Source organism: Molothrus aeneus, chromosome 4 (assembly GCF_037042795.1).
Source record: "Molothrus aeneus isolate 106 chromosome 4, BPBGC_Maene_1.0, whole genome shotgun sequence".
Taxonomy (NCBI): Eukaryota; Metazoa; Chordata; class Aves; order Passeriformes; family Icteridae; genus Molothrus; species Molothrus aeneus.
In genome coordinates, this window is record NC_089649.1 from 1,587,348 (window position 1) to 1,712,305 (window position 124,958).

The window sequence follows — 124,958 nt, forward strand, 5'->3', positions numbered from 1 at the left end:
ACAGTCAGCACACATCCATAGCTGGTGCTGAAACCAGGAGGAGGTAGGAAAAGCCCTGGCAAGCAGATGGGTTAACTCAGCAGAATTACTTAGAGAAGGACTGGAAGACCTAAGACAGCCAAGTGAAGCAGGGCAGAAGCCACACGCTCAAGAAGGCTGTGTCCAAGTCAAATGCTGCAACACTGGCTTTAACTTGTCTGCTACAACTTGTATGAGATCATGTTTCTAGCAGTTATTAAAAGACAAGTCACAAAAACTTAGAAGGAAATTGGAAAGAAAAGCACAAAATACAGGACAGGAGAAAGCACAGGATGTCCTCTGAAAGAGCTGCAGTGGCAATATTTTGTAAATAACTCCCAGAAACCAACAGCTTTTTTCCAAGCCAGGCAGTACTATGAGCCAGCAAACATTCATGGTGCAAGCTGGACAACCTTGACTTCCTGGAGATCATATATGGCATGTCCAGCCTGCCCAGGACATTGTGAAGAGCAGTCAGCAGAAATCCAAGAAATGAGCAATAGCCTGCAATCTCATTCAGCCTCAATCTTATTTACACTGCTCTCATATTCTCTGTACCCATGGACTGAAATTCAGACCCAAGAAAAAAAGTCACCTGCACACAAGAGCCTCCAGTTTGGACCCTGAGCATTCCATTTACCCAACTAAGGTAAAATAAATCCCTGCACTGCTTACTCCCAGTGTGGAATCCACACTCCTTGTCACTACTGGATTTCAATTGGCATTCTGGAGATGCACCCCCAGTTCAGGTTGCTTTGGCACAGTAAGCACTGTGCATAGGCTCAGTTAGCAGAGCTGCTAGGTGTTTTACTTGGCAGCAGGCTGCCAGTATCAGCCCTGCTGGGGGCTGAGTGCGGGTGAGAGCTCAGGCCTGAAGGCTGCCATGGCTCAGACCCTGTGGGAGTAGCGTTATCCATGTGCTAATGTTCACTCCCAGCACATCAACAGCTGGTGGCTGCACGGAAGGCCTTCTGGTGACCAAACCCCTGCCATTAGCTCAGCCTTTTCTAGTCATTCACTTAATCCAGCAGGGTTTGCTCTACTCTGCTCCCTCCTGCCAGAGAGCAAGATTGATCTCACTCCATGCACTACTTATCCTCTGGCCGAGTGAGGGACTGTGACCTCTTCCTTCTTCACCTTTTCCACAGCCATTCACTGTTAAAGCCCAATGCTCCTCTTACAGCCAGCCCAGGGACTGAGACACAATGACCTCCAGTGGCAGATTCCTGCATGGATTTCTCCCCTCTATCACTAGCCTACAGGGACTGCAGCACACTTTTGCCATCAGTTTGTATTTCAAAACCAAACTTCTCCTAAGATTCCTTTCCTCACTAACAGTTACAGCTTTCATTTTCCTAGGTGAACTAACACAGCTAACGTTGCACCGACAGCTTTTAATATCTTTTAAAGCAAATAAATAACTTCCATTGGTCATGAATCTGGGCCAACGGCATCAGAACATCACAGAGCAAAACCTAAAACCAGCGGTGCCTTCCATTATTTAATAGCACACTTCAGACCTACAAAACAGCACATCCATTTTAACACATGCCTTCTCCCAGGCTCCTGAAGGTGTGGGGAGATATCAATATTTTAAAGACAAAAAGAGTGAAGCTAAGAGTGATTTATTTACTCACAGTCACGCAGAGAGTCTAAACGGGAGCTGGAAAAAACCACCTGGTGGCCCATACACTTGGTGATGCTGAAACCTCTTGGCAAGAGCACTTGCACACTGTGTTTTCCTAAGATACACCTCATTACTGCTGCAAACATACAGACTTCTCTGGGCTAGGCATAACAGTTCACAGTCAGTTTCTCCTAGGTCATTTTTATTTCACAAAGAGATTCCTGAAGATCTAATTACTAGAAAAAGAACAAAACCAATTCAATACTTACCATATTTATACACAATTCCATTATTATGAAGTCTGCTTAAATAAACAGAAAACAGTACTAATAAGTAACTGGCACCAAATTATAGAAAATTAGGTTCTACCTACAAAACTGGTAGCTGTTTTAAGAAGCATCTAGAGATGAGAATATGAACTTAAGTAAACTTAGAAGAGAACTTAAAATCCACTATATAGAAAACAGCCACAAGGACTGAGAATAAAATGAGGCAATATTCAGACTATTACTCACACAGGTACTTGCATCACAATTCAAACCCTACCAATCAGTACTTCAATCTGTTTACAAACTGGAAAAAAAACAGCATCCCAATTTTGTTTCCTGATCTTGATTAAAACAAGCAAACATTCCGAGGCAATTCCATCAGAGTATCTCTTATCCAAGGGAAGAGAAAGGGACACAATACTCAAAGGCTGAAAAACAATCCTCACCAAACAGCAGACACCAGTTCAGAAACTTTTCGCATCTCTAAGAGGCAAAAGCCAACACAACAATCCTGGTTTGTGGTAGCCTGGGAATAGATGCAAGCAAAGGAAATACTGACAGGTTCTGAAGGCTGAGGCACTGCTGGAGCTGAGGTCTAAGCCGAGGCACAGGCAGACCAGTCTCAGGCCATCTCTGCTGCTGTCTGTCCTACATACAAATAATTGCAGCTTCGTGTGCTTCAAGCCAGCCACTTGCAGATCCCCCAGGAGCTGGGGGCCAGTGGGGTGTATGTTTGGGGTTTGGTATTGTTTCTTCTCCGCAGCAATTAAAAACATTCTTATAATTGGTCATGACTTTGCTCCTTCCAACCCAAACTTGGCAGGCAGAGATTTTGTAAAGCTTTCTGGAACGGGCTGCAGATAACCTGCCACAGAATTTCTGTGTGCTCTCTGTGATGAGTTTCAAAAGAAGTCTTTATTAGAATTCAGACATGTTTACTTCCTCGCAACAAGCACTGTCATTCCAATTCCTGTAATTAAATCCACAATTCTGACAGCTGAAACCGTAGAAATAATTGCACTGTTAGTCAAAATAAGTTGTTACTGTTCAGACTCTTGCCAAGAATGCTTTAAAAGCTTGTACTATGTGTTTCAAGTAAATCTGAACTGAATCTTCATCCATTCCACCTCACTTCCTTTCTGGAACAAAGATCTCAAAATCTTTCCTTTTACTGGGCAACCTTGAAGTCCTGCACAAGATTTTCTGCCAGACTACTTCTAGTTTCCATACAACATAAATATTACACAATGCTCTTGTACTGAGCACTGTCACACACACAATGCATCTTTATGTAATCCCATGTCTCTGTCCCATAAGTTTGTTTCCCACACGTGAAAAAAAAAAAGTGAAGTCAGTTTCTCAGAAATCTTAGAGAACTTTTTTACACCAAATACACGTATTGTACCAGTATTACAAACGAGCAATCCACAGTATTACTTCTTTTATGAGACAAGAAGCCAATGCTATTAAGCACTAAAAAGTCTTTCCAACCACTTTTATTTTTCAGCCAATGATTAGGGAATACCAGCACAACTCCAGCACTAAAGGAACAAATCTCATCTCCAGCAAGCAGGTAGCAGAAGCACCACGGTAGACAATAAAAAGCTTTACAATAAAATTTTGCCTTCAAATGCCGAATGTGCACTCAGAAGTGTTCAAGGCAGAACAAGGCAGCTCACAAAACCCAGCACTTGAGATGGGCAACCTGGAGTTTGTTTTCTGCAGCTGGAACAAGAGGCTCAGGCAGCAGCTACTCCACACAGGTCTCCACGCCTTACTCCAAGCAGGTGAGACTGAAAAGCCTACTTCCAACAGTGCAGGATCTGGGATAAGCACCCAGAAGGCTCAGTGAACACATGGAGCAGCTAGAACAAAGGCAGGAAGCCACCTCTCACATCCCTAATGCGATTATGGGATGGTTCAGCAACACGTCATTTACAGATGGAGGCCATTTGCAAAATGCCCTTCTGCCCAGCGCAGTGCCTAGCAAGCAAACATATTCCTCTCCAGGAGAAAAGGACTGACCAGCAACACCCACAGCACTCTTTTTGGAAAAGCTAATAAAAATTGGTAAAACAAAAAGCCTCAATTATCCTAGTTTGCAGTGCATAACAGAAGTAGGTATAAAAATTCATTTGCTATATAGGGAATTTCAGTCACATTTGGCTTTAATTCAGTGTATTCTACGAAGAACTTCTTCTATGAAAAGTATCAGAAAACATTTTTGTGTACCTTAAACCATAAAATTTTAGGTTATCATAAAATGCCCTCAGCAGCAAAAATGGTTTTTACCTTTTACTTCCTGTGAACAAGAAAACATCCATTACAAATCCATGCAGCTAAAAAACAATGAAGAGATCCAAAAACCAGCTACCTTCTTCAAAATTAAACTTCAGTTGGGCACAAAATAAATTTTAAAAACCTACAAAATACTCTAGAACTCATTGGTCTGATCAAAAACTGGCACAGCTTATGGCAATGCTCAGAATCCTTGTCTCTTCAGAATCTGTGCATGTCACTTCACATAATACTGAACAGACGTACCATTTATTTAATAATTCCCCTATTCCCAAAGTTTATTTGTTCCTCACAACCAAATCACCAGGACTGAGTCTTGCCTCTCCAGAGGCCTCCTATAAAAGAAGGAAGAAGCTGCACTTGGAATCACACAGAAGTTTGGAATGGTTTGACTCTGTCTGCACTTCAAAGTGGATTACAACGTGCTCAAAAATTCCTTGACCTGCAAAGAGAAACAAATATTGTCAATCACACTAAGTGTTTATCAACAGAAATAGGTAGCAAGTGTATTTACCTCTCCTCTGCTTTATGCTTTGCTGCAACCTAAAGAAACAGGGAAAAAGCAGCTCTGGCTCAGCCATGCCATTACCTGTCCACCAAGACCATTTCCAGACATGGTACCTTGTAATTTAGCAGATGCAGGGATGATGGGATGATGCTCACCCCTCCTGCAGTCCTGAACTAGAGCCCTCTGTCCCAAAGGACTGCATTACAAGCAGGTGTCATCCAGACAGGAGGAGGATAATGGCCACCTCAAAAGAGCTGTCATTTGGAAACCATGGAGTCACACCCACTGCCTGCACACCAGCTGAATTTAACACTGCTGAACAACCATGGGCACCTGGAACCTAAGCCTGGCAAAGAAATAATGAAGCAATACCTACCTAAACCACGCTGCTTGGAGAAAATGCAATACTGGAGACCAATGCCAAGCTCACAACTCCTGCCTTCAAGTTTCAGGAACATCCCAGGAACTAGGCTGTGATACAGTCTGAAATGGGAGCATTTTCCTCTGCCCACTCAAGCCAGGCTACTCCACAAAAAGAACCCTTTTCTAGAGGACATGATGCTATTCTTTTGGCAAAGGCTCTCCTACACAAAGCCCATCTGTAAATATTCTGTCCAAATTCTTGATGTGAAATGGAAACAGATCTTGGATCACACTCTCCGACTGTGACCCTTCCCTTCCCAGGTCAGGGCTCAAAGAGGTGGGGAAAAAAAGAAGAGGTCAAATCCCTTCCTGTAGAGAAGGGAACACGTAACTGTGCCAAGACTAACTTGAAAGGCATCACAAGAAAGCCAAGCTCTGCTTCAGAGAGTAGCAGCAGTAATCCTGCATGAAAAACCCTGTCAGGATTTACACACCAGGCACAGTTTTAGGATGAGCATCACAACAGAGGGAAGAAGAAGGAACACAAAGGTGTCCCCACACAGCACACACCAAAGCCCAATGTACCCAGCCTCATCAAGTGTACCTCTTCCCTGGCTCCATTTAGGAAATGCCAAAAAATAGGCCCAACACAGGGCATAGGCTGTTGCCAGATAATCTGATGGCTACTCCAGAGAAAACTCCTGCAAAATCCATAATAAGTTGCCTGAGCTGAGCCTTATCTCATCTTGTGCAGATGGGAAGCAGGCTCCCTCCACAGCTGCCATCTCTGGTCATTCCATCGATTAACAAGCTCAACCAGGAAGACTGGTTTTAATCAGGTGAACACTTCCACTCCTGGGTGGATCAACGGAGATCAAAGGACAAAGCTGCTTTTCTTGTGAAGGAACACATAATTTCTGAAGAATGGAAAAACATGTGCAAACCACTGCTGAGGTCTGTAAGCATTGCAGCTACCCAGATCAAAGTGAAGTTGTCCTTGCTTTACTCCCACTGGGATTCAAGTACGGAACACCTGAGCAGTTAAATGATAAAGGTTTGTCCTAGCTTTAAAATATGCATTGCCATAGGCTGTTAAGCTCTTCCTTACCTGAGTGGAACTGTGTGACTTAGATATTTTACAAGGATGATAAGAGTGTAAAGTGTATTTCTAGAGCAACATGAATCATGAGTTTGTGCTGCTTGTGAAATTTTACCTTTTCGATCATGTCATCATATTCGTCCTTTTTGCCTTTGAAGTCTTCGTTAACATCGAGCGTTAAAATCGGAATTTCCTGTAGGTAGTCAAAATCTGTTCTGTATTGGGAGAGGAACAAAGAAAATATTAACAGCTGGAAATAAAGCAGAGAGCAGTCAAATTCCTGTCAGCATTTTCATTGTTAAGAATCCCCCAAGAAGAACTGCATCTATAAATTGCAGCCAGGAATTCTGAATTTACAGCATGGCTCCTGGGATACACCAGTGATTCACAGACATTGTGCTCCCCCAGCACCTAATGGAATAACAGCACTGTGTGTGTTACAGCCAGCTCAGCTGGAGCCTCTGCTGCTCAGAGCTCTGCGTGAAGAGAACTTGAGCATGCTGTAATCATGAACGCGCTGGAAAGACACTACTCCTAAGGAAACACTGATAGAAATGTGCCTGCAGTTCAGATTTACATATCATAAGAGAAGCTGAAGTTTCACTGGTAGAAAAAGCCCCACAGAATACCCTTACAAAGATTTACCCATCCTCAAGGAACTCCTCAGCAAACCCTACCGCAATGTCCTGTGCTGGAGCCAACTTTCATGCTTGTAGTGAAGCTTCTCCAGATATTCAATAGGGATTTCTTGTTCTTCATCTCTTCCACGCAAGTAAATCCTATTCAAGCATTTCTAGAGGCAAAAGTTAGCAAATAAAAATAAATAAATTGCTGTATTGCATGCAAAGAGCACAGAAATATCCAAATTAAAAATAACCAAATGTTTAAAATCATTTGTTCCCATCCTAAGCGCACCTAGAGCCTCAACAAGCCAAAACTGTTAAGTGTTGTACTTTGTAATTTAAATATACATTCTTTTCTTAAATACAAAACCAAAAAGCCCTCAGAGTTACTCCAGTGTGTTACATTCCAGTTTTTTACAACCATAACAAAACTGAAGGCATTGAAACTGGAAGCAAGGAAATATCAAAGTGATCTGAAAGTTCATTAGAGCTCTTTTAATCTCATTTTTTTCTCTTGTTCAAGCTAATCTTACACTCAAAGGAGGTATTCTGTTCTGTCCTTTTAAACAAATAGTAGATGGCCCAAGATCAAAGCAGGGTCATAAGGCCTCGCACACAGGGTGTGCTTTCACCTGGCTTAGCTCCAGCTCCCCAGGTGTAGGGGCTTCACAGAGCACCCCCACATCAGTTCTACCATCACTGGAAACTATTGTATCCATTCCCTGTACAGCTATAATCCCGATGTAACAGCTATTCCTACAGGGATTTTGTACTTTCCTGGAGCCGCTTGCTTTATTGCAGTGGTATTTTCTGGTTTACTGTTCTCATGTATTCTGTTTTTAAAATGAGAAGATCATTACCATCACAGCTGACTTTAATACACACAGTCTACATCTGAAAGAACCTTTTTTTAAGTACTTCCAGACCTATTCACAGCTCAAGCACTGAAGCCTCCAGGGACAAAGCACAGCCTGAGCTGAACTCTACCCATGAGAGGCAAGGCCCAGAACACAGAGTTGGTTTTGGTGCTGTCACATTCATACCCCTCACCTCAGGAGTGGCTCGGAGATAAATGATCCCATCCAGCGCCAGCCTCGAGCCAAACTGTTTGTTCACCCAGTCGTGCCAGTCCTGGTAAATTGTCCACTCAGTCTCATTCATGCAGTCAGACTCATACAAATTAGCAGCAAAGATGTACCTGTGGACATTGAAGAGATGGAAACAAAATTTCCTCAGACACAGGAATTCCTTGGTTTGCCTCAAATACAGTAACTAGAGAAGAAGCTGAGTGGTGACACTGCAGCATCTCTGAGGATCCCCTGGAGTGGAATAAACAGCTGGTATTGTCCTCCTGGAGCTGTGTGCATGAAGACCACCAACACTTGCAGGAATAACCCACAGAACACAGCTGGTTTGTACACCAAATGATTTATTCACAATAAATTAAAACACACTAATTTTTGCAATATATTACAACAGGGGAAGCACCTAAGGACTATGGGATGGGATTCAGTTATCAGGTTTCACCTTCTGAATCCAGAAACACAGGATGGGGCATTTATTTAGACATTTTCCTGTGGGCCATAAACTAAAGCACGAGGAATTCCACCTCAACACGAGGAATGAGGGTGGCCAAGCAGCAGCACAGCTGCTTAGGGAGGTCACCGAGTCTCCCTCTGGAAGCATTTCAAGCACATGGATGCACTCCTCTGCCACCTGCTCAGGGAGACCCTGTCTTGGTTGGGGGTTTGGACTGCAGAGCTCCCTTCCAACTTTGGGAAGGGATTGGACTTGGGAGAATTTCCCCTGGAGGGCTGGAGCCCCATGTACCTGTCACTGTAGACGGAGCGCTCAAAGAACACCACGGGGTTCTGGGCGCTGCCAGGCTTGCGGTCCAGGGCGCCGAGCTGAGCCCGGATCCTGCTGAGGCACGCGTACGTCTGGAAGGTGAAGGCCCAGCGCTCCGGCTTCTCGTACATCATGCGCAGCACATTCCCGCCGCTCCGCTGCGACGTGCTCAGCTCCTGGGCCCAGGGGAAAACAAACACACTGCTGCCTGATCCTGGGAAACGCAGCTGGGGAGCAGGCAGGAGCAACGTGTGCCCGGTCAGTTTCACACCGAGCTCACCAAAATGCACCCTGCTCTTTGCCAGGTCTAACCAAGATCTCCATTCCCACAAAAGCCACCTGCACAGGAAATAGCAGCTGGATTGCCAATGGAATTGCAGTAAAAAAAAAATCCCACCTTAACACCAAGTGAGCAGCAGCTACCGCTTTCAGATATTACATCCAAGAGGAACTCACACCTTGTGAAAGCAATCAGCAAAAGTGCTGCTATCACACAGAGTCTGAAAAACACCCACTCTGTTGGACACGCTGGTGTGCTGAAATCAGAGATACGTTTGACTTTTTTTTTCCCCCTCTTTTACCTCACAGTTGTCTCCAGAGCTTTGCTGGACATTGCACCATCTAGCTACAGGCTCGGGAACCACTTCCCACTCCTCATTGGCTTGTTTCAGAATGTTCACAAAGGTGGATTTCCCTGCAGCTGTAGGAGAAGTATCCAGGAACAACTTCAGTGAGAAACCACCCACAGCAGTGTTATTTAACTAGTGTTCAACTCTGCCTTGCACCTCCTTAAACCACTCTCCCACACCCACCATGAGGCAGACCAGTCAATGGAGCAACAGGGTTTTTCTTTCGCTGAATTTAAACGGGTCTGACAAGAGGCACCTGATGATGCTTTGAGGTGTGCGGTGCAGGCCCAGGAGCAGGATTCAGAGATCCTTATAGAGCCCTCCCAGCTCGGGAAATTCCGTGATTCTGGGTGCTTTACACCACAAACGGGAAAGACGTGGGGAAAAGCTTATCCCGGACTTCCACACCAAACAGGTGAATCAGTTGAAAACTCTATTAGAAAGCTTTTTTTTTTTTCTCTCCCAAATCTCACAATTTTTACAGTGTCAGGGTAAAGTCTCTGACATTATGAATTGGCTTTTTATGCCTCCTGACCTGATTAAAAGCCTTTTGCGGAGGGAAACAGCCTAGAAAATCGTGTGGAAGCATCCCTGTCGCCCCGCTCTGCCGTAGTGGAAGGGGCCCTTACACAAGGGAAAGGGGGAAAAGGGGGAGAAAAAAGGGGGAAAAGTGGGAAAAGGGCAAAGAGGGGAATGAGGGATGGAAGGGAAGAGATAAGGAAGAATGGGAAGGGATGAAAGAAAAAAGACAGGAAGGAGGCAGGCAGGGGTGAAGAGTCCTCAGAGCTGTGCCTCTCCCGGATACGGCCGAAAGCACCGAGCGCCGCGGAAGCCGCCTCTCCCTCCAGCCCTCGCCAACTCCCCTTCCCCCGCGCAGGGGGGAGGCGCCGACTCACCGATGTTGCCCTCCACGGCGACCTTCTTGATGCGGCCGTCGGGCCTGCCGCGCTTGGGCGGGGTGGCCATGGCGGCCTCAGGGGGCGCCTGAGGGGGCGCGAGACCCGGACGCGGACCCGCGCGCGCCGCCTTCAAATTTGGCGCGCGCCGCCTTCAAATTTGGCCGGGGCTGCCGCTGACGTCACCGGCCCGCGCCCGCAGCGGAGCGCAGAGCGCATCGATGGCGCCAGGAGTTGCTCCCGCTGCCAGCGCTGGGGGACAAAGGGAAAGGGACAAGGGGACAAAGGCACCCCCCGGTCACCGAATGCCTTCAAAACCCCTCCGGGAATGGCCTGGCACTGGCACGAGAGCTGGCTCTAAGGAGATGGCCGGCACTTGAACTTAGAGGGCTGTTACTGTTACTTCATTGGGAAGACATAGCCAACTTCAGGAAGGAGTTCTTTGCTTCAGGCTGGAATTCTTTACTTCAGGAAGGCAGGCCCTGGCACAGGGTGCCCAGAGCAGCTGTGGCTGCTCCTGGATCCCCGGAAGTGCCAAAGGCCAGGCTGGACAGGCCCTGGAGCAGCCTGGGATAGTGGGAGCTGTCCCTTTGTTATCATTATATTGCAAGAAATCTATTGCCATTACAGTGCAAAGGTTCCACATTGCTAGAGTTTGGTACCTCCTTCATGCTTCTTGTAGGCAGCTCCTCTAAGCACTGACTCTTCTTTGTCCTCAGAGAAACCAACTGACTCCAGTTCCCCTCAACCAACCAACCCACTCATTTTATAAGACTCTTCTTATTGGCTACAGCTGCAGCCTGTTAAGTCAGGCCTGCTCCTAATCTTTAATAATTAACCCAGCTGCAACCCTTTAGGGGATAAGATTACTTTCTATACTACCTTTATTTACTTATAGTCTATCCCCCTACATCCCTACACATGGCAGGGGCTGGAATGGGATGGGCTCTAAGGTCCCTTCCAAACCAAACCAATGTGGAATTCTATCAAAGCCTAAAACCTCCCAAAGAGACACCGAACCCAAGGAAAACCAAGGTAAATGGGGAAAAAATCCTGAGCCAAAGGGGATGGGCACCAGCAGTGAGGCAGTTATGGCCCTGTGCTGCTGAGCAGGGCCAAAAGTGGAGTCTGCTGCACCTCCTGTGGCACCAGCCAGCCGACAGCACCCTTGGGTGTGTCCTGATCACATGTGTCCAATACAGAGGGGAGGGGAAAAATCTATTTACAAGGAGGAGACCCTTGAGGAGCAAGTCCAAGAAGGAAATAAAGACAGTCATGGTCAAACATAGCTATTTATTTTCTCTTATAAACAGCCTTCAGTTTCTTATTGAAAAAAAAAAAAAACCCTAGGATTTAAATATTTTGCCCCATCACATACAACCATCTGTATACATTATTTACAACTCTCAAATAAACACGGTGCGGGTTTTCAGACATTCAACTTATTCTTTTTGAATCAGAAGCTGTTTTTGTTCAGAACTGAAATCTCCATCAGTGACTACAAACTGAAGCGGTATTGGCACAGTTAGCTCACAGTAAGGGTTCTCTCCTTGCATTTTACACATTACACTGAGTTTTGTCCCATGTTTCAGGATTCTCAAGGAGGAGGAAAGGTTAGTGTCGCTTTTGGAATTAACCTCTCTTTTTTTTTACCTTCAAAAACGGCCTTTTACTGAAGCCTTGTTCATTTTTACTCAAACCTCGTTGGTTTTCATGGAAACCTTTTTATTGCATCCTTCTCTCTCTCCCAGGGCATGTGCCCCTGCACCACACAAGCACAGCATTCCCAAGCAGTCCAACAGCCACGACAACAAACGTCCCCTCCGCGACACGGCTCGGAAAAATTGTCCCCAAATTGCAAACGTACAAAAATAATGAGTATAGTTCAGTGGCTATAAAAAATTAATCTCCCCTAAAAATACAATATTCTATGAACAATCTGGGGAATCGGCTCTCCCGACAAAATAAGGTAACTGGGTATTTTCCTAGGCTGCAAACTGAACCTGGCAAGAGGAAACCGTAAGAAAAGCAGGGAAAGAAGGAGGTTTAACACTGAAAATCACCAAAGTTAGTCTCGTGTTAAAAGAGAAGATATCCAGGAAAAAAGGATGGGCATCCATAAAACTGCCAGTGGTTTCAGGAGTGAGGGGTTGGAAAAGAGACAACTGCTACCAGCAGTGAAGGAAATGAGATCTGGCGCAGAAGGGAATACTTGAGTGGGGAAAAAAATCAAGGAATCTCTGCTGGTGCTGCAGCTCCTCAACTAATCCAACCTAAAGGGGAGTTATGTACAGGAACAGCACTCTGGCAGGCAGGAGAGGAGGAGGAGAGGGCAGCAAGGAAAAACACAGCTGTCCATAAGGATGTGTTTATAGCAGAACTGTGTCTGGTGACCCAGGAGAAAGGAAGAGGGGTGAGAAATAGAAAGGAACAATCTGAAAGGTAAGTTGAGTCCATAGCAGCAAATAGGTGTCCTTACCTGGTTACTGAGGGTCAGGGACACTGGGAGAGGGCTCAGTTCCCAAGGACTGAGTACGGGCACTGCTCCTCTCCATCTCCACAGAAAAGCAGAAGTTCAAAGCTCTACATTGCATAGTAAGCAGGAAAAGAAACTGGATACTTGCAGATGGGCTGCCTGCCCCTCAGAACCTCTTTTGTCCCCTCAGCCACCTGCAGCAGCAGAAGGCGGTGGCTTGGCTCCTCTTTGCTGGAGTAACTTGTATCCCTGACTCGGACTGGAAAGACTTGGACACACATCCCATATCCATCTACCCCTGGCTGGCTCCCTGGGCTCGGCCCTTCGCCCCTGCCCAGCTCCAGGGAGGAGCCACCACCCAAAGCCCCGACAAGATGCAATGTGCTGGGAGCAGCAGAGCACCACAAAGCACAGGAACTGGGGACCCCACCAGACTGGAGGGCCTGAGGCAGCACTGGCAGCACAGCCTGGGTTCAACCCTGCTGGCACTTTCTGCTCCCTGTGACCAAAGCTGGGAGGTTTTGTGCCCGAGCGCTCCTCACCCCTAGAAGTCCAAAGTGGAGGCCTGGAGCAGAGCAGGGTTTGCCTCTCTGGGGTTTATTTGGAGGGGCAGGGGGTGGCCCCCCCTTTTCCTCCCATAAATGCACTATTTTATAAACACATTCACTCGATCCAGGTTCCTTTGAGTGGCATTTCCATGTGCCCTTACTCCAAGAGCATAAACACACATCAACTTCTGGTCCCACAGCTTTCAGAAGCCAAACAACAATGAAAAGCTGCAAAAAGAAACAGCATGGGGACCTAAATCCCCACCATTGCAAACACGTCCTCAATGATGTTATTTTCAAGTGTTGTGGAATTAAACGATGTGTTCATACAGCTGTCAGGCAAATCATGATCTCCAAGCTTTTATTACGGGCCTAGAAACTATTCAGTCAAAGACTTTCTACTGCCAGATACTGAATTAAAAAAACACACTATCCACCTAGGACTCATTTTGATACATTCCAATTCTGATGGGCTGAACTGCAGCAGATGCCTCTGGATTTCTAGAACTGGCTGTTCAAAAGAAAAAAACCGCAACAACAACAACAACAACTAAGCCCTCCTAGGGCACAAGTGCACCAGGAACATGAACCCCTGCACTGCTGTGTCCACACAAGTCCTCATTTCTACACCTTCATCCTTTCTGCTGCTTGCTGGCACAGGACACCAAACCAAGGAGCCACCCTGAAATGGGAGGCATCCCCTGTTCAGCACCTGGGAGCTCCTGCCTTGCTCGCTCTGTGTCCAAATGGAGCACGTTGGATTTGGGAGATGGGTGGCTCTGCTGCTGTCGTGCGGATGGTGGCACTGGAAGAGCCAGAAGATCAGGATCCCTCACTGGGGCCCAGCAGCTCCCAAGTGAGTCACTTCTGTGCTCAGCTCTTCCCTGCTGCCCGTGCCAATGGCCACTCACCTCTCCTGCAGGCTCCTGCATGCCAGCTCCAACTTTACTCAGTATTTTTGGTCGAGCCAAGGCGTGCAAAACAGAAGCTCAACTTCTCCGCCATGTGCTCACCTTGGCCTCCCTCCCCTGCTCCTGCTGCTTTTCCCAACAGCTGGAGCTCCCTCAAGATGAGCAGTGGTTTTAAACAGGGGAGAACACCATCACAGTAACAAGACTCCAAAGCAGCCCCAGGAATTATCTCCCCTCCAAGACACATTTCCTCTAACAGCAAACACTGGCCACCAGAGCCCCTCCTCAGAGCCAGGCTTTGCATTCCTAACTTAAAAACACCTTTCCAGCAGTTATTTTTCAAGCCAGGTTTTCCTTATTATTATTACTACTATCCCAGTGCAATTTTTTCTAGGGAATATTTTCCCTAATTGTATTTGTGCAAACTACCTGTTCATTTGGCAACTGCTAGGGGAACTTAACAAGCTGGCTGACCCAACTGATGCTCTCCTGCTAAGAAAATAAAAGCAACTGTGCCAAGTGCCATAGCACAGGCATGGAACTGCTTGCTAAGCACAAGGCCTGTGTAATTTTGACACCACCTTCACTGTTTCGCTTTAGCGAGCACTTTGCTTTTCTTCCTAAGAAGTAATCTAGCTTTGAAAAATTCTATATTCATCTCTAAAAAAATAAGACAAGTATTTGTATTAAAAGCTGGAGATCATTGATTTCAGCAAGTTATGGCTTTTTTTTTTTTCCTAGTGTAAGCATAGATATATATTTTTAAAACAAGTTTCAGTAAGTGTCTGGGTGTTAGTACATATTTTCTGTTTCCAGCAATGTTCAGTATTGTATGTGCTTTGCACCTCAGAAGTGAGTCTGCCAAGGCACTTAGAGAATGTAAGCAAGTCTTCCAGGGACTTCATGAGAATGGGCTACCACTGACACAACACAAGAACCCATCCACCAGCAGAGTCAATCCCCCAACCAAGCACGTTTCCTTAATAAACACTAAGCACCTGCTAGAAATTCCACAATGAATAACAACAGTAAAATAATATTAATAATAAAAAAAAAAGCTATTTACCACATATCACTAACAGAGAAAAGATTTCCCCTAATAAAAGCACAGAAAAGTAGATCTCAGCTGTCACTGGTAACAGCACAGGGGGGTTGGTTTGTTTTTTTTTTTTAAAAACAAAACAAAACAATTAACAAAAAACAAATACCACACGCTCGCTTAAAGAAACAAGTGACTCCAAGAAGTCCTCTTCCTTTTATCTGTCCTTGGAGGTGAGTTTTTCAATCAGTTCTTGAAGTGGTGCAAGTTCTCTTCTATCAATAAGGTTGAATTCCTGGAACAGGGATGAGGAGAAAGACACAGAGAATTCTGTGGGTACAGCTGAGGTGAGAAGCCTCATTTAGCCAGAGCTCATCTGGTACTCAGCCCCCCAAGCCCAAGCTCGGCCACTGCATCCTCCCCTGCCCATCTGCCACTCGCTGACCCCAAGTGTTCCACTGCCTGAAGCTTTTTCTCCCTCTTAAAGGAAGGGAACCTAAGAAGATGCTGATTTTTTTGCACAAGGAAAGGGGGATAATGTAGCTTGGAAGGGAGAACACTGTTTGCCATGTCCTTACCTGAACAAAGAATATAAAGTGCTTGAAAGAAGTGTTAAGGTGTGCCTCCTCCTGCAGCTGGATCACTGGGTCGAAGTGCTGGTGGTAGATGTGGGCGTAAACTCTGAACAGACGCTTGAGAATTGTCTTGGCCACTGACATGAAGTTCTTTGGGAATGGTACGCCTGGGGAGAAGGAAACAGAGGGCTTATTCTCCAACTGCCATGTTTGTCTGCTGTGAAAGCCACTACAGGCCAGGGCAGATGGAATCAGTTCCAACAGCAGACCTTTGTCACTGCACAGGTTTTACTGAAATTGGCTGTAAAATGGCAGGTGGCTGCTGGGAGCCATGAACTCTTCAGCTGTCACTTCCCCAGGCTAAAAAAAGATCTGTATCAACCCTCTGAAAAGAGGAAACCTGCCTAGCTGCTCCTCACCTACCAGTCTCCCCAGTCAGCTTAGCTCTCTGGCAGCCTGTCCCAAAGTCCTGCCCAAAGGCCAGAGGCTCTGGATGCTCTGGGGCCAGTCAGGACCTCACCAGAGCTTGCAGGTCCCACCATCAATGTTCTCATGTTCCTGCTGCAGCCTGCCCTGCACACATGCACATGGTATTTCCTCCTCTGCCTGCTGCAGCACACGGGAAGTTCATACTTAGCTGCTTAGTGGCCTCTGAATCTCTCCCTGAAGGCACAGTTTGTCTAAAGAAGCTCAATGAAAATGTGTCAAAAGCCTCAGAAACTATTTACAAAGTTAAGGCAACTAAAGGATCCCCCCTGTTATCTTTCCCAAACTGTTGCTTGGTCATTATTTCCCTCCTGCTTTTCAGAAGAAAGCCTCTTTAAAACATCTATTTTTTATCTTCACTTCAAGAAAACCAAGCAAAAATAAATCAACTTAAGATCAAAGCTGCAATTCAGCTTCTTTGGAGATAAGGCCTGAAAGTTTGTCACGACAACCAGATATCCCTTCTGTGACAAAAAGCTGCCAGTTACTGGTTAGAAGGGTCTGAGACCCTCTGATGTTATTTCTAAACAAAATGAATAAAACACCAGATATACTTCCTGCACCCCGAACTGTGACAGGTGTTTATTAGGAGCACTAACAGATGGGTCAGAGTTCATGCATTACAACACACCTTCAAAGATAAGTGTGTGCAGACAGATAATGTAACCTCCCAAACGTGCCCCACACACCAAGCACTGAGGAGACCTTTCACCCCTGGAGTGTCCCTGTGCAGGTGTAACCTGAGTGCCCTGCTCAGCTGCAGTTACCCACTCACCTATTTTGGAAGGAAAGAGCGTTTCATCATCCAGCTGGTCCTGGACCCAGGTCATCAGGTAATCGATGTACTTGGGTGCAGAGCACTTGATGGGCTTCTTGATGTTGGTGCCATCTGCCCAGTGGTACTCATACCTAGGGTGAGACAAGGTGGCCTTGAGCACCAGGGAGCCACTCCTGATGGGCCTGCACATGGTGCATCACCTTGGAAAGATGGTGCTGAAAAACCCCAGCACACACAACACGGGGAGTGTGACAACACCAGCTCCTGGGTGAACCACAGGGTTTGTATGCTACAGATCACACATGTGGTTTTATGCAAAGTTTAGCTGATAAATCTGTCCTCTCAATTTGTTTAGCAAATTCAGTTTTGTCAGAACAACTGCTGGGAGAATATTTTCACCATAAACAAATTTGATGAGGGATTATGAAGGTGCTGCTCACAACAGGACAAAAAAACCCCCATTTTTCTAACAGCAACAAATCACAGGGTCTGAAAGCATTTTAAAACTGTATGTAAGAAAACATGCAAAAATCCCAGACACACCAAATGGACCATGTGTCTGGATTTATGAAAAAGCTGGATTTCTCACCACCCAGTACTGCCCTAGTACCAAGATTTAAGTGGTATTCATGTAGGAAAATGATCAACACTTAGCTGAGATGCCAGGATTTTGCTCTGGTGCCAGAGCAAAACAACAAACCAAATTAGAGTAGGAAAAAGCAGAAACACTGGATGTCTCAACAAAAGCATAAGCAAAAATCCAAGAAGGGCACAGGGATTCTTAGTCAGGCATCTACTATTTCTACAGTGCCTACGAGGAACATTTTGGTAAGCCCCAATGGAATGCCTGCATATAAAACCTTTAAATCTTCATTTAAGAAGCTCTCATTAATGTTTCAGAAAAATAAAAAAGGGGAAAAATAATTTTGATAATTGATTTACTTCCCAGGTTAAAGGAAAAAAATAAACACCAAACAAATATGAACACAGACCAAAAAATATCAACTTGTTATTTCCCACCCACTTAACAGACATTCAAATCCTTCTTCTCTTTCACAACATCCTTGCCACCCAACCCTGGCACTCCTCTCAGCTGGTCTCAAGCTTTTAAATGAAAAATCATCTCAAAAAGTGCCCCCAGTCACCAGTGTGTGAGAAAAACATTCTTACTTGGGGCCAGCAGACATGACAGGGCAGCTCTCCTCCGTGCAGAAGTCCGTGATGGTTCCATAGAGCATGTTGATCTGGTTGAAGAAGTCAACAGCTGGAAAGCATGGAAACCACCTGTTAGCACTCTGCAGCACAAGATTCCTACAGCCCAGGCTGTAAAGCACAGCTTCTGAAATGGTTTTTGGGAAAAAACTCCGTTGTTGTTGCTTTTTTAAGATCCATTATAAAAGAGATGCAGAATGCAACCACCGACTTTCTGGAATAGCCTCCAGCAAGAACTATCTAATTTGTTCACTGCAGCAAAATCTTCAGTTGGAAGAAGAAAAATAAAGGAGAAAACCTAGTCATTTCCTTTCCTGAAAGTTTGGTGCATTTTATTACAATCCCAAATTCTACTGACAAGTGTGGAATCCAAGAAAGATTTTCAGCATAAACTTTCCAACTAGAGAGAGCAGGTACTCGTTAGGTGACAGTGCCTTCCCTCAGGCTTTGTATTCCCAAGGCCCACCTTTCCCAAGAACATCTCATACAACCCCAGACTGCTTCAGGTGGGAAGGGAATTTAAGGACCATCCAGTTCCACCCCTGCCATGGGCAGGGACACCTCCTGCTATCTCAGATGGCTCCAAGCCCTGTCCAACCTGGCCTTGGACACTTCCAGGGATGGGGCAGCCACAGCTTCTCTGGACAACCCATGCCAGGGCCTCAGCACCCTCACAGGGAAGGATTTCCTCCTAATAGCCCATTTAACCCTGCAGTTATAGTTACTCTTTCAGTTAATTACTCCAAACTCTTAGAGAAGAAGGCTCTTTTTCATTCTGTCACAAAGAACTGTTGTATTGCAGACATCTTTTATGGAAAATCCTTTCCTTAGGATTTTTTCCTCCTGAGCAGCTGAGAGGCCTCAAGAACAAAATGTAAACAATGGTTATCTGCTGCTGTGGAATGCAACAGGTAGATCTGTGATTGGTCTCATGGAGTTGTTTCTAATTAATGGCCAATCAAAGTCAGCTAGCTTGGACTCTCCGTCCGAGACAGAAGCTTTTGTTATCATTCCTTCCTATTCTAGTCTTAGCTAGCCTTCTGATGAAATCCTTTCTTCTATTCTTTTAGTATAGTTTTAATGTAATATTGGTATATGATCCCAGTATTACCGGGTGGAACGTGCCTGGGCTCGACTGACCCTTGCTGCTTGACCAAAGGCGGCAGCTGTGGTGTTTCACCTAAGAGACACCTTTGGCTGGCTGGATGTTGCAGCTGGCACTTGGAACAGGCCCAGGCATGCAGGAACTCAGTTTTACCTCTGGTGGAAAGGCTTCAGGTGATGGTGAAGGGAAAAGGAGATGGATTCTGCCAGAGGGTTTAATCCAGAGTTTTATTCCAGGGTCACAGATCTCTGAATCTTGTAACAGCTACAACAGAATCCCAACCGCGTGGTCGCCATGTCTTTTAAGCCCCGGGGAGAGGGGGAGGGATGGGACAGGTGCGCCACCAACCAGGTAGGAGGGGGGAAGGCTCAGGGGACAAGTGACACCTGGATAGGCCAATGAACCCACGGCTGAGAAGCATCTTTTGAACTTGCCAATCAGACGATGCCCTTGCTGGAATGTTAAGATTGACGGACAGCACTTAGCAAGGGGGCAAGGGGGAAGGGGAGGGAGAAGGTATTGGCACACCTGAGGGACTGGGATAGCTGAAACAGGATATCGCATCACACTGCAACATCGTAATATATATCATAAAATAATAAATCAAGCCTTCTGAAACAGAGAGTCAAATCCTCGCCTCTTCCCCAATCCGAAAACCCCTGCGAACACCGTCACACTGTGGTCACTGCAATCAGCTTCTAAAACCCACTTTATCTGCAGGTATTTTTTCAGAGGATAAAGAGCCAAGATTAGGGCAAATGTCACTGGAGCAAGTCACAGCTACTGCTCCGCAGATGCAGGACACCAGCCCTGGCTTCTCCAGTGCCCACAGGAACCGTTAATTAAGTTTCCATTCCCTGCTCCCAGCAGAAACCACAGCCCACTGCTTGCTTTGAGGCAAGCATGTTCAGAAAACCCACACAGGCTCCCACAGAATGTCTGATTATGGCAAATTCCACACATGGAAGTCTCAAAATCCACAGGCCCATCAAGTCATTCCCTAAGACACCAGTCAGGCTGAGAGCAGAGCAAGAAGCAGCAGCAGGGCAGAGCACGTTTGTTTTTGGCTCTCAGGGTCAAGAAGGGAAAAAGTGATGACTTGAAGTGACACATTTTGTCTCCTGATGAGACCTCTCTGTGAGAAGGGGCTCACAGCTACTGCTGGAGCTTGGTGTGGTGCAGGGATGCTGAGGGAAGGGAGCCCCTCACCAGCTCACTAATTACACTAATTGCACTCCAGCTAGTTCAGCAGTCAAGTCACTCAGGAAGGGAAGAAACTGCTGCCATGCAGGAAAGCAGACACACAGAGTGCAGGAACCACGAAAAGGGAAGGATGCCAGCAATACATGAGGCATCTTGAGCAATGCTTACTCACACAAGTGGGCTGGCTTCTTTCTCTAGCCTAGTTTTGCAATGCAGTCTGAATTAACTTTTGCAAAGGATGCTGTCAGCAATTCCAGCCTGCCCTGGACGTAGTGGCAACTGGAGCACCAGAGCACTGCTGACTGCATGACTGGTTGGGAACAGGAAGGTGAGAGTCAGTGGGACAGTTTCACTTCCCAAACATCTCAAAGAGCAGGAAGAAAAAAGGCAGAACCACAGAAACAATTGGAGGACATTTAAATCAAGCAATAATTTCTACTGCAGTGCACAATCAATCCTGTACCACCACTGGAGCACATCAAGCCTGAGAGGCAAAAGATGAGCAAACATCCAGACAGGGCACAGAGCTTGTGGCAGCCAAAAGTGCACAGCGCAAAGGGAGACTCCATTCTTTAGGAGCAGAGGGCAAAATCCATACAGCAGGGAGAGGGAGGAGGAGGAAACAAGGTCAAGCAATCAGAAAACACTAATTTAGGCATCACTGTTTGGCCCGAAAGCACAGAGTTTGGACAAACAGCTTTAGAGGAAGTTAAAAGAATGACATCAGAGACTTACCAGAGCAAAGGCTCAAAACTTGGTAGGAACTAAAGGAACTAACTTCAAGAAAATAACAGACCCCATCGGAATCACAGAACCATTCAGGCTGGAATAAGACCTCTGAGATCATCAAGTCCAACCTGTGGTTGATCCCCACTTTCTGACAGCCATGTCTAGCTGTCCCCTGGACATCTCCAGGGATGGGGACTCCAACACCTCCAATGCTTGACAACACTTTCCATGAAGGAATTCTTCTGGATGTCCAGCCTGAACCTTGAGACTGCTTCCAGTCACCCTGCCCCTGCTCCCTGGGAGCAAAGCCCCACCTGGCTGCACCCTCCTGTCAGGAAGTTGTAGAAAGCAAGGTCCCCCAATTCCCCTTTTCTCCAGGAACAGACAGGGACACACAGCTGTCCTGCCCCAAGTGTCAGCCCACTTCCAACATGAAGAAAAGGCCAGTGACTCACTGTTAACTGCCACCCATTCATTGAGGTCCTCCCCCTCTGGAAGCATCACGGCCATGCGCAGGTTGCCGCTCCCCAGCGTGGCCTCAGCATGTTTGAGCAGCTCGTACTGGTGAGACCCCTCAGGAATATTCTTCTTTGGTTTGAAGGTCTTGGAAGAGCGACTGCCACTGCAAGAGAGAGGGGAAATCTTTAGAGACCTTTTGGAACAGGAAGCAAAAAGGAAACAAGCACACCAGTCCCGGGTAAGGACAGGATTAACATTAAATACTTTACCCACTCATGTATTTTCACGTTGCAACAGGGTATTAACCAACAACTGGGATGCTCAACTAGCAGAGATTCTGACTTGTTTTAAACCATTTTCTGACCTAATCACTTCCTTACCTAAAATTTTGTTTGAAAGAACGTGGACTGGCTTAGGAAAAACGTTTATAGACATTTGAATTTTAAACCATGGCAGCGAGCCTGGAGGGCACACGAGCCCCTAACATGTCAGAAATATGACATGTAGAATTAAATATTTGCAGGGAAGTGTCAAATGAGTCAGTATATTTCTGAGTATTTTCGTGTATGAGCTAAGAGAAGAGTTCTGTCAGAATGGGCAAACTGAGCTCTGAATTCCAAAGCAAGTGGAAAGCTGTGAAACCCACACAGCAGAATTCTCATCACAAACACTATCCAGATCTCATTCCTTGATATAAAAACTTGGCCAAATGTTTCACCATCTCTCTAAGGACCAAACAGAATTTTTTACTGGTGGGGTGCAAGGGCCATCTCTCTTTATTCAAGGTCCTGGCACAGGATGCCCAGAGAAGCTGTGCCTGCCCCTGGATGCCTGGAAGTGTCCAAGGCCAGGCTGGAGGGGGTTTGGAGCAACCTGGGCTAGGGGAAGGTGTCCCTGTGCCTGGCAGGGGTTTGGAACAAGATGGGCTTTGAGGTCACTTCTAACACAAACCATCCTGGGATTCTGTTCCATGCTCTGGGCTCCAAAGGAACAGCAGCATCCTCCCCTTCCCACAGGCCTCTGAAGCAATCCTGGCTCCTGGGTGCTGTGAAGAAGGCTGGACTTCCAGGGATCCTGGGATGGTAGAGCTGCACAGCCATGAGCATTGCCATAGACACCCCAGCAAGAGCAGCACAGCCTGCAGCTAAATGCAACCAGGAGCCAGAAGGACAAGGAGGGAATGTCCTGCTCCCATCTGTTCTGTTACAGGACACTTCTAGCTGCTCCTAGGCATCTGCACCTCACCCTGAGCCAGGATACCAGACACAAATCCTGATTTAAATAATTGCCTCCTAGTGGGAGTGAGAAGCTTCTGTGGCTCAGGGAGTAGCTGTCACCTCCCACCCCTCCAGCCATCTGCATCTGGTGCCAGGCCAGACTCAAACCAGCTCTGAACAAAGAAGAAACTAACAAAAACCTAAGGAACAAAAACCCCAAATCTCTTGACTGACTACTTTACTTAAACCAATTATTGTCTTTTCAGGAACAAAGCCACTTCAGAGGCACTTGGCCAACATGAGGAGTGAAAATACAACCTAAAACATCTGGAGAGCAGAAGAGACTGGGATCACTATCTTTCCACATGTGTCAGCATAAGCAGAAGGAACCCAGCACGAGCTAAATACAACCTGGAAAAGGTTATGAAATAACTAACCCAAGCAATTATTGTTTGTATTTTAGCCCTGAAGAGTAAGCCCAACAAAGGGAGGAGGGTTTGGGAGTAGGGCACAAAGAAAGCATGGTGAAGGAATTCCCTAGGTTAGTAGTTTGTTCTGAGACACTCTGGGTAGGAATTCACTGTACCCACCCCAGCCTGTGAGTCTGCCAGCCAACAAACCAAGTCACTGCAGATCTGCTGAATACTGTGCACAGATCCACAGCTGAGGAAGCAGAAAATGCAACATGTTGGAAAAAGCTTTAGGTAGCATTTAATCCCTGCTCCCCCCTTCCCAGAAACAGGGGGATTCTTGCCATAAGCTGCCAAAGGCTGTAACAACAGAATGAAGTACTGCTCTAAGGGAGCCCTTCCATCTTTGCCTCCAACACCTTTCTGATCCCTGCTTCTTCAATGCAGCACAGGCACCCTAAGCCAGCAGGAAACGGTCTCACAGGCAAGGCAGGCAGGCATCCAAAAGGAAAAGCCATTAGGATAACTGCAGCCTGGTAGTTGTTGCGTGCTATGGAAATATCTGCAATTTTGGCAATAAATTATCAGAATTTCATGCATTTATGCAGTTCACCCACTCCCTGAGACACAGCTCAGGGACACCCTAATGCAGCCTCCATCTTGACAGGATGTGGTTTTTCTTGGAAAGTTTGGTTAAAAATATTGCATTACTAAACAGTACTCCAATTACCTTATTAGTCCAGAAGCTCTCCTATTATTTAACAAGAAAAAAAATTACTTTTTCCTATTATGCCAATCTGTTTGACATGACAGATTCAGAAAGTTGTCTTGATCCAGATCTATTTCCTCAACCTCTTGAGCAATCAGTGAAAAAAGTTTAACTTTAAAGAGTTCTGCCTGTTGGCCAACAATACACACAATCATCCACGCCTGGGTCACGTGTGACATTCTATTTTCAGTTACATTCCATCATGGAATCAGCCAACTCGGTCAGGGTTTTCAAATGCTTTAGGACAGTAGGCAGCACCTGCCTTTTCTTGTTAAAAGTCTCTGAGCTCTTCTTCATATTAACACTAAAGTGAGAGGGGACAGAGAAACCGGTGAAGATGCCATTTTCCTTGGACATAAGGAGGCTATGAAACATGGAGCAGGTTGCACCATCCCCACAACGTGCCACAGCCAATATGCAGCCTCTCAAGGAGAGGGGACTTCTCAAGGTATTCCAAGGATGCTTTGCTCCCTTCCCTGCCGCATGCACTGCTCCTACCAAGTGATTTCTCCCCTGTATTCCTGCAGGGATCTGCAGCCCCAGCAGTGCCAGCTGCAGCTGAGCCCAGCACTGAATGAGGAGCTGTGGCTGAGGCTGCGTGCAGGGCTGGCAAGCCCTTCCCACCAGCAGGAGCCCACGCAGCCACGTCACCAGCGAGAACACATTTCCTCCAAAGCTGCCACTTGAGCCACTCATCTGCTGGGGGGGGGGGGGCTTTGTGATGCACCTTCTGCAGGCTGCTCTGTCTCAGGATGGTAAGAGGATGTTTCCAGAACAAAGGCAAAATGTGGTGTTCTGCTCACCCCACACTGCCTCAAACAGCTCATCTCAGCTTCAAAGGCAGCACTGGCAGATGTTCTGTGCTCAAAGCACCTTAAATACCCAGTCTCAGCTCTTGATAAACTTGCCAGTAACTGCTCCCAGGAGAAGCCCTTGGGCTGCCCTAGCTTAAATCTCCTCACTCCCAACCATTTGTCCACAGACCCCTTCAGAAGGGATTTTTAACCATTTCCACCAAGTCTGCCACAGATTTGGGGAAACCTGAATTAAACCAGGTAAGTTTAGGTTATTTATTCATAAAAGCTACCCCTTCACAGCTTGCTCTCAGCACGGAACTGTGCAGTGGCAGCATTTTCAGCACACATCTGCCACCTACATTCCTCTAATTGCTCCTTAATGCTGAGGGCCCCTTCCTTGGGGTAAGGAGTGAGCGACTAACTCCTGGAAGCACAGCTGTACCACTCAGTGCCTCCCCAAAGCCATCACCACCACGGCCAGGCTGAAATAAACCCTTCAAAGTACTTGGAAAAGCTCAACAGATCCTCAAAAAACTCAACTCAAAACCGTGCACAGAACATTCACACAAGGCATGGAAACTTCTATTTTAACTCCTGCTTTTTCATCTCCAAGCACCTTCAGAAGCATCAATTAATCCTCCTAAAGTCCCTTTGAAGTAGGGATCATTAGTGTCTCATTACACAGGGAAACTGAGGCAGCAACACACTGCCACAGGCTAACCAGTGAGTTTATCAGAGAAGCCCCCAAGTTTTAGCTGTGCACTTCTTTGTCTCCCTTCTCCCACTGTGCCTCTTTTTAAACATAGAAACACTCCAAGACAAGACCCAAATTCCAGAAAAGCAAACATTTCCAGCCTTTAAACAATAATACAGGCCTTCAAATGATAACATCCTGCTAAGAATAGAAACATCAGAGTGAGAGCAGTTTGTTTCCACCAGCCAACACGTCAACATAGAAACTAAAATAAAAGCTCGAGCTACTTTTTGACAATGCATCAATAGCTGCAGCCTTTAAACATCTTTTCCCTATGAGAACCACAGCATCAGAAGGACAGCAGGTAAAATTAAGCTGAACACGTTCAAAATCTGCACTGATGAGATTGAACTTGAGCACTTCTATTTATAAAACTGAATAGTCACAACATTTCTGTTCTGAAGAGAGATGGTGTGAGGGCAAAGCATTGCTTCCTTCAGTTCTTACAACACCAAAAAGTCAGCTTTTTCCAATCCAATTCCCATTCACTGCAGGAAGCCTGTCTAAGTCCAGCCACTTGAATCTGCAGGTAACAAAAGCAAGGCAAGAATTCAGGATGCATTCCATGCAGCAGCTCTGGAAAGCAGCTAGGAGCTGCCAACTCTTTACACAACACAGTTGCTCTCCCAGAGGGTCAGGCAATGGTTTGAAAGCAATTCCAGGCCTAGAGCTTTGTTTTGGTTAAGGAGGAATCATTGGCACCAAACTGAAAAACTTCCCCAGACACATGGTCATTCCTATAGGAACAGAACACATGGGGCTCATTGTTTATTAGCTACACCACAGAGTAACTTTAATTTTCTGGAGGTTTTTGAACCTGAAGATGCTTCTCAAAAGGGGTATGGTATTTCCTCCTTCCACTGGAGTACTGACAGGGAAATCAGTGTTTCCATGAAATTTTTCATTCTCTACACATCAAGGTGGGGACTGAAATCTGGCCTCCCCTTCTAGGGAAAAAAGCTGTCTTCAAAGACTGGGCAGGATGGCAGATGAAAAAGGCACAAGCTCATGAACAGCTCTTAAAAAACACAGGTCCCACTATACACAAGACCTGACACGTTAAAAGAGCAGCCGTTTATCAGATGATTCACATGCAGGAAAGAGAAAGTTATTTAAGGTAGCCCTAAGGAACAGTTTTGCTTTTGCTTGCCGCAGCCACCACCCCTCAGTGTCAAACCCTTACACATCCACATTCTTAAAATGCCTTTTTTTTCTGCTGTACGCACACAGTTTAGAGCCAGTGACTTCGAGCCAATGTGGGATTGGTCCAGCACAACTTTTACATGCACCAGAACACCCTTGAAGGGAAACCTCTGCTGGCTGAGCTGTGAGCAGGGGACAAGCTCAGCGTGTTTGGAGGGCGGTGGCTCTACTGTGCCCTGTGCCCTCACTCCCCCTGCAGCAGCACATTGTGCCAAATCCACAAGGATGTTAGGTGGCCACAGCCTGTTTTCCAGCCAAGCCAGGCACCTACACTTCCCCCTGCCTCCCTTTTCTGTCTGCAGGCTGACAAAGTGCCTGTAAACAAGGGGGAGGTGTTGTGCTACAGCACTGGTGTGTGCTACAACTCCACCCAATGGTGTTCCTGCTGTTTACCCACTTGGATGCAACCCTTCTCCCAAGCAACCATAATTCCCAGTGCAAGGAACAAGCAAGCATCCAGAACCCCATCCCATGACCGGGAAATCATCATCAGTTTGCTATGCTTACAACCAAAATAAATTCCCTTGTTTAATTTACAACACATTCATTTAATACACTTTCATCTCCTGGAAAACCCTCAAAATAAACAAAGCAAGTCACAGTTGCCCTCCCTGGATACTACCAGAGCCCTGTCTGTGCACTCCAAACACAATTAAACTACTCCCAATGGCTGCGGAAGTGACTCAAACTCTCCTGCCCTGTTCCCTGCAGGACTAACAGAGAGGGGCAGGCCAGAGCCACAAACAGCAGTGTCCATCACAGAAATGCCTGGATCCAGGTTCTCCAGGCAATCGTGCCCTCCTGACTTGCAGGGACAGGCAAGCAGACAAGGGGACAGCACAGGAACTGGAACATGTCCGTGGCACTAAACCTGCAGCCTCCCAAAACTATGGATGCCATTGCACTGCCACTCCCAAATCTCCCACAGACTTTTTCCCAGAGCTCTAAGACCACCAAACTTGAAACACATTTTCACCCCAATTAGCAACAAAGAAGCTTGCAGCAGAGACCCAAGTGTGCACATTCTCCTCCTCCTGACAGCCATTTGAAATCCTGTGGCATCAGAGGAATCAAGATTATCCCAAACATTTTGTTGCACACTCCCAGGAATCCACTGACTACCCTGAGGTAAACACAACACTGTCTTCACCCACAAAACTTCAAGCTTACTACAAACAGACTTGATCTTTTTAAGAAAGGTGAGCACTAGTCTTTGCTGTTCTGTTGGATCCTTTCAATCAGACTGAGGTTCCTCATCTATTTTAATATTAACATTTACTGTGTACATACACACACACACCCCTCGTGGCAGCATAAGGAACAATCCAAACTAGATATATTTCTTCTAGTATCCTGATATTCACATAGTATTTGCTTAATAGCATGGGCTGCTGGAGCTTTGAAGAAGGCAAACATGAAGTACTCCTTCTCCAACTCTTGTTTTATCCTGCGAGATGGAGTTGACTATTTTGGACATTTCAGCCCCTGATTAAGCTCCCTGCAAGCTAAACAGCACAATTTCCCCACTAATGTTCCCCTCCTTTCTCAGGGGTCCCTTATTTCTGTAAATTAGCATCAGCTCCCTTGAAAGGGAGGGCACAGCATGAACTCCAGCTCAAGTCAGAACTTCACCCAGTAACATTTCCAAGTTTAGTTTCCACAAAGGTTCAATCCTCTTTACTGCAGCAATCTACCTAATATACCATTCAGTGGGCAAAACCACTTTTTTATTTTTTAAAATCTACCCTTCCCTGTATATAAAACTGAGCAACTCATCAAAGAACCATAACAAAATATGTGCGATACCAGTGATTACCTTACTCCAGCACTTCCATGTGATGAGCAGGGAGCAGCATCCCACACCAAAGGTGTCTGCTGCACCCCACAGCCAGCTGCTGCTCCTGCCTGGCAGATTTCCTGAGGTTCAGATGAATTATCTGTCTGCCCATGACTAACACAACACCCTCTGCGTCCCAAGCTGCTGCTAACAGTCACACCCTGTAAATACATTTACAAGTAGGAAGCAGAGCTTTGCAGAAAGCCATCCACAGCCCGCTGAGGGTGATAAATTGCAGTAATAAAAGCTTGGCTCTAGCATCAAATTAGATGATGTAGATCCTTACTTGTGCACCAAATATAGTGCTTGGAGAACATGCCTCAGAACATGGATGGCTTCCCAAAATGCTGATCATTGCTTTTGGAAACCGATGCTTAATGAATGACTAAAGCAAATCTAGTCATGCAACCTAAGAAATCCCATCAGGGCATTTCTAAAGGAACAAAAAAAAAAAAAAGGCTTCACTCAAGAGTTTAAGACAGTCTTCAATGCCTTTAAACACAATAAAAAGAACTATCTCTTAATGTGCTTAGGGAATAGGCAGTTAAAGGAGAAATTTAACTAAATTTCATGGAGAAAGAGTCACTACCCGTTTGCAAAAGGCTGCCCTTTACTGTAACCCCCACACAAAACAGGCTGAGGACAGGAACGTGGCAAAGGACAAATACTCGGCAACTTCCCAACAGAAAATCTCCAACAGAGACAGAAGGTCACACTTAGACTTGGATTTATAGGCAAAATGGAGTCTGCATCCAGGAACTAACACTCACTAGAGGCAAGAAATAACACAGAGAACAACAGGAAGAAGGAATGGGCAGGAGGCAGCAGTGAATAATCTAACAGCTTTCCAAAAATACACTGCATTATCTCACCCCCAAGTATTTCTTACACAACCCTCACATTTAATAAAATCCTGTATGTGCCATGGGTAACTATCTTCAGGAAAATTTGCTTATCTCTTCCAAAGTATCTTACCAGGATACCCCCCCCCCCCCCCCCCCCCCCCCCCCGGTCTGAAGCATCTGAGAGAGAATGACTGCTCCTACATAGACAAGAGCACATTTCTTTTGAAGTTATTTAAGCTTAAGCATTTGACAGTTGAGCCCAAAGTAAGCTGAACTGTTCTATGAATTTAAATATTCACACTTTTCCTCTTTTATTTTTCGCACTCCCATTGCGGCAAGGAATTTTAAGAAGAGCTGTCAACCACAAAAGTTAGTAATGGGACATTAGAGATGCTGTTTTTCCTAAAAGGTACATCTCAGCATTTGAAAAAGCAGTATTTTGTGGCCATAAAGTAAAAGACAGAATAACACCATTCTGATTCCTGGATCCAGAACACTGAGCAAGTCCCTAAAACAATTAATCCATTCAAGCAAAACCAGGCCTGTGCTACTGAAGGTGGGAAAAACACAATTGAAGTACCAGCTACTGAAACAAAATACAGGTTATTTCATTAAGCTCAAAATAGAGAACCCACTCAATCATTATTTGGGTTGAAATTATTTCCATATCAAAACTCAGTGGTCTCAATTTCCAGCAAAAGAGGAATTTACCAAAGTTTACCTAAGCTCATTTGTTCCCTTAGTCATAAAGAAAGGAATTAGACTTGTGATAAAGACGACAAATCCAGGCGTTATGAGCCCTTATCTGCAAGATGTTCTCCTTCAAGTGGGGAAGGGATTAAGATTTTGTACGTCAGCATCTCAAGGACACAAGCAATTAACTCCACAGGCAAGTGACCACACTGAAAGATGAAGTGGTGCAAGGACAGACGACAACAAAAAAACCCAAGCAAACCTCAACTAAAACTCAAGTGGAACATCATGAGCTAGATCTCTTCAGGTATGTAAGAACACAAAAAGGAATGGATTCCTGCCAAAGATCAGCTGTGAACTGGACAAGGAAGAGAAGAGAGGGTGAGCAATGTAAAAGTGTCCTCACACACCAGAAAAAAAAAGCCAGAAACAAAGTTGGGACAAGAAGCTAAGGTCACAGTTGGATTTCAGGAGGGGAAAAAAAAAGACCCAAGAAGAGTGAGTGAATTCGCTTCCACGGGCTGCTTTTATAAGCACCGAAGTACATTTGCAAGGCAAAAACTACTGTTACCTTGATGAATGCTCAGGGTGGGACTGACACACAAAATTACCATCTCCTCCCCATGAACTGACTGACTGCTGACTCAGGCTACGGATTTGAAATGGGAAGCCAAGCCCTGAAGCAAACAGAGATGCACCACGCTTCATACCTAAGCTCACTAAGAAATTACAAGTTATTTCAAACTTATTTTCCAGGAACCAATTGAAGCTGCATGGATACATGCAAATCCTCATCTCTCATTCCCTTCTTGCACATCCCCTCCCCAAAATATCTACCCAAGCAGCAGTGCCTTGGGAAAGCATCTGGAAGAGATCTGTGTACACAGATGACAAAGCAAAGCACTGGATTCTCAGAATACCACGTCATGACACGTAAAGGCTGGAGGAATTTTTTCAAGTCTGTGAAAAGTAATTGTTATACTTAAAACAGATTAAAAAGCAGCTGAATTTAGGACCCACAGGCTCCCTGTGTATTTAAAAGGAGTAGAAAAACCCAAAAAAAGAACAAAAGCCAAACAGCCAGTTCATTGTAGCTCAGCTCCAATAGGAAGTGGCTTAGTTTACAAATGTTAAAAGCATCACAAAGTACATCCTGCGGTTTATTTAGGCTGATTTGTGGGTCACAGGCTTATTGATAGCTCTGGCAGCAAGATCTGCCTTACCGCTTATGAGGGAAGACTTTAAGTGGCCAAATTTAATGCAGTTATTTACTTCTCCAAGAAAAACAAACAGCTTCACTCTGTCAGCCTCTTGCTACCCTCCAGCCACCACACTGCCTGGGGGACAAATGCTTCCAATATTTTATCCTTTTTCAAACTGGATAAAAAAGACTATGTATGTGTCAGGACAGCATCAGGTGGAATTGTGGCCACAAAGAGGCCCTAAATCCAAAGCCCTGTCTGCAAAGTAAAAGGTGACAAAGGCATTTGATAAAGATGAAAATCCCAGCCACTCTCCAGCACATAAATCACCCCCAAAACCTCGTTCCACCGCTCCTCCTTGCAAACAACTAATAGCATTGGCTCATTTACACAAAGAGGGAAGGACAAACAAGGGAAAACAATCGTGGCGTAAAAGCAAACAATTAGGAAGCAATTAAGACCGGACATCACTGCACTGTAGTAAACACAACTTTCACACAGAACAATGCCTTTCTTCCTAAGCTATTTTTTCCATTACAAACAAATCTTTCTATCTGAGAAGGAGCTATCTAACAACATTTAGAAGAGACAATCACTCACTTCACCTACTACGTGTTGCCAAAACACAGCAGCAGGGGCAAACGTTGTTTTTCCAAGTGCCAGGCCAAGTGCAGACATCTCCCAGCCCGAACTGGTCTGCACAGCTCTGTGACTCCGAGGCAGACTCAGTCTTGCAGAAATAAAAGCCAGGCAGCAGCTTCCTCGCTCTCTGCCTCCGAGCTCACTGATAAGGCAGCAGCACTCCATTATGTGACACCCTAAACCCCACGTTTTACTTGGCTGTAAGCTGATTGTCACAGCTGATTCCGTTTAAACCCCACCGCTATGGAATACTTCTGCTTTCCTCGAAACTCAAAATTACTGCTACCAAGGCTTAAAAAAAATTATTTGGGAAACCGGCAATAGCTTTACAGTTCTCTCTCCAATTTATTTGTGGGAAAACTCGAGAGACTTCCGAATCCTGGTACTTAAAAAAACAAAACAAACAAACAAAGAAAAACAAGCAAAACCACCAGGAACTGGACACAGCACTAATGGCAGCAGTCAAGCAGCTGATTTTATGTTAACACATCCCTGTGTGGAGACCTTCTGCCCTGATCCCATTGTAGCCTTACAATCCTCAAGATAAAACTGAAGTAAACAAATACATTGAAACACAGAGGGGGAAATACCTGGATGTCCCCTGTATTTCCCATTCCCAGTCTGCAAATGCCTACACGCTGATTTTTCCATGAGCAAATTCCAGTCTAGAAGTGCCTACCGGTCCTCTGGGCAAGTCCTTGATGGAGAGGAGATAAACATCTCTCCCAAAGTACGGAAGGAGCACTCACAAAGCACTCTGCTGCTACACTGCTCCCGTTGGACAAGAAGCAGCTACCTGGCACCCTGGGAAGCTGAGGAAGGGACAAAAAACAAACAGCCCTAATGTTCTCCAAGAGCAGCAGCCTGAGGAATTGGGAAGGCTCCACCATCTCAAAACAAACCCCACAGCTCTGATTTTGGTATTTATCTCCAAGAGATGTCAGGGGGAAAAAAGGTATTACCTTACTACACCTTCTGCACATATATTTACACACAAAGTATGGTTTCAATTAAAATAAAAACAAAAAAACAACAAACCATGTGGAGCATCAGAAGCAGCTGCCAGGCTCCACTGTGCTATAGAACAAGGCAGTGAAGGAAGAGCACATCTTGCCCCAGTTTGGTTTACAAGTTAACTTGGCCTTCACTCAGCAAAACACATGCCCCCAACAACAGCCACTCATTCCCACTCACCTTCAGCAGCTCCTCGTCCTTCCAAGGCTGATCAGGCAACAACTACTTAAATCAATCTCTTGATTAAAAAACCCTGTGCTGGAAACCTCAGGGAGGGATTCACTAATCCAAAGATAGGGGCTCTGTGGGGTTTTTTAAAAGAAAAGACAATTTCAGAACTACAATAATAAATCTGAAACTTTTCCTTTTATAAATAAATGGTTTTCATCTAGTTTCTTTTTTTATGTAAGTCTTGCCAGCAGAGGATAACACAAGCATGTTACCATATGGCACGCCCACCAGAACTATCTTTAATTTTTTTTCCTTGGAGATGTAAGCTAAAGTACCTGCAACTCTGCTGTAATTTCCTTTTAGAGAGAACTCACCAAGCAGAGGTTTTTTGGAACTGGATATATTTTCTATTCCAAGTCCCATTTTTAATTTATTTTTAAAGACTCGGGATAACTTATTCAACTGCTGGAGAGGTTTACAAAGTCTTTTCAGAAAGGAAGAAACAGATCAGAAAGAGAAAACCAAGGCTCTGAAAATAACAACTGCTGTCAAACCCCAGTTGTATTAATTCAGTGACTTGCCTCACAAGACAGTCTTTTTATAGTGTTCCCCATAAGCAGAGAAGACAATGGCTCCCCTTGATTTTATTTCCCCCCCCCCCATGTAGCTTTATATATCACTGGCCCTAGCAACAGGGAAGAATAGGCAGGGATTTGTCAGCGGACAAGGGGGCCCCACGCACGCTGCGTTATCCCAGCACAATCCCCCTGTTCTTGGACAGCAGGGAAGCCTGTGGGAGAGCGCAGCTTTTAGCACCGTGCTGGGTGTCACACTGACAGGCTGCAGCCCGGAGCCTGACAAGAAACCTGTGCCACAGGTTCGCTGACACACAGGAAACCTCGCTGCTGCACAAGGACGATCCAATCCTCACAGCCAGCCCCAAACTGTGATCAGCCCACTGAAGGGGACAGCAGTGCCACCGAGGCAGGGAACAAATACTGCTGGCACCTCCTCACCAGTGACAAAGGGGTGAAAAAGTACTGAGAAAGACTATGCTACAAGTATCATGCAAAAAACACCGGCGGGGCAGTTTGCAGCTCAAAATTCTAGCTGGCATTATTAATAAAGCTGCAGACATCCACGTGCTATCTTGGAGTAACTCTTATCAAGCCAAAACTTCAGTCTGACAAAAGGTCATGCTAACTTTCCGGATCCCTAAAAAAAATGCCAACCAATGAAAAAAAAAAAACCCACCAAAACTCCATGTCAGCATCACAGAAAGTTTCCCTGGTCACCTCGAGGCCTAGCAGGCATATTTTCAACTTTTTTTTTTAACCCATTTCTAGATTGCAAATGAGCAAATTAGGTGCCATCAACAGCAGTCTGTCAACAACAGCTGAGGCAAATTTGCCAACATTTCTAGCTTTGCCATGCACTAACTCCAGTCTCCATTTCTATGTTTCGTCCACGAGGATAACTTGGAACAATGGAGCAGGGGGTAAAGGTTTGCTATCCTAGGTTTCAGAAAACAGGGTCTGAAAAAAGAAGAAACCATCTCATTATTGCCTGTGGCAGAGGGTGGAGGGTTTCATGCTTTTCCATTCCCAGTTAGCCAAATGCCACGGAGAGAGAGGCTCTCTAATTTGCAAATCAGACTCCCAGGACACTCGAAATCCTGTCCCCCCCTTCTCCATCCACCGTGGCAGCTGAGAATTACGAAGGAGAGGGACAGCTGGGCTCCTCATTAGGAGCACGGCGCCTCCATGCACGGACAATCTGCACCTACCTCCCGTCGGTGCCTCCCGGAATCCCTCCGGGAGCACAACAGACCAGCGGGATGGGGACGGCAGAGTTAAAAGATAAACACAAGGGAGGGACTGAGGAGGAAGCCAGCGCCAGGGTTATTTGTCTCCATGAGAACACAACTTACTAGGGCACTCCAGCTCTGAGATAAAGTCTCCTCTCTAAGCCCAGGCCACGTTTACATCTGCTGGTTATCAATGTAAGCCTCTAAGATCAGGCAACTACTCCGGCAGCAGTCCCAGAGAAGCAGGAGTGTGCGGGAACACTCAGCGGGGACAAGGCCCTAATGGAGCTTGGCTCTTCCGGGGTGCCTTTTTCGCCCGCCTCGATCGCCCTTCTTTCCCTAGAGCGCATCTTCGCCTTAATTAATAGGTCACTGAACCGGTTTATGTTAATTGTCACAAGTACCTCGTCTTTGTTTCCAAGGGGAGGGACCAAAGTTCATTCGGTTCTTGCCCACGAAGCAAAATTTCAAGAAGTGGGGCTCTGCTCGCACCTGTGTCGCCCCCGACTCCCGAGGGAGCTTTTTCCCTTTTTCCTGCCGCAGTAAAGCCCGGCCAGGTCCCGACCGGGACTCCCCCAGCCCGGGAGCCCGGCCCGCCCCATCACCTGCACCGGAGCTCACTTCCACACGCTAGCTCCCGACCCAGGTGCGCCACACCATGCTACGGCACCAACCTCTGCCCGACAGAAACGAGAAACCCGCATCAAAATATCATAAAACCTCGGGGAGACCCCTGGGGTGGGTGTTTGGCCCCAACCCCGCTCTCGCCTACCCAGCGACACCCCTCCGCCGGGGAGGTGCCCGGGGCTGGTGATCCGTGGCTGTTTTCAAACTCGTATCCGTAAGGGGAAGCCGCACGGGAAGGGGAAGCCCGGCTCGCTCGCTCGCTCGCCCGCCCGCCCTCCAAACGCCCTCACGGCGCGGCGGCGGCAGCCCCGCCGCTCCCTGCCTGCTGCTCCCGGGGCCGCCGAGGGGCCGGGGCACAAAGGGAGAGAGCGGGGAGCGGACGGAGCGGGCGCCAGGCCGGCGGGGAGCGGCGGGCAGCGGAGCGAGCAGGAGGGCGGGCGGCGGCCGCGGCCGCTCAGCGGGCTGTGCTGCCCTGCCCTATCCTATCCTGCCCGACGAGACGGCGCAGAGCAAGAGGAAAGGACCCCCCACACGCCGCGGGTACTCACAACAAGAAGCTCATGGCGATGGCGGAAGAGGGGGACCGGCGGCTGCCTGGGCTCGGCGCGGCTCGGCTCCCAATGGCAGCAGCGGCGACGGAGGGCGGGCGGGTGCGGGGAGAGCGCCGCGGGGCGGGGACACGGCCCGCCCGGCCGCCATCGCCCCCAGCGGCCCCCGCGCCGCCGCCGCTTCCTCCCTCACAGCTGCGGGGCTGCGGCATGGCTGCGCTTCTCTCGGAGCCGTGGGGCTCCCCGCCAGGAGTCCTTTCATGGCCCCAGATACGGGCGTCCCCTCACAGCCATGCGGCCGTGCCGGCCCCTCAGAGGAGCCCATGTGAGTGCCCCCAGACACCTCCATGGAAACGAGCACCCCCTGCCCCTCCAGAGGCCCCCTTCTCCCCTCAGGACAAAGGGGGCCAGGTACCAGCCCACAGGTCACCACCACCACCACTACCAGAAAAAGAACAAAAAAGTATTAACGGCGTTTCTGCCCTCCTCATCGAACTGTTTTTTAGCAAAACGTGACAAAAGGTATTGTACTATTTCTTAATATTTGTCAGCAATTTCTAACTGGGCTGGTGAGGGTAAGCAGTGGGCAAAGGAGGGATACCCCTCAGGTGACACTATGGGTGGCTGAGGTAAAAAAAAATAAACTTCTGAGGTAAAAAAACTGCAGTTTTTTTAAGAAACCCTTGGCAGGCAGATATAGTCACGTCCCAGTGCTCTTTATGGCAGAAATTGCAATCCCAGGGTATAATTTTCACACAAAAATCTGGCTCTGTTTAGGTCAGTAAGAAGCCAGATTTTGGAGAAGGTGCAGGACAGGCAGCATGACCTCCAGGGATTCCCTCCTGCTGCAAGAGGAATTCGCCATCCCAAAAACCTCGCAGTGCTGCAGGTAGGCCAGAAAAAAGTCTGATGACTTTCAGATTTATCACAAAAATTCAGCACATCAAAACAGGCTACAATCCCACACAACACTAACTTTCCATCCAGCACATCAGGGGTTTCAGCTGTAAAGCCTTAGGTGGCCACACTGACAGTCATCTGCTTCCCTCACCTCACATTTTTAAATGCTGAAACTGCATTTTCCTCTCTCTGTCCTTCAGACAGAGAGTCAAAATGCCCAGTCAGTGCACTTCTAAGCAAACTAAAATTACACTATTGTTTTTAGGACACCTTTAAAAGCCAGTGTTTTATTGGGCAGCAGTGGTGTAATTAAAAAGCATTTCACGATGTTTGCAATTCTCCTTTTCCCTGCATTAGCCAAAGCGTTGAATGGGTCTTGGAGCACTTTGTCACAGATGCTCTCAGACTGAAGGTGGCCACGTAAATCAAACAGAAATACATCGCTGATCTTTCTGGCACATTCCTGCTGGCACACAAATAACCTCTGTTCCCACCGCTACACTTCCTCCTGCCCACAGAACGTTTCATTTTTTAAGCAGCAAGTTAAAATTAAACCTCGGTTGCTGCAGTAGGAAACACTTGGCCAGGAGAGATGCTTATGTAACGTGCAGGCTTTATGTCTCACATGAATATTGGGCTGCTGGGGATGGCTGAGGGTTACATGAAGGGCTCTCCTCGGCCCCAGGGGCTGGCAGGGAGCTGCAGCCTTACGTAAGGGGGAGGCACGGCCCTGGCCTCGCCTCTGTCATCTCCCTTTATCCAGAGCGCTGCAGAGCCTCAAGAATTCCTCTGCAAGGGCCCTTGGGCTGGCAAAGTGCTTTGGTCCTAGGCTGAAGTTCTTGGCTTTTCAGCACAGCTCGGTAAACAAAGAGCATTGCAACTGAAAGCAGCGTAAAAAACAAGATTGCAAAACTGAGCATGGATCGGGAATACAAAAAAAGGGAAACAGTGTTTTGTTTTTAAAAATAACACAGTGTATAAATAATTTTGGAAAACACTGTAAGAGAACAGAAGGTCAATTTTTCGTGACAGCAGATTACACAGAGGGATAAGGAATGTTTCCCAGTATAAGCACTTGTCTTAGCGTCACATCTGATGATTTTCTGATCATCATTTTTGGTCTGATCAGACTAAAGAATAGCTGGAATCGATTGTTCTTAACAACAACCGGTTTAACATTCTTTAAGAAAGAGGCATCCTGCCAGGTAGATAAATTCTCCAAGGCAGATACATTCTTGGTCCACAGCAGTATGGAGGGATCTCCTGAGATTTGCTGGCTTTGCAGAGGCAGATTCCCTCTCCTAAGGCGACTTCATTCCACAGCAGCTCTGTCGAGTGAATAAATGCAAATTCTCTTGTCCTAGGGTGACCTTTATAGTCTTCCATAGGTGCAGAGACTCTGTTCCAACATGTAACTAGGGAAGCTCTGAGATTCCATGGAAACCTCAGTGCTAGCAGTTGCCCAACAACACGGTGCCCTCTAAAGGTAACTTTCACAAACCTGACAAGCTGCCAGACAAGCAAGCAGCAGTGGATGTTTCTTCCTGTACTTGGGAAGCAAGAAAATCAAAGGAAAAATGGGTGCAAGATGTGCATCCCTTCAAGAGATTTTTCCTTGCAGCCTGCTTGGCTCATAGGAGAAGAATGCCCCTAACATTCAGGGATCTGCTTATTCAGGTAAACTGAAAGCACAAAAGCCAATCTAGAGAGAGATAAGTGCTCAAGATGAATTCCTATGGTTATCTTATTTTTTTTTTCTCCTATAACATTTGCCTGCTTATTTAAAGAAGGTTTTGAAGAGAAACCTGGCAAGTAAGCCATGAAAGACTGGAATGTGAACCACTTGGGCACCAAGGTCAACATTCCTCTGAAAATGTGCATAAAACATGATTTACCTTGAAAACCCAGAAGGGTTGAGAGTGCTGCTGTCAAGAGGCTGTGCTGTTCTCAGGGCTGGAGTCTGTCATATGAAAGGCTGTCACAAGGAACAGTTTACAAAAGCATCAGCCAGCAACAAGAGGGTGACATAGAGTAGCTTGTTCACATTTTCAAACTGGTGATAAGAAATGTTCAAGGCTTCTGATAAATGAGTGTGTTGGCAACACAGCAAGATAAAAGACTTGTGCTGGAAAACCCAAGATTGTATTTTGGGTTTGATGGTCTGGAGTTGAAATTGAAGCTCTTACTTGGTGACCCCCAGGCTACAGCTACAGGGTGCTGGAAAAGAGAGGAGCATCCTGGCTCTCATGGTCTTCCTGGTCCAGCTGGGGTCCTGCTGGGTCTGGCCCATCCTCCTTCTGGATGCCTGCCTGAATACCCTGGATCTGAACCTCCACATTCCCTCCCTGGGTTCCTCCACCGTTGGGGTTTGGGATTCCAGCTTGCCTTTTCCTACTCATTTTGCTTCATCCTAAAAAAAATTTTTCTGGGTTCAGCAGGACCTACCTTCCCCACATGTGCACTTAGAAGCCAGTGCCAGCTCTTTCCCCCTTATCCCTCTTGGATGCAGTAATGACAGCAGGACTGTCTTCCCAGACCACCTGGAAGGTTCTGCCTGTTGAGACCTTCAAGCAGGGGTGGGAGTGAGGGGGAGAAAATCATCTCTCCTGGAAAATCAGTCTCCTGGGAAGGGGTGTAAAAGGCTTGTCCACGATGAAGCCCAACCTAAAACTTTTTTATTGAGAGAATCCATCTCTGCCTTGGGCTCATCCCCACAGCGTGGGCAGCAGGGGAGGGGGGATTCCTCCCCTCTGCCCTGCTCAGGTGAGACCCCACCTGGAATGCTGCATCCAGCCCTGGGGTCCTCAGCACTGACAGGACTTTGACCAGTTGGCACAAGTCCAGAGGGGGCCACCAAGGTTAGCCGAGGGAGGGAGCACCTCTGCTGAGAGGAAAAGCTGGGGAAATTAGCATGTTTCCAGCCTGAAAAAGCTGCTGTGACCCAATGGCAGCCTTCCAGTGCCTGAAGGGAGCCTGCAAGAAAGATGGACGCTGCTTACAAGGGCCTGGAGTGACAGCACAAGGGGGAATTCCCACTGACAGAAGAGAAAGTTAGATGGGATATTGGGAAGAAATTCATCCCTGTGAGGCCCTGGCACAGGTTGCCCAGATAAACTCTGGCTGCCGGATCCCTGGAAGTGTTCATGTCCAGGATGGACGGGGGGCCTGGAGCAACCTGGTCTAGCGTACTTGTCTCTGCCCATGGCAGGGGTGGAACGGGGTGATCTTTAAGTTCCGTTCCAAGCCAGGCCGTTCTAAGCCAAGCTCTGTGACAGGAAAAGCCCGCGGTGACACCCGCCCGGCCCGTCCCAGGGCGCTGGGCAGAGCGGCGGGCACCCCCCAGCCCGGCGGTGCCCGGGAAGCGCTTTCTGTGCAGCGCCTGCCGGGAAGGAAGGAAGGGAGGAGGGAAGGTCGAAGGGGCGGAGCCGCGATACCCGGCATGGCCGTGGCCGCCGCTGCCCGCCGCGCTCTGTGCGTGCTGCTGCTGGGCCGGGGCCCGGCGCTGCCGCCCGCGCTGCGCCTGCCCTGGCCCCGGCCCCGGCCCGGCCCGGTCCCGGCCCTGCTCTCGGCCCCAGCCCCGCTCCGCGCCGCCCTCCGCGCATACAGCCAGGTACGGCCGCGGGAAAATGGCGGGCACCGACCCCTGCGGGAAACCGCGGCCTCCCGCCCTCACCCGGGGCTCTTCTCGTGTGTCCGCGCCAGGTCACGGATGCTCCGTCCCACGAAGGCCGCCTGTCAGAGGAGAAGCCCGCCTCACCCAAGGCGGAGAGCGACACTGTCTACCTCATCAGGGCAGAAGGATTCCCGTTCTCGTGCACCGAGGAAGATGTCCTTACCTTCTTTGATAGTATGGGTGTTCATTTTCCTGGCTAACTGTTCTGCATGCTGGTATTAGCCCATTAGCTCATGCCTGCTTAACAGAGGGAAAATATAGAGATCGTTAACCAGAGAAAGATGAGGTCTTATTATTGCTGCAAAATTATTCACAACTGACACATATAAAGGGAATAATAATCAACATCCAAACTGCTGGATACTGACTAGAATCTCATCCTTATGGTCTCTTAAATTTATTTGCACGCGTCTTTCTCTTCTTAATCAGTGTCTCCAGAGTAAAGGCAATGCAAATCAAAGTGATGCTCTTACAGGCCATTATGGCTGGCCCAAACTCCTCTCTTTTTAAGAAACTGGAGGGTTTTACTAATTAGTTCAAACTGCGGTGTTGTTTTCTGATTCTTATTCATAGCTTCTATATACCTTTGTGGGGCTGATCCTCCCTACTGTCAGACAGTGCTGCATCCTCCCAGAGGTCAGATACAAGTTTTTAAATTACTTGCTAGCCTGCCAAACTAAAGCAAGTCAGTGTGACATTAGACTTCATGTTAGAAATGCAGGTGTGCTGCCCTTTGTTCTGCAGTGCTGAGGGGACAGGCCTCCAGCCCTGCAGTCAGGGCACAGAGATCCCCGTGTCTGATGCAGTGCTGTGTGTCCCTTGGTTTGCAGGCTGTAGAATTCGGAACGGTGAGAACGGGATACACTTCCTCTTAAACAGGGATGGGAGGCGCAGGGGGGATGCCTTGATCGAGCTGGAGTCCAAAGCAGACGTGCAGAGAGCCCTGGAGAAGCACCTGAGGTACATGGGCCCACGTTACGTGAAAGGTGGGTTTGGAGCAGCGGGAGTTAACATTGCAGTGAAATTCCCCAGGGAATGAATGAGAGCTCCTTGGGTAGTGCAGAGGCACAGCAGGGGAGCAGAGCAGCGGATCAGCCACCATTGGGCCAAAATGTCCTGGGCTGGCCAGGGAAAGCAGAGGGGCATGAGCAAGGAGCATGGGCTGGGGGAGGAAACAGCATGGAGCTTTGCGGGGGGGAAGGCTGCCTTACAAGAGGGAGGGAGTGCCTGCAGAGCGCTGCCTTGCAGTGCCCTGTGGGACAGCCCTCCATGGCTGCATTCCTTGCAGTGTTTGAGGTGCACGACAGCGATGTGGAGGGCTTGCTGCGCAGCCTGCGCGATGAGTCGCAGGCCATGAGCGACGGAGTGGTGCTGCTCCGAGGCCTCCCCTTCACCTCCACCGAGGAGGACATTGCAGATTTCTTCTCAGGTAACTCAGCCTGGGCCATGCCCTTCCTTTACCAGGCATTCACTTCCTTAAGTAGATGCTGTTGTTCCTCACAGGACAAGGCAAAACACGTGCAGCCTCAAACACCTTAAACACCCCAAGGAGTTGCTGTTCCCCAGAAGTCACACAGGCTTTCTGAGCACCCTGCAGAGTTTCCCTGCCCCTCTGACCTTGTGCAGGTCTAGCCCAGGATCAGTACTTTCAGCACTCTGATTTCGGGCCAGGAGGAATTAAGGAAAAAAACTACCATAATAAGAGAAAATTTCAAGACCATTTGTGCTCTGGATCTGCTTGTTGTCCAGAAGCTGGATTCACTTGAAACCTCAGATTGATTCCTTTTTTAATTAAGTCTTCTGTTAAAACTTTCTTAAAGCAATAAAAAATGGAGTTTAAAAAAGCTACTTAGGCCATCGTGAGCAGTTGTTTCAGAACTATTTAGCTGCCCAATTAGCTTTCAAAAACCAGAAAAATCAGAGGGGAAAAAAAAAGGCTTTCTGAGCTATAGCACAAATTTCTGCCACAGCCAATGCCTTTTTCTCCCCTGCCATCTCTAGGTCTGAAAATCACAGACATTGCTTTCATTTACCGGGGAGACAGAAGAACAGGAGAAGCTTTTGTGCAGTTTGCCACTCCGGAAATGGCAGCTAAGGCCCTGCTGCGGCACAGGGAATATATGGGAAGCAGGTACGTGCTTCCCTGGACTTCAGGGGCCAGGAGAATGTGTTGTGAGGCACCTGTGGGACTTGGAGCTTCCTGCTGGGTGAAACAGCTCATCTCACACTCACAGTGTGATTCAGGGGGGCCTCCTAGAAAGTCTCCAGATTTTCAGGTATTCCTGAAGGCATTCTCATCCCAATGAAAAGGTGTGACAGCCTCCAGAGTGGGGAACACTAGATAGACGCAGTCTGCCCAGGCCTCAGTGTCCTGTGCCTCCTTCAGACACGTAATCCTGCCAGATTTGCAGCAGGTTCCTCCATGCTTTGGGCAGTTTTGGCAGCTGCCCTCCTGCCCTTCAGCCCGTTGCCCAGCACAGCCTGTGCTTCCTCTCAAGGAATGTCTGTTTGAAGCACCTGCCTGGAGTCCATTCCCAGCAGGGACTGCTGGCCAGCACTGCACCATCTCCCACCTCTTGGGTGGCTGCATCCCCTTGGGAATTACACCATTTTATTCACCTGAGCCCTGTGCCACACACTTGCCTCATAAGAACCTCTTTCCTCTCAAACAGAAGCACAAGGCCACCTTTTCCCAGAGTCATAATATAATTTAGGTTAAAAAAGGCCTTTAAGATCATTGTGTCCAGCTATTAACCTAAACAGTGCCCTGCCCAGCCCCAAACCCTGTCTGTAAGCACCACATCCACACAGCTTTTAAATTAGCTGTGCTCAGAAAAGAAAACCCAAACAACCAAAGCTGCATTTCCCTGCTGAGTTTTCTGACTTCAATAATCTATAAAACTTTATCTGTACCCCACATATTAAAAGTTTTCCAAACCTTACCTCTCCCCCTGCACACCAACTTCCTTTTATTTCCTTGCTTCCTGTTTCCAGACTGCATTTCTTTGTGTTTGTCAATCTCCCCGCTCATACTAAAAGCAAACAGCTGCTCCATGGGCAGAATTTGATTAATTACTTAATTGATTTAATAGGACTTGCCTTTTCTTGAGTAGAGCCTAATTCCAAATCTACTGTTAATTTTTTTCTGTCAGAACAAGAGCTGACGTGACTCATCCATCTGGCTCACACACCTCCATTTCCATGTGATTAGCCAAGAAATTGAGGGGTTTTCAAATTTGCTGGCACCTGGCTCCCATCCATTATTCCTGGCTTTATCCAGAGCTGGCCTCCAGGAGCACCCAATGCTGAGTGGGGACTCGGGGGTGCTGAGCCGTCGGCCTGTACCCAGGGTTACTTCCCTTACTCTGGCTGCTCCCTTCAGGAAGGGTGGAAGGCCCCCTCCCTTGGATGTCCATATTTCCTTTTCCTTCAGTGCTCTGGAAACTGCCTGATTTAACACTGCTGGTGAAATCCCATCCATTTCATAGGTATATAGAAAATTTAAGGGCTCCACTGAAGTGTTTCCTGTGACTGTGTGCATCTTGGGCCTCTACCTGTTCTGAGACCTGTTTTGGGGCTGGGTAGGGTGATTTGGGGTTGTAGGAATCAGTGCAGTTTGCAGAAGTGTAGCGAGGGAAAAGCAGCCTCAAAGAGAACTGTGCCAGTGAAATGAGTTAATTCTTCAGTGCCTTGGCAGGGCTCTCACCCCCAGTACCTGAGCAGGGCCAAGGCAGGACACAGCTGGAAGGTGCTTTCTCCAAGGCCTGAGTGCCAGGTGTGCCACGTGCTCTCTCCCTTTGGGCTGCAGGTACATAGAGGTGTACGTGAGCAGAAAGCACCAGATGCAAAGGCACATGCCCTACAGCAGGCAGCTGACAGCCTATTCCAGGGCCAGAAGAGAGTATGAGTCCATCTCTGAAGACAGGGGCTGGAGAGACACTGCAGGCTCCCATGCCGAAGGAGAAATCAGTGAGTCCCTCCCTGTCGTGAGTGCTCCTCGAGGCCTCTTTGTGTCATCCCACATACTCATGGCTATCACATGAGGGAGGGCAGCACTGCAGGCACTAGTAATGGTTTTTTCCCTCCTTTCCACAGAACTGAGCAGGGAAGGAACAGAAAGCTCCAGGAACGTTTCAGAGTCTGAGATTGCCTCATCACCACCACAGCATTTTGTCCACATGAGGGGTTTTCCTTCCCAAGCTAGTGCCCAGGATATAATAAATGTGAGTAACAGGCTATGGATGGAGTGTGGCTCTGTCATTACCTGTGAAAACCCTCAGGGATTGCAGGCTCCTACTTAATTGGTGTCTGTTAGTCCTCAATGCCATGTGGCTTTGAACAGCTCTGGCCTCAGGCACAGCACAGATCTGCTCCTCTCCATGAATAAGAAAGAATTAAGGCTGGCTGGGATGTCTCAATATCCGTCACTGGGCTTGAGGAGCCCTTGAGAATCTAAAGCAAATTTCAGAGTAGCTGACTGCACAGAAATGTTAACAGTGTACATGGAGCTGCACCGGTGTGTACAGAACATGGGTGCAGTGTGAGGACTTTTGTTCCTGGTGGGAGTTCCTATGCCAGGAGCTCACAGGGGGTGGGACAGCTGGCTGGGGACTGCCTGCGCTTCACCCAGATGGATCAGAGAGCCTTTTGTTGCTCAGGAGCTCAGATCCCCCTCCATGGGTTGGTGGGTTTTGGGAGTAAAAGCACTGAGTTTCTGGGGAATAGGGTGTGTTATTGTTGTTTCTTTCTCACCAAACTCTTTTCTCCTTTTCAGTTTTTTGCTCCGCTGAGGCCTACAAGGATCTTGGTGGAATATAACTCCCTTGGAGATGCCACAGGAGAGGCAGATGTGCATTTTGAGAGCCACGAGGATGCAGTCGCAGCGATGGCCAAGGAGGGGTCACAGATGGGTAAGTCAGAAAAAGAAAGGGGGTCCTACAGTCCTGGGATTGAGACCTCAGGGGGCTTGGCACAGCTGGTCCAGCTGCTGTTGTACACTGTGCAGAGATCACTTGAGTGTGGCTTTCCAAGTTGTGATGTGCCGTGGACTTTGCAGAGAAAAAAAAAATCTAATGTAACACATGCAAGTGTCTGACCTCAGCCTACCTCTCTTCCCTTGCCCAGAGTGCAGTGCCATTGAATTGTTCCTGAACAAACATCCCAAGGGACAGGAGAACTGCTAGTGACAGCGGCACAGGTTTGGTGAGCACATCCCTCTCCGTCCTTCCTGCTTTCTTTGTAGCAATGCATGCCCCAGGCTCACAACCCAAAGGGTAAAACATAGAGGGGCTGAAGGGAACCACTCCTGGCCTGACAGCAGGTGTCCAGTCTGATCCCACAGCCTGCACCTCCAGATTCCACAGGTGCCAGTCCTGCAGCAGGAAAAGCTCTGCTGGGGTTACATTCCCTGGCAAAGAGAGGAAACATGGCTAAACATTTCCCAGAGATGTGGCCTCATAGCAATTAGTCTTTTGGATGGGGTGGGGTTTGATGTGACCATCAGAGAGGGTGGACAGCTTGTTCCATGAATTCCCCTCAGAAAGTGGGGGGTGGTGGTTGCTGCTCCCCAGGTCCTGGTCCCTGCAGCAGGGAGGGCAGCCCACCCATCCTGGGTTTGTCATCCAGGACAAGGACAAGCCCTTGGGGCAGGTTCAGGATGTGCAGTCCGACCTCTTTCCTGCATCCCACGCTTCTTTGGCAGCTCCTTCCTGTTGATGCTTGTGCTGGGGGAATTAAACACCCCCATCCCGTGTGCCTGTGCTGCAGCCCCACCTGAGCATGTCCTACCTGGAGTCTGGGGTATTTTACTATTGCCAAACTGCTCTATTTAATTCTAATAGAGGATTAAGTGGGAATAAAATGCAGTGGGCATTGGAGAAAAAAGGAAAACATGCACACTGAGAGAGTGAATGATTTATATTTTTCCTCTCCCTTGTTTTTAGGCCAGGCGAACACATTCCGTGGATATGAGCGTGAAGATCAGGTCCAAGTGTCACCAGTCGGCGAGGAGGACATGCTAAGATTAGATCAGCCTTATGTGAGAGCTTGTAATAAATGTGACGTGTGGGGAGCTGCACCAGCTGCAGCGGGAATGGCCAAGGCTCCAGAGTGGAGCAGTCCAGGGCCCCAGGTGCATCAGGCTGCATTAATAAAACACCAGGATTGCCAATTAACAGCTGAGTGATCTAAGACCTCACACAGGTGCACACTGTTGCTCTGAATCCTCTCAATACCTCAAACCCAACAGGAATGGGATGGAAAGACCACTCAGGAGGCAGGATATGAATGATCAAGGGGTTTTTTTGTGTGGAACAAAATTAACATCAGAAAACCTGCCCCCCCCCATTCCCAAGGTCCAGATGTGAGCCCACCCTGGCATCACACAGAATACCTGAGCACAGAGGGAGCTGGCAGCCAGCAGTCCTGCTCCCACCTTCCCAAAGGCCAGGCCTATGGCGGCCACCAGTGCTGGAGGGGGTCAGCCACCTCCCTGCTTCATGGAGTTTAATCCTCCATTTCCAGTTTAATGCTCCATCTGGGTCTTATTTTCTCCTCTGGGGATGAGACACACTGAGGTTGGGTGCAGGAGTTCACACTGCTGGATGTGTACAGTAAGTACTCACAATTATTGACACTAAATTCAGTGTTTTCTCCATTCACTGCCTGTGTCTCACCCCTTCTGAGAACTCAGAAATTCACTTGAATTCCAGGCTTTTGCTATTTTAGCACTGTTTAGAACTCCTGCCATACTTTAAGGGATATCAGCAAGGAAATGGGACAGAAAGCTGCAGAGGAGGGGCAGAAGAGTAGAAGTTGGGTGGCTGAACATGCCAAGTGCTAAAAGGATGGAGGAGAGATGATTGCTGGTAGAAAGCAGTACCAACCCTGTCCCGTATCTTGGCTCCAAGAGGCTTTTTAATGTGGTTCCAGCCAATCTAATGACTAAGGAATTAGTCATTAGTAAGGAATTAACCACTACCCCCTAACAACACCTGCCCAAACCCCGGTGCATTTGTCACTGCAATGCATGTCTTTTCTATGAGCTACAGGACATTCTGTGGTCTCAGAGACTGCAGGAGGGGCCAGTAGGAAAAGGAGTAAACACTCCTGTGACACCAGAAAGCCACCACCGCTTTTTGGACTAGCAAAATCTCTTGAGGGAACAAAGTAACAAAGAATGATGTGGCACAAACCACGGAACCTCTCCGAACTGTTTGTGTAATTAAAATTTCCTACAGGTGAAAAGTGTCCCCTGGTTTTGATCAAACAGAAAGTGAAATGCCAAGTTTATTGTAACAATGTTTCCATGTGCACAAGGCGGAGAGGTGGAGCCAAGTGGCCCTAAACCTCTGTGTGATGGGGATTGGGCCCAGCCCCTAAAGTCCAGAGGGGGAACAGAACATTCACAGCTTGGTTTGGGGTGTCCCTGTGCAGACTTAAGCCCCTGGTCAGAGCCCTGAGCCAAAGAAATGCAGGGAGGATGTGTTCACTGGTGGCCCACCTGCCCTGCTCATCACCCAGGGTTCCCAGGATGAGCCAGCCTGTCCAGGGCAAACAGGAAAGGGGAAATGGGATTTCAAGTGCAGCCAGATGTGAGGAATACCCACACTCCTGTTGGGTTTTGGGGAGCCGTTGCTCAACAGCAGCACACACCCACACCACACACGCGAGGGTGAGAACACTCCCGACTTCTGCATGCAGACAACAGCTCTGGTTTGGGCAGGGGCTCCCAGAGTCCTGAGACTGCTCAGGTACACCTTGGGGCTGCCCCGTGTGACATTCCCAATGGAATTCTCCACAGCACAGGCTGAAGGGCTCAGACTGCTGTTTTAGTAACAGGAGAGTCTAAACACCAAGAAGCTGCTTCCCATCCGACCTCCAAAGCACATGGGCAAGTGTCTTCACATTCTCCCTGAGCAGCTCCAGAAACACCATCAGGCACAGCCACTGTTTGTCACCTCTGTGCCACCTGTTCCCTACAAGGGGCTGCTGGAATACTGCTGGATGAGCCGCTGGTGGCAGGGGTTGCAGACACGCTCAGGGTTGATGCTGGACGGGAGGGGCAGCTCGTGCACTGAGCAGGCTTCACAGAAGGTGCCCCCACAGTTCTTGCAGATGTTCTGGAATGCAGGAAAAGGACAGAGCAGTCAAGGAGAGCTCCATGGCATATCAACTCAGGGAAGTGCAAACACTGAGCTAAAGAAGGGAAGAAGCTGCTACAGGGGAGGAAAACCAAACCACTGAACAGGGAACCATGACCCCATCAGCATTTAACAAAGTTATGTTAAGGGCAGAGGGGCCTGCAAGGGCTCATTTCTTAGAACACCTCACCAGCAGGAATCTGATTCCATAACAAAAAGCAGAGGGAACTCACAGTCACTGGGTGTGGGAGATGGCAGGTCAAGCCCAGGACTTGCCTTTCTTTGGCTCCGGCTGCCCTCCTCCTGGCAGAGCTGGCAGATCTCGGCGTGTCCAGGCCCCGACAGCTGCTCCTACAGCCCAAGCCAAAACCAAGAGATTCTGCTTTACACAGCTCCTGTGGCAGAGCTCAGCAGCAGCAAGGGGGGAACTAAACATTGGGAACAAGCTGGCAGCAGCAGAAATTCCCAGTGGACAAGACAGCACAAGGCATACCAGTGGCTCTCTGGGGGTCTGGCTGTGCTTTGCCAGGCGCATGGAGGAGAAGGAGAGGATTTTAGTCCAGCTGATTTACAGGAAAAGAGCAAAACCACCAAGAAGGAGAATCACCCACCTGCTCTTCCTGTGTACCACTGGGTGACCTACAAGGGAACAACAGCATCACTTGGAGCAGGCCTTCCCTCACCAGAGCCTTTAAATAAAACATCTGTGCTATTAGGGAATTCCCTCATCCCATTTTTAAAACCCTCCCCAGGTTTTTGAGTAGCACTCCTGGTTCAATGGCAAAAGCAGAACAAAAATTTGCAAAATGCATTGAGGAGAGCAGGAAGACAGATCATGAACACAGAAAAGACTGTTGAGGTGCTACAATAGAACAGTTTGGCTTTAAACACAGGCCTGCAGGTTTGATCCCTACCCCTGCTGTGAAATGCAGCAATAAAGCACCACAAGGCCTGTAAACCATCAACCTGACCCTCACTTGCTTAAACACTCCAGGTAAAATGGGTAAAAACCATCTCAGGCCTGGAAGGTTTTTAATATCTGGCAAAGCAGATGTGAACTGCTGAGGATATTTTCCTGATTAACTCATTGATTAACTCACTAATTAACTCAATGGACAGTAGTGCCTCGAGGGCACAGCAGAGCCCTGACAGTCAGAGCACTTCCAATGGGCTGTTCCATCCCGAGCCAAAGCCTCAGCACTGAGCTGTGCCCAGGGGCTTTGAGAACACCTTTTATCTCCTAAAACCAAATACTCAAATCCTGCTGCAAGAATCCTCTTTAATAATTCCGTTTGAAAACAAGTGACCTGAACCACAATTTTTACAGCTATCATCTTAAAACCACACTTGAAGTTCTTTATCCAACAGCTTCTCTTTAGGAGGTCCGAACACCCTTCTCCTTTCCCTCACCAAAGATACTTTGTCATTAGTTCCAAAGGTCTTGCATTTAGCTTACCAAGGATTCTTGAGTCAGAAAAATTAGCAAACAGCAGGTTTAGATGGAAAAGAATTCAAAGGTAAATGGGAGAGACACAAAGCTTTTCCCATCTGAAAGCACTGATGGCAAACAACAGAACCTGCTCCTTCCCTCGGAGAGCTATGGAAAGACAGCAGAGAACTCAACCAAGGGCATGAGGTTGCAAATCTTTCTTAAAAAGGGAAGTTGGACTATTCCCAACTCCCTGTTGGCACAGAAATTGGAGAGGAGAAAGCAGGACTTGGGAAAGGAGAGGCAGAGATGAGATTTGTTTCCTTCCTTACCTGTGTGGCAGGACACTGTTCTCTCTCAGCGGCTGCTTCAGTTTAGCATTTTCTTCCTGGACTTGGAGCTTCCCATCCTGCCAAAAAGAAACACTCACCCATCAGCTGCACTAGAGGAGAACTCCAGCTTCACTCCTGCCACACTGCAAGGGGAGAAGTGGCACTGCTATTCTGGGATACTGCTCTGCCCCTCCTTGGCACAGAGGGGTATCTGGGTCCCAGTTTCCCCTGGGAGCAGCTCTCAGGGCTTTCTCTCTCTGTGCCTCTCAGAGGTGGGCAGGAGTCCCACGACCTCCTGTTGCCAGGAGCCACAGCCACCAGTTCTTATTTGCAGAGCAGAGGCTGAGAACGAACATGGGCTTAAGAAGTTTTGTAAAAGCTGACCAGAGACAAACTTTCCCATCCAGCAAAGAAAAGAATCCTCTTCTTCTCCCCAACTGGGTCACAGCTGAGCCATGAGACCTAGAGCACTTCACTGAGATTGTGCAATACTGGTCAAAAAAGACAAAATGGTCTGCACCATTCAAGCAGACCAGAGAGAAGCAAGGAACTGCAGAAGCCATCTCTGTTACTGCATAGTTCTCACTGCAATTCAAACTGCCTGTCCAGAATGTATAAAAATCTTCCCAAAACCGCTCTGATTGTGGCACATGAGCAACAACCATTTACTGCCTGAGAAAGCTCAGTAAAAGCAAACGAGCCAAGGGAAAGTGTACCTCAAACCCAAGCCAAAAACCAAGTCACATTACCTGTCTGAGCCAATTCTTTGGGCCTTTTTTGCTTTCTTGGCTGCGCTGGTGACTGTGAGACCATCTGTCTCTTTCCCGCCTTAGCTCCAGTTCTAGGTGGCTCCTGGAATGCCAGGTGGAATTGTGAATAAAGGACAGTTTGGGGACACTTGGCATTGACAACTGATGAGTTGTTTGACCCTTTGTTCACACCCCTAACTCAAGAGCTAAAACTGCCTCTTGGAACCCAAGGCTGCCTTGCAGTGTGTTTAGCCATAATGTGTCAGGATGAAAAAATCTCCAAGTCCTTCATCTAATTCTGGCACCATTCAGCATCCAACTGATGCAAAACCAGACCCATTTGCCCTTGTCCTCCTGAGCTCACCCGTGCACACTCAGGACCTCACACCAATTGCTGACCAAAGCCACTTTGTGCTTGGCAGAGCAGCTTTTGAAAAAAAGAAATAAAAAGCTGGGCCAGGAGGGGAAGAAGGGACAAAAACCTCCATGCATCCAGCAATGCTCCCAGAGTTCATCCCAGTGACCTTGCAACAAGCCACAGATGGGTCAAGGCTGAAGGAGATGCTCTTCTCTTTTAAGGAAAGAGATTTGTCTGTGTCCCTGTCACTGCTCAGGTGATGAGGGTGCAGGGAAGAGGTGATGGCTTTTGACAAGGTCTCTGTTCGAGTTCCAGCAAAACTAAGAGCAGTTCCCACAGGGAAAAATCTATGTTAAAGTGCTGTATGTCAGATAAGACAACCAAAATGACTGTCCTTGCTCCAGCACCTTCAGTGTTCGCTCCAGGCAGAGACTTGGCTGCTCAATCCCTGCCCAGGAGCAGCAAATTGTTAATGTCAGCTTTGATTTCCCAAATATCACAGAATCACAGAAGGTTTGAGTTGCCAAGCACCTTACAGACTATCTTGTTCCACACTGTGCCATGGGCAGGGACACCTTCCACTGCATCAGATTGCTCCAAGCCCTGTCCAACCTGGCCTTGACCACTTCAGAGATGTTACCAAGGACTTCCCTCCCTGGAGTTACACCTCGTGCCATCTAACACACAATCTGCCTCACTCCCTTCTCCATCCCCTGCTGCCCTCTGCCACCATCCCCCCTGTCTCTCCCTGGCCACAGTACTACCAGCCCAGAAAAGAGGTTGGAAAACGGTCTCTTCACCGCTGCCTGGAGAGCTCCTCCACTTCCACCTGGAGGCTGTTGATTTTGTCCCCAAACTCCTGCTTGAAGAGCCGGTTGTCCTGCAGGGCCTGCTGCCGCTCCTTCTCCGCCTGTCGCAATCTGGATTTGAGCCACATGAACTTGTGATAAAAAACAAAAGCCATGGTGGGGAGGAAGACTGAGTTTAACCAACAAATAAAAAACCCAGTGAAAAGGTAAAGCCAAAAAAAGAGAATGGTAAAAACAATGGAAAGGAGGAAAAAAAGTTCAAAGCAAAGCAAAATGTAGGTGAACCAGGCAGAAGCTCTCATTTTCAATAGTTTTTATTCTATCACTACAGTTTACAGCCATTAGATGAGAAACAGAAAACATCACTTTTATCCAGATTCAAAGCAAACCTCAAGTACACAGAATTTTAAGTCCAATTGGAGTTTAATGTATGTTACATTTCACCTTTGCACAGGTAACTGGAACTTGGAACATGGGTTGTAGCTACTCTATTGAGAATTAGTGCATGTTCCTGGTCTCTCCCACGGATGGACACTTGGGCTCAAGCCCCAGGCATCAGTACATCACCACATTCCCACTCGGGGCCTGACATCAGAAGCAGCCAGATCCCTAAATCTGTCTGACTTCAGCACAGACCTCACCATCCAACCCCCTGTTCCTACAGCAGAACTGTGCCAAGGGGCAGGGGCTTCCCGCCCTAACCACCTGTTCACGCTCCTTGATCAAACCTTCCACCTTTCCCTTAGGATTACTTGTGCTGCAGGGAGTTAGGATGAGTTTCTAGTAGCAGGTTACTGAGGGGTGAGTTTTATAGGTTCAAGCATGCAGCTTGGGCATGGCAGGGAAGTTCCCAGCAGGGCTGTGCTGGGAGCCTGGGGAACAAGCCCCACAGTGGCCCACGCTCACTTCCATGGGGTCCAGGCTGAGCCCCGTGGAATTTTTAAACACTTGGAGGTGTTCCCTCCCAGGCTTGTCACATTTGCCAGCCACAGCCTCAAGGAGCACTGTCCCACAGGTCAAAGGGAGGACTGGCGCCAAAGAACCACGACAGGCATCTCACCACAGCAAAAATCCCTTATTCGACACAGAAACTCCCCAAATCCAACCTTCCAAAAGAGAAAATACCTTGAGGAGCACTTACAAACCTAAAGCCTGCCAGAGGCCAGCACAAGGACTTCAGTGATCAGAGAATGTTAGTTTATAATAGTTCAAGCTACAGTTACTTCAGATTTTGCACCTGGGTTTTAAACTGACAATTATTTTTCCTATTAAGAGGCATTTCTAAGCTTTAGCTCTTGTTCCATTAGCAAATTCCATTTGTTTTGAGCAAGGCAAACTCACAAAAAAATGCAACAAGTGTAAAAGGCAACTCTTTTCAGCCACCAACTACTTGGACAAGTAAACTGCAAGGACCAAATTTCCATCTCCACTCCCCACTGCTGCACACTGGGTTCCTTCTCCTTTTTTTAATGTGTTTTTGCTTCCTTTAAACAAAGATCAGATTATTTTTTATAAAAATGGTAACTTCCCTTTCTGGGAAGGGGAGAGACCTCCCAAAACACCTCTCCTCCGCTTCCTTGGGTCAGGAAGGACCACAGGGTTTGTCTGGAGAGATTCCTGGCAGAGGTAGAAGCAATGCAAAGAGAAGGAGGTTTCCACTGAACTTAGCACTCTATCGTGTTACTCTAAGACACCTATAGCTACTAATTCTGGACACATGAAGTTTAAATGAATAAGGATAAGTCCCCACCCTCCCCCCAGGTCCCTAAGGCAGAATCCAGGCAGGCTGGTTACGGGAGGGCCGGTGTTCCCGGTGCCGGGCCAGCGTCGCGCCTGCTCGGCTCGGACTCGGGGCTGGACCCACGGAACAGAAGAGAACAGGGAATGGCTTGGGGTACGCACACAACTACTGTCAACAACTTCCAGGGATGCATTTCTCGTCTACTTCACAAAAGGGCAATACAGAGAAGGAGCTGACTGTCCCGAGCTGGCCGCGGCCCCGTGCTGTCACAGGCGGCGACGGCAGCGGCCGGGCACGGCCACCTCGGCCACTCCTGGGGTGCTCCCAGGCCAGCTCCTTGGTATTGGTAAATGGCAGGGTTGGGGATCCTTATACCTGACTACATCTCATCAGAAAAACTCACTGATTTTAAAAACTCGGCAAATTCCAAATCAACTTTGGGTGACAATTAACATTTGAACAGTTGCTTTTAGCAATTCTCAAGTTCTCTCCTCATAAATGAGTTCTGATGTCAGAGCTGTGAGGTGGCCAGACATAAAAATGTCTAATGATGCTTCTGGATCAGTTTGTTTGCTGCACTATTTAAGGTTTTTGCCTGTTTCACCAAATCCTTTTCACTGTATAAGTAAGTCAGAATGAGGATGATGAGAAAACAGAAAAAATAAGAACAGCAAGAGAAAAAGAACACATGAATTAGCTGAGTAGGTATCATGAAACATTTTCAAATACAAACTTGTTTTAAAGAAAATCACCCTGTCTACAGAAACCCTAAAATGAGAGCACCCAATGAAGTGCAATGCACTGCTCATTAATCAGGTCCCAGAGGTGCTGCTCCCACTGCTCCCCTCAGGCAGCTCTGTCTAGCAGAGCACTGGGACTCTCCCCTGGCCCATTCTGGATCCATGGGACACTACAGTAAAGGACACACCAGTGGATACTGGCTCAAGTTTCCTGTCTTACCTTTGTTCCAGCTGTTTGATGGTGGCAGCCATCTGATTTGTTTTTTCTTCCAAGCGGCTGTTTAATTCACTCTTCTGTTTCACTCCCATGTCTGAACTCTGGGAAAAGGAGCAGTGGGGGTTGGTGTAAGGAGTAGTAAATCCCAGATAAACCCCCATAAATCATTTGGCACACAAAACAGGGCAAAAGGTAAAGAGGCAGTAAAAAGTGCTGGAAAAGCAAATGCCAGGTCAGTATTGCAAGGACAAATATCTTGCCTTAGAGGTGCAGGCTCCATCTGGACCCTGCAATAGGGCAATGCCACCAACCATAAAGCTTCCTGCATATGGAAAATGCATGATGCAGTGCTTGCCAATATCCAATATCTTAATATAATTCAGCTGCTTTGAACAAAGCCATTGGCTCCAAGAGAGCAGAAGCAACTCTTTCCTGCTGGCAAGTTGATTTTGGGATCTATTCTGAGCATTGTGTTGCTGTTTGGAGTCTGCTTGTGTCACCACACATGAGTCACACCAGGGGCCCTGCACACCAGACTCTGCTGGAACATAAGCTCCCACGGCTCTATTCACACCACAAAACCATCCAAGATGCTTTCCCTGTCTCTCACACAAATTTCTGGACCATGATGGATTTTTGTTCAAAACAAACTGCCTTCACCTTTACCCTCCACATGTTCCCATGTTCTCACAGTAAGATAGGAGTGCACTGCACAGCCTGTGACCCTTTCACACCCAGTACCTCTCCAACAGGCAGGAGGAATAAATGCACAGCAGCTCTCACTTCCATCTGGAATTCCCTGCATTTCCGTAGCTCCCTACCTGCAGCTTGAAAGACAGTTCATGCTTTAGAGCCCTGAGATCGTCCAGCTGCTGCCTGAGTGCCACCAGCGCATCCTGCTTCTCACAGACATCCTTCTCCAGCATCTTCATGGCCAGCTCCATCTCCTGCCGCATTCCGATCTGCGCCTCCAGCTCCTTCTCCACATCCTGGAACACAAGGAGTCCTCAGCATCTCCTGGAGCTGCCCTCATGACCCAGGGGTATCCACCCTTCCCTTCTGACCACACAGTCCCTACCCAAAAGTGTGCTGCTGCCACAACTTCAGAGTCACACGTCTGACACGTGCCTTAAGGAGAGTAACTCCCCAGTTTTCAGTCCAGTATCACAGCCAGGTGTGCAGCATGGCTAGCAGAGAGTCAGGGAATTCTGCATGGGCCTGTCTTTAGGATGGAGGGGGGTCTAAGGAAAGATTTTATTTCCCAAAGCAGAAATTATTTCCTTAATACCTTCAGGCCAGGCATTTTTCTCCCCACGCATGTATCGAACAAGACCTCAGCAGGGCCATGACCCTCCACAGCCCTGTGGGGTGAGCCCCGAGCCCCCCAGTCCTCACCAGGCGCAGCTGAGTCTCCTCCTTGAGCTGCTTCCGTGCCTCAGTCAGTGCCTGCCCGTCAGCACTTCTGTCCTTGGTGGCCTGAGGTAACAGACACAGTTCACTTGGTATTGGGTACTGCCAGCCCTCACTTCACCTCATTACTGGCTTTTCCCCAACACTTGGAATTCTGCAATAATTCAGGACAAACCAGCACAACTCTTATTTCCTGATTTGCCTGTCCCCCCACACCATAAGTCCCCCTCCCTCCCATCCCCTGACACCTTGCCCAGTGCGCTGTAAGCTGTGGGAGCTCCCGGCTCCGCACACGCTCCCTGCTCCATCCCTACGGGCAGGCAGGACTCCCTGTGGCAGGGCCCATCTGTTCCCTCTGCACAGGGCCCACCTGCCATTCCCCTAATCCCCTGTGGGGTTTGTCTGAGACAGGCAAGGAAATGAACTCTGTTCCAAACCAGGCATTCAGGCTGGACCTGCCTCAGGGCTCAGCAATCACACACAAACACACACCCACACCCACAAACGCACACCAACCTTCCGGCTGGACTCCAGGATGTAGGAGCTTTCCTCCTTAACCCGCTCCATCTCTTCCTGCAGTGTAATGATCCTGTTGTTGGCAACTGCAAGCTGGAAACAGAACACAACAGTTAATGCACCAAAAACATACTTGACTTGTTTTTTTTCTCTCCTGACCCCAGCAGATGAGGAAGATTTGGCTGGAAACCAAGGAGGATGAGCAGCACACAGCATCCTTAGGGACGGGACACCTGGCCCAGAGGAATTCCCAGGGATGACAGCACTGCAGAGCAACAGATTAATGTAAGTGTTTGGTCAAAGGCAAAAGGAACTTCAGAAACCCCTTCTGGCTTTGTAACTCGCACACAGGAGCAGCTCAGAGACATTCCAAGGGATCAGCCATGCTGTCCTGTGACAAACCCAAACACAACTCCTGGATGGGAGTGTGAGTCCTTGGCAGAGCTCAGGCCCAATACACAGGGCTCTGATGTGTGACACAGGCAGGCACTGTCACCATAGCCTGCTCTGCACATGCTGCAACTTCCCTTGGCAGCTTCATAGCCAAACCCCAAAACCACTGCAGGCACCACTGCAATTCACCTCCTGGTACCACACCAAAAGGCACTCATTGTGCCAGATAAGACCTCCTGCCACCCATATGCCAGGGAACTGACCCCAAAACATTTAATGACATTTATGCCATCAGTAATGAGCTGCAGACCCATGTTAAAACACAGACTGCACCTATGCCTCATGTACCCGCTGTTTCTCATGCTCAGCCTGGACACCTCACTTATAATGACATTTTTTCCTTTACTTTTTGCAAATTTACATAAACATACAGTTATTTTCCAGCTTGTGCTCAGTAGTGACAGTCAGTGAAATTCCTTGGCAGGTCAGCTATTCCAGTTCCATTGTTTAACACTCCTAATTCTGTACACCAGACATCTGAAAGGAATCCCTCCTCCCTGGTTAATCCCTAATTCCCAAAGGCCAAAGCATCTGGTGGTTTTCCATGACACTTACCTCCTCGGTCAGCTTTGTGTTGGATTTCTCCAAGGCATCCACCTTGGCCTGCAGGTTGTTTACTGTAGCACTGTTGAAGAGAAAAAAAAACCTACAGTAATTCCTTCACTTTTAAAAATCCTGTTTTGTCTTTTGTTCTACAAGATAATAAAGAGCCAAGAAAAAATGTGTTACTTTAGATGTCTGTTGAGCTCTTCAACATAGTTCTTCTGGTCCAAAATAGCAGTTATCTGACCATCTCTGGAAAAAAGAAACAGGCAGCCTGGAACACCTGAACACACATTGTCAAGAGGGGAGCAGCAAGACAACTGTGTGTGCACCTACCCTTCGCTGCCTTTTGTGCTGTTCCCGTCTTTCAAATACATGGAGAAATCGATAACACCAACCTGGAGAAGGAAAATTTGCATTTTGCATTAAACACTTGGTTTCTAAGACCAACGCACTGTTGCCAGGTGTGGAAGTTCAGAGTTAGAACATCAGCACCTGCTGTACTTCAGCAAGGGCTCATTACATCAGTAAGCTATGCAAAATTAATGATTTTTCCATTTTAAATGAGCAGAACAAACCCATTAAGTGAACACCCAGTACCTGGGAGTCCAGGTCCTCTCCCTTCATGCAGAAGTTGGCATCGATGACATTCAGCCCTACGAGGAGGCCAGCAATGATGGCACCTTCCTCCTCCATCATCAGTGCATTGGGCTCATAAAATTCACTGTGGGACGTAGGGAAGGAGATACACAGCAGTGAGATGGGAAAGATGATCCAGATCTTACAGGAGAGCACAAGTGAACCTAACTGAGAAAGAGTCCAGCACTCACCTGAGAAGATCCTTTCTGTTAATCAAGGCTTTCATGTACTCTGAAAGTTTCTTCTGCATCAGAGCCAGGCGAAGCCAAGCTCTTCCTCTGCCCACAGGTGTCCTGCAAAGGCCAGACACAAACCCTTCCAGACACCCTGCAAGGCACAGTCACCAACAGCTCTCATAGCCCCACCCTACCTCAAGTTTCTGCACTTCCAAGACAGAGCTGGCACTGGTGCAGAGAAATACAAGGTATGTAAGCACAAATAGGTGCAGACCAATTAGACTGTCACTGTCTCTTAACTCATGATGTTTTTCTTGCCATACTAAAAAGACTTCCCTGGCTTTATCCCTGCTGGATGCTGCCAGACAGATCAGCTGCTTCAGCTCATCACCTTCTGAGCCACAACCAGTTCTGCCTAAGTGACAGGAACATGCACAGACCAGCACAGTTGCCCAACACCACTCCTTGGGGTGGGTGGAGCTGGATGGGAATGTGGCCAGGCAGCTCAGAAACACCAACTCAGTTCTGTTCTCCTCAGGTGCTGTGCCCCTGAATGCCCTCACAGGATGCCACGAGCTCGAGTGCCAGTCCTTGCCCTCTTTCTCCCAGCCATGGGGAGCACATGGCTCTAACAGGCTGACTTGGATGTCTGAGCTCACCTGGCACGAGCACCAGCAGCCCAAGGAAGCCATGGCCAGCACTGCCCACCCCTGACTCACTAACAGGACCTGGCACTTCCCGAAGGTCACTGTGAGCACAAGGTTTAGAAATGCACCCTAAAACTGTTCTTTGCTTCCATTCATTTCCTATTACAATGCTCTACAACAGGAAGAGGTACCAGGAGCTCTGGCACAGCACTGGTCCTGTCAGCTGCTGCAGGAGTCCTGCACACACCTCCAGGAAAAGCACCTGTCTGCATGAACATGACTAAATACTAACCCAAAGCAATTTATTGAATTTATCCACCTATTCTTTCAGCAAAGATTACTCAATCCTTAGTCCTGATCCTCATACAAAAGCTTCCTTACCCATTTTTCTATTCCAGGCTAAAAGCTTCTTACAGTTTCTCTTACCATGAAATAGGCAAGCCTGAATGTGATGTCTGAAATTCCTATGAAACTTTTACAAGTAATATATGCTTGCTGTGGCTTCTTGCCTCCCCTCCTGAATACAAACTACAATCCTCCTGCTTGGTGCCTAAGCTTTCCTCTCACATACACTACACCTGAAGTTATTTACAAGAAGAATTGCCTACATCAGCCTCAAAACTATTTAAACTGTCATAACCTTTCTGTTAATTCCCCTCCTCTTGAGTCTGACTTCATAAATGCTCAATAAAGGCTGTTCCCATGCCTGAGGCACAAGCAGTAAATGCACTGCTGCCCATAAGTTGCCATGCTCCTAATAGAGTGAGAATATATCCTGTGCTCTCCTGCTACAGATCCTTGATGGAGACTAAGAGAGCAATGATCCATTTTTACCTGCAGAAGGTGGCAGATGCATTCCTGGAGGTTCTGTTTGCCCTTCCTTCTCTTTTTCAGGATCCCTTTCACAATAAACCCATATTATGTACTCGTGCAATAAAGGAATGTACTTACTTGAGCCCTGGGAGATCCTTAACACTTGCTGTAATCTCTGCAGCCTCAGGAACAAGTTTTTCTACTAATTCTAGAGGTCCCCAAAATGACTTATTTTGCCCAAGAAAAGTCTTTTTGGCTAAAAACAAAAATAAATAAAAAATGAGCCAGTTAGACCTGTGCTGATATAACACATTTTCAAACAAGTGAAAAAATTAGCCAAATCCTGCCAGAATGGTTCCTCTGGGGCTGCTGCTGGACAGGTACTTGGTATCCTGGAATCTCAGGATGGTTTGGATGGGAAGGATCCACCATTTCCCACACCCCTCAGCTTCCCATCTCCAGCTACAAGGACACAAGGACAGCACCTGAAGGCCAGTCCATACTTGGCCATTGAGCTGTGTCTTAGCATTTCAGAGTCAAGTACATGTTCTGCTTTAAAAGCAGCTTCAGCCATGAGCTGCACGCAGCTGAAACCCTCTGTTTAGACAGGGCTGTTGAGAAAGGAGCTCTGGGGTTGCAGTTCCTCTTCCAGCAAGGGGATGCACTGCTAAAGCACAAGGAAGTGCAGAAAAGGGAGTCACGAGCTTGCCAAAAGCCAGTTGAGTCCCTGATCACTGAGTTACACCTGGGACAACTGAACTGCTGTTTTCAACATGGCAAGTACCTGCCACAGCTCAGCCTCCCCTCCAGCAGGTTCTGTGCCTTGCTCTGGCCTGCCCAGTGCACTGTGGTGACAGCAGTGACCATGCCAGCCTTTCCTGTGTCCCGTGCAGGCTGCAGAGCCCTGTTGTTCAGCCACTCTGCTGCTCCCCAGGGCAGGCTGTGCCCAGGCTGGTACCTTTGAGGCCGTGCTTGAGGCAGTGCTCCATGACCACGAAGAACTGCTGCAGGGGGGCGTAGTCCGAGTCCAGCGTGCGGCCCAGGTTCAGCGCGGACTCGATCAGCCCCTTGATGCTCAGCTTGGCCATGTTCATCAGGTTCATGCGCTCGTTGGCCATGAGGTAATTGGGGTCTGCAATAAAGCAGGGAAACTGCTGCTGAGCGACAACAGCTGCCTTTATTACACTCAACACCCCACCTTGCTCTTGCTTTTCCTCAGCTTTGAAGGCATTTTTGGGGCAGTGAGTTTCCCAGGAGGCACTCTGCAGGCCTTTTGTGGAGAAAAATCAACACCAACTAGCAGTTTAGGGCCAAAGCCACAGTGGCATAGGAATAGACAATGTATCATACTGAGGGTGCCTTAATACTTGAAATAACTACAGGAGCTCCCTACTTTCACAAAAGACACATTTGGAGCCTGGTGTGCATCCTGTGCTTTGCACCTTGACAATGCGTCTCTGACCATCACTTGTTCGAACTCACATCCCCAGCTACAAACCAGTAAGAATCCTCCACCTTTGCTTTGTTCTGGTTTGTTCTTCCATCTAAAGATCACATTGGACCCTCTCACACTTAATCCAGCAACATGTGTCTCTATCCCAACTTGTATCTCTCTTCCTCAAGACTATTTTATTAAGCTTAGATGTAACATGGAGCCAACTCCCACTTCTCTCTCTTGGTTTTCACCAGTGAGGAGCTGATCTTCATGGCTCCTGACAGGTCATACTAAACCCCCAAACTCACAGACATCCCAGGATTATGTTCTTCCGCTTCCACATTATAAACATCCAGACCTTTAGGCCTGCTACTCACACCCAAGTTTTGAGCTCCAGTTCTCAGGTGCAGGCGGTTTCATCCCTGTAAATCCCCTGCTTATCCAGGGCCGCTGCCAACAGCCAGAGACCCTTGAACCAAGCTGCCACGTCGAGTTAATTAACTACTCCTGGCAGCAGAGACCTGACCTGAGGACACCTCAGACTACAGATCTATGCAAGAGGCACCTGTCAGCATCCACCAGCCAGAGAGAGAGCCAAGAGCCCAGCTAACACACCCACACCCGAGTGCACCTCACTGTGGGCTGGGAAAATCCAGCACAGGCAGGGGGAAGAGCCAGGGCAGTGCCAGCATCCAAACCTGAGAGCACAGCTCATTTGTTCAGCCCTCCAAAAGCAGCTCAGGACAGCACTTCTCTCATTCCCCTTCTTCTTCAGAGGGAAGCAACACCACAAGTCTCCTTCTCTAAGTTTATTTCCATAATTTAGAGAACTTCCAAGTACTCTTTTAGGAGTGCAACACTCAGAGCAGCACTGGACTGCAGAAAGACTGAACTTTGTGAGGTGTTTTCACTGCCTGTGAGGACTACTGCTGCCTGAAGGTGATGGGTCTGGCTGCCCTGGAGGTACCCTGAGCTTGTGAGCTGCTCTGGATTTCCAATCCTTTTTCTGCCCTGCAGTGTAGCTAACAGTCACCATCACTGGGAATGGAGACTCAGGAACGAGTCAGGCACAAGACTGCCAACACAGAGAACTCCTCCTCATCCTCTCTCATCACATTTCCTCACTGGCCAAGGCTGCTGCTCTGCTGGGTAGCAAGAAATCCACAGTGACTCTGCTTGGGGAGCAAATCCATCCCTAACACAGAATTAAAGGAACTGTACAAGAGAGCACCGAAGAAAATGCTCCTTTGGCCATGGTTATTGGCTAATTTCAATAGAAAAGTATTTTCACCATATCACACTAATCCAAGGTTTCTGCTTCCTTAGTCTGCTCAGAGCAATTGTGCTCTGCATGTGCAGTTTATCCAAGATTCTCATCTTGCAAACCAGTTAGCTCATATAGTTTGAAAGTGGATAAAATCCCTAAGGTTTATTCCAAAAATTAAATGCTAAGTAACTGATACTCTTGCTCTATGTACTGCACCACGCACAGCTTTAAAGAAGGCAGGGTAGGCAGGCAGGGCTGACTTGTACACAGTAAAACTGTCAGGCTGGCTTTAAGCTGGGACAAGTGTGATCCTGGTGTGTTCCATCTGAGCCGGTACCTCCTCCAACTTCCTTCTGCCTCTAACTGCAAAACCTCTGCCTGGCCTTTCCTACACAGCCCACATCATAAACCTTAAAGTAAATCCCCAGCCCTTGAGCTTGGCTTTCCACAGGGTTTGGGTTTCAAACAAAAGAATGTCCTTTTAGGACATTTTACTATTTAAATGTTGCAGCTTCTACAGAACAGACATCTTTTTTAACCAGCTGCTTCCATGAAGATGTTTCCAAAAGCATTTGAGACTCCTGTCATTTGTTTAAATGGTACAATCTGTACCCAGGAACCTGAAAGTCAAGAAAGAGTCAATGCCATACAGGATCTCAAAGGGTTAAGCTGTGACTGGTCTTGGTACTTCTCATTTGGTGACAATAAATTTTATCACTCCTCATGCTTACTCTAAAAGAAGGAAGAAGCAACTAAAATGAAGCTAAAACTTGGATCAAAGGCAGGGAACGATGAAATATTGGAGAAGTGAACAAACCCACAGCAAGCAATGCCAATTAATTAGCATTTCATCACTGTTCTCCATCGTACATCAGGAACAGCAACTTAAAGTAAATTTAACACGGCTGCTTCCGTGTGGCAGAGAAACACCTCTCACCTGACAAAATAAATGCAAAACAACTTGTACAATATTTCATGAAAAAAAAGAAGTCTCAAGCCCCTCTTTTTTCCTAAAAGCCTGCCTTGGAAAATGCCCTTCTCTGGGAAGCAGCACGGCTGCTGTGCCAGGAGAGGAGGACACTTCCTGTGGCGGAGGAGGCTGTGGGCAGCACCGGGCACAGAACCAGCACAGCAGTTAAAGGCACCACGGTGGAAGATGACAGCAAGGACCAGTGTGCTCAGTGCATGAGAACATCAGCCTTTTGCGCTGCAAACAGCTGAAACCCTTGCAGGAGCAACTGCATTTAATCATCAAAGTATCAATCTGATTAACCACTTGCTACATTGGGGACTCTATTTCATATCTGCACATTTTCTTAAAAACCAAGGAAAAAGTGCTATAAATAAGTTTGTCGTTTAGTACTTTACAAGTTTTTAAAAAATTAGCAATGCAAGTTTTGGAATAATTTTTGCCAAGCCTTGGCAAATACTGCCAGAAAATCTGAAGAATCTAGACAGAAATACTGCAGAAAACCTAAAGCTTCAGAGTGATTTCTGAAATATTTTTTAAAATTCAGCTTCCATATGTTGCTGCAACCTTTTAAGCTGTGCTTCTGCCAGGCTCAGGAAGTTACTGCCTCTGAAAGCATTTAGGAGAAGGCAAACAGCCCTTGTTGATCTCCTACTTCTACCTCCGCTTCAGGTCAAAATAGTAAAAAAACCCGCAAACATTTATTTAAGCAACACCAAGGTAATGCAGGAAAGCCACAGCTATTGGCACTGGAAAGGGAAACTAACGGCATTTTGCACTCGGGCTCAAAATAATAGTGCAGAAGCCAAGGATTAGCACAAACAAGAGCTGTGAGATGTGGGTGTGGAACGCACCTTCGGAATCATCGCGCAATTGCTCCACCACATCTGTCAAATCCTCCCAAGAGTCTTTGCAAACAGCAAAAGGAAAGGAAAAGAAAGAAAAACGTCATGCAAGCCGTGATCTAAAGGAAAGATTCAAAATCAAGGTGTAAGAAAAGCATAACTGAAAGGGAGATTTGCATCATACAAGACTTAATTCATAGTGGCAAGAGATCTGCAAGTCAAAAAGGTTCATTAGTCTGCACAAAGCAATAGAGCAAAGCATTTTTCTCCCAGAGTCAAACCAGGGCAGGCTTCAGAAAAGCTGCAGAAGTTTTGTTTCTGCATTAACACAAGCAACATTTTTGTAAAGCACATCCTAAAAAGAAAAGCAACAAAGGCATTACTTTATTTATAAGATAAAAGCACTAAACTTGTGATATTTATGCAATGTCAGCTTTTCCTTCAATTTCCTCACATCCAGCCCCAAGAGGATCTGCTGACAGGGACACAGCCACACGTGGGAAGCAGGCACGTTCAGGGAAAACACACACTGAGGGCATTTTAAAGGTCCAGCAGAGCCTAAACTCTGTTATGACCCTCACCCCAAATGACAGATCCCGCAGAGGTGACCCAGCCGAGCCCTACATGGGTCCCAGGCTGATGACGATTCCCAAGGACTCAGTCAGGGGAGCACCTCTCTCCTTGGCGGGGCCAGGGAGGTATCCTGGGAGAGAAGCAGGCAGGACAAGGAGAACTGGTTTCAGCACACCCATCAAGTCCCTGCTCCAAACGCAGCGAGCCGAGCCAGATAAACGCCCCGGAGCCTGGGCACTGTTGGCTCCCTACTTACGCACCCGCGCTCCCCAGCGCTAACCCGCCATCGGCACAACGTCCAAAGCCCGGCAAAACTCCGGCCCCTTCCCCAGCCAACTGTGCCGACGATCTGAGCAAAGTCCAGAGGCTGCCGGGCCCTCCTCCCTCCCACACAGCGCCCGCCTCCTGCCCCGGGAGTGCAGCAATAGCCGGGAGCCCCAGCGCCAGAGCTCAGCCCAGAGCTGAGCCCCGTGTGCTGCACGGCGCTGCCCGGCGGGCCCCGCAGCCTCACGCTGCGCTACGAGACTGAGCCCCAACACTGCCCTGGGGATGAGCGCTACTGCAGCAGCAAGCAGCACCGTCCCTGGAGCAAACCCCTGGTGTTTAAAGCCAAAGCCCGGGTGATGCTCTCCCCCATGTGCCACAGTGATGGCTTCTGGTCTCTCATGACAGGTGCTGCTGCTTCCCAAGGGCCAGGAGACTGAATCTCACTGCAGTGCACCTGTCCCTGACGCTTCCCGGCACCCCGGGACTCAGATCCAGATGTTGATCATCCCGGAATCCCTCCCTGCACACAGTAAGGGAAGCCACACCACCACTGCAAGGTCTTTTATCTAATATTGGGAGGTTGGATTTTTTTCTTAACCCAAAGCATATACAGGGAAGAACATACAATCAAAACCAGATTTACCAGTACCTGGGTAACAGGCACTGAGACAACTCATAGGCTTCATTTCATCTTTCTCATTTATTTTTAACCCTTAGCAAGTAACCCACATAAAGCTCCCAGAGAAAAATCCAGAGGAGTCACAAATATTTTCTTCTCTTCTATCCCTACAAGCCATAAACCCATCTTCTTCTAGCAGGAACTGCAAGAATTTAAACTGGTACTAAGGCATTTGCATGGGTTTAGAGGCAAAAGCACACACTTAATTAGTGCTTTCTTTCCTATATTCATTCATTCTACATGCATCTAGCTGCACTTTGCATAGAGTTCATCGCTTTTACCTTGTATATTTTCCCACTTGTCTGGAAATTCCACCAAGCAACAGTGGGGAAAGAAAAACATCTTCCCACAGAACAATCACAAAGACCTGAAACTCTATAGTTTCCATAGTCCTTTTGGGGCGTGAAAAACTCAATACTTTTGATTATGATGGAAAGTATTTAACTCACTATGTAGGAAGTTTAGATAACAGGATGATCAAGGCTTTTAAGTCTCCATAACACGATTAACTCATTCCAACCAGATTCCCAGGAAGATCAGTATTATGGAACTGAATATCCCATTGGAATGAACACTCAAGCCAGTTCTTCAGGAAGGGACTGGAGAACTTGTCTCTAATACATTAATCACAAGAATCCCATCTGTTATTTGGACAACAGAGGGGTTTGCAGTCACTCCCTTGGCTGACACAGCAGCAGCATCTCACTGAAGGAGAGGCAATACTTTCCCAAGCCAAAGAAAGCTTTTACAAGTAAACCCTGGGAGAATGGAACAGCATCAAAATTATTTCACACTGCTGCTCAACATTTACTTTGTTTTTAAGGGTTGAAGTTATTGGGCTAAAATAGAGCTGGGAGTCTAAGCCTTTCTGAACTAATGAACACCATCTCACACAGAGCATCTGGATATCAAGTTCCTCCAGAAACAGATTAAATAAAATTACAGAATCACAGACTGCCTTAGGTTGGAAGGGACTTTGACATTCATCTCATTCAACCCCTGTGGTGGTTTGACAGGAAATATGTTTTCTGGGATGCTGTGGTTAGGCCAATGGATGCTCAGATTTTAATATTGGCACCTAATGTGGCCATTGGGACTTTGGTTCCGCCTCTGAGAACACGGGGTTAAAGCAGGGCTCTCCCCCGGCAGGCTCCCTTGGGTTCCGGTCAGTGAAAGGTTCAGAGCTCGCCTGCCTGGCTGCAGGCTGGGCGGGGCAGGGGCAGCCATGGGGCCGGGTGAGGTAGGCCGGGCCCTGGACAGAAGGGAGGGGAAGGCCCCTGCAGGATGGAAGGGTGGAGGAGCACTGAGAGGCATCGGGCAGCCACCCCCGCCCCCTCCTCTTGGAGTGACAGAGAGAGAGCCTGTGCTTGTGCCACCTTGAAATTTAATAGTGGCCGGCCAAGAAGGAGAAGGGGGTTGCGGGGTTCTGGACAGACAGAGCCTCAGATTTTTAACCCTTTTCTTGGATGATGGAAACCTTACAAATGCTGATCCTCCTGGAGCTGAATGAGGATAGAGATAAGAGGAAATGGGCCACGAAAGAAATAAAGAACTCAGGTGGAAGAGATGATGTAGCTTATGGTGGACTCTTTGTGTGTAGCCATGGACAGAACCATGTTTCCTTGTGATACAGGGACTGCATTGTAGGGGGAGGCAATGCCTCAGGACCAAGAGGGTTCGGTGTGGGTACCCCATGGCCCCAGGGGGTGAAAATTATGGGGCAGACAGATGTCCCAAAGTTGAGACTGTGCCTTTTTGGACGGGGACGAAGCATCCTTAAAAGTCGACCCTAGAAGCAGCTCTGGTCCGTGTTCAGTGGTGAAAGCGCTGGACATTAAAGGAAGAGGCCACCATTGGCACAAGAAGGACTCCTTCTCCTCTTGATGAACTGAGGATTGAGTATTCTGAAGGGTGGTGCCGGACCGAGAGTCAATGATTTGGGGGATGCATTGTATTGGGAATTTGGTGGGGAGGAGGAGGAAATGTATTTGTTAAGTTTTCATTTTCCTTGTTTCTTTATTTTTTTTCCTTTCCCTTGTAGTTTAGTTAATAAATTCTTCTTTATTTCTAAGTGGGAGCCTGCTTTGCTTATTCCCGGTCACATCTCACAGCAGAAAGCAGGGAGAGGGTATTCTCATGGGGGCACTGGCATCGTGCCAGCGTCAAACCATGACAACCCCCTGCCTCCGTCCCTTGCATGGGCAGGGACACCTTCCCCTATTCCAGGTTGCTCTAAGTCCCAACCTGGCCTTGGACACTTCCTGGGATGAGGAAGCCACAGCTTCTCTGGGAAACCCATGCCAGGGCCTCACCACCCTCACAGGGAAGAGTTTGTTCCATCAGGAAAAAAAGGTCACATGTTTTTCAATAGGTCAGGACTTCTAAAATTATTTTTAAGTACAGAAATTTTAAACAAACTCATTGGGAGAGACTGAGCCATCAGTAAAATAACCTAAAAAAACCCAAGGCGTCAGTTTTGGGAAATGAAAACTGAACTTGATACAGAAAGTCCTTAGTGATGCTGCCCAGTCAGCCCTGCTGCTGGGAAAGCCTTGGCCCAAATCTGGACAAATATTCCTTTATTATGAAAGGGGAACCTCTGGTAGCATTACTACACTTGAATTGCATTCTGATATTCTTTACCTTAGGAATATATTGAATAGCAAATAAAGAGGCCAAGGGAGAAAATTAGGTAGATGCTGTCCATGTTATGGGAGGTACAGAACTAATTATTTCAGGTTAGGTTTGCCAACATGATGGATCACCAATTGTTGACAAAGAAAAGGGATGTGCAAAGGGTTTCAGCATCATACTCTTAACACCCTGCAAGCCCAAAATTGGGGAAGTCACCAGGCTGTCTGCAGCCTGGAATGCCAGGAACCATCTACTCAGGACAAAAAAAACATTTATTTTAAAACCCCCTGCATAAACATTCCATCTCTAAATAAACACATATACACAGAGAGCCTTGCCTACAGAAGAAAAGAGCAGTCTAAGATCGGCCAGAAATCAGAAGGAAATAAAAGGAAATAAAGAAGTACAGACAATTTGGAAATTCCCAGTCCACTCTCCATTACACCTATGGGACAAATAAACAGCCATGTACATCACGTGAAGTCACAGCTTAATCCCACCCTAAGTCTTACTCCCATCCCCACATGATTACCATCAAATAATCACCTGATTTCTCTATGTTGCTGCTGTGTGCAGCTGTATGGAATGTTTCTGCACAACCAGCCTGTTTTCAGAGGGAAACACATGACTAACTGCTATGGGAAATTTCTCATCCTATGTTAGTCCTTGACAGTTTACACCAAGAAAATAAAAACCCAAACCCTTGGGGTTTTTCCCCCATCTTTCACTTCCCAGTTCAGCTGACACCCAACTGGTTTCCCTGCAGCACTTGTGACTCACCACCTCTGAGGGATATAATCCTGCCCCAAGCTCCCCAGCTCTGACTCCAGTTAGACTGACACAGCTTAAAAGAGCAAAGAAAATAAGTCTTAAGAGTAATTTCTGCATTGAAGTCTGGATTACATGACCTAACTGCTATTCCCAAGATTTATAACCACAAACACGTTGTAATTCATCTAACTTGCATTTACTGACTTCACATTTCTTCTGTTAAATCAGGTCTCCAGCTCCTTCAAACTTCTCATCTATTTAGGGGTTTCTATCACTAGATGTGTTTTAAGAGGCTTTTGCAAATATAGAGTCATTTCATGTGGGTTTTTGTCCACACCTGAAAGGACCCTGCCACTCCCAGTACAATTCAGATTTATTTTCTAATGGGAAAGGCCCAAAGCACTGAAAAATCCCACCTCTCCCATGACTTTACTGTTCCTATTCCACTCTACTGCAGAAACCCTAAACCCAGGTTAACTGTTGCCAGTTTGCACAACAAAAGCATTATCAGTAAGGTTATGCTGCTTCCCTACATCATTTTGAGGTACGAAAAACACTTGGATGGAAAATGGAAAAAAAAGACTAAATCCGACTGATGATTCAATAATCAGTGCAACAGATTAATGGGCAGAAGGTTTTAAGAAGAACATTTGCTTTTCCTGAAGAGGTCCGTAACTCCTTGTCACGGCATTCTATACAAGCACATGCCAGAAACTAAAACTTTTAAATTACCGGTCAAAAAAGAAGAAAAAATCTGACCTTAGCTTCTGCCCTATAGAAAAGATAATTTCATCTTCGCATATTATAAATTCTAATTCCAATTGCTGCTCTTAGTGCAAATAGAGAAGGATTAATAAAGAGAGGAATACTGTAATTCCTCGAAGTTCTCTCAAGTTAGCACACATATTCCTTCTGGATGCTACTACAAGGTGATCTCATGAGGACTTAAATTTCCACAGCTCTTATTGTGAAGCTTCTCATGATTATTCAAGATAGAAATTTAATATCCAGTTAAACAGCCTAAAAAAAGGCCATTTTGTTTAACTTCTCCCCACAGCTGAGAGCAGTGTTCAATGCCATCCATACACACACTCTGTTCAACGTGAAACAGAATTATAGTCCAGGTGGTTTTTACCTCCATCCCTTAAGATGCCTCCAGGACCATCACACGCACTGCAAGCAAACAAAGTTAACAACCACCAATGTCACATTTAATTCTGAGGGGCCTGCAGAGGACAGTAAGGTTCTGAGAGTCTTATTAAGATCACAGCCTGTTTAAAAAAATGAGTTCTTTCTCTAATCCAAGCAGCTTTACAGTAAGCAGCAGAATCTGCTTATTTTCATATGCACACAGAATTGCTTCAATCAACTGAAAAAGCATATTAATTGCTTTTATTATTAAATTGAGTGGCCATGCTACAGGTTATATGGAACAAACCCAGGTGCAAGCAACTCAGTACCTGCTGCTTGTTTTTAAATTGAAGAAAAGTTTTGCTTAGCTGTTCTCAAGCTCCAGCTCTGTGCAGACTGGAATTGTTGTGACTGAAGGCAGGATGGTTGCTCGAGGGCTGGGGGGCACAGCAGATCACAGGGTGAAGAGAGGCCAGGGACAAAACTCTCCAGAAGCAGCAAGAGCTGAGGGACAGCAAATGGAAGGCTTCAAATCTTAATCCAACAAGCTCTTTGATTTGGTACTTAGTGCAACATATATTTTATATCTCTTGATTTCTAAGGAGAAAACTGTTCCTCTTTGTTACGCCTTTGGAAGAATTCCACAGCTTGTTTTTTCGTTCTTCATAATGCCTACCTTTGCATATCAGTTTTGTTTTTGGAGACACTCCCAGGGACGTGAGCCCACACTCCTGTCCCCCTGACCTGTGCACACCCTGCAGACACAGCAGCAGTGCTGATGCAGGAGCACCAGACCCAACACTGGGATACAGCTGTGTCAGCTTTCCTATTGTCAACGCTCTTCCTGACCTTCTCTATTCAAAATACAGCTTGGAACCAAATACACTCCCAAACAGCCAACCAGCAACCTTCATTTACCAGGAAGGTTGTTACAGTGCTGCTCTTTTGTATTTATTTTTGATACATGAATTAAATAATATGGTAATGAAATGAGCAAATGCTGATTTCTAACCCCCTTCTGGTATTCACTGAAGAGTGACTGTAATTACACCTCAAAAAACACGGGAGTTAAGACCAAGGAAGGTCTCAGTGTAACACACAAGAACATGGGAATTGGAAGACAACTGAATTCCTGTTCATCCAGTACTCACCTCCCTGAACCCCTGGGATATGCTTCAGAGGGAATGCTAAATTTCTCCCTTGGAAACCTCTGTCTGGTATCCCACTGCGTGACTAAGTACTTGGCAAGCCAAATCCAAACCCAAGGGCTACTGTCACTGAAAGCAGCTGTCAAATGGAAATTAAATTATCCCTTGGAAATTTATTTTAAAGCTTAAATCCCCACCACAATTTCACTTGCCTTATTCAGCAAGACAATATAAGACACTGCCGGACTTAACCAGGCAGCATCAAACGGGCCAAGCCAGACTGCTTGGCGGAGTGGCATTTCAGGAGTTACTGGAAAAGGGTCAGGCATGAGAAGCTGGGGCCTCCTTGCTCTAAAACCAAAAGGTTCATCTAGCAAGGGCACTCAGAACCTCAGCACCTGCAGAAACTCATCACCTCCTCTTCTTCCCCACTTATTTATTGGCAGAGCACTGCACAGATATCCTCTCATGCTTTTAGTACTCAGTGCATTCAATCCTCGTCCTGCTACTAAACTGTTTATCAACTCAAAATCCTTTTTCCAGGGGAAAGCAAGATGTGCTACATCCCCACGTTTCAGGCTTCCAAGCCATTACAAACAGCAGCACGCTCATCAGAGGCGAGCTGGGGCACTGTGATGCCATCGTCACCTGAAAATGGGCACCGCTACGTAATCGCTGGGGCTTTCCAAAAAACTCCCCACGACCGGGGCACATGCTGCGGTGGTGCCACTGTGCTCCTCCGGTACCAGCCGGCTGCTCACTAACACAGCTATCAGCCCCGAGTTAAGGGCAGAATCATGATTAAATGGTCTCACCGAGCACACACCACGGTTTTCTTCCTTCCTGAGATAGACAAACCTGATACAGCTAAAAAGAGAATGCATCACCAATCTGCCTTAAAGGGCTGGGTTACAAATTCGGAGGGCAATCTGAAGCAGCAGTTTGGCTCTCTGCTCCAGGCTCCGCAGGCAGGACACGAGCTTGTGGTCCCGGAGACGCCCCCTCCCAAGCGGTGCAGCGCCGGAACAAAGCCGGCCCGGGGCTCCCGGGGCACAGCCGGACCGTACCTTCGTGGGTAGGCTCGGGGTCGGGTGTCAGCGAGATGTCATCCAGCTCGCGCAAGCACAGCCACTCTCCATCCATGGACACGCGGAATTTGCAAAGATAGATGGTCTCCATGGCAGCCTGAGTGATCTTGTCTGTGGTGGGGGTTGGCATGTCGCTTTGAGGCGTCAGAGCAGACATGATGACTCAGCTGGTACAACAACAACGGGGGCAAAATAAGGACTAAAAACAAAACCTTTCTGAAGAAGAAAATCGGAAATACCTTGCGATTAAAGGACAGATTGCTCAGGATCACAGAGGCTGCTCTGGCCTTTTCATAGATCAAGCAAGGTAAAAACGCTGCTCCTTCCCGCTTAGCTCTGCCTCCCTCCTTTCCACCGACTGCCGTTGTCTCCAGCTATGCTAGAGGCTATTGATCCTCAGCATCCACAAAAACCTGGCTTCTCCACCAGAGGCAGCAGGGAAAAACAAGTAAAAAATAAAAAGAAAAAAAAAAAAAAGAGGCAGCAGAATCAAAAAACAGTGTCTTCCTCTGGTGATGACCCGAGAAAAAAAAACAAAGGACGAGCGGAGAGGCAGTGTCCCGGTGGCCGAGCTGCGAGCGCTGCTCCCGTCTCCCGGCGCAGCTCGGGCAGCGAGTGCCGCCGGGATTGGCTGTGCGCAGGGAGCAGGGTGGCGACCAAAATGGCTGACTAATGAACTGAGCTGGAAATCCAGGCTCATGTGATCGCCTGCGATTCCCAGGATGCTGCCGAGACGCTGCTGATGCGGGGCCGGCAGTCAGGCGCTCCTGGGCATAGCAACTCCTGGCCGGGCTGTGCCAGCCCGCTGGGGAGCGAGCGCAGCACCGCCGCACCCCCATCCATCGCCCCCGGAATACAAAGGAGCAGCGCCAGCAATACAAAGGCACATTTGTATTCCGCTCACATCCCTGCATGCCACTACAGGAATTCAATCGGCACCTTTGTTTTCACGGGAGGTGTGCGAGACGCAGTTTGGGTTTTATTCGCTGTACCATCTTCTCAAGGGGCACCTTGGAGCTAGAATTTCCCACGTTCAAAAAAATGTTAGGATGGATTTATTGTCTCAGGGTAACAGGAAGGAAAAAATGATCTGGCTCTAAGCGCTCCAGTGACTGAGGATGAAGCTCTTTTAGCAGGGCATGTGCACATGGAAGGACAATAAAGGAGAACACCACAAACACCGTGACCCAAATCTTATACTTGAAAAATCTCCCCTGAAAATCATGCCGCTCAGGTGAGGCTGACAAAGAAATATTATTACTCAGCAGGAAGAGAAACAGGCCTCTGGACTCTCAACAATAATATAATTATAGTATTTTATAATAACAGCACTGCATTCCCTGTCCCTTCCTGACTGGCTGAATCTCACCTGTGTCCCCAACCCACAGGGTCCTGGTGCTGGGGGACAAGAGGTCCCAAGTCACCAGACTGGCTTCTCATTCCCAAGGTCGCTACAGTGTCACCACCCACTTCAACAAAGCTATCAGGCACTAATAAATGAGCTTATCCGACATCATTCCTGTGTGGCTCCTATGTATTTGGGGAGAGCAGATGTGTAACACCCATCTGAAATGGACAGTCAGCGTTGGAGAAGGCTGGCACCAGAACAATATATTGATAACACATGCCCAGCGTACAGGACCTTGATTACTCTCCCTGCTTTTTGTTTCCCTAAGAAATACTCAGAGGCAAGCACATGTTTCTTGGGGATGTGAAATGCCAAAACAGATTGCTGGATACAGAATTCAGCATGCCAATGCAGACAGCTGTAAGGAGAAAAGGGCACCATCATGTACATAAAACTGGGCAAGAGGATTAAGAGCTGCTATTTTTGACTGGCAAGAGGAAGCAGTTACTTTTGGTGAAAACTTCCTGCTCAGTGCAGCACATTTTGACTCAGCAGCTCTTTCCCCATTAGGCCAAACCCAAGCAAGCACCAGGCAGCCTGTTCTGCCAGCGACACAAAGGGCAATTATCACACAGAAAACAAGAATTACTATTGTTTCTTCTCCCCAAGAGAACAGAGTTCATAAAGCGTGCTGACAGCATCTTAACTCCTATATTTATACACCCTTTCAGCAGTCACAGCCTCTAGCTGCAGCATCCATATCGCAGCACCCCAAATTCTTAACACAGTGACAGGGCCATGTACCAACTGCTACAGAACAGCTGCTGGCCCTGGCTAACCCTTGGACAGGGTCTAAACAAACTGCACACGCTCAAAACAAACCCTTTAGAATCAACAAAGCACCATAAGCTACTGCTCACGCTATTATCCAACACATCTCACTACAGACAGTTTAATTTCTTTGTTTTCAAAGCAATTAGAAATGCCAACAGCACTGGGTGTAACCCTGCAGCTCCCATTTCACAAGGGTCTTCAGCTGAACTCAGCACAGGCAAGTGCCCCACACATCAGGATCACAGGGAAGGTCTGCTAAAAAATCAGGAACCATTCAACTTCCACTGGTTTGCTTTTAACATGCAGAAAGAACAGAAGCCAGTAATTCCCTTCCAGCTGAAGGGAAGTTCTATTTTCAGGCTCCTTTATGCAATGATCCTGCTGCAAGTACTCCACAGAGATATTTAAAGTACTAGGAAAATGTTCCTTAACTTTGACTTATTTCCAAAGACCAAAAATACCCCCAAAAAACCCAAACAGGAACTGTTTAACTTATGACTTTTTATCACCCCCTGAAAACCACAAGACAAGCTTTTCCCTATCCCCATCCTGCACCCCAAAGTGATTAAATGCAACAAACCATCTCATGAAGAAGCAAAAGAAAGGTATCAAATATAATGTTCCCATAAAACCTTTCATACAACTACCAGGCAACTCAAGGGCACCTGGTAAGACTCCATCAGGGTTCCAGGATGGTCATGGACACAGGAAAACCCCAATCACAGATAAATGCAGAGGAGGTTATTCAGGATGAACCACTTTCTCCATCTCAAACCAGTCAGGCAGCCTTGACTGGTCCTACAAACCCTCCTGTGAGCTACACTTTGGCACAAGCTCTTAAAGGCTTTGGCTAGATTGCAAAACACAGCAGGGGTCTGCCAAAACATTTTTAAGATTAAAGAATCACACACTGACTGCATTGGAATTTTCAGACCAACCACCTGAGCACAAAGCACTCCCTCAGCCACCAGTATTTGGGAGGCCAGCTGTACTGCAAAGTATTTGGAGTTTCAAAGCTGAATGAATTAGAATAATCTACACAAAGAAACCCAAACAAATTGCCAAACCACCCTCAGGACCTCCAGGGCGCATCTTTGGGTGCACTTCTATTTTCAGGGCCTGCACAGGAGCAACCTGTGCTTCCATCATTAGGAGAAAGATTTCCCCCTTGCGTAGAGATTGCAAAGCAAAAAAGACAAAGCCATCTCTGACATGGAATGTAATCTAAAAAGATAAAATTAGCAACACAGCATCTACACAGCAAAGTCTGCTTCTGACGCCTCTGCCAGGACAGATATGCACATTACCTCAAATACCAGCTACTCCCAACCCTACACACTCAAACAGGAATGGGCAAAAGGAGGTTTAACAATCCAAAAACCAGTAACAATTTCTTAGTTAAGAAGTGACAATTTTTCCTTTACCTACTGTGAAACATGGAGATATTATTTAAGGATTGAAGTAACTCTCATAATTGAAGGAAAGGGAAGGAAAAGTCTACTTCAAGTATCCTCCTGGTATTGGATAGGCTTTCAGTGAGAACAAGCAAACATCTGGGGTTTGGTTTAGGGTTTTTTTAAGGACCGCCTAATCAAGTTGCTATTATTCTGTTCTAAGGTTTTGCTGCAGGTCAGCATGTTTTAAGTACATCACCTTGTTCCTTCTGTCTGGAACCACCTGTAACAAGTAAGCAGGTGCTGCTTCCATGAGTTTTTGCAGTCTCCTTCCCTAAAGCAGCTCTGGCCTTCACCTGATGTTTGGAATCAGGTGAGAATACAACAGAATAGTTCAAGGATTGAGTTGTAACAGGGAAAAAAAGACTTAAAAAAAACCTCCAAAATGCTGTGAAATACTTTTTGGTGTAGTGGCCACTGCCTCCCTGTAACACTTTACAGCAGAACTGCTCCTGCTGCTCTGTGGGAACAAATGAAAGATGCTCTTAGAAATGTGAGAACTGTAAAAAAAAAACAACAAACAAAAAACAAAAAAAAACACAGCAAGAAAAAAAGAAATGGTGGGAAAAAGTGATTTACTGAATTTACTGACAGAGTTTGCCCCAGAAGACAGAGTTCAAGACACCATGCAAATAGATGCTGATTCCTGCTCCCTCCAGATACGGACGGCATCAGTCAGCCCCTGAGCGAGCTGTGACACTCAATACTGCACAGGCAGCTCCACCTCCATGGCTCACAAAAACAAGGGAACTTTTATATGCATCTTGTAAAGGTTTCTCACAAAGCTTACCTGAACAATCACTGCAGAATAAGGCTGACACAGGACAAAGCATTTCTGAACCACTGAGCTTCTCCACCAAGTCCCTGTGCACAAAACTGCTCATCTCACTACTTCGGTTTCCCCACGTCCAGATAAGAGCTCCTTACAAAGTTTGAACAGCTACAATTAAATATTTTTCTCTAAGTCTTCTTTTCTACCAGAAGTAGCTCAAGCCCTTGAGTGTGTATCACAGGGTTTACTATAGGTAAAGATCTCCTGATTAGGGAAAAATAACAAGTAAAACTGAAGGTCTTGAAAGGGGCTTGTCATTCCAAACAACAATTTTACATAGAGGGACTTTGGACATAAGTTGGCAGTCACAGACAGTCCTTCATAGAGCTCAGAGCAAAGTCAGGGCATTTCACCTCCTCTTGGCATTACAGACACGGACTTCTTACCTCACTGGTTCTAGCTCTGCTGAGTAATGCCTTCAAGTACATCAGCTTCCAAAGGAGAAAAAAAACAGATACCCGCTCCAAACAAATCAGCTCCTGAGTGAGTGAATGCTCACCTGGGACAGGAGGTGACAAAGCAACGGTCAAAAGCTCAGTCACACACGCTCTGGCAGCAGCCCAGAGGATGAAGCTGCTGGTTATTTTTAGGATGGATGGAAAAGAGAAGATCTCTTCTGTATGCACCCATGTGTGTATTTCTTATTTGATTTTAAAACACACCCAAGTACTTCAGAGTACTCCAGCTTCCACAAATACACCACAAGAACATCATAAAGAATCTTACAAAAGAGAATGCTATTTGTCACCCAACACGCCCCACACAGCGATGCACTTCAGCCTCTTCAGGTCTCCAGCGCGCAGTGCCCTCGCCACGGATTTATTTTCCGCACCAACACCAGGAGGAAACCCGAGAGGGTGTTCCCCAGCCCCTAAACTACACCCCGCGTGGCCAGGGCAGCCTGTTGGATTTCCAAGGGCGGCACCGATACTCCTCAAAGGGCTTTCTGTGGGGCTGGTTTTGCTGAGCTGCTGGGCCAGCACGGCTCACATGCCGCCCCCCCCAACCGCCTCCCCCCGAGCCCCCCGCCCTTCCCACCGCCGGGAGCAGCCGCGTCCCCCCCGCAGCCCCAGGGGCAGGGGCAGCTTTGGGGCGGCTGCCCCGAGCCCGGGCTCGCCTGTGTCTGCGAGAGCCGCACCGCTCGGGGCAGCGGCGCTCCGGGAGGGGAGCGCCGCCCAGCGACCCCCGGCCTGCCGCCCACCCCGCCTCGATGGACGCTCCCGGCCCGGGAGCAGCCCCGTGGTACTCACGGGCTCCGTCCGGTCCCGGGTAGCTAAGCACCAGCACGGGCAGCTCGGCCCCGCCGCGGGGCGCCGGGGGTCTCCACAGCCCGGGCGGCGCGGCCGCGGCGCCGCCTCCATGGCCGGGGTAGAGGAGGAAGAACGGCGGCGAGGCAGGGCGCGCCTCCTCCTCCTCCGCCGCTGCCGCCGCCTCCCCGGGCTCGGGCTGCCGCTCCATGCCGGGGGGCAGCTCCGCTTCGGCCCCGTCCCGGGAACTTTCCGCCAGCGGCGGCAGCGCTGCCCGCTCCGCCTCCGCCATCGCCGCCCCCGCCCCGCCCCGCCCCGGCCGGGAAGCGCCACGGCCGCCCCAGCCTCCGCCCCCGGGGGCTCCCCCCGCACCGCCGGGAGCTCGGCCGGTGACAGCCGCCACCCTCTGATGGTGCAGGGGCTCTTACCCGTGAAACGAAGCCGGGGCACCATCTCCTGCCTCCCCTTGGCTTTCCCCGGCGTGAGAACTCATGGACAGCTGCGTTTTGAGATCCTGGGACAAAAGGGGACAAAGTCCAAGTATATTCTTTAGTATTACAACTGCCAAATACAGCGTGCTACTGGGAATTTCACTTGGGACAGTCTTTCAGAAGACAAGGTAATTAATGTGGATTGTGGTGCTGTCAGCAGGCAGGAAGCACATAAATCTGCCAGTTTATAAAGAACACCCAGCCTTCCGTGCACGGGGGTTAAGCTGAAACACATTGCTTTCTTTTTAATCTTTCTTTTTAAATCTCACATTAAAATTGCAAAAGCAAAACTGTAAAGGCTACTGATTCATGGAGACTAATTTTTCAGCCCTGCCCCAAGACATGCAACATGTTGCAAGTAATTGAACAGATGCCTTAATCCACTTCACAAATTGCACAGCTGAATGTTTGAATTTCTACGTGCTAACAAGAGTAAAACAATACCCAGACTGTGTGTGATGGAATACTATGGAACACAGCTAGGAAAACCCACACAGCTAGAAAAAAACTTGACAAAATCTAAAGCAGCAGCAAATGTATTTCCATGTGAGTTATTCAATATACTTTCCTTGCCCTGTATAAACAGAAATTTCAGGTGGTGATGCAGAAAGCATTGTCCTCCTCTCTGCCACTGTACTTTTCTGCCCAAGCTTCCAAAGGCAGCCAGGTTTATTCTGGATGCTTATCACCCCTCAAGGATTATGTCTTCCAGGTGCAGAAAAACAATAGCTCATACCTTGGAGCTTTCTACACTTTGCCTGTGTCAGTTTAAATATGAATCGTTTATGTGCAGGTGTGGCAGGACTGACTGTCCTTTGCATTACTGTGCTCCAAGCAAGCGGGTGGAAAGGACCCAGGGCAGGTCCTTCCATTGCTGTGAGGGTGATGGAGGTGAGACAAAGCTGTTACCGGAGTGAGTCCCACCTGCTTTGGGTGCTGCTGAGGCTGCCAGTCCTCTCCAAGCAGGGCCCTGGCAAGGACAAGTGCCATCTCATGGCTGGAGCATTTCTTGGCAGTATCAGCACCTTCCCCAGAAGCAGTACTGGAAAAGGAAAAAAACAGCATTAACCAGGACTTTGATCCACTCCTTGCTTCTTTTCCTGATCACCTGTGGTCCTTGCCTGATTCCATATGTCCATTTTCTCAGGAATTTTCAAAACCTGTTCACCACCAGGAATTTCCCTTCTGCACAAAACATTACTCCAAGTATTTCCTAGTGACACTGTACAGTGTCTCCCCTCCCACAGCATTAATAATCACAGCATTCCCATGATCAGCCATACAAAAAAGCAAATGGGAATTATGTTTATGGCTTTGTCCAGTCTCTCAACTAATCAAGTGGACATAATGCCTAGTTAATCTTCATTAACCCAGGAGCTGCCATCTGTCGGCAGGGCTGGGCCGCTGACACGCAGCATTCTCTCCAGTCTTCAATCTAATCCCAGGGGGATTAGGAACGAGTCTGTAATGGCACACCAATTTGTTGTTTCCCTTATTTACTGCTCAGGTAGAAGTCACCACAATTGTGCTTGCCAGCTGCTCGGAGCTTTCCAAGGAAGCACAAAGCCAGACCCATGAAGGACCAATAGCCCTTAATTTTTGCATCAAGGGTGAAAAGTGCACAAGGAGGTTCTGTGGTAATGAGATCAGGGAGCATCTCTGCTGGCTATTTTCCACACCTCGTGTGATGCCTGTTACACAATACCATTCCTCCCCAGAAAAAGCACCTAAGCTGCTTTTTCTGCCCAGCATCTTACCCCTTATTGACCTCTTGGCACAGCCATCAGGGCAGAGCTCAGCATTATCAGTAGCAGTCTCCAACCATGATGCCAGTGGGGAGTTAAAGGTGGGGAAATTCTGCTTCCCTCCTCAGCAAGGCTGAGCAGCAAAGCTGCTCCTTCTCCCTGGGAAGAAGGAGCAGCTGACACTGTTGCTCATAGTAAGGGCGGGTGAGTAAGCACAGATCTAAGGAAACCTGTTCAGTGCACCTGAGACAGGACTCTTCCCATCTGTCCAGGTTAAGCTTACTGTGTTTCTACCTCTCCCTTCAACAAGCAGCCTGGAAAATGACCAAAATATTCTCCAGCCAGCAGTGAACAGTATGTTCCTGGGAGAAACAGGCCTGGGGTGTTAAGGTTTACACAATAACCCCAAAAAAGCATATTTCACTTTCAGAGCACAAGCAGAGCACCTACATGCTTGTATTACAGAACCTGGCCTATCACTGGATCAAGAGCACACAGTTGTCTCCTGGCTTCCCCCAGGCCCATCACAGACACAAAACACCCCCATAAGATGCAACTGCGTTACTAAATAAAGCAATTATTCTCCTGAAATAATTCCATATGGAAAACTAATACCTTTCAGATGGTATGGTACACAAACCAAGGCATGGGCTCCCTGAAACCTGTCCCAGACACAGGTCCAGGTTCTACCTGAGATAGTTTTTGTTAAACTTCAGAAAAATTATCACTCACTTTTCCTTCACAGCCCAGATTGGAACTGAACTGACTACTCACAGTCAGCTCCTGGCAAGCACTTCAGTGTGGGGTTAAAATGCATTCACCAAAAGGCATGGCAGTAATCAAAACACCCCTGAAGTTTGCTTGCCCACTGAAGACATAACACCTTAGCCATCTGTAAGGTGGTCCTGCAGCAATGCTTAGTCCTGTAGCAGCAGACAACATTTAACATTTATAATAGGGGAAGTTAATATGGTTATCACATATATGGCTATAAAATCCAGACAAGTCCTTGCTTTGCTTCTCACTGAATTTAGGAAGGGAAACAGTATTTCAGACCACGTGGAACTAAGTAATTTAAAAGAAGTGCCCATACTTTAGGTATTTAAGAGCTAACAAAGGTGTTAATCAGAACAAAAATCAACTACTATTAACCATGTCTCTGCAGCTCAATACAGGAAGAGGATGGATCAGAACTAGACAGCAAAACAGAGCAGGCCAGTGACAGCTGCTGAGCCCCTTTCCCAGCCCACCCTTAAGAGGTTCATCCAATCCCATCTCCTCACCAGTCCCACATGGCCCATTTAATTCCCTCTGCCTGATACATTCCTTGCAATCTCTCAAGGTTTCCTGTTTAGGGAAACTCAGCTGCATGACAAGAGAGGAAAATACCTTCAGACATGGGCGAGGTGTGGAAAGAGCCCTGTGCTACTCGGAGACAGCACCTTCCAGAAAGCCTCCTCTGAAAAAGAAAAACCAAATACCACCCCATCCCCAGTTTCCCTAAGAATAAACCCCACAACATGATGTATAAAATTTTTATTGGATGCAGTACTGCTACTTGCAGATCTGACAAAAAGATGACCATCACTTGAGCTTCCTGCTCTTTTTAACCCCGGCCCGAATGCCAGACAGTTCCCCAGCATATCTGTCCAGCTCCCTGCGCACCTCGCGGACCTGGCCCTTGCGGCGGATTTTGGCTCGCCGGAATTTCTCCCGATGCTTCACCCGGGGGTTGCGGTCAATCTTCCTCCTCTTGGGTGTGAGGCCTTTGTTCTTGATCATCTGATAGGTCACCCCTCTCTTCTTACTGGGATCCTCTCCTTCCAACACCGCTGCTTCTTCAGGCACGTCCTGGTCTCCACTTCTCTTCCTCTTGAGTGCCAGCTTCTCCTCCATCATCTTGTAGTACTTTAGGGCAGCCTCCTCATCCAGCTCTGACTCATCCGACAACTCAGCAGCAGCAGTAGCCTGGCCATTAACAGGCGCAGAGGCACGTTTTGGTTTGGTTTTGTTGCCATTCATGGTGAGAAACACTGAAAACTTGTTTCCCTTCCGTAGCTTCTCTTCCTTCTTGTCATAGTAGTTCCTCAGCAGCATACGGACCTGTGGGGAAAGCTTTTGGTCTATAACAGCAAGGTCATTGATGATATTCCTGTACTCCACCAACCGCTCGATGACCGGGTGGCTGTGAACCGGCATCCTCTTGGACTTGAGAACCAGATAGAAACTGATATTGGCACAGTAGTTCAGGTAGAGATGATACTTGGTCTGCAAATAGCGGCTGCCCTTCCCCTGGGGGATGGTGCCATCTCTGACCATTTGCAGCAGCGGGTGCAACTCATCCTTGATCTCCATGAGCTTCACCTCAAAGTCCTCCATCAGCTGCAGGAGCTCCGGGGACTCCTGCTTCAGCAGCTTCATCTGGTCCTTCTTGGAAAGGGCCTGCAGATCCTTATCAATTTTCTGCCCCTTGTTATCATGGGTTTTCTGCTGCTTAGCCAGGTAGCCCTGGATCATGTCTAGACCATAATCATCCTCCCCCAAATCCTGCACCAACCGTCTCTGGATGACTTGAGCCTCCTGCTCCTCTTCCTCCTCCTCAGCATCGATTTCTTGCTGGGTCCGTTTGCCTTTGGCCTGGGCATCACTCCCATAGTCCGTGTCATAGTAGAGCTGCTTGCGCTGGCCCCAGGAGAGCTCATGAGGGAGCTTGGCTTCGGGATGGCGCTCTTCCAAGTCGCTTTCCATGGACAGGTCCCCCTCTTCATCCTCAACATCATTTTCATCTTCCTCGCCTCCTTCCTCTTCTCCGTCCTCAACATTTTCATCTTCCTCACCTTCTTCATCTTCTCCATCTTCATCCTCCTCTGCGCTGTACTCCACAAAGGGATTCCGATCCTGAATCTCATCCTCCTCCTCCTCCTCCTCCTCCTCGCTGTCCTCGGGCAGCTGCAGACCCAGCACCTCCTCCTCCTCTTCCTCGCTGTCCCCGGCCTCGTCGCCGCTGTCCAGGGCGGCCATCACGGCGCGGAACTGTTCCTCATGGAAGCGCTCCACATCGTCCGCCAGCTCCTCGGGGCCGGCGCGGCCGCCGGGCACCTCGGCGGGGTCATCGTCGGGCTCGGCGGGCTCGGCCCGCGGCCGCAGGACGGTGCCGCGCCGGGTCCGCATGGCTCCTACTGCCCCCGCCGCGCTTCCCCTTCCGCTGCGTCCCTTCCGCTCTCTCCAAGCCCTTCCTGTTCCAGGGCCGCAGCGTGGGCACGCCCCCGGGAACGCGGGGGATGCCCCGCGGGGAGGTAGCGTTTCAGCCGTGGCAGCGCTCGGCAAGCAATGATGCCACGTGGGGGAAAAAAAAGATAAAAGAAAAAGCCTTTTGTTTCCTCCTCAGGGTTTTTTCTTCCTATAGAAGTCCAGCCAGTACAGCTGCTGTCTGTGCGGTCATCTTACGGCGAGGAAAAAAACGGAGAACACACCTTACACCTGTGCCCTTGTAACCAAAACTTGGTACTCAGTTCCTTAAGACCCGATCAAACTCTGAGAGAAGCAGAAGTATTTGCAAACCTCCCCGGACACCTTCCGAGGTTTGGACATGACCTCTCCCGTCACCGAATCGCACTTCTACTTCAGGCTGCACAGCTCGGCAGCCGCTGCTTGATCACCTCTGCACTCCTTGAATCTATCCCATTATGCCAAGAGATCCTTGCGTCCCAGAAACAGAGTAGTTCTGATTTTTCAACACCTGGGGATGCCTCCCTAAGAGAGCTTCTAATGACGTCTGTACTTGCTCACCTCTGCATTGTCATCCTGTGTTTTTGTGCCTGTCGGCCACAGCAGCAGCCACCAGCCCAGCCTCCCACCCTTCCCAAGGGAAAATGACATTAATACTGAGCCACAGGGAAGCAATCTGCTTTTATGAGCTGCAGGGAGCCCTGCCAAAAGAAGAGAGTAATGAGACACAGGAATTAGTGTAGTCCAAGCTGAGAAACCCAGAGCCTGATAAGTCAGGCATGCACACCTCCCAGCAAGAGCAGTTCTGCGTACGAGTGCAGGGGCTTTTTTCTCACCACAGAACAGGTGCAGGTGTATTTATAAATGCTCCTGCCCATCTTTTTGTAGAAAAAAAAACAGGTCAAACAGATATTCAAATTAGCTGAAACACAGTGGGGAGCTTTACTCACTTTTTGGTGATTCATTTGGATCCTGATCCATCTGTTGGCAAACAGGTCTCAGTTTCATCTTTCTGACACACTCAGCCTCTTCACATGGTCACCTCTGGATCAAAATTTTCTTGCACAAACACAGCTTTTGCCTCAGACCGCTTTTCCAAATCTGTCCCTGCCAGTTTTCAGCCATCACCTCCCTGGATACAGGCCTGTAGAAGAAAGAGCAACAAGAGTAACTTAGGTCTGGAGACACAGCATTCACTACATTTGTTGGCTATACCTTGATGGAAATCTTCACTTGATACTTGGACATGTGCAGCCAGACCCTACCAGGCTAAAATTCCAGGTAACTTTTGCAGCTGTGACTTAGCGAAACCCAGGCCTTGCTCATGTCCCTGACCTTGAGAGTTTCCATTTTAAGTGTCCTAATTTTTTTCAAGTCTGCCCTTTTAAAAATCAGCATATTAACTTCCACTTGGACTCTCTTGGATTTAAATGGAACTGACATGTCCCCCAACACAAAGTAATTTCCAAGAGCAAGAAACAATCCGTGTCTACTCAAACCTTTGCCAGGACTTAGTGAAAACATGAGTCCCTTCTGGTGAAGCTGGAGATGATCTCCAACATGAGTTAGCTGATCCAGTCAACCAGGAGCTGCTCAAGCCAAACCAGTTTGCTGTAGGCAGCATGGGATCACTGCTACCAAGACAACAATCAGGGACTGCTGGTGGTCTGTTTATGCACCATTCTGTTGGCTTCCAAGTGAGAAAGGAGGAGCAAACAGAAGCCCAGGGCAGACTGCTTGTGGATGGTGTGTTATGTGGAGGGAGAGGCCCTGAGTCTTGGTGTTGTCCAACTCCCCCAGTACAGCAACGACAATTTCACCCCACTTCACTCAGGCACCTGCCCAGCTTCTTACCTGGAAAATCCTGGTTCAGCACATCCAAGGGCACCTGGAAACACAGGACATGTGAACAGAGACTGAAACCACAGGGCTGGTTCCAAATTATTTTCCAATTCTCAATTATTCCACCTCTAGCCTCTGTCCTGCAGGGAGGCTGGGAGTCCAGCTCCCCATGCAGCCCATTGCCAAACACCTGCTCACCCAGATAAAATTCCAGAAGGCATCCAGTAAAACAGGGGTAATTCCATGCAAATAACAGTCTAGAACATAAGCCTTACTCTCAAGATCTAGCTAGAAATCCCCAGAGACATGCAGGTGGCTGAAGGGGCTGAAAATAGCTCTCCAGTCATCATATCCAGACCAAGGGGCTGTACACACAGGTGTACATTTAGCAACCGAAATCCAGATACGCTGAGCGCCGGCAGCCAGGGAAAACCACCAAAGTTAACAGAAAAACACAGATAGAATTCTGCTCAGTCTCTGCCTTGACATTTGAAAATACTCTCCTTGCATGTTCCCAGTGCCATATTTTTGTTATTGCAGCTAGGCAAACAGATCAGCACCAGCCTCCCTTGCATGTTGTTTTTCTGGTGCTGGCATCCTCCCTTCTTGTATAATCCTAGCAGAATTCTTACAAAAAAGAGTGACCGAAACAAACAGTACTTTAGAGAGACACCCCTACCAGAACTGGTGAGCTAAGTTTATTTAAAAATGGGGCACAGGGAACATCTTGCCCCTGTCTCAGATAGCGGGCTGCATAAAACTGTTAGCAATGCTTTCTGGGATGGGGAAAGGAAACAACCCCACATCTTTTCTCTGCTACAGACAGATTCCTAAGGCAAACACAAGGTTTGTAAAGAACTGTGGAAGAGCCCAATGCCCTGCGGGGGGTTGGCTGTGACCCATCTTCTCCCCCTCCCCAAGTCCCCCGCTCCCCGTGCACATGAGCACTGCTGATGTAGCCTGAAAGCTCATTGCATCATGCAGCTGCAGGGTGAGGGGTTTGTGCTTGGGGAAAAAGCTCAGGGCACACCACCAGGGACTTGGAACAGTTCTGGCCCTAGGGACCCAGCCAGCAGGGTCTGGAAAAAGGGAGACATCCTGCAAGGTGACAGGAGCTAGGATACTTGGCAGCATTGCCAGAAGAGCTCAGCCCCTTGAAGAGGCCTGGCAAGAACAACCAGGCCCTTGCTAAGCTTGGGTTTCCCTTAAAAAGTGGCTTTTTCTGTACAAGACACATGCAAATGCTACAGAGACAGCTCTGGCCATTATAGGCTACATTTACTCTTCAGAAGTTACACAAATGTTCCCAAAATCGCAGGCCCTCTCCAGTACCAGCCTCCTTCGGGAAAAGTCTGCATGACCGATACTCCAGGGTTTTCCTGGCACCTGACTCAGGACCACTTTTAAACCACAAATCCCATGGAGTCCCTTGTCCATTCACAAGAAGATGAACTCCTCAATGCAGTGGGCAGAGCTGCAGTGGCTGTACCTCTTTCAGCCCTGCCCTGTCGCCTTTCCTGCTTTGACTGCAGGCTCTCTGGGGGCACATCCAGCCCTTAATTCAGGTTTGTACACAGCTGGTCTAAACACAACTTTGATTTTGAAGCCTGAAGTGGTCTTTTTAATAGGACTCAAGGGATTTTTAAGTCTGATGTCTCAAAATTAGGAAACAGAGCTGTGTCCCTTCAACTTTCTTACCTTCCACTAGCCCTGATGGCAAGATGTCCTTGTACTCAGCAGCTCTGTTGCCTGCTGGTGAAAAACAGATAAAAGCACAATAAAAGTGCAACCCCTTCCTCTCCGAAAGCCAGAAGTCTCAGTGCATTAACACACCTGCTTTCAGTCGCCAGCCACATTTTCCAGTGTTGGCCAGGCTGTTTATTTTAGGAAACCCATTTGCACACGCCCTTATAGGCAGAGTCAGGCTCTCCACTGCCATTCTTCAAAAGAAGGGAAGGCAAGATGAAGACCACTTGGTTGCTGTCTGTTGCCTTGGCTGTCTCCTTGGGGATCATCCTTGTGGCAGGTAGGTGAACAATGGAAAAATGGGAAACTGGGATATTAAGACATCAATGGCAGGTTTTGTGTCATTTACCCTGAATTATTCTAACAGTCAGGAATCAAATCTCAAAGCCCACTCTCAAGCAGCTGTGCTTCAGTGGTGCTTGGACTCCTCAGGGTGTTTCTGCATCAGAGCAGTGGGATTTTAATTGCTGCCTGGAGGATAACTTGATGACTAGCTCCAAATTTAAGACTTGATAATTAGGCATTTTTCTCTCAGGTTCCTGAAGCAATAAACTGCAAATGTGCATGCTCATTTTCCTGCAGTCCTAGGGAGCTTAGCTGCCACATCTAAAGGCTTCCAAAATCTTCCTGGTAATCCTGCCATACAGCTACAGCCAACTTATTCTGATTAAACTGTAGCTTATCATGTGACTCCACTGAATTTCTTGGAAACTCTTGATTTCAACTGAGCTCAGCCTGTCCTCCCAGCACACTGCTCAGTGCGGCTCTCAGGTCTCTGGAGAGTGTGAATCCATCATGCTGCACATAGTGGATCTGACCTGCAGGATGGAGTCAGTGCTCAGGGATAACCATCCCAACAGCACAGACAGCTGCATCCCTGCATTTCCTGCAGCTTTTGCAAGAGGGCATCTTGCTGCCTACCCCAGGCAGTTCTGCTGGGCTTCACAATGTATCAAAGGACAAAGCAATAGTGGATGCTGATAAATTTTGTCCAAAACACAGTCACATAAGTATTGAGGAGGGAGGGAACAGCTCAGTGCAGTAACTCGGGCATCAGGAAATCCAACCTGAGGACATTCAGAACAGCATTAGCAAATCTTGCATTTAAATACCTTCTCCCCAAGAGACTTCACTGGGTGACACATGGAGATACTGCAGGTAAAATCACTTTTTTTTTAGCATTGTAATCTTAAATGAAAAATTGATGGAGCACCAGTAACTTTAACAGTGAAGCCAAGAGCATAACACAAGGAATTAAATCAGGGCAGTATTTTTAGAGCAGTCAGCAAAACCTGCATATGCATAAGATTGTGCTAATCTAATTTTAGAATTAAAGCCTGCTCTGAGAGGCTTTGGGACAACCCAAAAGCCAATAGGATCTGACTTGAACATTGGCTTTGGATGAAGGGTTGGGAAAGAACTGCACACGATGTTAAGTGGAATGCAGCACAGACAGGAGAGGAAGAGCTGTGTGATGGACAAAAAGCCAGAGACTTCCCTTGAGCCAAAAGAGAGGCCAAGACAAGGAGCCAAGGACTAGAGAGGCTTTTCTGGGAGGCTTCTGCATCAGAGGAAAGAGCTCATGTGGAATGATGAGTTGGCAGAGAAGAAGCTTGGAGAACAAGCTAGGAAAGTGATTTCCTTCCCAAGCTAGGAAGTCCATAGAGAATCATATCCAGCAGGTCTACTGCTGCCCAAGGCCACAGAGGCAGCACTTGTAAGCAGCAGGTGAACTCTAGGGTCACTGAGGCATCATTTTACACAGTATTGGAACCTTTTTCACAGTTAGGGTGCCTGTAACAATCTCAGAAACCCTGGAATGGAAGCAGATGAGACCAGGATATTACAGGGGAAGGAAGGACCAAGGCTTTTAAGTCCAAGTAACTCCAAAATCCTTTATAGACATGATTAACCCAGGTTTTTTCAGCCTATTTCTTCTTTCTCTCTCTGATTAAACCAAGAGACAAGCAGAGCAGGCAAGAACTGAGATCCATTTGAGTCCAAAACAAACTGTCCCCATATGACAAAAATCACTGGGTCTGGTACTTGTAAGCAGGCTGAAGGTGCTGTAGCAAGAATGATGCAACATCAGGAACATCCCAAATGCCTCTGAGTGACACCTGGCATGTTTCAGCCTGCTTTGACTGAGTTTCATATCAAGTAGCATGCTAGAAGCAGCAGCAGGACTGGAGTTTTCCCTGCAAACCACAAGCATCATCAGGGCCACCTGCTCTTCCCTGCCACGTCAGTGGGCTGCCTTCTTTCTGGGTCCTCCTGCTTTTTGGCAGCTGTTCCCCCAGGAACCTGAAGGGCGGGATACCACACAAGGAAAACTGACACATCTGCCACATTGGCAAGGTGAGGGACATTTGTTTAGAGATCAGATCCAAACTGGGGTTTGGACTGCTCGAGCAGTTCTGGTGCATGACAGAGGAATCACATAAGCAATTCGTAGTAAAAGAACACTTCAGTCACCAGTCCCACCACCCGTACACACAGCAGCACACTGAGCTGAGCAGGAAGACAGCTGAACACATCTTTGCTAAGAGACTCACTTGTTCCTGATGCAACCTCAATCCAGGTGCTCTAATGGTGCATTGCTGGCATTTCCATCCTTTGGCTATCTTCTAGAGCAGCTTTCAAGGATTTTGCTATTGATTCTGGGATTGCCTATCCTGTGCTTGCAGGTTATCCAGTGGGTCCCATCGATGAGGAGTATGTGCTGGTCAATAATAAGTGTCAGTGCGTAACAGTGACCTCAAAGTTTGTCCCCTCACAAGAAAATCCTCAGGAAGAAGTCCTGGAGAGAAACATCCGCATCATGTAAGTGGCAGCCAGGTATTTCACAGAGATGGTGAGCAGTGTTATACCAGTTTTCTTTGCATTGTTTCTGATGTCCCAGCACTGGCGAAGTGAATAGCTTTTCATGTGGGCTGCTTTCTGTGGTATCCTGAGTATTTCACTTTGCTAGGAGCTTTTCTGCCTCACATGAACCTCTCTGGTGTTTGTCCCTTCAGATACAAAAAATCATCTCCATGTTTTAAGCAGACCAGTAGTAACTTCACAAAGTAGGCTGGGGAAGTAGATAATGACCTGTCAGAAGTTGATCTAACCTGAAACCAGATTGGGCCCATGACACTGGATTTACTTTCTGACCTGACAGAAAGCCTGGGAAAATAGTTAATGCCTAAATGGTCTCCCATGAGACAGAGCTCAGTTCAAGAGCAGGACTTTGTCCTGTCCTCTCCTATAGTACTTACAAGGCAGCTCCAAGCAGGAAGAATGATGCATCTGACTGCACGGTGTCAGAATGCTAAATAATTACTTTATTATGCTATAACTATTTTACACTGCATTACACTAACAAGAACTATACTAAACTCAAGAACTCGTGACTGTCTGCTGACCAGTCAACACAGCTTGGACCTGATTGGCTAATTAACATAAACAATGCCCACCAGAATCCAATCAAGCAATCACCTTCAGGTAAATCATCTTCCAACACATTCCACATGTTCAAAAACACAGGAGGAGCAAATGAGACAAGAATTGTTTTGGTCATTCATTTCTCTGCCTCTCTCTGTTCAGAGGGCATGTGAATACCACACTCTCCACTCACACAAACCTAACAGAAATGTGTGTATCTCTGGGAAACAGCTGCAGGAGTGCTGTAGAGCTCACAACAGGAGAACCACTAATTAAACATCCCTGTCCATCAGCCTCAAGCATCTGCTAGCTCAGAGTTTAACAAAAATTAACCTTAGCCCTGTCACTTGCAAGTACCACTTATTATCAATTGCTGCAGTCCTGTCGGGGAGGGTTGTTGCCTTTGAGGGTGCAGAGGACCAAGATTTGGAGAAGGGTCAGAATGTAAATAACCTGAAAAAGATGAAAGTTTAGATTTGCTCAAAAGAGAGCAGACTCTGTTTAAAAAGCAGTTTTCAGCGAGTGACTCTCTCCCCACCTTTGCAGAGTCCCCCTGAAGGCTCGGGAGAACATCTCGGACCCCTTGTCCCCACTCAGGACCACTTTTGTCTACCGCCTCAGTGAACTGTAAGTACTTTTATTTCCTAACTTCACTTGCCAAGACTTAACCCTCAGCAGCTCTAAAAGATGTCAGAGGGCCAGATGTTCCCCTGGAATACCTACAAAGGGCACAGCACTCTCCTGGCTCTACGTGGAGATGAGCAAGAAAGATTGGGGGTTCAGCAGGGGCATCTTTTCACCTAACTCCTCACACTTGTTCCATTTTCCATCTCTTCCAGCTGCAAAAATTGTGAACCTATAGAAATTGATCTGGGTGGGGCCATCCACCAGGCCCAGCAGGGCAATTCCTGTGAAGAACCTCAGACATGCTACACCTACGACAGGAATGAGTGCTACAGCTCCCCTGTGCCCCTGCTGTACCACGGGGAGGTGATGCAGGTGCCAGCAGCTCTGACCCCAGACTCCTGCTTCGCCCAGTAGCTCAGCCCTCTGCTGTGCCAGAGCCTCAGAGCACCCCTATTCCTATCCCAAATGTACGTAGAGCACCACAGCACCTGGATGGCAACACCCCAAATGTTTGCCCCTGCAGTAACCCAACTTGTCTCTTCCCATTTCCAACCTCAGCCTCATGCCATCTCCCAAGAGCAGCTCCTGGCTTTCAGTCTCCCTGGCATGTATCTGCCATGCCATGCTGTGTCTCACACCACACAGACCAGACCCCCAGCAGATATAAGGCATTCCCCTGAAGTCAAGGGAATTACACTGATTTACAGCTCTGGGGAAGCTGTCCTTTTCAGGCTCCTGTGTGCCTCCCCCAGACATCAGCAGGAGTGTCTGTGCCCTTCCCTCCCTGAGCAATCTGAAGTGACCTTCACACAAGGCCTTTGATGACATTAGCAGCATTTACGCCCTTAGAAGAGAGTTGTAAAACCATAGTTGAGAGAAAAGATGAGAGACCCTTCTAGCACTTGGACATCTGCAAGCTTCCAGTTCTCCCAAATTCAGAGAAGATCAAAAGATGCAGCTACCCTGAAGTGTTTTGCAAAGTTGCCAAGCCCTCAGCTGTGCCAGGAATACTCAACTCTTCTGGGAGATGTTGGGCATTTTACTTTCCCCACTGCTTTACTGTTACTGCTGCCTTCTTCCACCCCTGCTCCTGGTTCAAGTGGTGAAAGGAAAAAAAAAATCAAGTAGGCTCAAATTTCTTTACTTGTTCCTTCCTCATCTTGCATTTAAAACCTCAAAAAATTCTATAAACACAACAAAAATTGCTAGAACAGGACCCTCGTTCAGGGTTCAGAATTGAAGTGATGAAACAGCAAAACCTTATGCCCACAACTGTAGGTTTGTTAGTCAAACATTCAATAAACTTTTTTTCTGCAATCAAGCTGTGTGTTGTATTCAATTCAATAAGAAGGCATAAAAAGAAGCCAAACCTATAGTCATATTCTTTTCTCTTTCACAATTAATCAAACTCTCCCTAAATAACTGTTTATATTTACAGGCAAAGTCTCCCAAAATACCAGAATAGAAATATTTCCATGCACTTGAAGAACCTCTGACAGATTGAGGCTGAACTGGTTTATCATTTTAAGATCAGATCTGCATCACTGAGCTGCTTTGATTCCCAATCAGTGCAGGATCTGAGTCTCAAAATCCAAACATCACCTAAATTAACTCTTGAAAGTGCAATCCACAGATCAGAAGTTTTCACCACCCCTGAATAGAGTACTTTTAAGACAGGTAATCTGGAGGATATTCATTCATGTGCAAGGTGTCTGTCCTAAAGAAATAAAATCATGTGGGGCCAAATTTTGAAGAGCAAAGATACAAAGAAGGATTAACACAAACTATTCTGATGTTATATCACAGTTATGAAAAACAAACTTTCAAAAACACCATTTCCCCCTCTCCTTCATGCAAAAATAAGCCAATTCAAAGAAACACCAGGAGCAAAGGGCCTCTTGGCAGCCTAAGTATTGCAGTGGGTATGTATAACCCACCAAAATATGTCTCAAAGACATTTTCATTTTCAAAACCATTCCCCAGTCTCAGAATGCTGTGATGTTACAAGCTATTAGATCACAGATATGAAGTAACCTCAGAGGGAGAAATTAAAGGTCTTTTCCATGCCACCTCTTTACTCCTCATAAGACATGAAAAGACATTTAAAGGCTTTCATTAAAAACTCATACTTTGGGGGTACTCAAGCAACGTTTAGGAAACCAGTCTGTCATTTTCAACAAACCTCTGCTATTCAGTTACTGCTATACACATGCTGGGTTCGACCTTAGAATAATGATGTGCAACAATTCCTCCCCTCAGAGAAAGAAACATTTGTGCTGCAGGCAAAGGGATGCCACAGCAAGCAAAGGTGAGGCTGAAAAGCCTCAGGTTCCACACGAATACCTCCCATCAGCACCATCACACCATCAGCTAGACTGTTCTTCTCCCCCTGGAGCTGCAAGTGACTGTGCATTTCTCAAGCCATTACAGGAACATCCCCCTGTTCCCTTGAACAGAACAACACAGCTCCTATGTCTCAAATCTGCAAATAATTTATGAGTCATGACCCAGAAATAAAGATTTCTGTTGGACTTAGAGATTTGATTTTTTTTAATTTTGGGGGTTTTTTTAAGGAAAAAAGCATTGACCCTGTTCTCAATTACAGAATTACAAATATTAACTCCAGGAAGACAAATTCCCTACAGCCATTAAGGGCCAGGAACTGACACAGAGCTGAAATGAAATGCTGGCAATCAAATACATTAAACATGTTCAAATAAAGCCTCCCAAACATTGTAAAAACTCCAGCTCTCCAGCTCTTAATGGGATAAAAAGCTGGGGCTGATTACAGCAAGAGCAAAAGAGAGCCAAGAGCTGCCCATCCCCAAACTCCCTGGCTAGCATCACGTGCAATTGTACCCCATCCATGAACTGTGCAGGCCCAACTACTGCTTAACCGATCGACAAAATATAGAAACACAGAGCAGAGAAACACCTTAGTGCCCTAATAGCAACTTCAGTAACACCTTGCCCTTTTTTTTTCACTTTCTGAGAGAGCCTAATTTACCTTAAGAACAAAACCCATTCTTTTGAGTGTGTTGGTTCTCTGTTTTGCTTCTTTTAGAGCATGCTTAACCCACATATCAACTAAGCAACAAAAGAAAAAACCTTCTAATACACTCACAGAAAAAGTCCCTACAAAAGGCAATAGGTCCATACTGGAAAACAATTAGTAATGAAAATCAGCCCAATCAGTGTACAGGAGATAACAGGCTTGGGGTATAAATGCTCACACCAGGGCCCCCATTTTTTCTCTTAGGAGCAATAAAGGTGGTGGTGAGTTAACTTTTGGTATATTTGTTTAATATAAATTGTTTGTTTGCTATTGGGATTTTTTAAGATGCTGGTTAGAAGCCAAATTAATCATGAAGTCTAGTTTTATAAATTAATTTTATATAAGAATTGGATGCTAATATTATAGGTATTTGAGTTTTGTGGCTTCCTAAGTAAAAAACTTTGATAAAAAGCTCATAAAATTGGGATTTTTTTCATTAAAAGCACTATAGAGAATAATGTCTTATATGCTGTTTGTTTAATAATGCATCTTTTAATATTAAATGAGTAAAAATTGTTTAGGAAGATAATTTTTATTTGTGCTCTATTTGTATGTAATGAGACTGAATTAGTTTGTTTGTCTAACCTTGTTAATTGCCTTTGTAGAAATCCAAGCAATGGCCTTGCTCCTGTAGGGATAATGAGTATTTATTATTTTGCTTTGGAGTGTGGATAAGGCTATTTTGCTCCCTGCCTTTCTTAAGTAGTGTGGCTGTTCCTCACTTTAGCTGCAAATGTGTTGTAGCCAGTCAGTGACTTAACTGTGTTGGAGCAGTGGAGTGTGAAGCTGAGCTCTCTTTCTGCTCTTTAGGTGGAATTAAGCCTGTGTAATGGTGTTTTGGTTTTGCAAAACTTTGAGCTGTGGGTGCTGAAATAGGGATGGCCCATGGAGGTTATAGGCTCAAGTGGGTTCCTTGGCTGGGTCATTCAAGGGCTGTGCTGGAGGGCTCAGTAAAGTAAAGCTGCCTCAAAGTAGAGGCTAAAGCAAATGAACCAAATGAATAACTGGCAATGTAAATATATTAAGTGTTAATTTAACTCTTTTGGTGATGGAGGGCTTGCTGTTGTTCTATGCATGTGGTAACAGGTTTTTCTCTTATATTTGCAGTTATTTTGCTCTCCAAGTGATGCTAAACGTTTTTTTGTGGGCTGTGTAGGTATGTTGAAGGGGATGTGCTTTACTTGCTTTAAAAGGTACAGGAAAGCCCAAGCTCACCTGAGCTGGTCCATAGTAGCAGGCATGTGCTTAGGTGGCTGCAGCTGGCTCTGAGATTCTGGCCAACAAGGTGAAAAGCTTGCCAGTGAGAGAAGTGGTGGAGACTTAAATGGGCAGTTGTGTCAATGGATTTGTACTGTACCCAATTTATGCCTTAATGCTACTCTGGTAGATGTTGTCTGGCTGAACCTAAGAGCATTTCTTGAACCAAATTTATTTACTGCTATTTGCTAAGTAAACTGTATTGAGGAATGACAATTATTCTACAGTATAAATAAGTAGGTGTCTAAAGAAAGTATGAGCAATGCAAATGAAGAGGTCTGCTTTCTATTCTCTGGATCAAAAGCTAAACTTAAAAAAGACTAAACACGGATTAACCCTTTCTCCTCAATGAGAATTACCTTCTAATGCTGCTTCTTTAGTGACCATTTGAGATGTACTGAGAAGCGTTTTCCCTCTAAGTAGCTGAGAGGGGAGGAGAGCCAGCGCTGTGTTGGAGCGGTAAGGCCGGGATGCTGCGGCTAACTGCCCCGGGAGGCTGCAGAGGGGGCAGCTGCGGTCCGGGCCGGGCCCCGCTCCGTGGTTAACCCCTCAGGGCTGCCCAGGCTCCGGCCCGAGGGAAGCGGGGCCGCCCAGGAGCCGCTTCTTCCCGCTGCCCCAGGCTCCGGTCTGAGAGAAGCGGGGCCGCCCGGGAGCCGCTTCTCCCCGCTGACCGCTCTGCCGCCAGGGGGCGCTCTGCCGGAGTGCGCCTCCCGCACAGGTTTGTCCCTCGGCGGCGGCCGTCGAGGGCGGGCTAAGATGGTGGCGGCCAGCTGAGCCGTCGTGTGCTACGCTCCCGGTGCCGGTGCCCGCAGCCATGTCGGGCCGCCAGGGCAACAAACTGCCCAGCAACCTGCCCCAGCTGCAGAACCTCATCAAGCGCGACCCCACCTCCTACACCGAGGAGGTGCGGACCGGGGAGTGGCTGGGGCGGGCTGCGGGATGGGCACGGGGTACGAGTGGGTGTTGCTCAGCTGCCTCTTTTCTGTGTGTGCAGTTCCTGCAGCAGTACCACCACTACCAGTCCCATGTGGAGATCTTCACCTTCCAGCCGGACAAGCCCAGTAAGGAGCTGGCCGAGCTGCTGATGTTCCTGGCCCAGGTGAGCCCCGGGCCCCATCCCTGCAGTAGGGGCTGTGGCAGGCTGTGCTTGGTGAAATATAAACAATTAAATTTACAGCTTGCGTGCCCCTTGCCAGCCCTGTGAGGGAAGCGCAGGTGTGCTGTAGAGCCTTCTCTTGCCCTGTCCTTTGCAGGTTGCCCACTGCTACCCCGAGCACATGGCCAGCTTCCCGCAGCAGCTGAAGGAGCTGCTCTCCTACCACCACACGGTCCTGGACCCCGACCTGCGCATGGTGAGACCGCCTTGGGCTCACCCTGCTCTTGGTGTGAGCTGAGAGCTTGGGGTTTACTTGTCAATGAAGAGAAGCTGGAGAGGGATGTGAAATTTGGGTTCTCTTGCAGACCTTCTGTAAAGCTCTGATCCTGTTGAGAAACAAGAATCTAATAAATCCCACGAGTTTGCTGGAGCTATTCTTTCAACTGCTGCGATGCCACGATAAACTGCTACGGAAGGTAAGGTGTGCTGACAAAAACCTGCATCTCCAGTGGGTTTTGACCAGCTTGTGGGGTAATGGCAGGATAGGCAGTTCTTCTCTGCTTGGTTGGGAAAGTAAAGCTTAAAATAGCTCAGCTGTTGGAGCAGTCAGTGCTGGGGGCAGGGCTCCAGCTCTGTGTTGGACTAGTAACAGTTTTGCTGCTGTAAACACCTTGCTGTTGCAGGTTGTAGGCTCATCCTGTTTGGGATTGAGCAGTTTGGTTGTGTCTGCAGCTGAAAAACCTGGCTGTCAGAACAGGCTTGAATGAGGCAGGGGCAGGATTTGAAGCAGTATTTGATGCTGTTCATTGTCCTGCCTTGCTGTACTGTGAATTCAGTATGATTTTGGAATCCATGAGTCTCCACAGGATGCCTTCCTGTTCGTTTTTCCTGCTGTAAGCCAGTGATGTTCTCAGAGGTGATCATCTGGGTTATGTCAGTGCTTGGGCACAGGGTGTGTGTTCCTGTGTGTTATTCCCTGTCATCTCTCCACTTGCAGACCTTGTACACTCACATTGTGACAGACATCAAGAATGTTAACGCCAAACACAAGAACAATAAAGTGAACACGGTAGGTGCTTTAGCTTTCCTGTGTACTTTGAACTGAGCTGCTGCTGTTGTAGAAGACCTCTAAAGACATGTTTTCACCTTGTTCTGTAGGCACTGCAGAACTTCATGTACACCATGTTGAGAGACAGCAATCCTACTGCTGCCAAGATATCTCTGGATGTGATGATAGAGCTTTACAGAAGGAATATTTGGTGGGTCTGGCAGGCTTGTGTCCATTTGCCACTTACTGTGGGGCACACAGGCGTCCTTTGTGGCACATAGTACAACACAATGCAGGGGACAGTGACTTAAATAGATTTCCTACTTGTACCCCAGTGGGGTTGTAACTTGTACCAAAGAATTGAGCTGAGAAGAAATAATGTCTTGTGTGAAATGAGTTACTTAAATATTTGCTGAGAACTAATTTTCTGAGAAGATAAAATTGCCAGACTTGAAATGAGATATGGCTTGGTTTTTTTCTAGGAATGATGCCAAAACAGTCAATGTAATCACAACTGCCTGCTTTTCCAAAGTGACCAAGGTGAGGACAGAAATCACTCATACCCTGGATGTTACCTTGGCTACCTTCTTCATGTGAATGTAACTTAATATGCTGTTATAGCAAACAAACTTCATTGATTTGTCTGTTGCTTGTTTAATTCTCAAAATAACCCTCATGGGAGGAGGTGGAGCTTGGCAGCTTATCTTGTAACAAGTGTAGCCTGGTGCAGGGAGTATGGATGCTCTTTTCACTGCTCTTCAGAACAGACTATCAGGATATCACCTCCTTAATATCAGCACTGTGAGCCTATGGTTAACTGAGGAGAGCAGCAGGCCTGACTTGAATGTTGGGCCTTCTGCATTGGCTCTGAAGGCTTTAAAAACTTGTCCTATGGCTGGAGACAAGTTTCTAAAGTTTTTAAACCACTTTTGGACCTGTGAAGGTCCAAAAGTGGTTCCATTCAATAACAGTCAGCCAACCAAGACTAAAAACCTAACCATCAAAATTATCTGAATTAATGCAGGATGAGAGCTCTGAGCATCACCTTGGCTCTTGCCTGTGTCGGGCCTCCTGACAGTGTTGACATGGAGCAGCTGCATTGAAATGATTTTGCAGGATGATAAGACAATTGGCAGCTTTGAATTTTGCCTTGTGCCAACTTAGGTGCTCTTTGGTTCTGATTGCCTCTGAGCAATGATGGGCAGCTAAAGTTGTCTGGGTTTGTAAGACACTTGTGGCTCTCAGGCTGTAACTTGGTTTATTTTCTGATCCATAGTTTATATTCTGATCTTTATTTTCAGATCTATGCCTATTAAAAAAAACTGTTTAAGTCTTTGCATGGCTCAAGGTGTGGATGTCGGGTGGCTGTAAATTCTGTCAGCTTGTCCCACATGATCTCATTTTACTTTTCAGGTGTTAGTTGCTAGTTTGAAGTTTTTTCTTGGGAAAGATGAGGATGAGAAACAGGGCAGCGAGTCGGAGTCTGAGGTGGGTGTTGTGACCAAATATTTCCCTTCTCTGATTTTCAGACCTGTTATTGGGTCTGTCATCTTGGTGACTCTGGCTTTGTCAATCTATCTGCCTTGCTGCTACTCACTGTCCTGTCTAGCTGTCACCAGATGTTTCTGTGACTGACAAACAATTTCAGTGTCTGACATCGGGCCCCAGGATGTCTTTGCTCTTTGTTAAAAGAGAAACACTAAGCTCTTTTTTTTTTAGATGCTGGTACCTATGTGTTCTGAAGCTTAGTAAGGGGGATAGTTTTCAGAGTATGGGGTACTGAAAAATATTGGTGGTTTGTTTCTGTGCTTGCCACTTGGAGCCTGGGTCACCTGAGTGTTGTGTTCCTTCCCCAAGGATGATGGCCCTACGGCCAGGGATCTGATGATGCGCTATGCCACCAACAAGAAAACAACCAAGCGCAAGAAGAAACTGGAGAAAGCCATGAAGGTCCTCAAGGTGAGGAGAGGGCTGTCTGACTTCCCATCACCTTGGATTAATCCTTCTAGTACGGAAGTCCTGTTGTTGCCCTGCTTGTTTAGCTGCAGATGGCAGATAGTGCTTGTGGTTGAAAAACAGGGATAGTTTTTAAGATCTTCTTCAAGAGGCAGCAATCTTTTGACAGCAACCTTGAAACTTTAGGACTTTACTCACAAAAAGAGAAATTTATTTTACTCATTTCCATGCAGAAGCAGAAAAAGAAGAGCAAGCCAGAGGTGTTCAACTTCTCTGCCATTCACTTGATTCATGATCCCCAAGGTGAGTGTGCAGTGAATTCTCTTAGTGCAATTTGGTTAATCTAACAGCACTTGATTTGGTTGTCATCTGTTCCAGTGAACCTCTGGGGATCTTATGTTCTCAGATCAACCCAAAATGCATCTAAACATTCAGTTTTCAGTGCTGACCCAGTGCTTACGGTGTTGGGGAACATCTGGTTCTCTCTGCTGAACCTGTGCACAGCAGGCCTTTTAGGCATATGAGAAGGGAAATAACCTATTGGAATAAGTGCTTTGGTCACCTTGAATTTCTTCTGTGAAAGGGCACTGGGCCTTGAAAATAAGAACAAATCAAACTGCCTCTTGTGACTGTAATCCCATTTGAGTTCTGTGTTGTGCTCATTGTCTTCTGCAAAACCATTTTTGCCTCTTCCAGACTTTGCTGAGAAACTACTGAAGCAGCTGGAGAACTGCAAGGAGCGATTTGAGGTGAAGATGATGCTCATGGACCTAATATCCAGGCTTGTTGGAATACATGAGGTATGTACTTGGATAATTTTAGGGTGGTCTGTTGGTAGCCGGCCTGGTGTGGTTGTGGGAATGTTCTGGCCTTGTTCCTCTGGAAAATAAGCTTTAATTTTTCTCTATGTCCGAAAGTGTGTAGGAATGGTCAGGGAGTTACCAGGAGGCATAATGCAATGGTAGTGGTACAGACTTGGTGGGACTAAGTAAGCCTCTCATAGGAAAAGCTATTGGTCTGGAATAGAGGAGCTGAACCTAAAAAATAGAGGAGAACTTGGTGCTTCAAGACCTTCCTGGGAAGCTGCTCATGCTGACCACAGAGTTTTCAGGTGGTGCTGAACAAGAAGGAAACTGCACTTGGAGGATTTCATGTGGACTCTCCAGTAATAAAGTATTAGCGCTGAATTAAGTGAAGAGTAATCCAGTGCAAGTTGGGCATTTAAGGATTTAAGTGATAAGGGCTAGGTGCAGCTGTATTTACCTTGGTGCAGTTCATTTCCTTGTCCCACAAATATGAAACTCAACATAGGAGACAACATTTGGCTCTAAAATCTGAGGCATTTGGGGAGCACACTAGAATGAGATGGTTTTACCATGTATCAGCTTATGAAGGTGATCTCAAGTTCTAAGACAAGAAGATAATATGTTGCAATTTGCCTTGCAGCTGTTTCTTTTTAATTTCTACCCCTTTGTTCAGAGGTTCCTCCAGCCCCATCAGAGGGGTAAGTAGCTACTCCAGGTACTGCTGATCCCTCATGTCTCATGTACAGGCATTTGATAGAAGTGGCAGTGGAAGTGGACAGGTAGCAGTGGTTTGGTGGGAAGCAGGAGTAGACTGCCAGAAGTGCCAAGTGCTTTGATCTTCTGTGGAGGCTGTGTGCACTCAGGGCTCCTTACCTGAGGATTTGAGCAAAGGAATAAAAGCAATGTGAGTCCCTAATCCTGACCAGCTAAGCTAAGTATGGTTGCCTTATGCTGCTTCCTTTTACTGGGGTTTGACTACAGTTCTGGAGCATTTCCTTTTGCTTCAGCTGGCTGTTGTGGAGGCCACAGGAGTTCCTAATGCTTGGTGGGAGAGGAGAAACAGCTGTCCCAAAGAAGTCCAGGCTGAATGGTTTTGGGCCTGACTGAGCAGCTTGTTGAGTTTTAAAGGATGTGTTTATTGGCTGGAGCAAGCTGCAGCAATATGTTTTGGTATCTTCTTCCTCCTTTTCTTCCAGAAGTGACAAAGATTCTTCTGTTTGCTGCACAGGCTTCACATCAGCTGGTACCACCTGAGGTCAGTGTTCTCCCTGTGATGGATATTAAATGGGCAGCAGGGCAGCATGGAAATGCAACTGAGTGTGTGTGTGGGGAGGGGAAGGGGAATTGGTCAGATTGGTTGGAAAAGCTTATGGTAATTACAGCCATTTTTTCAAGTTCTAAGGCATTGTTTCATAAAGGGGGGGGGAAATAGTTTATTTTCTGCAAGAAAATTTTAGAAAATACTTGTGTTTAGAAGATACTTGTGGGCTGTACTGACATGTCCTGATGTCTTTCTATGAAAAAGGATGTGTCTATTAATAACATTGATGTGTGTTTTGATTAAATATGTGGAATTTTTTTATTTTCAGATTATCCAGTCAGTGTTGATGACCATTGCCAACAACTTTGTCACAGACAAGAATTCTGGGGAGGTCATGACTGTAGGGTGGGTACAGAATTGTATGAGTCATGTCAAACTCCAGATGTGATAACATACATGGTTTTTTTAATCACTTGCTGCTTATTCCTGTTACTTGTGCTATGCTTTCAAGAAGCTGCTTGAGTTACAAGTATGTTAGCTTCAATGTTCTGGTTTTTTTTTTTTGCTGGGAGTATTTGATGGTTTTCTCCTCTTACACTGTATGTTGTATAAATGCTGTATAAGGTTCTTCAAGTTTCAGGTAATTAATTCTGTAAGTGGCACTTTCTCCTAACTGGTGTTGAGAAAATAACTGATTTTCCCTATTTTTAGGATCAACGCAATAAAAGAAATCACTGCAAGGTGTCCCTTAGCCATGACTGAAGATCTGCTCCAAGACCTTGTTCAGTACAAGACGCATAAAAATAAAAGTAAATATTACATGGATACCACTTTAAACTTTCTTTTTTTCTGTGTTATGTGATCTTCAGTTACAACCTTCATGGAAGTGCTGTCCTAATTAGTTTATATGGGCTGAGACCACTTTGAGTGGTTGGGGTACATCTCTCTATTTGGAGTGTGTAGCCATGGCAGACAAAACAGTCAAGGGTAGAGGAACTAATTGACAAAAATAAAGCAAGAGAAGGGATTGTTAAGAAGAGTTAGCCCTGAGGAAATGCTGTGCTCTATACCAGAGAAATCAGAGGGAACCATAAGCTCAGAGAACATGTGAGTCAGTTGTAAAATCTCCACACTGCTGGAGATCTGTGTGGGCTTTTGTTTTGCTCAGAGTTCTGGTTTTTTCCTGACTGTCTCATTTCCTGGGCAGATGTGATGATGTCCGCAAGAACTCTGATACACCTGTTCCGCTCTCTGAATCCAGAGATGCTGCAGAAGAAGTTCAGGGTAAATGTTTCATGTGTTTTGCACTCACTAAAAACCCATGTGCTCAAAAATGATGAGAATTGGTCTCAGTATCCTCTTGAGAAGGTGGAGTCAAGTTTGTGTTGTTCCTCTGCCTGCTGCCTTTGGACATGGTGTGCTATCCACGTTTTGTTAGTTCACATTCATCTAACTCATGGTTAGGTCATGCTCCTGAAGTTGAGTTGTTTTCCAAGACACATTGACCTTGAGTTATTAAACTCTGCCACATGGAGTAAGGGAAGGTCTTTGGAGCCACACCCTCCTATTCTTCTAGGTATTTTCATGGATTGGTGGATATTACAATAGCAGCCTGCTCAATGTGTGTTTTGTTAATGTACAGGGTAAGCCTACCGAGGCCTCAGTGGAAGCCAGGATTCATGAATATGGAGAACTGGATGCCAAAGACTACATTCCAGGAGCAGAAGTACTAGAGGTGGAGGATCAAAAGGAAAAGGGAGGAACTCAAGAGGAAGGTTGGCCTTTTTTCTTTAAAAATTCTGGTTTGGGCATCACTGTCACTAAGATTTTATGTGGACATGGAACCTGGTGTTTGTGCATTTCATTTCCTGCTGTGCTTTGTCTTACACATGTCTGTCCTTGGGTAAGTGCAGTTTGTCAGTGGGGTTTGGTACTGTGTTGCTTTTTATGATACACACTGAGATGGGAAGCAGAGGAACAGACAGTACAGCTGTGAAATTTGTGTTCAGCTTCTCCTAAATAAAACCTTCTGAATATTGTAGAACACCAAAACAGTAGTTGGACATTATATTTGGCTTATTGAGTTCAGTTCCTGTGTAAATGCTTTACATACCCTGGAACCCATGCCTGAGTTGGAAAAGAGATGGAAGAGTCTTTAAAAGCAAGGCAGAGTTTGGTGAATGAAGTCTGAGTGCCCTGAAGATGCTGCAGGGGCTGGAGGAATGTAGGCTGTGTAGTGATCACTCTAACACTGGGCTTGGCTGCTGCAGCTGCTACCTTTGGCACTACAACCAGCACAGCAGTGAAGAGCCGTGCTTTGACTGTCTGAACTAAGCCAGCTATAAACCACAGTACTTCTCTTGTTGAGTTGGTTTAGATCACTGGGAGTGGGGAACACTATTGCTTATGAGGTAATCAGTCTGTTAACTCCTGTGGTGCTTCAGGCTGTCCCAAATGCACCTTGTTTTCAGGATCTTGCCCTGGAGATGACAACTGAGCCTTGCAGAGCATAGTATGATTTTTGTCCCAGGACAAAATGAAGTTAGGAGATAGGTGAAATAAGTGAAAGGCAATGAGAACAGGCTGATAATTGATGGCAGCATCAATTATTGCCAATTGGGGTAGTGAAGATGAATTTGTGTTAACAGCTCTGTACTTGTTCTGTGAGCAGATGGCTGGGAAAGTGCTAGCCTGAGTGACGAGGAGGACAATGACGATGGAGAATGGATTGATGTGCATCACTCCTCGGATGAGGAGCAGCAACAATTAGTGAGTTCCAAGTCTCTTCTATGCCAAGTACATACGAGTCTTGTTAATCACAGAGTAGATCCTCTTGCTCTTCACCCTCATGTAGCTGCTCTTAAATACCTACCCAGGCCTTCAGAGCAAGCTGTCGTGAAGCAGTGAGGCTTAAGTGCTGTTCAGCAGTGCTGTTGAAGTACACATGCTGTTAAGGGTGGGAGGGGAGAAGGAGGAATTATATCTCAGGGTTCAATGCCTTCGGAGCTGTGATAATCAGCTGAGAGCTTGTACTCCTAAAATCTGGTGTGCATGCACTCCATTCAGACACTAGATGTTGGATATGAGACAAGGAAAAATCCTGACATCTGGTTGTAGCATTTCCCAACAATATTGCCATTGCATGCTCTGTATTTGGGAGGCAAGGATCATGGATTGTGGCACAGGAGTGGGGTGCAAAGCTCTGATTGTTTTGTACCATTTTCTTTTCCAAAGGCAGAAAAAGTGAAAAGCATGCCAATAGAGGAACGAAAAGCCAAAGCTGCAGCAGTCAGTACAAGCAGGCTGCTAACTCAGGAAGACTTCAAGAAAATACGTCTTGCCCAGCTTTCCAGAGAACTTAATTCTGCACCTGGCAGAGCTGCAAAGCGGAAATATATTGAAATAGATGATGAAGAGGAGGAGGGCAGGTAGGATATGGGCTGTTGAGTGCTTTTTCTTACTTATCCTCTCCTGATGCAGCTGTTCATTGCAGTAGGGCACAGAGCTCTGCTGCTGATCAGTGTTCCCTGGTAACAGCCAGAGCCTAGAGTGGATCCTGGGCTTGGGGGTTGGCTTATACCTGGGAAAAACATCATGAGGAGCTTGTGAAAGGTCTGAGACTGTTTGTTTGACTTGTTGAGGCCTAGAGGTATGAGAGGGGGTGTTTTGTAGCAGTAGCTGCCTGATTATAGCTCCAGTGTTTCTTAAACCTGGTGAAAAAAAGTAGGACTTGAAAAATAAGTGGGTGACTTTTGTAATGGATATCCCAAGCATGAGGAGCATCCTGAAGGGAACAAGAAGTGTTTGTGTCTAAATTGATGGTGAGAGACAAAGGGTGAAGGGGGCATCTTGTTTTTTCTTGCCAGCTGAAGCTTTGTGTGGTGACATTTATTGGATTTGTGTGTAGGGGGGAGTTGCTTTCGCTCAGAGATATTGAACATCTGCATAAGAAGCCCAAGTCAGACAAGGAGACCAGATTGGCAACTGCAAAGGTGAGGTACTGGTGTGTCCTGTATCCTATCCTTCTGGGTTTGGGTTTGTCTTCCGCAGGAGGAAATGCTGACGCTGCATATCAAAGGTAGGTGCCAAGCTGCCATGTGGGTTTTGAGAGGTGATTTGTTTGGTTCTTCGCTGTTCCATCTTGGCTGTGACAAATATGGTGTCCTGCTGGTCACATGTGACCATGAAAATGCAAACAGATGCAATTTTCACTGTGACTTAAGAAATACAGCCAGTATGGGAGAAGCCATGTATGAACACAGTCATGCCGAACCCAGATTTGTTGTTATTGCCCTAGAACCTATTACCATCAGGCAGGTGATGTTGATAGCAGGTGAAGGAAAATGACCCCTTGTTACTCTATTGCACTGTCTATTCTAGGCTGGAAAAACAGACAGAAAAGAATTTGTGAAAAAGAAAACCAAAATTAACCCATTTGCCAGTTCTTCCAATAAAGAAAAGCAGAAGAACAAGAACTTCATGATGATGAGGTACAGCCATAGTGTCCGGACCAAGAACAAGCGTTCCTTTAGGGAGAAACAGGTAATGTTTCATGTTGGAGATGGATGGGGCAGTGTGAGCAGTGATGTGTGGTACAAGTGTGGTGCTGCCTACTTTCTGGCTTGAGGTGCTGCTGCTGTAACTCAGAGAAAGCCTGTGGCTTGGCTTGCCCCACTCCTGTCCCAGAGGAAGAGCTGCTTTGCAGATTGTTGTTCACTCTCCATAGTCTGACCTATCACAGACTCATGTGTCCTGGCATAGAGGTCATCTAATAGCTTGTCATAAATGTTCCTGAGGAATAGATGCAAAAGCTGTTCAGTTAAGCAGTAGTTTGACACTAATGCAGTTCTCAGTGGTGAAGTCCCTGCCAGTCTAGGGTTTTACAAGGTGTTACTTATTCGATTCATCCAAATGCGTTCAAGAAACCAAATGCGTTCTACAATAATCCAATGATCCAGTTGTTTTTTCTTCCCAGATGGTGTTTTGTGCAAGTGTTTACATGCAGCTTGAACTTAGAGTTGTTTCCAGGATCATACACTTTATCCAAATGATATTTGTCTGCAATTTCTTGCCTTAGGAAGGGCAAGGCAGGAACTATTAGTAGACTCGGTAGAGAATATCTGAAGCTTTTCTGTTGATCAGGAGCATGTAGTCTAGTACTAGTACATGTCCTCTGTACATGCTTATTTGGCATCATTCTGCCTCACCTCAGTTAAAGCTGACAACATTGAAACCAGCTCTCAAAACACACACAATAGGCTGCAAATTAACAATCCTGGCACTTTAAAAACCTGCTGTTTACAGTTATACTTGGCTCAGTTATTCTAAAAAAAGATCTTGAAGCATTTTGTCCTTACTGATGTTTTAAATTCAAATTTAATGCATAAACAGCATTTATTCATACTTTTTTTCCCCATGAAAGTTAGGCTGCAGCACCAGTCTGTTAAGCCTGAGTGTTTTGAGTGGGTGGGAGGATCTTAGTTGTATGGCACTGCATTCTGCTTTGCTTTTTGGTGGTAAGATAAAATGGCCTGCTTGCTATAGTCCAGAGCAAGCTCCTCTACCAGGAGCTACTACTGCATCGCAGTACTACTGTGTTTTAAGTACTACATCACAGTACTACACGTTTTAAGCTATTACTTAAAACAAGTTTTATGTACAGTAAAATCTCTTTAGGGTGATAATGGCACTTGTAAAAATTTCTCCTTCCCCCTTGAAAATTAATTTTCTAATACTTCACGAAACACCAATTTTACTTGCTTCTCAGCTGAACTGTAACTTTCTAGATATCTTCTGTTTGAAGTGAGTCAAAGTAGTTTGTTCTAATCTTCGTTGTGTAGGATTTGGTCATGCCTAGCTCTTTAATTGTACTGTGGAGTTTGGGTACATAACCCCAGTGTTTCTGCCTCTCTCATTGTTAGCATTTGCATTGCTCCCTGTCTGAGCTGATGAGCTCCTAGTGTTTTTATCAGAGGTTAAAGAAATTGAAAAGAGTTCTGATGTGGTAGTGTTGCTTTCTCAGTTATGCTCCTTACCTGAATATTCCCCTCTTGTTTTGTGGTTAGCTGGCTCTTAGAGATGCACTTCTGAAAAAGAGAAAACAGCTGCTAAAATAAATGCTGGAGAGAGCTTCACCACCCTTGGAGAAGTTGCCCGGAGATGCTGATTTGCACCTACCATCACCCTGGGGGAAAGGACTGTGGTGCCTTACGGATTTAGCTCTGATCTGTTTGGAAATGTAAATGGAACTCCTGCAAGCTGGTGGTTACTGCATCAATAGGACACAGGCCTTAAGCCTTGGAGGATTTTAATTTCATTTCAAAGTGTTCTTAGGGAAGAAGGCAATCATATTTTTATTTCATGTAATTTACTTACCGTGGGTTTTATATGTGTAAGTATTAAAGTAGACAATGGTAAAAGGTAAAAATTCTACCTGAGGCAATTATTGACTAAGACACAGAAAGAAGAAATATTCTGGTCAGTCTATAAAGCATGTGGGTATAGTGTCTGTGCCTGTCTTAGGGGAGTGCCCGTACAGATGGAGTGAGCTGTTGTCTGAGTAGCTGGCTTTGACCAATTGAATAATACCAAATTCAACTGTAATGCAGGTAAAATTAATTAAAGCGTTGTGGGGAAGAACAGTTCATTATGGCTTACTAAGAAAAGAAAAATACAAGTAGTGTATTGGGAGATAAGGGGTTTTTGTTGCTTTTTAAATACAAATAAAAAATCACATACCAGAGAAAAAAGGAATGTTTTCCTATTGTGGTGTGCCTTCTGGTGGGACTTGCCAGTGACTCTTGGCAAGTACATACAAAAATCACATCGTTGTCTGGATTCTTTGTCTAAGGTTGAACTTGTGCTTTAGCCTTGACCTCTATTGACACCATTAATGGGTTCTTTGTACCTTCCCCAGCCACCTGTTCTAATGGAGTTGATCAAGTATTTATAACTTGAGGGAGTTATTTATACCATCCTTTTTCCAAGTCTGTTAGAGATGGATATCTTTGTAGTGCAGAAACAGGTGCCACAGGCACAGTACAATGGCAATGCATTTGGTGGGGTGCTTTTTTCCTGTCTTTTTAGGAAGCCAGATTCATGTTCTTATCCCATGTAGGAATTGACTTGACTTAACTTAGGTATTGGTTTAATATGTATTTGTAATAACTTTAATTCTTTTGTATGGATTTTGTTTGTTTTGTCACACTGCTTCCTAGAGCAAAGAACCTTAGAGAGGCTTAAGGGAGAGAAGGACAGAGTAGGGTGGGGCTTTTTGGGTTTTCTTTTTTTACAGATCTGTTTTATTCCAATTGTACGTTCCTGCTGAGGGAAGGGCAGGGATTGGTACTCAGCAGGGAGTGCAGTGAGCTCTCAGGTGGAGGAGCCACCTATAGCTGGGAACCAGAGTGCTGTTGGGACGGAGTGTGGAGCAGGGGCTGGAGCCCAAAGGTAGGGGGAGGAGAAGGCAAGTACAATCTGCACACCACAGTTGTACTGCTAGGGGTATTTTTTCTGCTGAGCAGTTTTTCTTGTGTATGTGTCCAGAAACTAATACCCTCTGACACTGAAAGAGAGTGGTCATTTTTTGCCCCCGCAGTAGAGGACCACAGTCTAGTCTCCTCTCTTCCTGTTTCTCTCTTGTTTACAGCTTTGCTGTGTCAGCCGGCATGCTGACAGCTCTGCCAAGCGTGGGTTTGTCCCCTCTGCCCTCGGTGTGGAAACGACGGTGTTGGACCGGCTTTGATCAATGTTGCCTAGCAGCAGCAGCAGGGCCGGGTCAATGCACAGGTTACCCTGTACCATGCACCTGCTGCTCGGTCCCGTGTCTCACGGGACGAAGCGGGCTCGCAGGCTGCGGGCGGGTGGGCCGTGACGCTTCGGGGCGGGCAGGGCCGGGGCGGGCCCTGCGGCGCGGGGAAGGGTGGGCTGGCCCCGGGGCGCCGCTGCCGCTCGATCCTGCGCCATGGGCTGCGGGCCGTGGGCGCTGCTGGCGCTGCTGTGCGGGGCGGCGGGGGCGGCGGCCCCCCTGCGCTGCAACGTGAGCCTGGACAGCCCGGCCGAGCAGCGCTGGCTGCCCGTGCTGCGGCACTTCCAGCCCGCCTTCCTGCGCGCCGCCTTCCAGCGGATCATCGAGTGCGTGTGGCCGGGCGGGCGGGGAAGGGGGACGAGCGGGGCAGCGCCGGGAGGGCTGGTGGAGCAGCGCAGGGGTGCCAGCTGTGAGCCGCTGGCCCGCTCTCGGCTGACCCCTCGGCTGTGCCTTGCAGCGAGAGCATACCCAAATGGGTTCACCAGGTCATCCAGCCCATAGCAGCCGAACTGGAGCTTTTCATGCCCCAGCCCTTCGCGGGAGAGATTGCGGGGATGTGCAAAGCACTGGGAATCAATCTCGGAGATGGAATCCTGCTGAACTTCGCCTACGAATCCACTGCGTAAGTGTTGAGTACTTACATGGTCTCGTACAGGTGAGTGGAGAGCTTCAGTTCAGCGTGGGGGAAGGCACGAGGTGGGTTACTTGCACTCTTGGTTCTGAGACCACTTCATCTGTTCAGCCGGAAGGTTTCCTTCTCTTTTGTCAGATGGAATGCTCAATGGAACGAGAAACGGTCATGTTTTCTATTGGGGAGTACAACTAATATCTGTCGTAGTTTTGTGTCTGTACATAAACATATGTACATATATATAAACGTATTAAAATACAAAAATCATTTTTGCTGGTAAGGTATATCCATCCAAAAGTAGAGATCACTTATGTTTGAAGGAGATGTAATGTTCTCTGTCACTTATAAATGGCCAAAAAGGAGGCTAGAGTAATTAGGTGCTCTCTCATTAATCTGAGATAAAGTTACTACTAAACTACTTTCTGGATGAAATTTCACCATGGCTGCATAATCTCACTTCCCGATTTGAACAGTGGAAAATTACTTTAGTATATTTATGGCAGCAAGCAAAATCTCAGTGAAAAAATACTGACTTTTTGTCTCTTTTTGCCCTAGAAGCAGGGTGCAGAAGAATAATCAACACTTGGTGTTGCCTCTGGGGAGCCTAAAATATTTCTCCATATACATTTTAGCCAATATCAAGGCATATGGCTCCTTATTTGCATTTGGATAATTTTTTTCTTAATGTGTAGTACTCAGTTGATAATTTTTTTTTAGTAAGGACTAATATTGAATATGATATATTTAACTGCTGGCTCTTTTAGTGTTTCGCAGAGGATACTTGCCATAATTTGCCCTGGGGAGCCCCTGAAATTCAGTTTCTTGGCTTGGATATTAGAAAACACCCATCAACTGGGAATAGCCTACTTATGTGAAAAATTGTTTACCTTTATTTTTGAGAGGCAGAGGTATGCATCACTGAAATGACCAACTCAAAACTACAGAGAATAGAAGTTAATTCCCTGCTAATGCAATATACTTGACCAAAAAAACCTGTTTTAATGAAACTGAACTTGCTACACAAGGAATTAGAGCATTCTTCTTGTTCTAGAGAGTAGTCTGTTATTGAAATGGCTGATACATGAATCAATTTTCTTCAGTTTTATTGCTGGGACTTAATTTGAATGTATCTACTCATGATTAAAATTATAGACAGTTCAAATGGAAGTGAAATCATCAGAATTAACTGCAGGTAGTGTGACACTTTATGGATGCTTTCAGATGTTAGCTTTTCATTATGGCTTACCGAAGTGAAATGAAATAATGGTTTTTCTCAAGTGGGAGTGCTGCGTTCTGCATGCCCTTTAATTTCTGACCTGCTGTGGAGTGGTATTGGACTCTTCTTTGTATGGTAACATGAATAAAACACTTAGCAGAGCATCAGCTCAGTTACTTCTGAGAGGTTGAGCTCCTGCAGCTAGGATATTGCAAGCAGTACCAGAGCTGTGCCTTCAGTCATTCCTTGCCCTGTTCTGTTTGCAGGTTCTGTACCAGCATTGTGGCTCAGGATGACAAAGGCAACATTTACCATGGTCGAAACCTGGATTACGCTTTTGTCGATATATTGAGCAAGATCACACTGGATGTGCAGTTTATCAAGGGTGAGCAGGTATGGTCTCGGTTGGCATGGCTGGATGGTGTTCTGTGAAGAATGGGACAGCCCCATAGCTGCTTAGATGGGGGTTTAATGTAGGAATGGGGTTCTCATCCCAATTCTACTGAATTGTTAGAGCAGCACAGTTATGCTCCAGCAGTGTGGGATGAATGCTGATTGTCTTTCCTTTCTGGGAATCCAGTTTATGGTGATGGATTGGACAAAGTAGAACAGCTTAATCTGGTATTCAAGATATTATTTCCAAGAGATGACGAAAGAAGGAAATGTCAAGATGCTAAAAAAGAAAAGAGGTATTAGGGAATATGGCAAAGAGATCAGTTTTGGTAGGAACCAATTCTAAGGTGCTTTTTTTCTTTAGACCTTGTGAATTTCTGTGACTAATAAGTGTCAAACTCTTTAGACAAAGATTTCCAAAAAAGAACTAGCTGCTAGTGCAGTTTTGTGAGTCTGATTTTTTTTTTCTTTTAATGCTCATTGGTCCATTTTTTAAACAGAAAAGTTATTGTTTGTTGCTTGGCCATTTAACCTGAGCAAAAGTCTTGTAGCTCTCAGTGATCACAACTGGAATGCTGTGAGTTTGAGGCCTCAGAGTCACTTTACAATTTACTTGGCATGTTTTCTTGTAACTGAAGGCACAGTGTGCTATAGTAACGTAGGTATGAAAGCTATAGAAAGAAGTACAAGCTGCAGGTTCCATCGGTGTGCTGTTCTGGAATGCTCAACTGCTCTCCTTCCTGGTTTCAGGTTGCGTACCAAGGTACCACATTTCTTGGTTACGTCGGTTTATGGACTGGGCAAAGCCCACACAAGTTCACCATCTCTGGAGATGAACGAGGTAAAGGGAGTGTCTTCCAAAGTAGATGTTGTGTGTTTTGTTGATTGTCACCTGCCTTGGCCTTTTTCTTCCAAAGGGAGCAATGCAGTTAAGGTTGCCAAAAAGGACCTGAAGTGGAATTCCACCTGAAGTGGAATTTCACTCCCTTGCCTTGCCCTCAGGGAGTGAAAGCACACATGCCTGGTTTTGGATACTGTGTAGGAGAAGGTATTTGTCAGCAGTGTCACCTGAGCTGAAAGTGTCAAAGGATGGGGAAGGCCTTGGCAATGCTGTAAAAGATGTGGTCTGGTCAAGAGCCACCATTAGAGGTGGCAGAAGTGGGGGCTGAGATAGCAAGACGCAGTTTGGACAGTGAAGAAACTGCTCCTTTGCTGGTTCTGCTGTATTCCATGGTTGCCTGGCCTCATAAGGCAGTTGGAAAGAGGGGGAAGATCTAGGGGAAAGGCAGCAGACCTTGAGGGAATGCCAGGAGACACCAGAAAGGCAGTTAAGCAAGGTCAGTAGTAGAGCAGAGTTGAGAGATGCCACTACTGAGAACTAAAGATTGTAGCAGTGGGGAAGGCAGAGGGAAGGTCACTTCCTTGTTCATAAGGGCTTCAGTTTCACAAGTAATGACAGTTACGTCCAACTCAAAGCTTGGGAAATTGTCTCCATTTCTCTCCCCCTTACTCCTTTTAAGAAGCTGATACTGTGCTCTTCTTTATTAGGTGACTGTTAGAACTGGAAATGATGTATTCTCAGAACCAACATCTAAAGCGTTTATGTTTCCCTTGTGATGGTGATAAGCATTTTTTATTTAAGTCTTGAACAATCTGTTCTTCAACTCCTTAGCTATGCAAACAATATTCATTCTGTTTTCCACCGGTGCATTATCTCTGAGTAGGGATTGTGCTATGGAGCACTTGCACCTCTTGCTTCCTGTTTGCGTTGCTCATGCTGCCTTGTTGGATTCACTAAATTCTTTCCATAGTTTACATGCACACTGCTTCTGATTTCAGAGTAGTTAGTTAATGCTTTCAAAACTGGGGTGTCCTGGGCTGATAGTTACTGGGGCAAACTGCTTTTAGTTCAGCTTAAAGGCAAGTGTTACATGTTCATTGAGTCTCTTGAAAGACCTGATTGAGGAAAGCTTGTGTACCAAAGTCCTGTGTCTCTCCACATCCTATGTTCACTCCACACATGCTGCAGTTCTGTCCATGGGCTGCTGCTGACTGCTTGCTGGCTTATCTGAAGTGAAAGATGTTTTCAGTTAATTCCAACTGAACTACGAATTGAGGGAAGTGAGCATGTGGCTCTTGGGGAAGCAGGATGACTAAATCAGGATCAGGGTCTATCAAGTGACAAGCAGACTGATTTTTTTTTTTTTTTTTTTTTTTTTTTTTTTTTTTTTTTTTTTTTGTGCTTTGCGAAGTGTTTAAATAATGACAAACTTGGCCTTCTGGTTTTTGCACTTTGCTTATTATTCCCAGTAACACAAGCACTATCACTACCTCTTTTTTTAGCTGTTATTATTTCTGTGAAATTCTTCCTGTTCTAATATGTCAGGAAGGTGAGTAATGAGATGATTATTATCATTCCTGTCATGACAGGTCTGAGATGGTGTCTGCGAACCTGCTGTGGCTGTCAGTTGGAATTATGTTGTCTATATATATTTCACCTGAAGGTTGTGCTCATTGTTGGCACTTCTCCCTTAAAATGTTGGTACTTAGTGCTGATAGGCACCTACCCTGTCTCACTGTATATAAATTACATGTATAGTAATTTCTTTTCTCCCCAGATGGTGGTAGATGGTGGGAAAATGCTATAGCTGCTTTCCTCAATAGGAATTACCCGGTCAGCTGGCTTGTGAGAGATGTAAGTGCAGTGAGTTGATCTTACATTTCACAGCTGTGCCACATTTGCCCCTAAACATCTAGTAAATGAAAATCAGTGGCACAGAAGACTTAACAGCTTGATAAGCAAATGAATTTCTCAGGAGAAACTAAGTGTGTACCTGTATTTAGTAGTGAGGCAATTCCAGCCCTTTTGGAGGGCAGCCTCCAGTGCCAAAGGTCCTGGAGAAGCTGTGCCAAGGCTTCCTTCCTAGGGAGTGTTTCAACTAGCTGTAACTTGTGTCGTAACCAGTTAAGACAGCTGTACTCCTAGATGGTGAATACCTGTGCTGGGGGTTATCTTACACTATTTATGTTGTTATATTAATATTTTCAAGTAGCACTTCAGAGTCAATTAGCTGGACCTTCATCTTTTGAAGATGTCCCAGTGATTGTTTTTGTGCTTAACCTCACTCATCTCCTTTTTGTGTTAGACCCTGAGTGAAGCAGAGGACTTCCAGGCTGCTGTTCTCAGACTGGCTGACATTCCCATCATTGCTGAGGTTTACTATATTGTGGGAGGTGTCTCACCCAAAGAAGGCATGGTCATAACGAGGAATAGAAGAGGGCCAGCAGATCTCTGGCCTCTCGATCCCTTAGGTGGAGCGTAAGTAGGAAAAAACTGCTTGGTTTTTGCTTCTCATGTTCCCTTCTGAGTGACTGGCTTAGTGGCATAACTTCCTGGAGAGAGCCGGGGCACCTCTTGGTCATGGTTACAGCAGGGGATTCGCTCCTGTGTTCCACAGTTCATGGTCAAGGCTGTTACAGCTACCAGCATGGGGCCCTTGGGCTTGCAGAAGTGGAGAGAGTTGCCTTTTGAGGGAGTTTTCTCCTTTTGGCAATATAAAGATACAGATTGTTGGACTTTAGCATTACCTACTGAGTCACCTTTTGTTTGCTTATGTGCTTGTTGCAGGTGGTTCCGTGTGGAGACAAACTACGATCACTGGACTACCCCTCCTCCTTTTGATGATCGCAGGTAAATTGATTGGAAGCTCTGTGGGGAGAGAACATGTGTTTTCAAAGTGGCTTGAAGTATAGGCAGCTGTTTGCTCCTGGAGCAGGCAGCTCATTCAGCTCCTGTAAAGCCACTCTGAAGGGAGTACATATGGTGTAGAGCAATACTCACAGATGAAAGGGTGTGAGACAGTGATTAGCATAATGAGAAACTGTAAAGATAATTATTAGGCCAAAAACTTGCTCAGAAAGCAAAATTTAGTAGGAGGTAAAGGACTTAGATCGACAGTGCTGAAGTACTGGATGGCACTAGGAAGGTGCTTATATGGGATTTTTAGGCTGTGTAGTGTGCAAAAAGGCATTGGCAGGTTGCTTCTTGATAGGTACTCAATGGAATAGTAACAGGAACTTCAACACTGTGAGATGAGATCCAGTCACACAACTTGGGGTTATTTTAGACCAAAGCAGGCATTTCAGTGTTAAGGCCTTTAGTAAGAAGGTGTTTGTGTTGGTGCTTTGTAGCCTTTGGAACAGACAAGTGTGTTTAATTGATAATGTGTTGCTTTCCCACAGAACTGCTGCCATCAAAGCTCTCAATGCTACTGGACAGCACAACATCAACTTTGATACACTCTTTAAGGTACTTCTCAAATTCTGCTTTGTGAGTTGCTCTTCAAGTTCTTTGACAAAGCAGAAGTGTTCTTTCATCAGGGATGTAAAAGCTCTGCTTTATTGTGGGGAACAAAGTTTACTGCACAGCTCTCTCTAGGGGGGTTGAAGACTAAGAGTTGTTCCAAATGCTTCTGGACTCCTATTTAGGCATTTCGTAACAGTTGACCAATTCACGTGGAAAGTGTGGGAGATGAATTGAATCCCATCATCTTTGTGCAGTTTCTTATTTCAAGCACAGGCACTTAGTGTTAGACATGGTGACCTTTGGGAATTGCAGTGTTCTTTCAGAGGGCTTTTTTTGAAAGTACTTCAGTAAAATGGTCTGATGTTTAAAAAAGGTGGGAAGTCCTTGACTTTATATTATTCCTTTCATAACTTCATCCTACTGCTGCTGTTTCTAAATAGCCATTTACTTCCCTCTTTATCTCCCCAAATGACAACTCTTCCAACTTTCTGTACAGGTGTTGTCAGTGAAGCCAGTCTTAAACAAGTAAGTATTGGATTGAGAGATGTTGATTGGTGCCTCCTGCTGTGCCTCAGGCCACTTGAAAGCACACCACAAACTTCTTAAGGATCTTTCTTATGTGTTTGAGTCCTGTGGTTTCCCAGCTTAGATTTTGGCTTGTGCTCATGACCCTCTACTTCCACAACACAGTTGCTTTTGGGTCTTACCACTTCAGTTAGGGAACTGCACTTATTTGGGCTTAGTCTGGTAATGGGAAATTGCTTTGGAGTAGTGAAACAAATGACTCCTTTGGAGGAGCAGCTGGATGTCACATGGACTTCTTTGCCCATTTTTGGAAATTTGGGCTTCGTGTTAGCACTGACAGTAGCTTTTTCTGCATGTTCTGATGAAGCTCTGATTAATTTGTAATAAAGGAAGTGGGATAAAGCTTTTAGATGCTGTTTACTGCATTTTCAAGAGATACATTTCAGTACACCATTCTTCTCTGCTGTTCCAGAAATTGCACTTTTGCAAGTTATCATGTTATCAAGTTTTACTTTTACATGGAGCTCAATCATATTATCTGCATCAGTTGTTGTCATTGGAGCTTGGCAATGGCTTCCTCTACCTCTGCTCTGCCTTGTCAATGTGAGGTAATGGGGAAAGGAAAAGGTTCATCTCGGCTATTGTGACATAGATACAGTGTCTATTGTTTAATACAGTTCCTCTCTTGTGCTGTGTGGGGGAAAGAACACTAAAGATTGATGCCAACAGTCTTTAATTTAATCAGTCTCTTTTCCTAAATCCTTCTGTACCTAGGCCGAATATTTGTTTCCATAAATACCTGTCCTGCTGCCTTGCTAGCTAGATGGATTCCCCCTCCTGCCTTTGGGATGTCACTCACTCTCTCTGTTGCTCTTTCCCTGCCAGTAACACAGTGTACACTACAGTCATGAGTGCTGCACTTCCAGATCGGTACCAGACATGGATGAGAGCTGGGGAGTGAAGAGATGGAAGTGGCAGAGGTGTAAGTGGCATCTGTACTTGCACAACCATTGCAGCTGCAGAGTCACTGAGGGACAAAGCATTGCACTGGCATGCTGACCCAGTCTGAATTCCTGATGCTGCTTGTTTACAGCCCTTGGATAAATACCTTCCCTTGTTGTTTTAGAGGGAGTTAAATATTGACTCTCCTAGTGAAACTCTTGGAGAATATATTAGGGTTTTGATCAGAGAGGAAGGGATGGAAGCTGCAACCTAAAGGTAGAGGTTGCCTCTGGGAATGTTTAGCCTATTTTTACCAGCCCCACTATGAAACTTGCTTGTCATCAGGTGGATGGTGACAGGAAGCCCTGCCAGAGGGAACTGAATCCCAGCAGGAGGGGATGGTGCACTTAGCACTAAGAACAATTGAACTTGGTTGGTAATGGCTGCTCACCAGTGACTACATGTGAGCAGCATCCTTTGGGGGCTTTGTCCTGTGAATGTACAGAATAAGCTCAAGTTCTTGAGCTCACAAGGTGCCTCATGGGGACAGCTTCAGAGAGATACTATGAGAATTTCTATGCCAAGAAACTGGTTGCATGGCCTCGGCAAGAGCACAAGAAGCTGTATTCCAGTTTAAAGAGGTTTTAAAAAATACTATTGTTATTATATTTGCAGCAGTTCTGTCAGATCTGATTTTAGCAAGAATAATTTTTTCTAGCGATTGTGTAGAACTTGTTTTTCACTTAACTCTGGACAAACCTGTGCTCTCTTGCCTGTTTTTCTAGTTCAACATACTGAGTGAGAAGCTGAAGCTGTGCAAGACTAACATATGCTTTTAAAATCACTCCTGGGAGCAGTACAGTGGCTTTGGTTCATTAATGATGTGCACCATTCAGGAAACAGTGATTTGTTAACTCTTCAAAGTGCTGCAGGTGATCCTGTTGATGACCTGTAATGGAAGTTTGAAATTTCCTGTAATTTAATTGATGCTCTAGTAGATGTTGATGGGTAAAAATGGCTTGTACTATTTTTGGTATGAGTTGTACAACTGCGATGTACTTCTGTGCTGACTAATAAACACATTTTGTAAATTACATAGCCTGAAAGTCTGAAATAATTAAATAAAAATATTCAGCTCATAGCTTGATGTATGAAGCCTTGTGGGATTTTACTTCTAAGTCCTCATCCTTTTCCCTCATCTATGAGGAGTTGTTGATCCTGGGCCTAGCAGGGGCAGATGCAGCAGTCAGCAGCATACACAGCTGTAGACTACAAGTATTTTTTTTTAATCAGAAATCAGGAGCTATTTCAGGAACAGTGGTAATGCACTTTTCTCCTTGGTAGATGAGAGGAGGTTGTGTTGGATAGCAGGGAGGTTAAAAACCAGTTAGATTTGTTTTTGTACATTCAGATCAAATTACCTGCTGTAAAAGTTAACATTTTGTTTTACAGTGCAGAGCAGTGGGGCTTTTGTCAGGTTGTGCTGACTGTATATTGAGTTTAGACACTTAAGTGTGCTCCAAAGATACTGAGGGATTTGAAGAGTCAAGGTGAGTGGATACCTTCAAGTAAAGCTGGCAAGTGCCCTTCTTCACTGGATAAAATGTCACCTGTGTGAAGGTGACAGCACCACTTGCAGATCCATGCCATGCTGGCTGTGGTGGGTGTGCACTGGTTATGCAAACTGCTCTGAGAGCACCTTCTGGAGCTGAGGGCCTTTATCTCCTTGTGCTGAGTCTCATAACCTACTTACCTGCATCCTCTCCCCTTGCATGGATAAAAGTGCTGCAAGCTGTGCCTTGACCCAGTTTAGACAGAGATATACAGCAGCCAATGACAAAGCTGAAGAAGAGTTCCTGGAGCAGGATTTTAAAATGCTCACTATCTTTGAGATTCCAGAAAATGCCATTGCTTTAATTCACAGAGTAGGCACTGATTTGTGATCCCACCAGGTTTTCTTTTAAATAACAGCTGCCCACAGTTGCAGGATCCTTACAGGTGTGCTTTTGTGTAGTCATTCTGACCTCTGCAGCATTAGGCTGATGATCCTCTGGCAGGTGTGTGCCCAGATGCTCTGGTATATAAATTTGGCCCAATGTTTGTTTCAATGTGTACTAACAATCTAGAATGTCGAAGTTGTTAGTACCTAGGAGTATTCAAGAAGCAATTTGCTTCCACTGTTGTGTCTGTGGCTGAGCAGCTGTTTGGAGTTACGTGGTTTAAGCAAGCGAGGAATGTAGTTTGTTTTCTTTTCCTTATAAATTACTTTCTTGAAAGCCTTGCATTATCTGTGGTAACCAACACTCCAGGAGGCTGACTGCCAACCAAATAAAGCTTTTCTGCCACCTTGAATGCTTTTCTGCTAACCCACAGGATATATAACTTCCTGGTTTTAGTTTAATGACAAGCTAAAAATATAAATACTGATCAACTGCTGAGTGATATATCTAAGCTGTAAGATATTTAACATGTGAGTAGCTAAGGTACTTGTGATAAGAACTGAAGTTTGATAAAAATGCAGAGATGCAATTGTTAATACTTTAAACAAAACCATCTTAATGCTGGAAACATTAAAATGTAACAGTGATTGGGTTTTTTTGGTAGGTTTGGATGTTTTGTGGCAGTCTTTGACCAAGAAGGACTGGACCAAAACATTTTGGAAGTATTTGTGTTGCCTGGTATTCTATGACTTTGTGGACATTGCTTTTTCAAAAAAAAAAAAAAAGGAGTGGATCATTTATAGGTATTTGAATAGGTTGCTGGTCATATATCTGTGTGAGATTTCATCTGCTCTGTGTGTACACTTTTTAAAGACTGGAAAGAACAGTGATTTTCCTGTTTTCTCAAGCCCTGGAATTGTGAAGTAATAAAACAAGATAAATTATCATTGCTTTTTCCACATCCTTTTCTTTCTGCTCTATAGATTCCGTAGCTATGAAGCACCAAATACTTGTTCAGCCCAACACAAATAAGGGGTGAAACTTGGGATTATTTTTCCTCCAGAAGCTTGCATTTAGCAGAGGGCAGCTTGCAAGTGTGTAAGAGCTGACTCTGAGGATGAGAGGCCAACACACTGTATTTCTCATTCATAATCCCTTCAGTAATCCTAATCCAGTTGAGATCTGTAGCCTTTATTAAGTGTCACGTGGTAGAGGATTCTTAAGTCTGTTCATAACTGGGCAGTAAATAACTCAAAGTGTCTGCACCAGCTCTGGGTTGCACGTGCACAGAGACATGACTTGTTGTGCTGCCTGCCCAAGGGAACATCTTACTTTCCTATTTGGATTCTGAGGAGGAGATTTTGCATCCGTAACTAAAAAAATAGCATCAGAAATCAGCGATCATTTGGGTACTGAACACAACCAAAATTTATCAAGTGGAGAGCTTCAGTTGTGTTTGTCTCAACAAATCCATAAATTAGGACTTGGCAAGGTAAGTTGCATTTTTCTTTTTAATTCTTGGCAACAGGGTTTTGTGTTCAGAAGTAGCTTAAAGTTTAAGATAAAATATCCTTTTCGTATGCCAAGGTGTATAAAGCTGCATTTGGGAGTTTGGTATCTGCAATTCCCCTTTCTGGCACTGCAGTAACTATGTGGTTGTGTGTTTGAAATAAAACACACTTCACCATCTTGCTTGCAGCTATGAGTGGTGCCAGGTCTGATGTGCACGTGGGCCATACAGAGGTATTTACTCTGAGGCAAGACAGGATCATCACTTTCCCTAGTGCTAGCTAGCATTGTTATCCTTGGAAGAAGTATTTGGTTTTTAAATAACCTGTAGCTCTTAAACTCTTACTGTTTTTCTTTTAGCAGAACTTAATTTTTTTTTTCCCTCCAACATCTTTTTTAGCTTTTTCCCTAGTAAACTTTTTAGTCTGTTATGATCTCCCTGTTGCCTTCCATTTTCTGCCCACCTATTCCTTCTATTGCTGGAATGTCTATAAAACTGTCAGGTTAGTGGGCATCCTGTTCACGATGCATGAAATGTCACCTTCCCTAGGAGCAGGCTTCACATTAGCTGAGTTATTTCTGCCAGGTCTTGTGGTATGAGCACCACATTCTGCAAAGATATATGAGGTGCACAAGGTCCCAGTGTGTTGGATTTGGTTCCGAATGCTGTCCCTTGCTTTGGTTTTGGAGATGTTAAAATAATTAGGCTAAGCCAGGAAATGTACCTAGGCTTTTGTAGTTTGGGTTTTGGGGCGTTTGACTCAAGTGGATTTGTGCAAGGTTTCCTTGCCTGAATTTCATGGGGTACCAGATGGTGTTATTGAGCAAGTCCTCTGTTTGTGTTTGAAGAGTTGCAAAAATGGTATTACCCAGTGGCTCAGGAAGTGCATGGATTCTGGCTGCTATGTCTCTCTCCTGTCTGTCAAACATTACCTCCTGTGGTAGGGAATGTGTATCTTTTCTATGCGTGTACGGCCTTCTCCTGAGGCCCTGTACTTGGTGTTCCACTGGTTGTCTGTGTCCATGTGGGACTCTCAAGTCCGTGCCTTTTTAGTGGTGGGTAAGTGTCTGTGGTGGCTTTTGTCACCTGGTTTTAAAAGGTAGGTGTTCGCTGGCAGGTGTTCTGTGCCATGGCATGTGCCAGGGACAGCCCAGTGTGAAGGAGGTGTGAGGAAAACCTGTTGCAGAGGCCTCCTGATTGCACCAGAGAGAAGGAAGTACTTCAGAGAGAGGAGTGGCAGGCAAGAGCAAGATGAGGAAGGAGTGCTTGGTAGCTGGCTGTTTCCTGGATGAACCATGTTTCTCACTTGGAAGTTGAGACAACCTGTACTTGAAGTGGTGCTGATGCTCAGTTCATCCAGTCTTTGAGTCTGTCCCTTGACTGATGTCTGTTCCTCTTCCATTTCTTAGGTGCAGGAATTTAGGAAGGGAAGGGTACATGTCACTGTTGGGTGGATGAGGAAGGATACAAGGTACTGAGCAGTTGGACTGGTTCTGTTTCTTCCTCAGTCCTTCCAGCCCTGGAACAGGTTTGATTCCATTGGAGCCTGATTTATTCCTGTGCACTCCTTTGCTCAGGTTGTGGCCCTAACAAAAATCTGAGGGCAACACATGAAGTTCATGGCTCCAGCAACTGCTTGGGAGGGACCTGTTGATAAGGCTTTTTATGATATGTTAATTAGGGCACACTAACACTAGGCTCTTCCTTGCTATGGATGGCAAAAATGTGTTTAAAGTAGGGCTACCCAAATAATAAATGCCTGTTTGTTTTGCAGGGAGAGAAGGAAATAAGAGAAAAATTGTTGACAAAGGTGACTTCAAATCCATGGTTGCGTTTTATCAAAGCAGGCAGGTGGTATCCCAAACACATCCTCAGCAGGCAAAGTACTGAACACCATACTTGAGTGCTTGCTTCAAGTTTGTTCTCCATTGTTTTAAAAGTTACCTAGAAGTGTTCTAATTCTTGGGCAAGGGGCCAATGCAGAATTAATAATTTTTACCATTGCTTCTCTGGAAACCTAAAACTTGTTGAAATCTTCAGATCTGTGTTATTAAGTGAAATTTTTGTTTGCATAGGCCAGATGGGCCTATGTTCAGAAGTTCTGGACTTCTTCCTGAACTCTGATTTTCCTGGTACTGGAGGTTAGAAACAAGAGCTATAACTGGTGAGTTTTGTGTGCAGTTGTCCCTTGGAGTAGTTAATAATCTGGAAAACTGTCAGAGTATCTGCATTGTTTGAGCACAAAGAAGGTAAGGAGCTAGGTAAAACTGGGTGTCATTTGGCAGTGATTTCAGGCAATCTGTGCCATTGATATCAAATGACACTGTTAGAATAAAACAAGAATGTAGGTATTTTGCTGAGAGCATTGTGATGTACCCTGTTGCGTCACCTGCTTATGGCATTGTGAGGATGCCATTGTACAGCTGAGCATCCTGGGGAAGGGAGAGAGAGTTGCAGCCTTTGCTGTGCTTTAGAATCTCCTGGTGCAGCGGTGTGGCTGAGCAGGGCTCACCTTCCTGAACCAACGTGGATCACTCACCTTACACAACACCGGATATGCTCCTTCAATTAGTGTTTGTGCGGATCTGAGCTATTTTGAGAGGAAAGACGTGGGTGAGGTGGAAAGAGATTGAAGGAGGCAAAAGGATTGCAGTGAGGAAATGAGGAGGACTTTTCCTTCTCCTGGGCAGAGGTGCCTCTGTAGTGACTCTGTCCTGACCCTTCAAAATGCTTTGAGCTATGTTCTCCTGCCAACACCAGCCTTAACATTTCTACAAGTGTTTATTTCTTTTTCTCCATTTCTCAGCTTTGTCTTCCCTGAATGTCAGGGGAAAATAAAAATCTGTTGAATTCGTCAGTGATACAGCCTGGGGCTGCTTTGGCAGTGACTGTTTATTTTCCAGAGGGAAAATGTCTGTGAATGACATTCTGGTTACCCTCAAAGTGAGAGACTTCAGAGTTTGACCTAGTCTTCCATTAGGATCCGTTTACCCTGACCAGCACTTCCGCAGCAGTGAGCTTACTAAAGTCTGGATGTCTGTCGTTTTATACTGGAAAATG

At 46.6% G+C, this 124,958-nt stretch overlaps 8 protein-coding genes across 14 annotated transcripts; 4 read left to right on the forward strand and 4 right to left on the reverse strand.

Annotated features, from left to right (window-relative positions):
- Positions 1-4,344: 4,344 nt before the first annotated feature.
- Positions 4,345-10,248, reverse strand: DCK (deoxycytidine kinase). Its single transcript, XM_066548911.1, has 7 exons — positions 10,179-10,248; positions 9,235-9,353; positions 8,636-8,829; positions 7,856-8,003; positions 6,860-6,975; positions 6,298-6,397; positions 4,345-4,654 (listed from the first exon to the last, which is right to left on the reverse strand). Exons 1-7 carry the CDS (start codon positions 10,246-10,248, stop codon positions 4,628-4,630), a joined length of 774 nt encoding a protein of 257 aa, XP_066405008.1. The 3' UTR covers positions 4,345-4,627.
- A 1,232-nt stretch (positions 10,249-11,480) lies between these two features.
- MOB1B (MOB kinase activator 1B) lies at positions 11,481-36,318 on the reverse strand. The gene is made up of 6 exons (XM_066549372.1): positions 36,236-36,318; positions 21,696-21,862; positions 18,162-18,255; positions 16,989-17,122; positions 15,731-15,894; positions 11,481-15,447 (listed from the first exon to the last, which is right to left on the reverse strand). Exons 1-6 carry the CDS (start codon positions 36,247-36,249, stop codon positions 15,370-15,372), a joined length of 651 nt encoding a protein of 216 aa, XP_066405469.1. The 5' UTR covers positions 36,250-36,318; the 3' UTR covers positions 11,481-15,369.
- A 208-nt stretch (positions 36,319-36,526) lies between these two features.
- On the forward strand, positions 36,527-46,981 carry GRSF1 (G-rich RNA sequence binding factor 1). 3 transcript variants are annotated; one of them, XM_066549380.1, is made up of 11 exons: positions 36,527-36,560; positions 37,013-37,124; positions 40,838-40,982; positions 41,639-41,794; positions 42,097-42,237; positions 42,810-42,939; positions 44,617-44,777; positions 44,904-45,031; positions 45,583-45,718; positions 45,933-46,010; positions 46,751-46,981. In XM_066549380.1, coding segments are annotated over exons 1-10 (1,170 nt in total). In that variant the 5' UTR covers positions 36,527-36,558; the 3' UTR covers positions 45,992-46,010; positions 46,751-46,981. The 3 variants fall into 3 exon arrangements, with proteins under 3 accessions (XP_066405477.1, XP_066405475.1, XP_066405476.1); XM_066549378.1 differs by lacking the exons at positions 36,527-36,560; positions 37,013-37,124 and adding an exon at positions 40,575-40,745; XM_066549379.1 differs by lacking the exons at positions 36,527-36,560; positions 37,013-37,124 and adding an exon at positions 40,575-40,745 and having other exon boundaries at positions 45,933-46,005.
- Positions 46,982-47,090: 109 nt separating this feature from the next.
- On the reverse strand, positions 47,091-79,294 carry RUFY3 (RUN and FYVE domain containing 3). 5 transcript variants are annotated; one of them, XM_066549377.1, is made up of 19 exons: positions 73,309-74,029; positions 65,048-65,101; positions 61,480-61,653; positions 60,660-60,777; positions 59,077-59,178; positions 58,847-58,970; positions 58,583-58,644; positions 58,433-58,498; positions 58,259-58,328; positions 57,251-57,343; positions 56,720-56,800; positions 56,146-56,313; positions 55,328-55,425; positions 52,618-52,737; positions 51,460-51,562; positions 50,711-50,787; positions 49,561-49,588; positions 49,226-49,300; positions 47,091-48,928 (listed from the first exon to the last, which is right to left on the reverse strand). In XM_066549377.1, the coding sequence occupies exons 1-19, from the start codon at positions 73,484-73,486 to the stop codon at positions 48,785-48,787; spliced, it is 1,935 nt and encodes a 644-aa protein (XP_066405474.1). In that variant the 5' UTR covers positions 73,487-74,029; the 3' UTR covers positions 47,091-48,784. The 5 variants fall into 5 exon arrangements, with proteins under 5 accessions (XP_066405474.1, XP_066405473.1, XP_066405470.1 ...); XM_066549376.1 differs by lacking the exon at positions 65,048-65,101 and having other exon boundaries at positions 73,309-74,022; XM_066549373.1 differs by lacking the exons at positions 47,091-48,928; positions 49,226-49,300; positions 49,561-49,588; ... (1 more) ...; positions 51,460-51,562; positions 52,618-52,737 and adding an exon at positions 52,925-54,984 and having other exon boundaries at positions 73,309-74,001.
- Positions 79,295-82,801: 3,507 nt separating this feature from the next.
- On the reverse strand, positions 82,802-84,467 carry UTP3 (UTP3 small subunit processome component). Its single transcript, XM_066548891.1, has one exon. The coding sequence runs from the start codon at positions 84,449-84,451 to the stop codon at positions 82,865-82,867; it is 1,587 nt and encodes a 528-aa protein (XP_066404988.1). The 5' UTR covers positions 84,452-84,467; the 3' UTR covers positions 82,802-82,864.
- A 3,776-nt stretch (positions 84,468-88,243) lies between these two features.
- Positions 88,244-93,470, forward strand: JCHAIN (joining chain of multimeric IgA and IgM). Its single transcript, XM_066548892.1, has 4 exons — positions 88,244-88,376; positions 90,784-90,919; positions 92,069-92,149; positions 92,362-93,470. The coding sequence occupies exons 1-4, from the start codon at positions 88,313-88,315 to the stop codon at positions 92,561-92,563; spliced, it is 483 nt and encodes a 160-aa protein (XP_066404989.1). The 5' UTR covers positions 88,244-88,312; the 3' UTR covers positions 92,564-93,470.
- A 3,745-nt stretch (positions 93,471-97,215) lies between these two features.
- Positions 97,216-109,381, forward strand: SDAD1 (SDA1 domain containing 1). Its single transcript, XM_066548893.1, has 22 exons — positions 97,216-97,365; positions 97,456-97,560; positions 97,715-97,813; positions 97,923-98,033; positions 98,555-98,626; positions 98,716-98,816; positions 99,088-99,145; positions 100,019-100,093; positions 100,463-100,564; positions 100,795-100,864; positions 101,258-101,361; positions 102,008-102,065; positions 102,564-102,622; positions 102,957-103,033; positions 103,340-103,437; positions 103,836-103,912; positions 104,271-104,403; positions 105,300-105,397; positions 105,863-106,056; positions 106,536-106,620; positions 107,009-107,170; positions 108,694-109,381. Exons 1-22 carry the CDS (start codon positions 97,276-97,278, stop codon positions 108,742-108,744), a joined length of 2,079 nt encoding a protein of 692 aa, XP_066404990.1. The 5' UTR covers positions 97,216-97,275; the 3' UTR covers positions 108,745-109,381.
- A 1,173-nt stretch (positions 109,382-110,554) lies between these two features.
- NAAA (N-acylethanolamine acid amidase) lies at positions 110,555-119,542 on the forward strand. Its single transcript, XM_066549382.1, has 11 exons — positions 110,555-110,761; positions 110,893-111,057; positions 112,549-112,675; positions 113,426-113,516; positions 115,294-115,370; positions 115,822-115,994; positions 116,304-116,366; positions 116,918-116,984; positions 117,478-117,506; positions 118,392-118,488; positions 119,234-119,542. The coding sequence occupies exons 1-10, from the start codon at positions 110,592-110,594 to the stop codon at positions 118,465-118,467; spliced, it is 1,038 nt and encodes a 345-aa protein (XP_066405479.1). The 5' UTR covers positions 110,555-110,591; the 3' UTR covers positions 118,468-118,488; positions 119,234-119,542.
- The last annotated feature ends 5,416 nt before the right edge of the window (positions 119,543-124,958 follow it).

What these genes read in the sequence shown, in the direction of transcription:
- SDAD1 (XM_066548893.1), top strand. Translation starts at nt 97,276, where the DNA reads ATGTCGGGCCGCCAGGGCAACAAACTGCCCAGCAACCTGCCCCAGCTG. An exon ending in GGCTTGTTGGAATACATGAG is followed by an intron (nt 101,362 to 102,007) that starts GTATGTACTTGG and finishes TTTGCCTTGCAG; the next exon opens with CTGTTTCTTTTTAATTTCTA. An exon ending in CCTCCAGCCCCATCAGAGGG is followed by an intron (nt 102,066 to 102,563) that starts GTAAGTAGCTAC and finishes CTTTTCTTCCAG; the next exon opens with AAGTGACAAAGATTCTTCTG.
- MOB1B (XM_066549372.1), bottom strand. An exon ending in TGAATGGGTGGCAGTTAACA is followed by an intron (nt 18,256 to 21,695) that starts GTGAGTCACTGG and finishes CATGCTTTCCAG; the next exon opens with CTGTTGACTTCTTCAACCAG. An exon ending in GCTCTTTCCTTCCAAAATAG is followed by an intron (nt 15,895 to 16,988) that starts GTGAGTGGGTAA and finishes CCTTCTCCCCAG; the next exon opens with GCGTACCATTCCCAAAGAAC.
- UTP3 (XM_066548891.1), bottom strand. Translation starts at nt 84,451, where the DNA reads ATGCGGACCCGGCGCGGCACCGTCCTGCGGCCGCGGGCCGAGCCCGCC.
- NAAA (XM_066549382.1), top strand. Translation starts at nt 110,592, where the DNA reads ATGGGCTGCGGGCCGTGGGCGCTGCTGGCGCTGCTGTGCGGGGCGGCG. An exon ending in TTCGCCTACGAATCCACTGC is followed by an intron (nt 111,058 to 112,548) that starts GTAAGTGTTGAG and finishes TTCTGTTTGCAG; the next exon opens with GTTCTGTACCAGCATTGTGG. An exon ending in ACTTTGATACACTCTTTAAG is followed by an intron (nt 116,985 to 117,477) that starts GTACTTCTCAAA and finishes CTTTCTGTACAG; the next exon opens with GTGTTGTCAGTGAAGCCAGT.
- JCHAIN (XM_066548892.1), top strand. Translation starts at nt 88,313, where the DNA reads ATGAAGACCACTTGGTTGCTGTCTGTTGCCTTGGCTGTCTCCTTGGGG. An exon ending in GGGGATCATCCTTGTGGCAG is followed by an intron (nt 88,377 to 90,783) that starts GTAGGTGAACAA and finishes CTGTGCTTGCAG; the next exon opens with GTTATCCAGTGGGTCCCATC. An exon ending in GTCTACCGCCTCAGTGAACT is followed by an intron (nt 92,150 to 92,361) that starts GTAAGTACTTTT and finishes CATCTCTTCCAG; the next exon opens with CTGCAAAAATTGTGAACCTA.
- GRSF1 (XM_066549378.1), top strand. Translation starts at nt 40,575, where the DNA reads ATGGCCGTGGCCGCCGCTGCCCGCCGCGCTCTGTGCGTGCTGCTGCTG. An exon ending in CCCTCCGCGCATACAGCCAG is followed by an intron (nt 40,746 to 40,837) that starts GTACGGCCGCGG and finishes TGTCCGCGCCAG; the next exon opens with GTCACGGATGCTCCGTCCCA. An exon ending in GTGCCCAGGATATAATAAAT is followed by an intron (nt 45,032 to 45,582) that starts GTGAGTAACAGG and finishes TCTCCTTTTCAG; the next exon opens with TTTTTTGCTCCGCTGAGGCC.
- DCK (XM_066548911.1), bottom strand. Translation starts at nt 10,248, where the DNA reads ATGGCCACCCCGCCCAAGCGCGGCAGGCCCGACGGCCGCATCAAGAAG. An exon ending in CGCCGTGGAGGGCAACATCG is followed by an intron (nt 9,354 to 10,178) that starts GTGAGTCGGCGC and finishes CTTCTCCTACAG; the next exon opens with CTGCAGGGAAATCCACCTTT. An exon ending in ATCTCCGAGCCACTCCTGAG is followed by an intron (nt 6,976 to 7,855) that starts GTGAGGGGTATG and finishes TTTTGCCTCTAG; the next exon opens with AAATGCTTGAATAGGATTTA.
- RUFY3 (XM_066549377.1), bottom strand. Translation starts at nt 73,486, where the DNA reads ATGTCTGCTCTGACGCCTCAAAGCGACATGCCAACCCCCACCACAGAC. An exon ending in AAGGATCTCCCAGGGCTCAA is followed by an intron (nt 59,179 to 60,659) that starts GTAAGTACATTC and finishes TGGCCTTTGCAG; the next exon opens with GACACCTGTGGGCAGAGGAA. An exon ending in AGCACAAAAGGCAGCGAAGG is followed by an intron (nt 58,499 to 58,582) that starts GTAGGTGCACAC and finishes TCTTTTTTCCAG; the next exon opens with AGATGGTCAGATAACTGCTA.